Source organism: Dama dama, chromosome 1 (genome assembly GCF_033118175.1).
Source record: "Dama dama isolate Ldn47 chromosome 1, ASM3311817v1, whole genome shotgun sequence".
In the NCBI taxonomy this organism is placed as follows: Eukaryota; Metazoa; Chordata; class Mammalia; order Artiodactyla; family Cervidae; genus Dama; species Dama dama.
This window is the reverse complement of record NC_083681.1, coordinates 38,617,428-38,761,606: the sequence shown is the minus strand read 5'-3', so window position 1 is coordinate 38,761,606 and position 144,179 is coordinate 38,617,428. Positions and strand designations below refer to the sequence as shown.

At 39.5% G+C, this 144,179-nt stretch overlaps 2 protein-coding genes and 1 long non-coding RNA gene across 3 annotated transcripts; all 3 read right to left on the bottom strand.

The window, feature by feature from the left end:
* Positions 1-55,853: 55,853 nt before the first annotated feature.
* LOC133059722 (uncharacterized) lies at positions 55,854-59,141 on the bottom strand. The gene is made up of 2 exons (XR_009693607.1): positions 57,395-59,141; positions 55,854-56,669 (listed from the first exon to the last, which is right to left on the bottom strand). It is a non-coding gene; the product is annotated as an uncharacterized LOC133059722 (long non-coding RNA).
* Positions 59,142-68,491: 9,350 nt separating this feature from the next.
* Positions 68,492-102,721, bottom strand: COPB1 (COPI coat complex subunit beta 1). The gene is made up of 21 exons (XM_061147226.1): positions 102,559-102,721; positions 98,965-99,194; positions 98,375-98,544; positions 96,549-96,663; positions 95,237-95,329; positions 93,496-93,633; positions 90,719-90,838; positions 89,242-89,349; positions 89,012-89,158; positions 87,583-87,728; positions 86,026-86,122; positions 84,459-84,619; positions 83,512-83,632; positions 79,062-79,289; positions 78,728-78,907; positions 76,312-76,456; positions 75,183-75,302; positions 72,523-72,668; positions 71,831-71,920; positions 70,740-70,895; positions 68,492-68,839 (listed from the first exon to the last, which is right to left on the bottom strand). The coding sequence occupies exons 1-21, from the start codon at positions 102,647-102,649 to the stop codon at positions 68,780-68,782; spliced, it is 2,862 nt and encodes a 953-aa protein (XP_061003209.1). The 5' UTR covers positions 102,650-102,721; the 3' UTR covers positions 68,492-68,779.
* Positions 102,722-110,605: 7,884 nt separating this feature from the next.
* On the bottom strand, positions 110,606-123,539 carry PSMA1 (proteasome 20S subunit alpha 1). The gene is made up of 10 exons (XM_061147211.1): positions 123,413-123,539; positions 122,077-122,121; positions 121,697-121,798; positions 121,474-121,577; positions 119,487-119,575; positions 118,791-118,861; positions 118,536-118,665; positions 116,051-116,130; positions 112,129-112,239; positions 110,606-110,976 (listed from the first exon to the last, which is right to left on the bottom strand). Exons 1-10 carry the CDS (start codon positions 123,413-123,415, stop codon positions 110,920-110,922), a joined length of 792 nt encoding a protein of 263 aa, XP_061003194.1. The 5' UTR covers positions 123,416-123,539; the 3' UTR covers positions 110,606-110,919.
* Between the last annotated feature and the right edge of the window lie 20,640 nt (positions 123,540-144,179).

The window sequence follows — 144,179 nt, the reverse complement described above, 5'->3', positions numbered from 1 at the left end:
TATGGAAACAAGAGTCAGACTTAGATCTGACTCTCAACTTATGTGACCATGAGCAGATCCATGCCTCAGTTTCCCATCTGTGACATGGGGATACTGATAATATTTACCCCAGCAGGTAACTCTGCATCTTATTAATGAAGACAAAAAATGGTGTAAGAAAGGATATGTGAAAACTCCTTTGTAAATTATGGAGGACTAAGCTAATGTCTGGGCTTCCCTGATGGCTCTCAGTGGTAAAGAATTTGCCTGCCAGTGCAGGTGATGCAGGGTTCATTCCTTGGGCTGGGAAGATCCCTGGAGAAGGAAATGGGAAGCCTCTAAAGTATTCTTGCCTGGGAAATCCCATGGACAGAGGAGCCTGGTGGGCTACAGTCCATGGAGTCGCAGAGTCAGACACGACTGAACGACTAAACACAAACAAGCTAATGTCAGTCCCTGTTCATCAGGTGAATACTTTTCAGTTCTCTAATTTTGACTGTTATTTGCACATTATGGTACTTCACTGCCTTCCAGTTTCCACAGCTTGCGACGGAAGGCCCCACAGAGAAATGTTAATCAGATCCAAAGCAGAGGAGAAAGCATACTGGCTAATATAAAGATCAATACAATTTCTGAGGCAGAATTTTGAATTTAGCTCTGAGTTTCAATGGAGAAGATGTAAAAGGAACCACTTAGGGGAAATGGAATGTTCTCTAAATCCACATTGCTCAAATAGCAGTCATTGACATACTCTCCTCACATGTTTTGTTGTATCTTTATGCCACCTGTACTTTCAGTTAATGAATACTTTAAACAAGTCTAATAAAAATTATTTCCTAAGGAAAAATATAGCACTCCTTTAAGTGCTTGCCATATATTTTCCCTAATATGCTATACAGAGCTCATCATGGTATGCCCACACTGCTCGAGATCCTAGCTTTCACTGGAGACAATGCTCCAGACCATAATGAAGAGACTGAGGCCTAGCAAAAGGACCAGACTTGCCCAAGGTCACACCTGAGGGGAGGGACAGGCTGATCTCCAGTCCAGCGTCCCCTTTACCCACTGCCTCCCTCTGAGTCCCTTTCCCCACCATCCTACTTGCCCCCTCAGTCAGGGTCTGTGCCTATAAGGTCCCATTAATGTGCTCATTTCTGATTCTAAAGGTCAGTTGATGCAATTTGGGTGATTCCCCAAACCACCTGGTATTCTCTCCTGGCCTCCTTCCCTAGACTGTGAGCTCCAGGAGGGGACGAGCCATGAATCAGGAGATTGGTGCTGGGCTCTAGGAGCGGAGGCAGAGTTCTCTCAACCTCTTGACAAGCAGGTGGTGAATGAGCTTTGAATGAATTGTACAGGCTGAAGAGAAATGGCCAGAGGAGAGGAAGGGTTTCCAGGGCTCAGAAGTTTGTGTCCCAAAGGAAAGTAGCCAGTAGAGGAGGCAGCCCAGGATCCCCAGCTGAGGCTGAGTCAGTGGAGGAAGGGAGCTCTGGGCTGTCAGAGTGGCTCCCTTTCCCCTTTTGTCCATCCATCTGAGAGGATGCCTGCTTGTAATACGCCCCCTGGTGCTATACGAGCTAGCAGAGCCCCATATGGGTCTCAGGAACATATCCTCAAGGACTGCAGGGTGATATATGAAACCCAGGTGGGTCTGATGGGGCCAGATGAGGACAAGTTGCCTTCACCCAGATGCTCCACCAGGGCCCCTGTGAGAAGCGTGGCCTCAGACTAGTGAGAACATTCTGCAGAGCTCATCCAGAGCTCAGATGTGATACAGATGCAGGCTGGGCAGAGAGGTGCAGAAACCCCACTAAGTCTGGCAATCATGCTGCCAGCACTCAGGGTAGACATGGAAATGCCTTTTCAGCTCCCCTTAGCCTCTGCCAGGAGTTGCTGCTCGGGAGGCCGTGGGATGAAGGAAGAAGCCTCAGGTTAGGAGCCACCAGGGTAGATTTCTTCCTTTGGCTCTGTGTGATGTCAGGCAAATCACCCTGCCACCCTGGGCTTCAGTTTCCTCATCTGCACGATGATTTTTTTTTTTTTTTAATTCTTGTCACATTGCAAAAATTAGGAAATTTAGGTTCTGAGATCAGACAGACTTGGTTTCAAGTTGAATTCTTCCCAGAGGAGCTTCCCAGAGTTTACCAGAGGCCATAGACTAAGACAGACAATAGAGACTGACTCAAAAGACGTAGTCTTGCTTCTTGCTCAAGCATGCACAAACAGTGGGTAGCAGAGTAAAGACTAGAATGAAGAGCCTGGACTCTAATGTAGAGGTACATGTAACAGATAATCATACAAATAATTAATGAAATGATCAATCATAAATGTGATAGGTGCTGTGAGTGAAAAATAGATGCTACCAGAGTAGAAAACAGATTATAATATGGCAAAATAGCCACAATAAAGATTTTGGACATTCTCCAAAGAGTTATAGGAAATCATTTAAGCAAAAGAGTGATCATGAAAGTCTGCTGCAGTAAAGACTGGATTGGAAAGACACAAGAGGAGAGATATGGACACCTGTTGAGAGGTTCATGTAGTAATCCAGTCAAGAGATGGTAATGGCATGGGTTAGGGTAGTGGGGACACTAGATCAATGTAATAGAACCATCAGAACTCAATGGTGGATTTGATATGAAAAAGGGAGGGAAGAGGCAATGTTAAACATGTACCCCAAGTTACTGAAATGAGCAATATGGTAAATGATAATGCCATCTACTGGGATTTGAACTGTGGTGCTGGAGAAGACTCTTGAGAGTCCCTTGGACTACGAGCAGATCAAACCAGCAATCCTAAAGAAAATCAGTCCTGAATATTCATTGGAAGGACTGATGCTGAAGCTGAAACTCCAATACTTTGGCCACCTGATCCAAAGAGCCAACTCATTGGAAAAGACCCTGATGCTGGGAAAGATTGAAGGCAGGAGGAGAAGGGGACGACAGAGGATGAGATGGTCGGAAGGCATCACTGACTCAATGGACATGAGTTTCAGTGAACTCTGGGAGATGGTAAAGGACAGGGAAGCCTGGTATGCTGCAGTCCACGGGGTCACAAAGAGTTGGATGTGACTTACCAACTGAACAACAATGGGGTTGAGGGTATGAGAAAAGCAACAGATTTGGGGGAAGAAGACCATTAGTTCAATTTTAGCTATGTTGGGTGTTCTTGTGGTGATAGTGGTTGTTTTGGTCACTTTGATCTGGGAAGACTAAGTTTGCCTGTGAAATTGAGAAGGCAATTAGATAAGTAAGCCCCTCAGTTGAGAGGTGGGGGCTTCGGAGTTAACCTAGTATGGTACCAGAAGCTACAATGGATAGGGAAAGGTAGCCTGCCTGACCTTAACAGAGAGTAGGGAGTAGACAGAGCATAGGCTTTGAATGATACTTAATGTTTTCGAGTCCCTCTTTACCACCAGCCATGTGACCTTGGGCATCTTTCTGAGCTTAAGACTCCTCCTTTGTAAAATGGAAATGACTAGCATCTTCACCAAATTATTATGAAATTGCACTATAATACAATTAATAGTTCAAAAGACCTTTATTTACTATACATAAAGATATTTCAGACAAGCACCTTGTATTATATCTTGTAAGCTTGATGTGAATGCTACTGCCAAATCGTTTTTTTTTTAACAAAACAAGATATTCAAAACACTTGGCACAGCAGAGAGCGTCTGCAGCTTAGGTTTCTGCAGCAATTTTAGAGACGGACAACCCTGGATTCAAGTCTGGGCTCACCACTTCTGATTTGCGTGACTTCGGACAATTATTTACTGAATTTCCTTTTCTGAAAAATTGGGAAACTAATGGAATCAGTTTCATGAGTTTGTTGAAAAGATTAAATGAAATAATGATGTAAAGTATGTTGCATTTACTATTGCCCAAAACATGCCAATTAGGATGAGCTCTAAGAGAGTGTCTGGTGCACACTGAGTGCGCAGTCCGTTTGTTCCCCTGCATCCTCCTTGCCACTCCTCCACCCTTCATACGTCAATGTGCACACATTTTAGGTGCACAGGTTTACTCAATGTCTGTTCGCAGAGCAACCAGAGCTCTCTAAGTCCTAATTCCTCACAGCACCCTGGAATTCAGCTCTCTCCACAGCAATCTATTCAACAAGGGCAACAGATAATATAGGACATTGTCACGTTGTTCTCAAGTACCAGCTCCCCTCCCTCACTGGGAATGTAAGAGACAGAGGCTCTAGCCCATATGCTCACATCATCAGCTGTGTTTCCATGACAACCAGTCCAACATAACTAGACATTTCAGCAGAGATGAGCTGTGACACCCAGCTCCCCACAGAATGTAGCTGAGTAGCTATTATTATATTCCTTGCAGTGATCTAAGGGCTAAAGCAGGCTAGATATGGCTCTGATGGGTGGGGAAGTTTGTGTTTGCATAAGAGACTGAATTTGGGAACGCATTTGGTGATCTATTGCAGCAGTAAATGCTTTGGCTGGAATAAGTTAAAAGAAATCTGAAATAAAAATTGGGTGCTAAATGCCACAACAGAGGAAAGTACCTATTGCAATGGGAACAAAGTGAACATACAGACCTAATTCTTCCTAAAATGGTCATAGAAACTTCATTTTAACAAAAACTTTAGCATTTTCTTTATTAAAATAAAAAGGAAACATACTATAAATGTATCAGTTAGGATGCTTTCAACTGCAAGTAGCAGTAAGCCTAACTAACATAGTTTAAATAACTAGGATATTCGTTATCTTCATGCTCCAGAAAATCTAGAAGTAAGCCTTTCCAGGGAGGATTAATTCAGTGGCTCATGAATATCAGCAGGATCTAAGTGTGCTCTGTCTTTCCTTAGCATGTTTGCAAAACCCACAATATGTCCTCTCATGGTTGAGATAACCAAAGTATCTCTAGATATCGCAAGCAGACATTTCATCTCCAAAGAAGAGCCTTTGCTCCTGTGCATCCATTTTTTGTAGTGAGGAAAATCTCTCCCAGTACTCCCCCTGCAGACTTCCCCTCAGGCCCCATTGGCATGACTTCATCACAGATTCAAAGTCAAAATTTGGATTTTATCCTGCAGGAAATGGTGAACCATGAAAGGATTTTCAATCAGGTGATGGAGTCATAGACTTCTGTTTCCTATAGGTCACTTAGAGAATAACAGGGAGGATGGAAAAGAAGGAGGGAAGGATTAGAAGCAGAGAGACTTGTTAGCAAACTGTTACGAAATCCACATAAGAGATGATGAGGTCTGAACCAAGTTAGTGATGATAGGAATTGGGGTGTGAGACAGGAAGGTAGGTGGAGGTCACTGGAGATGTTAAATTGTCATTTCACTGGACACACATCGATTGGCTAGAATGCTACTTAGATTTCTTATTTTTGTGTCTGAGTAAAAGAGTCTTACCACAAACTGAGCTAAAGAACATCACAGGAGCTGATTTGAGAAAACTGATGATCAGCTCAGTCGTGTACATACGGTGTTGGGGGACCATAGTATATCCAGATAGCAGGACAGTACAGAGTCTGAAAGCTGAGAAAAGAGATAGGGAGCTGAGGTCATCAGTATGTGAGGGATTAGTGAAAATCATAGAAATGGATGAACTCACCCAGAGCAAGATGGGAAGGGTGCTAAAGGACAGACTCTGTGTGAGCAGCATTTAAGGAATTCAGTGAAAAAGATGGATTCAGAAAAATCAGAGTAGAAAGAGAACCAGAAAGGGTGGTCTTCTAGAAGCTAATAAAAGAAGACTCCAAAAGAGTGTAAAATCCTACAGAGGAACTAGGAAGAGGAGAAACTGGTTTAAACTTTCATGACTTTGATGCAAACTCTACAAGTCTGACTGTGAAGGGGAGTAGAGAGATAATGCAATAACTGCAGCAGGTGAGGGAGGGTTTATAAACATGGAATGAGGCTTGAGTATGTATATATGTTTATACATATATTTGTACTTTATAACATATGTTATACTAACATGTATTATGTTAGGCTGAGCAAAGGAGCCTAACGCCAGGAAGATGCTATCATTACCCTGCCTGACCCAGATATAGGACAATTGTGGAGCAGAAGTCCAAAAGCTATAGAGTTCTCTCCTCCCCCAGGGTCATTCTAGGAGTCCCTAGGGATGGCTGCTCCACAGGGGGCTGCCCAGTGTACCTCAGTCTCTGCTTCTCTGATAACATTCATCCGCAGGCCTGCACTGTTCTCAGAAGACACAGGGAATCATTCATGGTCTCCACTTAATACCAGTCTACTAAGAATTATGCAAAATACTGGCTGTCTCCCAGATGACCTCATTAGTGCTATGGAGTGGTAATTTCATGGAAATGACTCTAAAGCAGAGTTGAGCTGCCCAGCAGGGTGCCTTTTACTCTAGGCATCTGTCTTCTAGATCTTCTCTACCTTCTCTGGGGCCAGTCCAATTGTCCCCAGGCCAGACTCTCGGGGCTGCATCCTCAGCCTCCCTGCTTCCTTCAGACTCAGGGTGCCCTCTGCCCTGGCCTGTCATTCACTGTCCATCCCTTGGTAGCACAACTTGGACTGGGAGCAAAGAGAACGGGACAGATCTTGGGAGGATCAGGAGTGTATAACATGGAAGAGACACAGGGAAGTTGTCAACATTGCCCAGATCGCATCAGAACCTAGGACACCTAACCCTTACCTTCACAGTCCCAGCAGGACACATATTGAGGTATTGGTGTCTCTATAGAAACCATCTGTCTCACTTGAGGAGTCTACTCCCAAAAGCCATATTACTGCTGCATCACCTATTCCTCATCTCCATTATTGGGTAATTGGTCCAGGGTGGACATTGGGCCCAGAGCTTTTCCCATAAGTTCATTTTTTATTTTGCATTCACCATTCTGTATGCTTTATCAGGAAGGCTTTTTCTCTGCCCTTTTCATTTAGTTCATGCCTATACATCTTTTCAAGCTCACCCAAAACATTATCAATTCCATGAAAGCTTCAGTGATTCTCCACCTCTAACTTATATTGTAGTATTCAGAGCTAATCTCTGAGGTAGAACTTTGCACTCTGTATTGTAAATTGCTCATCTGCCATGTTGTCCTCTCTTTCTCCCTAGATAGATAAATAAAAGGCAGGTAGGTAGGCAGATATATAGCCATTCTAATGCATTTAATTATGCGCCATTTTTATATCTTTGGAGAAATGTCTATTCAAGTCCTTTGCCCCATTTTAAAAATTGGGTTATTTGTCTTTCAACCATTGAATTGTAAGTTTTCTTTGTATATTCTGAATACAAGTCTCTTATCAGATGTATTATCTGCAAATATTTTCTCCAATTAGGTTGGTTGTTTTTCACTCCCTTGATGATGTCTTTGGAGATACAAAATTTTCTGTTTTGATGAAATCCAATTTATCCACTTTCCTCTTGGTTTCTTATTCTTCGGGTGCTTTACCTAAGAAGGCGTTACCTATCCCAAGGTCATGACGATTTATTCTTATGTTTTCTTCTAAGAGTCTTACACGTTTAGCTCTTACATTCAAGTCTTTAATCCATTTGGAGTTAAGAAAATTTAATCAAACTCAGTGTTGAAGAGTATAGGTTGAGGGGGTTGTGATTCCCTGGTGGCTCAGTGGTAAAGAACCTGCCTGTCAATACAGGTGACATGGGTTCAATCCCTGGTCCAGGAAGATCCCACATGCTGTGGACCACTAAGCCTGTGTGCCACAACTGCTGAGCTGGTGCTCTAGAGCCTGTGCTTTGCATTAAGAGAAGCTACTGCAATGAGCATCCTGCACACCACAATGAATAGTCCCTGCTTGCCACAACTAAGAAGAGCCCATGCAGCAACGAAGACCCAGGACAGCCAAAAAAAAAAAAAAGAAAAGAAAAAAGAGAATAGGTTGAGACCTTGATTGTTTAGAGCACACACAGAGGAGTGAAATCTAGTGTGAAGATACCTCTTCTCCTCAACAGGGGGACGGCTTCTCCAGCATCAGTGTTTTCTTTCAAAGTGGGAGAGTTTGGCTAGGGTGACATTCTCCATTTATTTATCTTGTCCACAGAACATGGAATAATTTACTGATGTGTGATTTGTATGTGTTTGATTCAGTGAGTTCTTCCCCTCTCCTTTTCCTTGAGTGATAGCTGGCCCACAAGGAGCAAGAGTTCGCCTCTGCTCCTCCCTGTTCTAAGTCTTTCCTGGCAGCACCCCATGTTTGCAGGCTGCTGTGGTCCAGTACTTCCTCCACTGAATGATGAGTCTATGCAATTTTGGAGTTCAGTTAGCAGACTTATTTGGCTCTCACTGTCAGGCTATATGCCCCAACTTGGCCTTTATCACCAAAAAGGTGATGTTTTACCTACCATCTATCTAACTTGGAGAAGAAAATGGCAGCCCACTTCAGTATGCTTGCCTGGGAAATCCCATGGATAGAGGAGCCTAGCAGGCTACAGTCCATGGGCTTGCAAAGAGTCAGGCATGACTAAGCAACCATCATTCACTAACTTAATCTTTGTCTAATTTCTCAATTGGTTTAAAATCCAAGCAATGAGAGGGGTACTTTGATGGGGCCACAATCAGAGACTCTAATAATCCTTTTCCCTCTTTAAGCCCCTAGTATTTTGGGATGGGCAAGAAGGAAGGCGACAGTGTCTTCATTTGACTAGTTCTGGCTATAGTCCTCCTCTCTTGGTTATTATTGCTTCTCTGGTTGACAGTGATGGGCCATTGATGACCTCTGGGAGGCAGATTTCTAAAAGTAGGCTCTCTCTTGGGGGTCATGTGGGAGTTCTTTTGGAGGGAACTGTAGGAACCTCCCCATTAGAAAGTGGTCTGACAGATCTTTCAAGAGCCCAGTCAGGAAACAGACACTACATTCAAGAGAGTGACTGAGAAGACTTTATGAAGAGACTATTGGCAAGGGAGTGGACAAGGTTAACGGAGCCAACCAGGACTGCTGAAGCACCCAGCGGTAACTGGGGGTGGCCTGTACCACCACTAATCTGGAAGGGGAATGGGGAAGCAATTGTTAACCATGGGAGAGGGGCCACATGAAGGCTGTGGCCATAGGAAGATAAAGGAAGTGATTGTAAAACTGTGGCCTAGTGTCAAGGGAATTGAGGCAGGGGAATAAATTTCTTTCTTTCTTCCCATCCTCTCATCTCCTGCTAGAGTCTCCTATTGCCCAGACCCAAATGGAAGCCTACAGGCAAAGGGGCCTGGTGATAACATCCATAGAAGAACACCTCCCAGGCCAGTGAGCAGGGCAGGGAAGCGTGGGGAATGGAGCTGGAGAGGCAAGTGGACAAAACTCAGCACATGTGACACGGGAGACGGGGCTCCGCTCCCCCATACTCCTCAGCTGACACTCTCAGGGTGCCAGTAGCAGTACTGCTCTCAAAGTTGTTTCTGCCCAGTGCATATTCTGATTAACCAGCAGCCATGCCATCCCACTTTGAATATCAACCCTGAGCATACTTTACAGCTTCTTCATGCCGGGGTTTCCTGTCTAGCAGATGGCCCTCTTAAGGAGAACAACAGCAAAAAAGGTTCAAGACCCCCTCCTCTCTATGATGTTCACTTGACCTTCAGGGAACTCACTGAAACTTTCAGCCCCAAGCAGTGGGTGTGCAGACTAGCCCACTGCCCCGCTTCCTCACTCTGACCTCCCATCCCTTTCCAACTGTATTCTCTCTTGCTCAGTCAGACATGAGATAGTTCGTAATCTACTACCTACACAGATGTCCACCTATAGTATAGGATTCTGGTCTCTTCTTCTTGCAGGTGACTCTGATGTCTACAAATGATTCTTTTGGAGCTCCCCCTTGATGCCCCAGTGTGAGGCTTCAGGTAGAGAAGAAAGAACCCACTCACCATGAAGAAATGCTACAGTCTGCATGGTCCAGCTACCCTCAAGAAATCTCCACTGGCTTTCCTACTCTGTGTTTCAATGTATTTTGCAAAGGAGGGTATAGTGGTAGAGAGGTGATAGATGATGGCAGCAAGACAAATTCTGTACCTTCTTCTTTGTAAGCCCAGGAGAACTTCGAAGGTTATGGGGTATACTTCTAAATGTAGACCGTCCTTTGTAGAAGATGAGGCATTTAGGTTTTTCCCAGCTTTACTGTAGGGCAGTAAGAAAAGAGTCACTAACATCCTATTAAAAAAATAATTCCTGGGAATTCCCTGGTGGTCCAGTCATTAGGACTCTGCTTCCACTGCAGGGGGCACAGGTTGGCTCTCTGGTCAGGAAGCCAAGATCCCACAAAGCCACATGGCACAACCAAAAGAGGGGTAAAAAATTCCTGTTTCTGGCAAAATTTGCTTTAAATACCATACATACAGATGAAATGTAGAAAGTGCAAATTCCCATAATTCCAATTTTCTAAAAAAAGCACCGGTGCTAGCAGCTTGATAAAATTCCTTTAAACTTTGTCTTTTTTACAAAGCAAATAAGGTTTCTTATCTTTACAAAACAGGATCTTGGGCTTCCCCGGTAGCTCAATGGTAAAGAATCCACCTGCCAATGCAGGAGACACAGGTTTGATCTCTGATCTGGGAAAAGCCCACATGTCACAGGGCAACTAAGCTGGCGAGCCACAACTACTGAGCCTGCGCTCGAGAGTCTGGGAGCCTCAACTACCGAAGCCCGCACCCTAGGGCCCGTGCTTCAAAACAAGAGAAGCCCACACACAGCCCCTAGAGAGTAGCCCCTGCTCGCTGCAACTAGATAAAAGCCCTGCAGCAACCAAGACCCAGCACAGCTAAAAATAAATAAAAACATTTTTTTTTTTTAAAAAACAGACTCTCATAACATGGATACTGTTTTGTAACATTCTTTTTTCCACACAACAGAATATCCTAGACATCCATAAGGTTTCTCACTGTCAGAGTATGCAGTTAAACATATGGAAAGGGAGAAAACCAGAATGTCGTGCTTAATTAGGAATTGGTGGAAACTGATGAATTTCAGTATATGTAGAAATAAATATACATGTAAATGTCTGTATGTGAACATGAACACGCACACACACATATGAATATACACAGGTATATTCCCTAGCTGTCCACTCTTAGGCTCTGGAAGAAGTGATATCCTAAACACAACAAGCATACCTAGCACTCAGGTTTTGGTTTCTAAAAACCATTCTCCACCAACAGGAACCAAGGCTTTTTGGGGGAATGATTGAGTTCAGGGCTCAATGAGAGCATGTACAAGATGAGCCTTGACCCTCTTTTTGTACTGGAAAATAAGGAATTGTTCAAAAAAGACAACGGAAACAGGTAAAAATAATGTAGAAGCAAGCTTGAGGGAACCCCACTAGCAAAATCTGAATAATTAGCACATCCAAATAAATAAGGAGAGTAATGGATAATAATCTGCTGTATAAAGAAATAATGAGTGCACATTGATATAGATAACTAAATAAATCAATTAAAAGCTTGATGAAGTACGGTATATTTGCATGGTTACAAAACATTCCCACAAAATTCTCACTAGTTACTAAAAGGAGAATTGTTGCTCAGTGGACAGTTTCAGTTTTGCAAGACTAAAAAGATCTAAAGATCCATTGCACAACAACGTGCGTATAGCTAATGCCACGGTGCTACACACTTAAAAATGGTGAGATGGCAAATTTTATGTTATCTGTGGTTTTTTTTAACCACAATAAAAATACTTATTAGTTACAAAAGGAAAGAGTAATTTTTTCAGTAGCAAAGTCTGGCAGACACTACCTTAATCAAGTAATCAAAGTGAACATCATTAGTGATGGAACAAATTCAAACACTGTACCACCTGATAGGATGCAACAAGAACACAGCATCATTCCTGCCAAAGATGCAGAACCTGAATGTCAGGCAAATCTAAAGTGAGGGACAATTTACAAAATAACTGAACCATAATCTTTAAGCATATCAAAGTCAGGAAAGTCAAGGGAAGATGGAAGAACAGTGTCAGATTAAAGGAGACTAAATGCAACATGTGATTCTGAACTGGCAAGCTTTTCTGTAGATGAGCTCATTGGGATATCTGGTGAAACTCGCATGGGTGTAATGTGTCAGTGCTGAGTTCTTGATTTTGATGGTTGCATTGTGGTTAAGTAGGAGATAGTTCTTGCTTTTAGGAAATACATGCTAAATGACTCAGTGGTGCTGGATCATCATGTCATTGCTTTCCTCTCAAATAAAGCAGAGGGTTAAAGTTATTCCTCCTGTATTGAAATTCATCAGTTTCCACCAACACCTACAGAGACATTATAATGGGTTGGCCAAAAAGTTCATTCAGGTCTTCCCATAATAGCAGCTTATGAAAAAACTCAAATGAACTATTTGGCCAACCCAATACTTGCAAATTTTTCTGTAAGTTTGAGATTACTTTTAAAAAATTACTATTCTCAAGTGGCACTAGTGGTGGAAAAAAAAAAAACAAACAGCCTGCCAACGCAGGAGATGTAAGAGATGCAGGTTGCATCCCTGGGTCGGGAAGATCCCCTAGAGGAGGGCATGGCAACCCACTCCAGTACTCTTGCCTGGAGAATCCCATGGACAGAGGAGCTTGGCGGGTTACAGGCCATGGGGTCACAAAGAGTCGGACACGACTGAAGTGACAGCAAGCACACATGCAGGTATTCTTGAAATAATGGCATTTGCAACAACGTGGATGCACATAGAGACTGTCATACAGAGTGAAGTTAAGTCAAACAAAGAAGAAGAAATATATGACTGGTTGCCGGGGTGGAGGAGAGGGGGATGAATGAGGGGAAAGGCTAGCTAGGGAGCTTGGGATGAACATATACTCTGCTATATTTAAAATGTATAATGAACAAGAACCTACTATATAGAACACATAACTCTGCTCAATATTATGTGGCAGCCTGGATGAGATGGGAGTCTGGGGGAGACTGGATCCATGTATATGTATGACAGAATCCCTTTGCTGCTCACCTGAAACTATCCTGATATTATTTGCCTATACTCCAATATAAAACAAAAGGTTTTTTTTTAAAAGTTACTATTCTTCTAGAGGAAGAAACAGTGTGGCACTAAAATGCTGATTAGAATCTGTCCGCAGGCAGGGTTACTGATAGAGCGCCTCCCTGTAGCTTCCCCATAGGCAGAGAGCTGGTTTGTTCATTGGAGGATCTCATTCCTGCTTTCCGGAGCCTCTGACGCCCTTCCAATTCCCGAGTGTCCATTCTATGGTGGGGCAGGGCAGGGAATATCCATTTGTTTCTTGTCAGTGTCCCATCTACAAGTACCTTCTGCCTTAGTTTGCTTTCTCCCACAAGGAGAGCCTGAGACAAGAACTTCGGTACATCTAGGAGATGATTCCAGGAAGTAGGAGTAAGGAAAACAAGAAAAACAAGAGAAGAAGAAAAGGTCACTATAAGGGTGAGTTATGAGGTTGCACCTGTGGGCAGTAGGGGCTGGGAATGTGTTTACCTTGCTTCTCAGAACCGTCTGCCTGAAGTGCTAGACCCTGGAGCACTTACCATTGTTTGATACTCCTGTGGCTGATGATTGCCAGCCCCAGTAGCGTAAATTTCCTGTCCCGCCAAAACATACTTTCAGCTGTACAGGAGCCAAACAGCTTTCACAATATCAGAGAAGCTCCAGGGCAAAAAGAGAAAAGATGCAAGTCACAGTCAGGACAAGGTTGAGCTGCAGCTGAAATCAGATGTGGGCTGAGGAAATGTGAGTGAGGCACTCCAGATACCTGCTCTAGTAGCTTTATTTTTCTCCATTTTCTTAAGACAATTTCCCCACCTGCTTTCTTTAGTGCAGATTGCGTCATCAATGGCAAAGTTTCTGTTTTTATTGATCTCATTGCTTATGTGTGCTAATTTCCGAGTCAAGAAGGAGAGGAAAAAGATCTTGATTTTGCTATCTTGTAATCAGAAGTCTGCTAATTGATGCTTGTAATTTACTCAGTGTTTGTACTGCTGTAAGGGGGCTTCCCAGGTGGCACAGTAGTAAAGAATCCACCTACCAATGCAGGAGCCGCAAGAGACATGGGTTTGATCACTGGGTCGAGAAGATCTCGTGGAGTAGTAAATGGCAACCCACTCCAGTATTCTTGCCTGGAAGATTTCAGGGACAGAGAAGCCTGGTGGGCTACAGTCCGTGAGGCTGCAGAGTCAGACACGACTGAGCGCCTGAGCACACACGCATGCACTGCTGTAAGAGGTGCCTGAGCGTTGTCCCCAGCTCTCCTCATTCTCTCATTTTTCAGGATTTTCCTGGCATTGCTGGCCTGTGTAATAGGATTTGCTCATCCTAGGCAAATGATAGGTTGGACTCCTTCTATCCAAGAAGGAACACATTACAGGCTCCACAATTTTCACAGAAGCATGTCAGCTCTGGAGTCTATGACTATCCCTATACTCACCAAATGGATGCTACAAGCCCTTACAAGAAGTGAATCTTAGACCTGAGTTAAAATTACCTTCTTATAAGAAGCACAGTTGAAATAAAAAAGCCCAGGTAAGAGAGACTGAGAAAAAAATGTGCCAGTCTCAGGAAAAGTCAGATTCTCTTACGCATGCTGTCCTTTGTAGCATTTTACAATATCATGATTAAACAATTAGCTGTGAAGTCAATAGTCTGAATGTCTAGCCCTGCTCCACTATAAGATAAACTCTATGTACAGAGGAGCCATGTGGGTTACAGTCCATGCGGTCGCAAAGAGTTGGACATGACTTACCAACTAAACAATAAAACCACAATGGAAGTAGAAATGTGTTATCATCTAAAACTCTTTCCTCAGCACCTAATAATAGTTGTATTCCAATAAATATTTGTGTAGTATGTGCTTCTTGGCTTCCCTCGTGGCTCAGTGACCAAGAATCCGACATGGGTTCAATCCCTGGGTTGGGAAGATCCCCTGGAGAGGGAATAGCAATCCATTCCAGTGTTCTTGCCTGGAAAATCTCAAGGACAGAGGAGCCTGGTGGGTTACAGTCCATGGGGTTGCAAAAGAGTCAGACACGACTGAGGGACTAAACAGCAAGTGTGTGCTTTCAGTTGTAAGTGACTAAAGTCCCAATTGAAATTTGCTTTACAATACATTTAGAGGTAGCGTAGGTTCCCAGGTTGGTTGATCCAGAATCTCAACAAAGTCATAATCATCCTGGTTCTTTCCAGCTCTTATTATGTCATCTTCGATACTGACTTCATCCTTCAAGTTGCAAGATGATTACAAGATGAGTTCCAGACATCACACAAAACACAGAGGAAGAAAAGAGAGCATTTCTCTACGGCCCTTTCTTTGAAACAAAGAAAACTCTTCCCAGAATCCTCCAGCAGACTTCAGCACTCTCATTGGCCAGAATTGGGTCATACGCATATTCCTAAACTCATCATGGACAAGGCATATGATTGCCTTTAGACCAGTCAGGTCTCTCCCTTGGAACTGGGAGCAAGGTTCACTTACCCTGATGCACATTGTTGCATGACGGAAAAGTGGATGGAGGAATCAAATCACGGTTTTGTTAAAAAGGAAGCTGGAGGCAACAGAGTGTCCACTATGGGTTCACATACCACGGGGCTGTCGGCATAGCACACTGCAATTCAAATCTGCTAGCCTGGGCCAGACAGCAATTTCTGTAAGGGACATGGGCCGCCCTCGCTACCTTACCTTCCCACATGGACTCCTCCTTGAAGACATTTCTCCTCTCTCTTTCTTGTTACCCACCTCCCCACTGAATTCTGGAATCAGTCCTGCAGGCACAGCCTGTGTTTCCCTTGAGGTTTTCGCTACACTCGCTTGGAAGACACTGCTTACGTTTTTGCTATCCTTTATATAAGAATCTGTGTGAATTTCTCCTTGAATTACAAGTTTGTGTCTGTGGACAAATATCCTCTCACCACACTAGGACAATTATACAATCCATCATCATTTTTTCTTATAGTGGTGAAACTTAGAGCTATGTGTAGTGCTCAATAGCCATAGTGATGTCATCCCAGGCTCTTGGTACCATTATGTTTCTCCTTTCTCTAATATTGTTTCTAAGATCTAGCTGTTGTTTTTCTTTCTTTATATAATAAATTGGCTCTAGGAAAGACTAGACCCCAGGATTTTGGAGCCCTTGAGATGAGACCAACTGAAACTCAGCATAGTTTAGTGGATTTCCCCCGGGTCAGCAATTGATAGCCCAGATTACATATCTTAATTTGATTTTCATTTGATTCCTAAAGCCCACTGACAAGACATTGGACCTGTATTCAAATTAGATTCTTAGGATTGTTTTTTGAGGATCATAAGGCCAAAATACATTCTTATGGGCCCACAGGGCATAGCTCCTGAAGGGAATGGGTGTTGCCACCATTAATCTTCCTGGCAGGAATTCGACCGTTTGGCCAGAAGAAAGTTCTGGAGAGCCACCCCATAGACTGGGGTAAAGGGAAAACTGTCTTCTCTCTCTGGGGCTGAGGGCAAGTTTGGCTTGCTCTCTGAAGTGGGGCCATTCCTGGAGAGGTCCTGGGGATGAGGTCCTGCAGGGTGGAACCAGGCCTGGAACACAGCAGACAGATGGACAGGAGGGTATTTTGCGGAAGAATCTGAGTTTGTGTAGTCATGAGATGTGATAGTCTTTCATTACTCTTGCCTTTCTTTATTCTGGAGTCTCCAGGCATCTCTGTTTAAATATTATAGACTGGTCTTTGCTAGGGTATGGGACATTGACGAGAAGGTCTTGTCTCACATCTGGGCCAGAGAAGCCAAAAGGGGAGCAGTGCCCTTTGTGAAACCCAAACACAGTCCACAGGAATAGCCAGCAGTGGACAGCTGGGCCCAAGAAGCAGCAACCTCGTGGACCATTATAGGAGAGGCAGCCATTTGGCTGCGTGGAGGGAAGGCCAGAGAAAAAGAATTGGAATAATTCTCCCTCCTTCCCTTCCCTCTCTTTTCTTCCTTCTTCCCTTCTTTCTGCCTTTTTTCCCTTCCTGTCCTGTCCTTTCTTCTCCTCTCCTCTCCTTCCCCTCCACTCACCGCCTCCATCTTTCCCTCCTTCCTTCTTTTAAATAGGCAATGTGCTCAGTTCAGTTCAGTTCAGTCACTCAGTCGTGTCCAACTCTTTGCAACCCCATGGACTGCAGCACACCAGGCTTCTCTGTCCATCACCAACTCCCAGGGTTTACTCAAACTCATGTCCATTGAGTTGGTAATGCCATCCGACCATCTCATCCTCTGTCGTCCCCTTTTCCTCCCACCTTTAATCTTTCCCAGCATCAGGGTTTTTCCAATGAGTCAGTTCTTTGCATCAGGTGGCCAAAGTATTGGAGTTTCAGCTTCAGCATCCGTCCTTCCAATGAATATTCAGGACTGATTTCCTCTAGGATGGACTGGCTGGATCTCCTTGCAGTCCAAGCAACTCTCAAGAGTCTTCTCCAACAGCATAGTTCAAAAGCGTCAGTTTTTCGGTGCTCAGCTTTCTTTATAGTCCAACTCTCATATCCATACATGAGTACTGGAAAAACCACAGCTTTGACTAGACAGACCTTTGTTGGTAAAGTAATGTCTCTGCAATGTACCCACATGGTCTTAAATAAAAAACTATAAATGAAAAATTATAAAAAGTAGATATCTCAGGGCTTCCCTGGTGCTCAGTGGTAAAGAATCCACCTGCCAGTGCAGGAGACAAGGTTCAATCCCTGGTCCGGGAAGATCCCACATGCCGCAAAACGACTAAGTCCGTGCACCACCACTATTGGCTTGTGCTCTGAAGCCTGGGGATTGAAACTACTGAGCCACGTTCTGCAGCTACTGAAGCCCAGGAGGCCTAGAGCCTGTGCTTTGCAACAAGAGAAGTCACTACAATGAGAAGCTCACACACTGCAACGAAGAATAGCCCCCACAACTAGAGAAGAGCCTGCACAGTAATGTAGACCCAGCACAGCCAAATAAGAAAGTAAATAAAAAGCATATACCCCAGACATCCAGTCAACCAGTTCCCTCCCCACCCTCATTATTAGTGTCTTTTGAATTCTTCCAGGAATATCCTACGAATACAAAAGCAAACATAAATATGCATACAGTTGACTCTTGGACAATGCAGGGGTTAATCTACATATAATATATAGTTAGCACTTCGCATCCACAGTTCCTCTAAGTCCGCTGATTCAACCAACCATAGGCCATGTAGTATTTTTTACCATTAAAAAATATTCCTGTGTAAGTGGATCTGTTCAGTTCCAACCCTGGTTGTTCAAGGGTTGTTCTTTAGTCTATAAAAAATGGTAGCATACTCTACTTACTGTTCTGCATTGTAAAAATTCATTTAACAATACGCCTTAGAGATTCTTGCATAGCAGTACATAAATAGCTTCCTCATTTAAAAAATAGTTAGATGGTACTTCATTGTATGAGACCATTATATTTTATTTAATCTTTTCCTTTCACCAACAGAGCATATTTCATTTCTCTTGTGGGTAAATATATGTATCAGAGAAATTCCTAGAACTCGACATGCTGATTCAAAGGATATGAACATTTGCAATTTTGATGTATGTTGCCAAATTGAGGAGGGGCCTATTCTTGAACATATATGAAATAGCACCCTGCAACATTCTCAGAGATGACTGGGAAATTTTTTCCCTGGGACTCAGTGGCTGGGGCCCAGTTCATTCTCCCCTTCTTTCATAGCAGGAGAAGGTATAAGCCAGGCAAATGGCCACCTGTTTTCTAGCTAGTCTGTGGCTTTGTGACTACATCATCACCAACGGACTGAGTAGAGTGAGTGCCACTTTGCCTCACTTGTTTTAAAGCAATCACTTGCTCTGGACTTTTACTCTATCTCCTCTTCACAAATGAAAACATCACACTTGTGATGGTGTGGGAGGCTGCTGCTTACCACTGTGCAGGATGTGTCCTGCAGAACTCCAGAGAGTGCGCCTCACATTGCAGACATTCTAGATTTGTAGAGTTGTTAAGACAGTTTTCTGGAAGACAGCAGTCATGTGCCTTGAAGAAGAGACACACTGTTTTCAATTGGATTGCAGGTGAAAACAGCAGGTGCTGGAATCTGGGGCTGGAAGCTGGAGCAGTCTTAGTTTAGCTGTAAGACCTTTCCCGTTTTCCAGCTTTCTGGGCATGAGCCCCTGCTGCTGCTTACTCTTTCAAAGCCTAAAAGGAGAGATTCCAGTGGAAACTTCCTGCTCTTACTGGCTTTCTCTCCAGAAGGCATTTGCTTCAGAGTCAATGATTCAGAACTGGAAAGGCCCTTAGAGACTTCCTTACTCAACCTTTCGTTTTGCAAATGAGGAAACTGAGTTCCCGAGAGATTAAGCAGTTTGCTGAAGGACACAGAGAATTAACGGCATGGCCAAGATTAGACCTAGGTCTTTATTAACGGTACACCTGCCTTCCGTAAGGCTCCAGCCCCTATTCTGAGCTTGTTTCTTCTGTCATTTCCACCTCCCATATCATCTTCCAACATACACACACACACATACAGAGGCGCCCACTGCTCCCACTATCTCTCTCTCCAAACCAGATAAGAAGGAAAGATGTAAAACTCATAAGGCCCGTGGGATTGAGGTCAGCTTTGAGGACAGCCTTGAGCAGTACAGAGTGGCATTTTAACTGGGATCAAAGACTCCAAAGGTAAAGAGAAGGTCTGCTGGCTTATTTTAGGCATTTAGAGCAGCTGGGGAAGGCGTGCTGGGAATGAAGTTTTCAGGCCCTCTACCCCCACCCGCATATGGCCCAGTGCAGCCCACTCTGCCTGCCCAGGGGACTCCCAGGGCCTGTGCAGCCACCGCCCATGGCCATCCTTTGCCAAGTCTGGGAAGCAGCGGATTTAATTCCTTAACTCAGCTGTGAGTCAGAGGTGGCCCAAGCTTCAGAGCCCAAGCCAATGCTGTTAGGGGTGAAATTGAAAACTTCTCCCCTCAGGCTCCTAACACATCATCCCTGAATTACTAAGGCCCAAAGCAGAAAACCAGAAATTCTCCAGCAGCCTCCACGGCAGGCTTCCTCCCAAGGGACAGCAGTGTTTCTCTGTGACTCTGAGCCCCACACAGGGCAAATGTTGTCCTTCCTTCCCTTGCTGAAGCCCTTCTAAATTGGGGAACAGATATGGGAGGTCTCAGTTGGGGGAATGGAAGGAGAGACAGGAATGGATGTACACCAACCAAGCAACCATCTGGGACTTCTGGCTGTAAGGAGAGTCAATTCAGGTTACAGAATTCAGCTACCCAGGGCCCAAAGCCTCATGAGAGAATCACAGTATCAAAATTCAAGCCCCTAGAGGTGGTCCCAGCTAGTGTCGGTCTTCAACATGCCAGTTAACCCAACTGTTAAACCCACAGCCTCTCGGCTTCTTATCCCTGCAGCCAACGATAGCGTTGCTTTCTACCACATGACCCTACCCCACTTTGGCCACAACTGACTGGGAAGCAGAAAGCCACAGTCAAGTCTAACAAACCCACAGGCTGGCCAGTGACCTGCAGAATGGGCTGGCACAAAAGGAGGAGTTGGGATAACTATACTTCCCCATTTAGGAAGTTAAACAGAGAAACACTTAGAGAATGAGATTATTTAGCAGCAAGAGCAGATGTTCAGGGGTTCTGATGTAGAGAAAACCAGGGGCAACTAGGATGGGCCGGCAAAAGTAGTTAGAAAATGCAAATTAGGAAGAATCAGAAGCTATGAATGGTGATAGTACTGAAAAAATGGAGAGACATGAATGTGCAGACTCCCCGAGTCACAGTCACAGGCTAGTGCCGTGAAGGGCCATGGCGGTCCTGTTGTTAAGGTCCCCTAGGCTCTTTAGATCTAGAGCAACCTTCCAGAATTTACAGCCCAGAGACACAACGATAGGAGTCCTCTTTTTAGAGTCAATAGGAAGTGTGTCTCCTTTTCCATCTCTCTCTCTCACACTCACATCAAACACATTGTGTGTATGTGTGTGCTCAGTTGTGTTAGACACATTACTTGACATAAATTGAATGTTTCTTCATTCCCAACAAACAAAAGAATGAAGCACAGCCTAATCTTGGGTTTTTAATAAATAGAATGAGTCAATAGAATGACAGACAATGTTGAAAGAGCAAAGTAAGATCACCCACCATCCCCCCCCACTTAATAAATTAACTAGTTTTCAAGTATTAGATACATACTTGGTGTATCCTTGGACACATTTGGACACAGTTGCAATTATGGTGAACATATATTTAGATTTAGACTTTCATTTGCTTAATGGGATTTTAGAGGTATTTAGAAGCATAGGGAAGAAATGGGGCCTCCCCCGCTGGTTCAGTGGTAAAGAACCCACCTGCCAATGCAGGAGAAGTGGGTTTGATTCCTGGGTTGGGAAGACACCCTGAAGAAGGAAATGGCAACCCACTCCAGTATTCTTGTCTGGGAAATTCCATGGACAGAGGAGCCTGGAGGGCTACAGTCCATGTGGTCACAAAAGAGTCAGACACGACCTAGCAACTATACAATAGCAACGACAGGGGAAAAAATGAGGATTTAGGGAAGACCTCTACATTTCTGGCCTGTACCATTATATAGAATTATTTTGTTCTATATAATGTCATGTGAGAGTTGGACCATAAAGAAGGCTGAGCACCAAAGAATTGACACTTTCAAACTGCGGTGTTGGAGAAGACTCTTGAGAGTCCCTTGGACAGCAAGGAGACCAAATCAGTCAACCCTAAAAGAAACCAACCCTGAATAGTAATTGGAAGGACTGATGCTGAAGCTGAAGCTCCAGTACTTTGGCTACCTGATGTGAAGAGCTGATTCACTGGAAAAGCCCCGGATGCTGGGAAAGATTGAGGGCAGGAGGAGAAGTGAATGACAGAGGATGAGATGGTTGGATAGCATCACTGACTCAATGGACATGAGTTTGAGCAAACTCAGAGATAGTGAAGGACAGGGAAGCCTCACGTGCTGCAGTCCATGGCGTCGTCAAGAGTCAGACATGACTGAGTGACTGAATGACAACAGCAACAAAATGTTGCTCTAACCATATGTGTCTATTTAAATTTAAATCTAAATTAATTGAGATAAAATTTAAGTTCCTCAGTTACTAGCCACATTTCAAGTACTCTAATATCTATATGTGTTTACTGACTACCACGTTAGCATAGATGGAGAACATTTCCATCATTGCAGAAAGTTCCACAGGACATTGGTAAGAGATGTCCATTATCCTCTATCACAGGGGTAGGTAACTCTTTCTGTAAAAGGCTAGATAATATTTTAGGCTTTGAAAGCCATATGGTTTCTGTTGTAGCTACTTAATTCTGCCACTGTAGCATGAAAGCAGCCAGACAAAATGTTAGCAAATGACCATGGCTGTGTCCCAATAAAACTTTATTTACAAAGAAAAGGCAGTGGGCCACACTTGGCCTGCCCACTACCTGCAGTAACCTTGCTCTACCACATCACCCTGCTTGTTTCTAAGAATTACTTCTTTTTTTTTGAATTGTCTTTCTCCCCATGAGGGCAGAGACTGCATCTATTTTGCTCATCACAGTGAATTCAATACTAGGAACACGTGCTTAACTAATATTTGATGACTGACTGAATGAATAGAGGTGTTGCCCCTTACTGGACTAGGGAATGCCAGAAAAGGAACGATATTTTAGAGAAGATAAAGAGGTCCCTTATGGACATGCTAGTTGTACTATAGTTTATTTTTGTTATTTTCTCTGTAGTCTCTTTCACCTTTAGCCTTCTTTAAGTCTCATTAGTCTGGAAGTCAGTGATATTTTTCAGGAGCTGGACAGAGTTACTGCTTTTTGGACTCACTCCCTGAAGGCTGTAATCAGAGTTCCAGCCATGAGCCAAAGGAGCAGGAAGAGGAGCTGGGCCTGGCCTGGCCTGGCCCTACTGCACATTTGTCAGTGTTGGCTCCAAAAACCTAGATCCTTTCCCATTCTGTTTGGACTGAGTGAATTAGGAAGACCAAATCTGTGACAAAAGGAATTACTCAAGGCAGAATTTTCCTAAATTTCAGTCATTCATTCATACACATCCTTCAGTTGTTCCCTTACTGCATTTCCATACCACCTGAAAACAGGTTTACTGAATATTTCCAACCCTTTCAAAATCTTTTTTTTTTGCCCCTTTCAAAATCTTAAACACGATTTTGTATATGTATAACTGAATCACTTTGCTGTGTATCTGAAACTAACACAACATTGTTAATCAACTATACCCCAACAGAAAATTTAAAAATTTTAAACAAAGAAATAAATAATACATTTTTTAAAAATTTGTAACATATTTTGATTGGGTCATTCCTTGCTCAAAAAAACTCCAGTGACTTTCCATCTCAGAGTTAATTCTAGAGCTCTTACCACAGTCTGTAAGGACCATGCAATCCAGTTCCTGGGATCCTTCTCTGACCCTATTCCTGCTCCTCATTCAGTCCTCTCCAGCTACACTGAGCCCTGCATATCCTATAAATGTTCCAAGCCAGCTGGTACCCTCAGAGCCTTGTTCAACCTGACCAGAAGGCCTCATTCCTCACAGTCATCCCCCAGAAAGGCCTTTCCTGACCACATTACATAAAAATAGCAGCCTCCTTTGCTCTTTCAAATACACTTTAGAATCAGCTAGAAAAATTTCACACACACACAAAGAAACAAACAAAACCCTGTCCATATATGATTTGGGAGAACTGACACCTTTATAATATTGAGTCTTCTTTCTATCCATGCTGTATCTTTTAATTTATTTAGCTTTTTTTTTGCATTAAAGTTTTATAATTTTCTTGATAAAGTCCGGGAACACAGCTTTTGTTAGATTTGTTTCTAGATGCATAAAATGATGTTGTTTTTGTAAAGGGTATCTTTTTTAAAAATTACATTACATTATAAAATGTTTATTCCTGGTATGTCATTTTAGTATCTGTTGTATCAATTGTTATGAGCCCATTTTATGTTTGACATTATTTATTTGTTCCTTCTCTTTTTTTTTTTTTTCCTGATGAGTCTTACTGGTAGTAGAGAGGTGTTAAAAACCTACTAGCACCCAAGAGACATTCTTTTTGATGTAATCAAAAGTGTTGAAAAATTATGAAAAGGGAAATAATTAAATCTTATTTAATGCTGGTGTTTATGTGGAGACATTATTTTCTCTCCCTGCTTCCATACTGGGAAACCCTGATTTATTAAATTTTACACCCATGGACTTCCCTGGTGGTACAGTGGATAGGAATCCATCTGCCAATGCAGAGGACACAAGTTCGATCCCTGGTCCAGGAAGATTCCACAAGCCGTGGAGCAACTAAGCCCGAGGGCCAGTACTACTGAGCCTGAGCTCTAGAGCCTGTGCTCTGCAACAGGAGAAGCCACTACAATAAGAAATCTGCACACTGCAACGAAGATCCAGTGGGACCAAACAAATAAATAAATTATATAATAAAAATGTCACAACCACAGTGAAGTGCCTTTTTAGTTATCAGTTGCTTGAGCTCAACTCTGGACCCGTCTTTAGTTCTGGAGGTGATATAGATGGAGGCTGAGCTCAGAGAAATGTGTGTGGAGGGTGCCCAAGAGAAGTGGGGATGAGCTGAGGGGCCTCCTTCCCCACCCCCTCCTGCTGCCCACACTGCTTCTAAGAACAGTTGTCCCCATGGAGGTATCCCCTAGGGAATGTTTCCAGGGGTGGAGGGGGCAGCCAGTGAGGGCCTCTCCGACTCCTGGGAGGCAGGAAGTGGGGGCTTCTGAGAACTGTCAAGGTTTCCTGGAAGGCTATGAGAGCTGAGGCCATCTGGCTTTCTGGAGCTTGCTTTTGGGTGATGTTTGGAACCTGGAGGAGGGCGGCCCCTCTGGGGACACAAGCTCACTAGTTGTAAACCCTGAGGACTGGAGGGTGTTCGTGTTAGGCTGGAGAAGGAGGCTTTCAAGCTGCAGCTTTTCCTCTCTCACTGCTGGTCATCACAAGCCCACACACCTGCCCTTTTTGCAGCCTGCACTTGTCAAATCAAACTATGCCTTCTGAGAAATACGATCATTTTGAAGACGCTTTCTTTGAGAAACCCTTGAACTGAGGAAGGCAGGAAGCCACAGGCTTCTGGGTGGGCAGAGCCTACCTGGGTTACCCGCCCCCCACCTCAGAGGGGAGCGCAGCTGTTCTGAGTCATCAAAGAAGCCTAACAAATAACACCTTCTTGCATGTTAACACCATCAAAGAGGTCGGTGAAGGCCAGTTTATAGCTGGCATGAGGGCGCTGAAAAGAACACAGACTTTGAGGCTGCAAGGCCCCGTTTCCAGCTCTGGCTCCTTCACCTCCTCTCAGGTGACCTCTCTCAGCTGTGAAAGCCAAACGACATCATGGTCAAATGTGTGATCCTATTTTTAAAAATTTTGTGTATGTGAACATAATGTAACTTAAAATGGCTTGTGTTTGTATATGCTTTATTAATTATGGTACCGTTAGTGGCTACAACGACCTTCCCTGGTGCCTCAGCAGTAAGGAATCTGCCTGCAGTGAAGGAAATGGATTCGATTTCTTTCAATCAGCAAGATCCCCTGGAAAAGGAAATGGCAACCCACTCCAGTATTATTGCCTGAAGAATTCCACAGTCAGAGGAGCCTGGTAGGCTAGAGTCCATGAGGTTGCAAGAGTCGGACATGACTTAGCAACTAAACCACCACCAGCACAAGTGGCTGCAGCAAATAAACCCGCAAATGTATGAAAACCCAAACAGAATTTCATTTCTCACTCACGTTAAGTTCATGGTTGTTCGGCAGGTGGCCCTTTTCCCATCAGTGATTCAAAGACTGAGGTTCCTTTCATCTTGTGGTTCTGTTGGCCCCAAGAGCTTCAGCAGGCCGAAAGAGAACAGGGTGTGGAAGTCACACTCTCTTCCTGAAAGCTTTGGCTCAGAACTGATACACGTTCTTCCTGCTCACATTCCATAGGCAAAAATGATATGCATGGTCACACCTGGGTCTGAGGATGTATAGAAAATGTAATCCTAGCCCAGGTAGCTGCTTCCTGGGAACAATCTGCATCATGGAGAAGGAACTGAAATTCCAAAGGACATGCTAAGTATGCAGATAAAAAAAACCTGGCAAAGTGTAGGGAAAGAGCAAATTAGCCAAGATGGTGTGGTCAGGCTCTCTCGCCCTATGGCCTCTTGCTCTTGCCCCACGTTTTGTGAATAATGATTATGTAACAGCTGGGATCACTCATAGCACTGCGCGTGTGTGTCACGAGATACTCACTTGGCTACAGGCTACTTTTGTTTTGTAAGCATGTATAAGGTTCACCTGGAAAGCCCTGGTGGTGTGTTGTGTCATGTGAGATTATGTTATGGCTGCTGTTACAGCCACTGTGTCAGCCAAGACAGAATAAACATGTCTGCAGTTCCTATGGCTCCTCGCAGCTTCTTTTAGTCTCTTAGCTTGTGCCTTGCCTACCACGGGTTCAGCGGACAGTGTGCACAGTGAGACACAGGAAGACAATAGGCATCATGAACAGGATTGGCAATACACACCAATGTACATTAATCTATTAACAGTGATTACCTCTGGGGAGTAAGATTGGAAAAGACGGAGAGACTTTCACTTTTTATTTTAAACAAGTAATATTTTATGAGCATATATTAATTGTATAATTAAGAAAAGAATGATGGGCAGGTTTTCATTGTAAATTTCTGAGCAAATACGTGTTATGTGTTGCTACTTTTATCATTGTTTTTTGTCCAATCCTAGAGTCAGAAAACACCACCCAAGGAAAGAAGGCTGTTAGCTATTACACGTCCTTTATTAGAGGCAGACAGGTTTTAGGGTGGAGGTGGCAGGGGGGAAAGCAGAGAATTTTTCTCCTTGAAAATTTGCTTAATCTATTGTATACCACAGGGAACTATGCTCAGTATTTTGTGTGTGTGGATACACAAAATGGCAACCCACTCCAGTACTCTTGCCAGGAGAATCCCATGGATGGAGGAGCCTGGTGGGCTACAGTCCATGGGGTCGCAAAGAGTCAGATACGACTGAGTGACTTCACTTCACTTCATATATGTATAACTGGTATACTTTGTGTACCAGAAACTAACACAACATTGTAAATTAACTATACTTCAATTAGCAAAAAAAGTTAGGTAGGGGCCTCCCTGGCCGTCTTGCAGTTAGCACTCCATGCTTCCAATGCTGGAGGTGCAGGTTCAGTCCCTGGCTGGGGAACTAGGACCCCATATGCCATGCAATGTGGAAAAAAAAGAAAATTAGGTAACTTGTCCACAGTCATGAAGCTAGCAGAATCTAAACCCAAATCTGAATCCAGACCCAAGTGGAATTTTTTGCAACCTGAACTCTCTCTCAGCTAATGAGAAGTACTCCACATTTCCTGCACTAACTGGATTTTTTTTTACCAGATGCTCACATTAAAAAGAAAAACCTGAAGAGATGCTGTATGTCTGTCCTGGATATATACTGGGGGCAGCATTTAGAGATGTTTCAGAGTAACGTAGATTGCTTATAGCCAAACTCTTTGAAAAATGTCTTGTTGACAAATAACTGGCATATTTGCTCAGCAATAGATGTAGAACTCATCTGTATCACAGAACACACTTCCAAAAAAGAAAAAAACCTAACCCCAGACTTTGACACTTCGTTTTGGCATTAGAAAGTGTTACTTTTAAAAATGTCTCTGATACAATTTGGACCCTGTGAACTATGGCAGCACTGTCCTGGAGTGCTGATGGAGGTCCTGGGGGACGTGTGATAAGAGCTTGATGGAAACAGAAGAATCACTGTGAATGTAACATAGGAGGTCTTACCTGTTAACTGGAGAACATGAGTCTATTGAACCTTTGAAGACAAAGCATCGTAGCAGACTCCACCTGTGATTCTTCTCAAGGAAGCTAAAAAGGAAAGTATTTCCTAGTTGGCTTTTGGTATATGCTTTGATCTGAAGCTTCGATCATGGAGGAGGGAGAGTTTTTCAAACCATTACTACAGTTCAGTGAAAGACATTTCTAATGTTCTTTGAATAGTAGAAAGTTGTTTTTTTTTTTTTTTTCCACAAAAGACAAGGCAAATTTGTTGGTAGCTGCTTTCCTTTCCTCATTTCATTACAGTTTTTCCTATTCAATGTTTCATCAAGTGTGTTTTACTTATTAGCGCTGAACTCAATTAAAGCCTTCAAGCACTTTAGGCCTGTACATTAAAGATTATCACCAGTAAATTCATATGGGGTTTAAAAATTTGTTTAATATTTATACCAAAGGAGACTTCAGAGAGAATACAAATTTAGGAAGCCATGGAAGGGTCGACTCAGAAGGACCTACAGGGAAACATTTTATGTGTGTTTCTGTAAATACACAGTGTATTTACAACAAGTGTAAAAAAAATAAACGTAGTTCTAAAAAAAAAGAGAGAGATGCCATGTCTTAATTCTTTGCCAGCTGGAAAGGCCATTTAGATTTTCTAATTTTGTTTGAACACAAATTATTTATCGTTTTGCATATAGAGAATGAGAGGTAATCATTAGCATGAAAGAGAAAAGGAAAAGATTTATAACCAATACTGTGCAGAAGGAAAACAAAATTACAAATGCCAGCCTGCTTCACAGATGGATGTTAGAGGGACAGGGAGACAGATGAGGAGGGAATAGATGGAGAGAAAGAACAGGGAGAGAAGAAAGGACCCCCAACAGGGGATAGTCTCTGGGGAAGGGCAGAGGCCTCTAGGTCAGGCCAGAATCATTTATTCATTCAACAAACTGTTACTGTATATCTTCTATGGGCCAGGATTCTTCTAGGTACTAGAAACACAGCACTGAACAAACCAAATCTCTACCCTCATGGAGTTTGTTTTCTAGAAGGAACTAACAGACAAATGAAGCCAAAAGTACACCATGTATCAGATGGTGAGAAGTCTTTAGCTAAAACTAATACAGGGTGAGGGAGCTAGGAAGTGCAGAGGAGAGGATTGGAAGAGTGTTAATTTAAGTAAGGTGGGAGTGTGTGTCTGTTTTTATGTAACTGACCTCATGGTCAAAAAGGACTTCACTAGAAAGGAACCTTTTGAGCAAAGTCCTGAGGGGACCCATGTGAACTAGGACGCAAACAGCAAAATAGTTATCACTGCAGAGGATGCTGTTGGTTGCCCAGCAAACATCTAGATATTCTTCCATTCTTTCTAACAGAAACCCTCCCCACTTTCCAGGATGCAACCACATGACCAAGAGAAAGCTGGACTCCATCTCTAATTCCAGATCCCAATTAGACTAAGACAATCCTGGCAACTCAACCTCACTTCCCAGCAACCGGTTCAAGAAGCCAGGCTTAAGCCAATCAACACAGGGAATCCTCCTGGTCACTGTCATTGGTCCAGGGGCAGACACATAACTTAAACTGGCCTAAACAGATTGAAAGAAGGGATTTATATTTCTGTTGTGGGGGAGGAGGTTTGGTCTCTGTTGTGATGGATGTGAACAAGGAAGCATGTTGTCACAGTTACTCAGGACACAGTGACACGGCCATCTCTAGACAATGAGGGAAGCCAGGCTACAGACAAAGCCAGCACAAAGGAGAGGGGGCAGAGCTAGAACTGCAGAAAAGCAGAGTCAGAGCCTGATTATTCCATGCCTGGAGCCTGATCTACTTAAAGCCTTCCTATTATAGAAGATGAAGAATCTCCTTACTGTTTATGCCAGTTTGAGTTAGATTTTCTGTTTCTTGGTGCTTAAAGGTTCTTAACTATGACAATAAAAATAACAGCAGCTAACATTTCCTGAGCATTACCTTGTGCCAGGCCCAAATTTAATTAAATCTGTAATCCATTTAATGTTCTCAACAATCTAATGAAGCAAATAACACTACGTTCCTATCAGTAAGATATAAGTGACTTTGCCCAAGATCATATGGGTAGTAAGCGGCAGAACCAAAATTAGAGTTCAGAGCCTGCATTCATAACCACTATGATGGTTCAATCAATATGTGAGGCAGAGAAACAGAGAAAAAGACAAAGGCATATGTGAAGAAGCCTGAGGAAGAGGCAGGGGAAAATCAAGTTGCTGTTATCGAAAGGGGGAGAAGAAAAACCAACGCATGTCTTCCAGAGAGGAGATAAGCTGTACATTAATAATGACATAACAAGTGAGTGCTGCTTGTCTTAAGAGCTCATAGTCAATGATGAGGCGGGAGACATGAGCCACTTCAAGGACAGCTGTCCAGGGGCATCTTCTGGAGGGAAGTCTATGAACTAGATGTTAATGCATTGGTGTTACTGCATTAGGTGAAGAGGAGAAGGCCTTTCAGATAAATGGAAAGGGGTGAACAAAGGAAGGGAGGTGGTGATCCTTTGGAGATGTCCCTGGTTTGGCGGGAAATTGGGGGAACTAAAATTCTGGAATTTAGTTGGGGGCTAGATCTTCAGATGATGGTCTGCTGAATCACTAATCTTTTATGCACAATTTCTTCTGTTTTGAACTCAAACAGCATACTAATTTTTTTTTTTTTTTTTTTTTTGTGGCTACACCACACAGTATGCAGAATCTTAACAGTTCCCCAACCAGGGATCAAACCCATGCCCCGTGCAGTGGGTGGGTGGAGTCTTAACTATTGAACACCAGGGAAGTCCCAAGAATACTAAAGTTCAGGAGGAGGACTATTCTTCCCACATTACCAGTGGGGTAACCAAGGCCCAGTGCAGAAGGGCCTGCAGAGAGGTCATGCCACCCAGAGAGAGAGCAGCCCAGGACACCAGTGTTCTGACCTCCAGTCCAGGACAGTACCTCCCACCGACTTAGCACCCACCACCGCAAAACCAAGTCTAAGGCTGGAAATCACCAGGACAGCAGCTGTGACTCAGCCCCAGAGGCTCCAAGGAGACCTTTGGAGGAAACTGGGAGCAACCCTCCAGGCTAAGAGAAGGCATCTGACTCACATGATGGTTAAGAGCAAAGACTCTGGGGACTTCCTTGGTGGTCCAGTGGTTAAGATTCCACTCTTCCACTGCAGGGGGCATGGCATGGGTTTGATCCCTGGTTGGGGAACTAAAATCTTGCATGCTCTGTGGTGAGAGCAAAAATACAGAGCAACGGCTCGAGTCAGACAGACCTGGTTTTGAATCTTATTTTTATAACTTGTGATGATACCTTAGACAAATGGTATAACTTCTCAGAGCTTTAGTTTCCTCATCTGTAAAATAAAGTAGAGTATAGTACCTACCTCATAGGATGGTAATAAGGTCTGAATGAGGTTCTGTAATGCCTATTAAGAATTGAGCATGGGCTTCCCTGGTAGCTCAGTGGCAGCGAGTCTGCCTGCCAACGCGGGAGACATGGGTTTTGATCCCTGATACAGGAAGATCCCACAGGCTGCGGAGCCAGTAAGTCCATGCGTCACAACTACTGAACCTGTGCTCTAGAGCCCGTGCTCCACAACGAGAGAAGCCACTGCAACTGGAAGCTCACGCACCACAGCTAGAGGATGGCCCCTACTCACCACAACCAGAGAAAACCCGGGCAGCAACAAAGACCCAGGACAGCCAGAAAAAAAAAAAAAAGAAAAAGAATTTAGCACAATGTCTGTCCCATAGAGGGCTCCGTAAATGTGTCTGAGGGCAGTATGGTGTGGTGCAAGCCCTAGGGTCAGACAGACTTCCAGAGGTCAAATCCTGGCTCCAGGATGACTACTGCATTTCATTAATTCTGTAATGTATGCTCCCCACCCCTCACCTTCTTATTTTAAACATCTCTGCACCAAAGCATCTTAGTACTATAACATGGTTTAATTGCCAGTGTCTCTTAGCAGGACAAGAGACGACAGCGTGACTGACAGTCGGTGTCTTCGGTCGGGCAGATAACAATCTTTGGCACTTCAGCTTCTTCAGTTGTAAAATGGGAATAATAATAGTATTTACTTTACAAGGTTGTCAGGAGGGTTAAATTAAATTTACTCTGCAAATCTCTGGCACACAAGTGAGTGTTTAATAAATTCCATGTATTGCTACTATCTTTGTGACTGTTACCCAAATCAGATAATGGGGGTGGTGGGGGCCCCATAGACTGAGGAGTCAGAGGGTGAAGTAGCCCCAGGGCATGTACAGAAGTGAAGGTGAGGACCAGAGGGGCAGTGTTAATTGTGAGATTCAGGAGGCGAGTGTGAGAAATAGTAGGAAGCCACGCAAGAAGCCAGTGGGGTGCAATGTGGATTAGGGAATTTTTTTTTTAATAAGATTTTTTGATGCGGACCATTTTTAGAGCCTTTATTGAATTTGTTACAATGTTGCTTCTGTGTCATGTTTTGGTATTTTGGCCCCGAGGTGTGGGATCTTACCTCCCCTACCAGGGATCAAACCAATACCCCTTGCACTGGAAGGTGAAGTCAACCACAGGACCACCAGGGAAGTCACAGCGCATTTGGTTTTCAGATGAAGACTGGAACCCCTCCCCCGGGGTACCCAGGCCCAGTGGGGATGGGATGGTGAATGCAAAGGGCTGGTCGGGCTGGGCTGCTGGGCTGCTTGATCTCTTGAAATTCTCCCTTTCTCTGACTCTAACAGTCATCATTTCTTAAGGGTCACCATGTGCCAGGCACACAGTGCACTTGACATGTTGATATGTCCTATCTCATAAAATCCTGTTGTCAACACTGTGAGTGAGGCAATTTTATTAGGTCAATTTTATAGAATAAACCAAAGCTCAAAGAGGCAATTTAACATGTTCAAAGTCACGGGGCTCTTACAAGCCAGAGCTGGAATCTGAATCCGGTTTTTTGACTTTACATCTAGTACCGAAGTCCTAGCCTGCCATACTGCCTCTTGAACTCTCTCCTCTGCCGTCTCTCTGTGTTGATAAGTAATTTTCCTCTCTCCTCACCTCCACTCCTCCTTCCTCCCCCTACCGGTCTCCACCTCCCAGGCCCACAAATGCCAAGCTCACAAGTCATCTGTTTTGCCAAAATTCTGTTCTGATTTGATAAACTCTGGTGGGGCCAGCTCACTCAGCATGATTCAGCCAGAGAGAATAGTGAGCCTGCATGCTCCGCATGCCGAGCGTCTGAGCTCAGGCAGGATGGGCGGCGCAGGAACCTCAGCCTGACAGATGGCTCCACTCGGCTGTCTCCCCGAGCCCGATGCCAGGGGCAGCGCTTGCTCTCTGCAGGGGGGAGGGCAGGAGCCAGGTCCTGTGATTCTCACATGCGTGGTTCTGTATGTGCACGTGTGGCTACATATGGAGCAGGGGTGGCTGTGTGCCACTCAGGCCCCATATTTGTAGGCGGCTGATTTGTGCGAACGTGTGTATCTGCCTGCATGCAGATGAATGTGTTTGTGTGTGCCTGGCTGCATGTTTGTGGGTGTGTGTGATGCATCCACATTTGAATTTTGAGTTTGCATTCATTCTGGTATATGTGCTCAAGAACATGAGAGAAGAGGGTCCAGTGCCTTGAGAAGTCAACTTTCTGCATGTCCCGGTCCATGATGGGGACACAGACTTTCTGCAAACACTCTGCTCCAGCTCTCCCCTCACTCCAGAGGAGACTGGAGTGACGTGAGTGGCTGTAGAAGTCACCTCATTCCCAAAGTGAAGTTGAAGCTCTGAACCGAGCTTCAGGTTTCTGATAACAACTTCCTGGCTACAGTTTCTCTCTAAGGTAGAAGTACTTAAATTCGGGTGAATCCAGATGCCCTCTGAAAATCTCTTGATTAGAATGGATCTTCTTTTTAGGAAAATGCCCTCAAAATATTTAATTTCACATACAATACAGAAAGCTCAAGGGGCCCTCCAAAGCCTGTTGTGGATCTGTTAGGAAACAAAGTATGAAGCAAACACTTACTGAGGGCTCTTGCATGTTCAGTGTGTGCACTTACTTTACGGAATACTTACTCTGTACCATTATACTGAGCCCTTGATAGAGAGATAAGTACATTATAGGGAGTAAGATGGCCATTGCTTTTGAAGAGCACACAGTCTAGTAGGAGAAATAGATGTAAATGCATAACCTCAGGCCACTGTGACCTGCGCAGTGACAGCTGAGTGAAGGAACTGCCGGGGCGTGACAGGATGGGTTTTTGAATGGTTCCAGGAAAGATTCACTGAAGAAGTGGGCACTTAAGCTATATCTTGAAATATCAGAAGGCATTTGTCAGAGAAAATTGGGAAGAACTTTCCAGACAGAAAGAAGAGCATGTAAAGAGGTAGAAGGGATGCTTCACTTGGGGAAAATGTGTCTGAGAGGAGCAGGAGGCTGAAAAGGAATCTGGAGGCAGACTGAAGAGCCTGTACATATTCAATACTAAGCTAAAGGTTTTATCCTATAAATGATGGGGAACCACTGGTACTCTTTAAACGAGAGAGTGACATGGTGTAATTGGTGCAAAGAAAGACCACAGTACATCCAGTGCTTCTCCAGAGACCAGATAAAAAGATGCCGCAGTAGCTCAGGTGAGAGACAATGAAGATGTGAACAATAGGATTATGGGAAAACCAGGCCACAGGTGTAAAGAAAGGAGATATTTAGGAGATAAACTAGTCAAGAATTAAGTGCCTCCATTAAATGTAAGGGATTAAGAAAAAGAAAGAAGGACAGTCAAGTGTAGCTTCTCTGATTCTAACATGGGAAGAAAGGTGGACATCAGTGTCATTCACTGGGATGGAACCAAGAGGCAGATTCCATTGTGGAGGAAGATAATGAGTCCTGTTTGGGACACACTGCAAGACAGCTGCGGAGAAGGCAATGGCACCCCACTCCAGTACTCCTGCCTGGAAAATCCCATGGACGGAGGAGCCTGGCGGGCTGCAGTCCACGGGGTCGCACAGAGTCGGACACGACTGAAGTGACTTAGCAGCAGCAGCAAGACAGCTGACTAGAGATGTACATTAGGCCATTGGCTATATAGGTCTGGAGTACTGCAGAGAGAGATCTGGAAATACATTAATAAATTTGTGAGTCATAAACAGATGATTGACAACTGAAGTCAAGGGTAAGAGATGAGATCACTCAGGGAGAATGTGGATATTGAGTGAGAAGAGAAAAAAGAAAGAAGTCAGTAGTTAAGGGTACAAAGAGGAGGAAGAATTTGTAAGGAGAGAGGGAGGGAGTATTCTTAGGGTTTGCAAGTATTGAAAAAGAGCCAAGAGAAAGCGATACTCTAGAAGCTAATAATGAACAAAAATTTGTAAATGAGGGATTGATCATTAAGCCAATGGCTAGAAAGAAGTCAAGTAAGGGAAAGATTGATGTAAAACCATGCGAAAACAGAAAATAGAAAGAAAACTGTAAGGAAATATGAAATACACAAAACACTAACCAAAGTTATTACTATAGGGGAATTATGGGAGTTTTTAATTTCTTTTTTATGTGTGTTATCTAAATAGTCCAAGACAAATCTAATGACTGTGTACCAAATTCAAACAATGACAGAGAAGACCTGGGGGAAATTTAGGAGGCTATTGGAATAGACAACTTTCCAACCAAGATGGAGTAACAGGCATTGGACTTAACCTCTTGCCTAAAACAATTATAAAATAAGACAAAATATATGAAATTTTGAGTAAGAAAATATGGACATATCGCAGAAATACTGAAAGTTCAGCTCCACATCACCACAATAAAATGAGCATCTCAAAAAAGCAAGTCATATATACTTTTTGGTTTCCCAGTACATATAAAAGTTATGTTTACACTCCTGCAGTCTCCTAAGTGTAGAGTATATTCAGTTGTCTAAGCTTCCATGGTGGCTAAGTCATGTCCAACTCTTTTGAGATCCCATGGACTGTAATCCTCCAGGCTCTTTTGTCCACGGAATTTTCCAGCCAAGAATTCTGTAGTGGGTTGCCATTTCCTTCTCCAGGGGAACTTTCCAACAGGAATGGAACCCACGTCTCTTGCATTGCCAAGCAGATTCTTTACCACTGAGCCACCATGGAAGCCGAGACAACTGACTATCCACATACAAAAAAATTACTCAGACACTTACTTTACACAGTATACAAAATTAATTTCAAATGGACCATATACCTAGATATAAGAGCTAACATTATAAGACCTCTAAAAGCAAATGTAGGAGAAAATCTTCATGACCTTGGATTAGATAAAGTTTTTAGACATTACACTAAAATCTTAAACCTAAAAGAAAAATTGATAAATTTGACTTCATCAAAATAAAAAAAAACCTTTTGTGCCTCAAAGCCACCATTACAGCCATAGGTTGGGATAAAACATTGCAAATAATGCATCTGGTAAAGAGCCTGTAATTAAAATATATGAAGAACTCTTACAATCAATAATAAAAAGAAAAGAAAAACAAACCAATTTTAAAATTGGCAAAAATTTTAAAACATTTTACCAAAGAAGATAAACAAATGGCTGATGAGCACATGAAAAGATGCTTAGTATCACTAGTCAATGGTGTGTAAATTAAAGCCACAATGAGATGCCAATGATATACTTATCAGAAGGGCAATAATAAAAAATATATACAACACCAAGTGTTGGTAAGGACACACAGAAATTGACAACCCTCGGCATTGCTGGTGGGAATGCAAAATGGTACAAGCACTGTGGAAAACAATTTGTCAGTTTCTTAAAAGTGTAACACAAACTTACCCACATGACACAGAAAATGCATTTCTATAAAGCTACACAAGATAGATGAAAACTTATGTCCACACAAAGACATGTATGCAAATTTTCATAGCAGTATTATTCATAATGCCCCAAAAGGAAAAAATCAAAATATTCACCAATTGGTCAGTAAATAAAATGTATCCATACATTATTTATTACATGGATATTGCATTTCTGTGTAATGGAATCTTAATATTTGCAAGGAATGGATGAACCTCAACATGGATGAGCCTCAAAAATATGCTAAATGAAAGAAGCCAGAAGAAAAAACTACAGATATGATTCTCTACATCTGAAATATCTAGAAAGAACAAACTTGAAGGGATAGAAAGTAGATTAAGTGGTTGCCTAGGTCTGAGGTAGAAGTGGAGATTAATGATTAAAGGGACGTTGAGGAACTTCTTAAAGTGATGGAGAATGTTCTAAAATTAGATTATGGTTATGGTTGCACAACTCTACTGATTTATCAAATCATTGAAATTTTACATTTCCAATAGGTGCATTTTGCAGTATGTAAATTATACCTCAGTAAAGCTGTTTCACCTGGCTTATTTGTCACCCTGTTTATTTAACTTATATGCAGAGTACATCATGAGAAATGCTAGACTAGATGAAGCACAAGCTGGAATCAAGATCACCAGGAGATATGCAGATGATATGCAGATATGCATATCACCTCAGATATGCAGATGACACCACCTTTATGGCAGAAAGCAAAGAAGAACTAAAGAGCCTCTTGATGAAAGTGAAAGAGGAGAGTGAAATAGTTGGCTTAAAACTCAATACTCAGAAAACTAAGATCATGGCATCTGGTTCCATCACTTCATGGCAAATAGATGGGGAAACAGTGGAAACAGTGACAGACTTTATTTTTGGGGGATCCAAAATCACCACAGATGGTGACTGCAGACATGAAATTAAAAAACACTTGCTCCTTGGAAGAAAAGCTATGACCAACATAGATAGCATTTTAAAAAGCAGAGACATTACTTTTCCAACAAAGGTCTGTCTAGTCAAAGCTTTGGTTTTTCCAGTAGTCATGTATGGATGTGAGAGTTGGGCTTTAAAGAAAGCTGAGCACCGAAGAATTGATGCTTTTGAACTATGGTGTTGGAGAAGACTCTTGAGAGTCCTTTGGACTGCAAGGAGATCCAACCAGTCCATCCTAAAGGAAATCAGTCCTCAATATTCATTGGAAGAACTGGTGCTGAAGCTGAAACTCCAATACTTTGGCCACCTGATACAAAGAACTGACTCATTTGAAAAGACCCTGATGTTGGGAATGATTGAAGGTGGGAGGAGAAGGGGATGACAGAGGATGAGATGGTTGGATGGCATCATTGACTCAATGGACATGAGTTTGAGTAAACTTCTGGAGTTGGTGATGGACAGGGAGGCCTGGCGTGCTGCAGTCCATGGGGTTGCAAAGAGTCAGACATGACTGAGTGACTGAACTGAACTGAACTGAAAGCTGTTTCAAAGAAAACAAAGAAGAAATAAAAACTTTTGGACATAAAAAAGTTGGAAAAAAGTCGTTACTGGCAAACCATCACTAGGAAAAAGGTTAAAGGAAATATTCCAGCAAAAGGTAAATCATACCAGATAGAAATCTAGATCTACAGAAGGGAATAAAGAGTACTAGAAATAAAAATATATGAGTGTATTAAAAAGCAGAGATATCACTTTGCCAACAAAGGTCTGTATAGTCAAAGCTATGGTTTTTCTGGTAGTCAAGTACAGATGTAAGAGCTGGACCATAGAGAGGATGAGTGCCAAAGAATTGATGCTATTAAACTGTGGTGTTGGATAGGACTCTTGAGAGTCCTTTGGACTGCCAGGAGATCAAACCAGTCAATTCTAAAGGAAATCAACTCTGAATATTCACTAGAAGGACTGATGCTGAAGCTGAAATTCCAATATTTTAACCACCTGATGCTAAGATCCGATTCATTGGAAAAGACCCTGATGCTGGGAAAGATTGAGGCAGGAGGAGAAGGGGGCAACAGATTGACAGATGATGAGATAGTTGGATGGCATCAGTGTCTCAATGGACATGAGTTTGAGCAAACTTTGGGAGATAGTAAAGGACAGGGAAGACTAACATGCTGCAGTTCATGGGGTCACAAAGAGTTGGACATGATTTAGCAACTGAACAACAACAAATCTATTTCTATGAAACAAATTACTCCAAACCTTAATGGCTTAAAACAACAAATATCTGTCTCACTGTCTCTAAGGGTCAGTTTTGGGAGACAATTCTCCTTTGCATTTCTGCAACATCTTGTATCCATTTTGTTCCAGACTATCTTTGAAAGAATGTTTGTATAGTAAAGAGACTAGGAAGGCAGAGTCTTTCCTGGTGGCTCAAGCCATAAGGAGTCTGCCTGCTATGTCAGAGACCCAGGTTCAATCCCTGGGTCAGGAAGATCCCCTGGAGGAGGAAATGGCAACTTACTCCAGTTTTCTTGCCTGGAGAATCCCATGGACAGAGAAGCCTAGCAGGTTACAGTCTATGGGTCGCAAGTAGTCGGACACATGACTGAGCGGCTAACCCACACTTCCTCCATGGTGGAGGGCAGATTTGTTTCTTGTTCTAATAGGAAAATGTCTTTGTCTTAGGCAAAGGTTGAGTAGGTTTGCTGGCAGCCTTCAGCTTTTAATCATACACTGTAAATGTCAAAGTTGACTTCAGGGTGTTTTCTCTGTGGTCCAAACACAACCTTAACTTGTGACTATTACATTACTATGCTCCAGGAAATATCTATCCCAGGAGCTGGGTGGGGGTGGGGGTGGGGTGGAATACAAAAACGGAAAAGATTCTCCAGTGAGAACACGATGAGGGTAGGAGGAGAGAACTTCAAAGGGGAGAAACACACTGCACAGCAGGACATGGTCTGAAAAAGGCTCTCTGGTGTGCAGGGCTGTGGCTAACTTGGTTGCGAGAGAGACCAAGGGGCAGGAGGAGCTTCCTGCCCCTCGGAGATGGCATGTAGATAGGAGTGTGCTAAAAACTGAGATGGGCTCTTGAGTGAGAAGAGAAACCACAGTGTGGCACCCATAGAGTCACTGCCTTACTGTCATTCAAGCTTAAAGATGACAACCCGTGGAAAGGTCTTGACACTGGTGATGGTGAGAACTTCCCTGGTATCTCAAAAGCCTGGAGACGATATTCCCAAGAAGGCAGAAAACAAGGATGGCATGTTGGTTTTATTATTTTCTATTATGTTTATAAAAGTAATATATACTTACCATAAAAAAATTTGAATAGTACAGAGAATATAAAGTGGTAAATAAAATCCTTTCCCTTCCAATCCCACTCTTCAGAAACACCTAATGTAGAATAATAATCCCTTGCCTGCCTCTCCTTTCCCTATTCCTCTAACTCTTCTTCTCCAGAAATAACCATTTTAGGCTCTTAGCTGTTTCTTCTGGTATGTATAAATCTGTTTTCCTAAATATGTTCTTATTGCTATCTTTTGATTAATCAATTTTAGACATAGTGTAGTGACTCCCTTTTATCAGGATTTAGCTGTCTACACCTCTGTCCCTTCTGTTTTTTTCTCCCTCATCCTCCCAATAGAATTTTATTATAATTTTTGGCTCAATCAGCAGTCATTGATATATTATTATGCCTATGCAAATACAATTTACTACTGACCATTGAAGTACACCAAAATTATATACTTTTTCTTACTTTTGTTTTTCCTAAACTTAACAATTGCCTTGATTTTTTCATTTGCTTAAGTTTCTGTGTAATTATTACCTATAGCTAATTCTTCTGAAGAAAAGTTATGGCAAACCTAGACAGCATATTAAAAAGCAGAGACATTTACTTTGTCAACAAAGATCTATATAGTCACAGCTATGGTTTTTCCAGTAGTCACTTATGAATGTAAGCATTGGACCTTAAAGAAGGCTGAGCACCAAAGAATTGATGATTTTGAACTGTGGAGTTGGAGAAGACTCTTGAGAGTCCCTTGGACTGCAAGGAGATCCAACCAGTCCATCCTAAAGGAAATCAGTCCTCAATATTCATCAGAAGGACTGATACTGAAGGCAAAGCTCCAATACTTTGTCCACCTGATGCAAAGAGCTGACTTATTGGAACAGATCCTGATGCTGGGAAAGATAGAAGGCAGGAGGAGAAGGAACAACAGAGGATGAGATGGTTGGATGGCATCACTGACTCAATGGACATGAGGTTGAGTAAACTCCAGGAGCTGGTGAAGGACAGGGAGGCCTGGCGTGCTGCAGTCCATGGGGTCGCAAAGAGTCGGACATGATTGAGTAACTCAACAACAACAACTCTTCTGAAAACTTCCAATAATCTTTCACTATAGTATTCCTCGTGGTCAACGGCATCAGGAAATCTATCAGTTTGAATTTTTCTCTTGAAGACACTCCCGGAAACCATCCTTTTCCCATGGTAACTGTTTGCACTCTAGTCCTCATGCTCAGATCTCTCTGGGACTATCTTTTCCTGTCACCCTGGGAATTCTTTTTATTTTTGTTCTTAACTTTTCCTGAGTTGGAGTCCCTGCTGCCTAGAATTGGGTTACAATTCTTCCTCTTTTTTGGTTTACACCCTTATTTGGGAGATCACACATACCAGTGGTTTCATGTGTTTTAGCCAGGTGAGAGCCCACAATGTTCCCCTTTTGAATCACCTTGCTCTCATCAGGACTGCTTGTCCTCGACAGCTGGTGCAAAGCTGTCATCCTGGGACTCCTCCTCACTGTCACCTTTCATGTGCTCTTCATCTCTTCTTGTTGGAACTTCTGTTTTCGTGGTTTAGTATTTCTTATTTTGATGAGAAGGGGTGAATTTCAGACATAGCATGTCTGAAAATGTCTTTATTTTGTCCTCATATTTGAATGGTTTGATAGGGTATAGAATTCTCAGTCAGAAACTCTTGGCCTACAGAATTTTTAAAACAATTCTTCATTCCACTCTGGCTTCCAATGTTGCTTTAAGCATTCTGAAGCCATTCTGATTCCTGAGTGTGTATAACCTATTTTTACTTTCTGGAAGCTTTTAGAATCTGAAATTACACAATGATGTTCTGAATTTCACCAGCTGCCACAAATGAATGTATTTTCAGTCAATGTGCTGAATACTCTGTGAGTCCCTTCATTCTGGGAAAATGAGTCCTTCAGTCCAGTTCAGTTGCTCAGTCATGCCCAACTCTTGGTGACCCCATGAAGTGCAGCATGCCAGGCCTCCCTGTCTATCACCAACTCCTGGAGTTTACTCACACTCACGTAAATTGAGTCAGTGATGCCATCCAACCATCTCATCCTCTGTCATCCCCTTCTCCTCCTGCCTTCGATCTTTCCCAGCATCAAGGTCTTTTCAAATGAGTTAGGTGGTTAAAGTGTTGGAGTTTCAGCTTCAGCATCTATCTTTCCAATGAATATTCAGGACTGATTTCCTTTAGGACGGACTGGTTGGATCTCCTTGCAGTCCAAAGGACTCTCAAGAGTCTTCTCCGACACCACAGTCCAAAAGCATCAATTCTTCGATGCTCAGCTTTCTTTCTAGAGCCTAACTCTGACATCCATACATGACTACTGGAAAAACCATAGCCTTGACTAGATGGACCTTTGTTGGAAAAGTAATGTCTCTGCTTTTTAAAATGCTATCTATGTTGGTCATAGCTATTCTTCCAAGGAGCAAGCATCTTTTCATTTCATGTCTGCAGTCACCATCTGCAGTGATTTTGGATCCCCCAAAAATAAAGTCTGTCACTGTTTCCACTGTTTCCCCATCTATTTGCCATGAAGTGACGGAACCAGATGCCATGATCTTAGTTTTCTGAATGTTGAGTTTTAAGCCAACTTTTTCACTCTCCTCTTTCACTTTCATCAAGAGGCTCTTTAGTTCTTCTTTGCTTTCTGCCATAAGGGTGGTGTCATCTGCGTATCTGAGGTTATTGATATTTCTCCTGGCAGTCTTGATTCCAGCTTGTGCTTCATCCAGCCCAGTGTTTCTCATGATGTACCCTGCATATAAGTTAAATAAGTCCTCAAATGAGTCCTTAAGTTCTGGGAAAATCTCTTGAATTGTTTCTTTTATGATTCCTTCCCTCAATTATTCCTGTTCTTTGACTGCCTATTATTGGCATGTCAGAATTGTGGACTTCTCCTTTAATTTTCTTATATTCTGTCTCCCACCTTCCATCTCTCTGAAATTTCCCCTTACTTCCCCAGAGATATTTTTCAATTTTAATTTCTCATCTTCCTATTGAAATTTTCATTTCTGCTATCATGGTTTTCATTTCCACAGGCCCTGTTTTGTTCTTTGAATGTTGCTTTATTGAAAAACAGCAAGGAAAGTTAATCTCTTATCTCTTTGAGCATATTGATAGTGATTTAGAAGTTTTCCTTTTCCTGCATTACTTTTCTTTCCTTTTACTTTCATCTGCTTGTTGGTTTTGGTCTTTATCATTCCTGTTAGAGGTTTTACTCAGATGTTTGTTAATCATTGATTGTCTGCTCTTGTGGAAGATGGGACACAAAATAGATTTGAAGTTTTGAGCACATGGGCGAGACTTGTTGATTTGAAGTTTCACTCTGGGATGATCTGACTAGGTCATTTGTCAGGGAGCCCCCAGTGTCAGTAGCTCTATTTGTTTCTCCTTTGACTGATCAGATCCTTCAGAAAAATGTTTTAATCATCTGTTCAGAGGGTAGATAACCTGGCTGCTTGCCTTTTAGGAGCCAGGAAGGGAAAGAGAGCTGGGAAGTCTCAGCATTCAGCCTTCGGTAAACACATTTATCAGGCCACACTGCCCCGCACATCCCTTAATATGGGGACTCTTCTTCTTTTTAAAAAGTCCTTTCTGGACAATAACTCTTCAGTCTTCCACTAGACTGGATAAAGACAGTTACTCAGGGGGATAAAATATGCAGGAGACTCTAAAAATCCATTTCATAGGCAATGTTCAATCAATTTTCCTAAATTTATTTCCCACTTTATTTGTCCTCAGTTCCTGAGCTTTAGAAGAGTCTGTGGTATAGAGCAGGCTGGTTCTCTGTTTTTCCCTCTTTATGTGTAGGACTGTTTCTTTCTTTCTTTTTTTTTTTTCTTTAGGACTCTGTTTCTTAAATCCGCCAAGTTAGTTTACTACTTGTCTATCTGCTTTCCAGATTCCAAATTTTTATTGCTGCTGTCTCCTCTCCTTTCCCCACTATCCTTGAGAATCTCTGTTACTCTTAATCCCTTTACTGTGGTTTTAGTGGACAGAGGAGCCTGGTGGGCTATAGTCCATGGGGTCAGACATGACTGAGCACACACATGCTTATGCTCAGGAGGGAGCAAAATTATGTGTGTACATTCAAACAACCACCTTTAACTGAAAACTCTTAAACACTTATATTAACTCATGGATGCAACTCTGAAGGCTGGAATTCAGTTCAGTTCAATTCAGTCACTGTCATATCTGACTCTTTGCGACCCATGGATTGCAGCACACCAGGTTTCCCTGTCCTTCACCAACTCCTGGAACTTGTTCAAATTCATGACCATTGAATCAGTGATGCCATCCAACCATCTCATCCTCTGTCATCCCCTTCTCCTCCTGCCTTCAACTTTCCCCAGCATCAGAGTCTTTTCCAATGTGTCAGTTCTTCCCATCAGGTGGCCGACGTATTGGAGTTTCAGCTTCAGCATCAGTCCTTCCAATGAATATTCAGGACTGATTTCCTTTAGGATGGACTGGTTGGATCTCTTTGCAGTCCAAAGAACTCTCAAGAGTCTTCTCCAACACCATAGTTCAAGAGCATCAATTCTTTGGCACTCAACTCTCTTTATGGTTCAACTCTCACATCCATACATGACTACTGGAAAAATCATAGCCTTGACTAGATGGACCTTTGTCGGCAAAGTAATGTCTCTGCTTTTTAATATGCTGTCTAGGTTAGTCATAGCTTTTCTTCCAAGGAGCAAGTGTCTTTTAATTTCATGTCTGCAGCCACCTTCTGCAGTGGTTTTGGATCCCCCAAAAATAAAGTCTGTCACTGTTTCCATTGTTTCCCCATCTATTTGCCATGAAGGTTAGAATTATTTTCCCCATTTTACTTGTTGAGGGAAAATAACTTATTCAAGATCACACAGCAGGTACATACTCAGATCTGCCTTAAACACTTTCTATTTATATACAAACATGTAGACTAGAAGTTGCAAACTGGAAACCTGTAGACAGACACAGCCTATAGAGATTTTTGTTTCTGGCCCCCAGAGCATTTTTAAACTCAGGAAATTTCACACAAAAATCAAGTGTTTGGCTTTACTTAAAAAATCCAAAGATCTGGCAACACTGGACTTGCATTCCGAGAGGACAAAACCAGCTGGAATGGAGTTGCATTCGCTCCTTTTAAATGTGGGACCCTCTTTATAACTTGCTACAGTCCTAGCATGTCTTAGGCTTGTTTGTAACACTCATATATGTCACCTGCCTGGGTCCTGTTTTCACATTTTATGAATTTTAAGTTAAACAAAATAAGTCTTACTATACAAACTGTTCTGGACATTGCTTTTTAACTTAATTTTATTAAGTACCACTTTAGGTCTGTTTATCTGCCCCACTTACAGCTGTCGTCCTCTTACTGTGCAAATGATCAGATACACAAGTGAAGGCCTCCTGTAATCAGGTCCTTGCTATTTGATCCTTTTCCCTTCATCCAAAGTTGACTGATCCAGGGACAGATACCTAATCCAAGCTGAGACAATCAAATATTCTTCTTCTGGGAATTTGAAACTTGGACCATCAAAATTATCAGAGCTGCCCTCATTCCTTTCCTACCAAGACTTGGTTATTCGGTAATTCATTGCATTCTATGAATGAACAATCCCAGTATCCTTCCAATAAATTCCTTACTCATACACTTTTGCTTTTGCTTAAGCCAGAGCTATATGTTAGTTTTTTTATAAACTTTTCTCTCCTGTTTCCTACTGATGCTGCTATCCTTTTCCAAACATTATAAAAGCAATACCATTAACATCTTTAAGTTAAAACAGCTTTAATGAGATGAATTCATATTCCATATAGTTTGCCCATGTAAACTGTACAGTTCAATGGTTTTTAGTGTATTCTGAGTTGTGTAATCATCATCACAAATTTAGAATATTTTCATCTCCCCAAAAGAAACTCTGTACCCATTAGCAGTCACTTCCTGTTGATGCTCAATGGTCCTCTACACTCGTCTTAGACAACCATGAATGTACTTACTATTTCTATAGATTTGCCTATTTTGGACCTTTCATATAAATGGAATCTTACAACATGTGGTATTTTGTGACTGACTTCTTTCATTTTGCATAATGTTTTCAAGGTTCATCCAAGCTATACTCTGTATCACGAATTCAATTCTTTTTATTACTGAATAATATTCTATTGTGTGGATATACCATATTTTGCTTATCTATCTTGATGGACATTTAGGTTGTTTCTACTTTTTGGCTATTATGAATAATATTGCTGTGAACATCCATGTACAAGCTTCTGTGTGGATATGTGTTCATTTCTCTTGGATTTATACTTAGAAATGGAATCACTGGCTCATACAGTAACTTGATGTTTAACTTATTGAGGATCTGCCAGACTGTTTTCCAAAGCAGCAGCACCATTTTACATTCCTACCAGTGGTATATGAGGATTCCAGTTTCTCCAAATCCTTGTTAACACTTGTTATAATCTGTCCTTTGATTTTTTTCTGGTGGGTGTGATGTGGTGTCTCATTATAGTTTTGTTTTGCATTTCCCTGATGTCTAATGATATTGACCATCTTTTCATGTGCTTATCAGCCATTCGTATATCTTTTTTGGAGCAATGCTGATTTAGATCCTTTGTCTACTTTTAACTGGGTTGTCTTTTTATTGCTGAGTTGTAAGAGTTCTTTATGTATTTTACTTACAAGTTCCCTATCAGATAAATTATTTGCAAACATTTTCTCACATTCTGTGGCTTTTCTTTTCACTTTCTTCATGGTGACTATGGAAATCAAAAGTTTTAACAGTTGAAAGAAGCCTAATTTATTGATTTTCTTGTCACTTGTGATCATTAACATTTTGACTTTTCCAGATACTTTCCCAGATATTTTCTATATATTTGAATAAATATCAGATGATGTATACTTTGTTGCTTTTATGTATTTAATAAATTGTGAACAATTTCCATGACTGTATGTAATTACTAACATCATAGTATACACTGCATCAATTTACCATAATCTGTTTACGCAGTTGCTTAGAGATAGACATTTAGGTACTTTCCAATATTTTGTTATTATAAGCAATCCTTGTACCAGCATCTTTGCATACATACCTAGGTTACCTGACAGAAGAAACCAGGACTGAGACATATGACAGATGCATGATGAAAGTCAAAGAGGAGGAGAGCACATCAAGCTTGTATTGGATAAAGTATAAGTTATGCAAAGAAGACTTGAAGCTAAGGCTGGAAAGACAAGACTGTGGTTAAATCACTGAGGGTCTCAATTGTCAGCTCAATAAACGTAGATTTGGAAAGCCATAGAAGCCTTTTAAGTGGGGTTTTGACTTGATAAGAGCTATTCTACTTCACTTTGATAATGTGAGAAAAAAAGCTGACGTCCAAAACCTATGTTCCAGAGAAACTGGAGGAAAACCAAGGGATGCTAGTACCATAGCCAGAAGAGTAGAAGCTTCAAGAAGGGTGTAGCCAACTAGGTCATATGATACAGAGAACTCAAATTACACAATTAAGCAATAAAAGAATTGTGGTGGCATTCATCTGAGTAAAATATCAATGGACAGGAGGAGTCTGAGAGCTGAAAGCATATGTCACAAATAACATAGTTCTTTTAAAAAAAACACATGGGAAATGAGGAGGTAGAGGCAGTAAATGTATTTGTTAGGCTAGGCTCTGTGGTAGCAACAAACCACCCTCAAATTTCAGTGCCTTACATTGCTTGTTTCTTACACTCCATGTCCTGGGTGGAATGCTCCAGTCACTGGAGCTCAGAGTGATGAAGCCTCTATTATCTTGAAGTTTTAACTTTTAGAAGACAGAACTCCCTCCTCCACAATTGTCTCAGTCACTGAAGAGTCAATTGGAAGGTCACATGCCAGCTGCCCTCTGCTTTGGTCCTGAATGAGATACTAGTCCCAGTCAAAGGAGTCAAAGGAGTCCCAGTCCCGGAATATGAGGTGAGCACCACTATCCCTAGAATAGGCAGGGTAGACTATATAAAATTTGTTATAAAGGGAAGGAAAGAGATAAGGTAGTAGCTTGGGGGGCGGGCGATCAGTGAATTTTGTTCTTCTGATTGCCAGAGAACTGAGTTTGTTTACAGGACAGGAGTGGATAAGCAATGGAGCCCGCTACTGGTCCTGGAGAAGGTGGAAGAGGGAACTATGGGCTTCAGAAAGAACACTTGGCCCTCTTTCTTTGAGACTGGCAGGAAGGAAGAGAAGGAAGTGTAGATAGCTAATATGTGGGTGTATAGGCAGGAAACTGAGGAAGCTCACACCTGATATTTTTAGTTTCCTAAGTGAGCGACTGAACTGAACTGAGGAAGTAGGAAGCAAGTCAGCTGATAAAAGTGGTACTAGCGGTGGTGCTGGTGGGAGGTATCGGAAGCAGGTTGTGAGCGTTTTGGGGTTTGGAGAAGGTGCTCAAATCTATCTCCACGAAGCCATCAGCCCTCAAGTGGACAACTATGATAGCTTCTTATCTGGTTTACTTACCTGCACTCAACCCTTTTAACATACTACTAGTGGGCTGACCTTTTTTAAAAGACAGGGGAAATCAGATAATGCCATCTTCTGCATAAAGCCCTAAAAACCCATAAAACCCCACTGGTTCAAAAATCCTTAAAATGGCCCAAAGATATGGCTCACATTGACTTTTCCAACCTTTCCCCTCAATTCCCTCCATACATCCTTACAGGGTCACCTTTCATTCACTTCCTCCTTCTTGTCTCAGGACTTTCACAGATCCCCCTTCTTCTACCTGGAAAGCCCTTCCATTCTGCTCCTGTTCCTTTCACTATGCTAATTTGAGCCCTTCCTTTAGGTCTGAAATTAAATGTTACTTTCTCAGGAAGGTCTTTCCTGATCCTTCAGACTAGGGTAGCTCTTCCTGTAGTACATTCTCGTACTTGGAGTTTTTTCCTTTGCAGCACTCTTCGCAACCATAATTATATGTTTATATATAGAGGACAAAGTGTCTCTCCTTCTCTACATTATAATTCTATGAAGGCAGGCACTGCGTCTGTTGTTTCTATCTACCGTTGTGTGTTTAACATGCAGCACATTGCCTGGTGCATAAGAGACAACAACTGTGAAGAGATAACCAAGATTACAATACCTCTGAAAGCCCCATCAAGGGTGAAGAGCACAAAATTGTTTTAGAGCCAATCTGCCTGGTTGAACTCAGCAGCCCACATATAGGGGTGGAGAAGGCAGATGGTTGGACTGACACAAGTTTAGAGTTTTCAGAATCGGTGTGTTGACGGAAGGAAAATAAGGCTGGTTTTCATGCAGCATTATCAGATCTAGGCAGAGTAGGGAAAAAAAGGAAATGTTAAGGGGAGTGATGGACTAGGGAGAAGATTGTGAGGACAAAAGCCTGGTGGAATTCTGGATGTCAAGGGGCAGGTATGGTGGGAGTGAAAGTGAGAGAGCTGGGGAGCCAGGAGATGATAGTGAAAGATTTAGTATACTCAACCTTAGGATATCTAAAGTGGAGTGGCTCCAGGTCTAGAGAAGGTCCAAGATATCACTATGGCTGTGAAGTGGTGGTTATTATTGTCAACATTAAGAAAGAAAGAGGCTAGAATGTTAAGTATCTTCACACAGTGAAGTCACCTGGGTGACGGCAGGACTTGAAGTAGAGAATTTAGGGACAGAAGTGGTCAAAAGATAACCACTGCAACGATAGCATAGGTGGCAAGAGGCTCAAAGACAGGTCCTCCCTTCATTCCTTCCATTCTTGGATCACTCATTCAAGAGTTGAGGTTCCGGGACAGAGTGTCTGATGGGCTGAACAGGATGACATAAGTCTCAAAGGAAAAATAACATTCACATGCTACAGAAGCGTGCTGGTAGGTTAGTGTCAATGGGGAATGGAGGCTCCAATGGAATATGAGAGAACAGGCAGTTTTTAATTAAGAGATTGGAAGAGGACATTGGGGAGGCATAGTCTTGAGAGCCAAGTAAACTGCCATGAACTTACAGTTTACAGGAGAGGTTTTTGTCTGTTTGTTTTACAATGGATCAAGGGTTCTTCCAACCGTGAAAGTAAAAGTAGCAACGTGTAATTAAGAGAGAGCAAGCTCTGGATTAGAGATCAGAGTTCCATTTATGGCCCCACTGCTTGCTAGTTGATTAACCTTAGCTAGTTATTTCGCCTCTTGGAGCTCAGTTATTTCACCTCTTGGAGTAAGTCATAACTGGCTTACTATGAGGATTGAATACATGATTGGATGCAAAACTGCACTGTAACCTGTAAAGTGCTGTCCACTTATGAGTTGTTACTATCATTATTGCCCAGTGAGTTAATGGTAGCATGTGGACAAAAGTTTGTAATTTTTAACTCTTAGAACATCATGGGAGGAAGGCGGGACAAAGGCTATCTCCATTTTACAGGTTCATTTATTCAAGAAACCTCACTGAGTGCTAATCCTTTGTCAGTTACTGAGCTGGAAAAGGGATAATAAGATGAACCAGACACAATCCATACTGCTGGAGGTCACAGGCTAATGGAGAAGACAGACACAGTAGCATGTTAAGTTGTGCCACCTGGTATAATAGCGGAATAGAAAGTATTGTGTGAGCACAGAAAAAAAAAAAAAAAAAGAACTAGGGAGAGCCTGAGAGAGTTTTATAGTAGAAGTGGCATGTGAGATGGGTCTTGAAGATTAAGCTAGGGAAGAGGATATGCCATGCCCAGCAAGTTAGTGATGGAGACCCCACTAGAACCCAGGGCCACAGACAAGCAGTTATGTGACACCTCCCAGTGCTCTTAGAAAGGGAAAAAAGCCTCTTTGGTTCCACCCAGGTGCTCATTCTCTGTTTTGCTAAGGGCCTGGCTGCCATGGGAACAACACCATCTTTGCTTAGTCCCTTTGCAATGTGCTGTTAGGGTGCAAAGGTACAGCTCAGATCCCCCAGACATGAGGCATCCTGCTTGTTTCCACCTCCTAGCCTCTTCCCAATTGCCTGATGATGCCTGATACTGGCTGATTGCCTTGCCCTGTTGTGGGAACCAATGAGAGGCCAGGAGGTCAAATCATGAGTAGTTCCCCCAGGAAACCAGCTGGGCTTAAAGGAATCATGACTTGTCAAGCACATCCCTTCTCCCTTCACTGTTTCCTTCAATAACCTTGAGGAAAAACCAGATCTTGCCTGTTTCCCTTCCTTCTCAGTCCTTTAGTTCCCAAACTCTGCTGGTCCCCTTCTCACTTTTTCAAAGAGCACTGATGAGGACCAGCCTCATTCTTAGAAACGTGTGTGGGTCCTACTGCTATTTAACAGTCAAGAGTAATAAAAGCCATGGTCTATCTATTTTATAGAGAAGGTAAGAGCCTCAGAGAAGGTAAGAGATGAGGGCCTTAGGGTGGGGGAGCCCTCTTGGAGGGGCAGCAGAACATGGGACTGGACTGCATCATAAAGGCATGGGAATAAGGACTGCCAAATTTTGGCTGTCTAGCATCCATCCTCCTAACAACACCTTGATTATGTGCAGTCTTGGTGGGAATGGGCATCCAGGTGCCTATCCCCCCACTAAGGTCGCTGAAGGGTTACAGAGTTCTCTCCTGTGAGGTTGAAGGAAAATAGCAGAAGCTGTCTTCCTGCTGAGACTAGCACCACGCCCAGCCAGCAGTACCTGCTTAGCAGATGTCACCTCTTCTTCAGCACTGCCGCTTTTTATCTGGGTGGTATGAGACAAGTCACTTAACATTCTTTAATCAAAAATGATGTGTGTAAAATTTACCAGCAAAAAAAAAAAAAAATTTACCAGCATTCCTAATGTGTATTAACTACTATGATTGTTATAATTATAACTTAATTAGTTCTTAAAACAGTGAATGAGTTGAATCAATTGTGGTAGATCATCACAGTAGTGACTAAAATTAAAGTGATGCAGATGCAGACATTGACTTGTTTATATAGAAATTTATATCATTCATATAAAAAGATCACATTATGACCATTTTTTGAATAAATATATAAAAATAAATACATATCTGAAATGCTATGTCTCAAAGTGCTAACCATTATTTATCTCTGGGTAGTGAGATTTTGGACAATTAAATAAAAATTTTGCCTTTCTTCATTTTCTGTCTTCAGTGAGCAGACATTATTTAACAGTAATTAATTTGCAAGTTCAAAAAAGGCCATCACATAGTAGAGAATCAAGGACTCTGGCTTGATTTAAGCCAGGGGCAAATTCAAGGGAGTTGGGCAAAGCAGCCAGAATCTATGCAACAGAGATGGACCCAGGTTGGCAGTCATAGCATACTCCCAGATAGCACACTTCTGGTTTAAAGGAAGGTCTTGGGAGTGTCTAGATGCAGAATCCAACCCTCCAGGGGACTGGAGGCCAGAGCTCAAAAAATAATATTTGTCTCTTCCCTGTCTCTCTCTCCTAGTGCATCTTCTACTTTCATCCTTCTAATGGAAAAAAGAAAATACAAAAGCAGCCATTTGGTTCCTCAAAATATGCCAAATTCATTTCCACCTCAGGGTCTTCTTACCTCCATACTTCTCTGACAACCTTTCTAAGTTATCCTCCATCTACCAGGCTCTATCAACCCCATTAGCCTATTTATTTCCTTGGTAACACTCATTCACTCTGAAAATATCTTATTTGATTTTTGGCACAAAAATGTAAACTCATGAATGCAAAGATTTTTCTGTCTTGTTCACCATATACAAGCTGTGACAAGAATAGTCTTGCATAAAGAAAGAAGCTCAACTAAAAAAAAAAACTCAATTAATGCAAAATCAAAACTCATCAGGGAACAAAAATATTAAGCAAGGAAACTGAGGCAAAAATCTAGTTGTGCTACTGGTTCCCAGAAATATGGAGGGTCAGCAATTGTGAGTTTACCTTTTGGGGTTGGATTCAAAGTCATGAATATAAGGAAATAAATACTACTTCCTTTGCAACAGTAGTGATCATATTAAAAGGAAAAAAAAGGTGACACTTCCGGGGGAATATGACACAGCCTGTATGTATGAGTTTATTGGAAGTGTGGGCTAAATGAGTAATTTCCTGAATGATGTGAAAAGTGATGAGGCTTGTGGCATTCCGGAAAAATTTGACACAAATTATGTACTAAAGTAATCCCATGGAATGATGTTTGATAGTTTAAATGGTCACTTCATTTAAAAAGTTTTGGCCTGAAGTTATGACAACTGAAAAATTTTCACACACACCAAAATTCCTGATAGACAGCTGTAACTCAGCTTTTCTGGGACACAAAGAAGCAGGTAACTAGAGTTCTATGCTGCACTCTCTGTGAACAAGTAGGACCAATGAAGAGAGGGTATGGAGGGAAGAGCTGAGACTTTTATTCAACACTTTTTACATGCCACATACTAACAAGGAATGAATTTTCTCATTTAATAACCCTGCAAGGTAGGCACTATTTATTTCCATTTCCAGAAGAAAAAAAATTATGCTGAAGCAGACTGACTTGCCCAAGACCACAGTTAATAAATTACAGAGGAAAATCTGATTCCAGGTTTACTTGACTTCAAAGGCTGCACCCTTTCTACCACACTTGCCTCCCTAGCATTCCTGGAAATCCCCTTGATGAAATGTATTGCTCATCTTAAAAAAAAAAAAGAGAGAGAGATAGAGAAGGCAATAATATGGCCTAAAAGCAGTCAGGAAGTAACAGGAAAAACTAAGTAATCCACGAACTATTAGGGTGAATCACATGACATTGCTATTAGATTTTTTTTTTAAGCCCATAAAAGAGGCAATTTCACATCATTCAGCCCCATGGTATATGTGCTGTGGATGAAGATCACAATGAAAATATACTATTTAACAGGGACTTCCCTGGTGGTCTAGTGGTTAAGAATTTGACTTCCAATGCAGGTGACACAGGTTCAACCCCTGGTTGGGGAACTAAGATCCCAAATGCCGTGGGGTGACTAAGCCCATGCACTCTAACTACTGAGCCCGCATGCAACAACTAAGACCCAATGCAGCCAAAAATAAATCAATGATTTTTTTTAAGAGAGAAAACACTACTGATAACCACTCCATCACTCATTTGTCCACACCTTTATATATTTCATTGCAATTTCAGTAACCCTTTTGAATGGGAAGGGTAACGATAATCATTTTCATTTTATATATGAGGAAAAGCAGGTTTGACAACCCAACCTGACTTACCAGAGCAGCATTTGCCCTTAGGCAAACCTATAATTGTTTTTTTTAAAGGCTTCTACCTGCCCCCACCGCTATCCCACTCTCCACCTCTCATTTTGTCAAAATAATTTTTGAATTTGACTCATATGACAGGCTCTTAACTTGTCTCCCACATCCCCAATCTATTCTCCAAACAGTAGCCAGAAGTCTTCCTAAATGCAAATCTGATCATTTCACTTGCTTTCTTAAAATCCTCAGTACTTCATTCCCTGCAAGATGAAATTTAAAGGCCTGTCTTCACAACTGGATCCTTGTCTACCATCTCCAGTCTGACCACCTGCCCCCAACACACCTTATGTTGAGTAGAAGTTGCCTTTCTGTGCTATGCATGTCTGTGACTTATCCAGTTGTTCTGTGACTGGATGGTTTCCCCATACTTTCTTCCCATCCCTTACCTGACATTCAGCAGACAAATCTATGCTTTCCAAGGCTTAGTTCAAATATCATCTCTTTGTGAAAATATTCTTGCCTTTCCTCTGATAGTTTTCTGTGATCTCATAGCGTATCAAACAGTCCTTGATTGGGTATTTATGTGTTCTTAAAATACTCACCAAATTGTATCTCATCCTCAGTAACTTCAAGACAATGCACAGCACTTAGAGCAGGTAATACAGTCAGAACCCAAGGGTCTTGGTAAGGCCCTGCCTTGTGCCTCAGGCTGGGGAAACAAGAGGAAAATCTTACTTCAGGTTGAGTGCCCCAAACCGGGGCACATTCTTCCATGGCTTTTCCAAAGTTCTTTATGGTATAGGCATAAGCCAGGGACTATCTGAACTTGGGTTTATTCTTCCATTACCAAGACTTATTTTCATTAAATAGCGCCTATGAGTATAACAGTCTGCATGAGTTACATAACAACATCTCGAGTTTATAATTTACATTTCACACAGACACCTAGGCCAGTGGTGGAGCATCTAGGAATCAAGTTGTCCTTTGTTGCCACCATGATGGTGACACATTTAATTCAATTTGACGAACAAGAAACAATTTACTAGCAGAAAATAAAAACCACAGTGAACATTAATGGTCACAAAGACAAGTTATTAGATCAAGAACATTCAGCTAGCCAAACACTCCCCTGAAGGTGAAAAGTGAAAGTGAAAGTCTAACTTATTATGTCCGACTCTTTGTCAGTTATGTCCGACTCTTTGCAACCCCGTAGACTATACAGTCCATGGAATTCTCTAGGCCAGAATCCTGGAGTAGATAGCCTTTTCCTTCTCTAGGAGATCTTCCCAACCTAGGGATTGAACCCAGGTCTCCTGCGTTGCAGGCAGATTCTTTACCATCTGAGCCACCAGGGAAGCTCAAACACTCCCCTGATGCTTCTTTATTACTTTTAAATTTTGGGAGCCAGTTTTAACATTTATGGAGAAGAAACATAAAATTGACAAAATTCTTTCTATCAAATTTTCTTGGGCCTGGAAAAAAAATACCACCATTATTTGACATTAGCTGTGGGAATACACTGGTCCAGCTTGTGAATTATAGTGTACTAGCAGATATGTTTGAAAATAAGCTCTTAACACTCATATCTCTACTCAAAGCATGAGTAATAATCATACTTTTACTCAAAGCACGGGGTCATTAGGAAAAAAAAAGTACAACCTTAAATAACTTCATAGAAAGAACATTTTGATTACAACTAATTAAATTCACTTTATGTTGTTGGGCTTTAAGAAACTGTATGCATAGCTTGGCAGAGTGCAGAAAATTTCCTGGACAGACTTCTTGAGCCACATATTAGCATTTCCCCCACATTCTGGCTGGTGAAGCCCCATGTAGTAAGATTTAGTCCCCACCCTCTTTATAGGAGAAAGCAGTGCTCACTGACAAGGAGATGCTAGCTCTCCAGCTGGGTTTAAGACATCAAGATTACAGATCTAAAAATCACAAGAGCTAGAATAAGGGACCCCAGCTAATGAAACATCTTAGGCACACCAAGTGACTTGAGGCAGTAAACAGCATTTATTTTCAAGAAGTACCAGTGATATGACTGATGTGGTATTTTGATTTTTTATTCACCTTCAGAGAGAGACAGGCAGTATATCCATAACACACCCTGATTTGTCTCAATATAGGAGACATTCTTACAGAGTGGGATCTTTTTTCTCATCTAACATTCTTTCTTTTTTTAATTGAAGCATAGTTGACTTACAATATTGTGTTAGTTTCAGGTGTATAACACAATGATTCAGTTATACATAAATACCTGAATATATATATAAGAACTCTTTTTCAGAGTCTTTTCCCTTTCAAGTTATTACAAAATACTGAGTAGAATTCTCTGCTATACAGTAGGTACCTGTTGATTATCTACTTTATATATAATAGGGTATATACGTTAATTCCAAACTCCTAATTCACCCCTTCCTTCCCCACCTAACACTTCATATCCACAACCTGTTATCTCTTATGGCTACTGTTATCTCTATATCTACAGGCTGCACTCATTTGGTTACTCAATAAATATTTATCTACTATCTACTGGGTACTCTAGTACACATCATATACTTAACACCATTTGCTTATCAATATTCATTCTAGGGTGTCTCAGCATTTTAAATTTTCATTATTTATAATGTTTTTACAATGTCAAAGTTTTTGGACTTCTTTCTTTCTTTTTTAAGTTATGTCTTCCAAAATGGTATTACCAGGGAAAGGTCGGACCAGGTCAAGGAATCACACAGCTACTGTTGCATGTGGCCAGGACTGCAGTGTTGGCTTTAAACTTAGAATCATTTGTGAAGTTTATAGTTGGGCCACTGTAACAGAACACAATAAAGATGACAAAAGTCTAAACCAGAGAAATGGCAATAGGAGTGGGAAAAAAGATGAGAAAAATACTGAGGAAGGGAGAACATCGGGCTTGGTGTCTGATGAGATATAGGGGGTGACGACAGAGCTAACAGTGACTACTGGGTTTCTAGCATAACTAACCAGACAGAGACTCGGCAGAGGAACCAGTCTGAGCGGTAACATAAGTTTCGTTTCATAATGTGGATTCTGAGGTGTCTCTGGATAATAGCCAGCAAGCAGTAGGCGCTAGAGCGGTGGCTGCGCATCGCTGGAGCGGCTGTGAGGAGATACCCCATGTCCAAGGGCAAAGGAGAAGCCCCAGCAAGACGGCAGGAGGGGCAAATTCACATTTAGAATCAAACCCTATTCCCGCCAGAGATGCTTAGAGGATTCAAACAAACCTTGTGCGCTCCAGGACCCAGAGACCCCACAGAGACTGAGACAGAACTGTGTTTGAGTGTCTCCTGTGGAGTGACGGGTCAGCAGTGGCCTGCTGCAGGGGCAGGGGCTCTGGGTGCAGCAGACCTGGGCATGGATGGCATAAGCCTCTTGGACAAGGTCACCATTAACCTCACCATAGAGCTGCCAGAACTTACACAGGCCTGGGAAACAGACTCTTGGAGGGCACAAACAGAACCTCGTGTGCCCCAGGACCCAGGAGAAAGGAGCAGTGACCCCACAAGAGACTGACCCAGACTTGTCTGGGAGTGTCCAGGAGTCTCAGCAGAGGCGTGGGTCAGTGGTGGCCTGCTGCAGGGTTGGGGGCACTGAGTCCAGAAGGGCCTGCATGGGACCTCTTGAAGGAGGTCGCCATTATCTTCATTACCTCCACCATAATTTGGCCCCAGGTAAATAACAGGGAGGGAACACAGCTCCACCTATCAACAGAAAATTGGATTAAAGATTTACTGAGCATGGCCCCTCCCATCAGAACAAGATCCAGCTTCCACCTCAGTCAGTCTCTCCCATCAGGAAGCTTCCATAAGCCTCTTATCCTTCTCCATTAGAGGGCAGACAGACTGAAAACCACAATCACAGAAAACTAATCAATCTGATCACATGGACCACAGCCTTGTCTAACTCAATCAAACTATGAGACATGCCCTGTTAGGGCCACCCAAGACGGACGGGTCACGGTGTAGAGTTCTGACAAAACGTGGTCCACTGGAGAAGGGAATGGCAAACCTCTTCAGTATTCTTGCCTTGAAAACCCCATGAACAGTATGAAAAGGCAAAAAGATAGGACACTGAAAGATGAACTCCCCAGGTCGGTAGGTGCCCAATATGCTACTGGAGATCAATGGAGAAATAGCTCCAGAAAGAATGAAGAGACAAGCCAAAGCAAAAACAAAACCCTATTGTGGGTGTGACTGGTGATAGAAGCAAAGTCTGATGCTGTTAAGAGCAATATTGTACAGGAACCTGGAATGTTAGGTCCATGAATCAAGGCAAACTGGAAGTGGTCAAACAGGAGATGGCAAGAGTGAACATCAACATTTTAGGAATCAGTGAACTAAAATGGATTCACCCATTCACTTAAATGGGTAAATTTAACTCAGATGACCATTATATCTACTACTGTGGGCAAGAATCCCTTAGAAGAAATGGAGTAGCCATCATAGTCAACAAAAGACTCTGAAATGCAGTACTTGGATGCAATCTCAAAAACGAAAGAATGATCTCTGTTCATTTCCAAGGCAAGCCATTCAATGTCACAGTAATCCAAGTCTATGCCCTGACCAGGAATGCTGAAGAAGCTGAAGTTGAACGGTTCTATGAAGACCTACAAGAGCTTCTAGAACTAATACCCAAAAAAGATGTCCTTTTCATTATAGCAGACTGGAATGTAAAAGTAGGGAGTCAAGAAACACCTTGAGTAACAGACAAATTTGGCCTTAGAGTACAGAATAAAGTAGGACAAAGTTTTGCCAAGAGAAGGCATTGGTCATAGCAAACACCCGCTTCCAACAACACAAGAGAAGACTTTACACATGGACATCACCAGATGCTCAACACTGAAATCAGATTGATTATATTCTTTGCAGCCAAAGATGGAGAAGCTCTATACTGTGGTTCAGATAATGAACTCCTTATTGCCAAATTCAGATTTAAATTGAAGAAAGTAGGGAAACCCACTAGACCATTCAGGTATGACCTAAATAAAATCCTTCACAATTATACAGTGGAGGAGAGAAATGGATTCAAGGGATCAGATCTGAAAGACAGAGTGCCTGAAGAACTATGGACAGAGGTTCCTGACATTGTACAGGAGACAGGGATCAAGACCATCCCCAAGAAAAAGAAATGCCAAAAAGCAAAATGGCTGTCTAAAGAGGCCTTACAAATATCTGTGAAAAGAAGAGAAGCAAAAAGTAAAGGAGAAAAGGAAAGATATTCCCATTTGAATTCAGAATTCCAAAGAATAGCAAGGAGAGATAAGAAAGCCTTCCTCAGTGATCAGTGCAGATAGAGGAAAACAATAGAATGGGAAAAACTAGAGATCTCTTCAAGAAAATTAGAGATACCAAGGGAACATTTCATGCAAAGATGGGCACAATAAAGGACAGAAATAGTATGGATCTAACAGAAGCAGAAGATATTAAGAAAAGGTGGCAAGAATACACCAGAAGAACTATACAAAAAAGATCTTCACGACCCAGAGAATCATGATGGTATGATCACTCACCTAGAGCCAGACATTCTGAAATGTGAAGTCAAATGGGCCTTAGGAAGCATCACTACAAACAAAGCTAGTGGAGGTGATGAAATTCCAGTTGAGCTATTTCAAATCCTAAAAGATGATGCTGTGAAAGTGCTGCATTCAATATGTCAGCAAATTTGGAAAACTTACCAGTGGCCACAGGACTGGAAAAGGTCAGTTTTCATTTCAATCCCAAAGAAAGGCAATGCCAAAGAATGCTCAAACTACTACACAATTGCACTCATCTCACATGCTAGTAAAGTAATGCTCAAAATTCTCCAAGTCAGGTTTCAACAGTATGTGAACCGTGAACTTCCAGATGTTCAAGCTGGATTTAGAAAAGGCAGAGGAACCAGAGATCAAATTGTCAACATTCGTTGGATCATTGAAAAAGCAAGAAAGTTCCAGAAAAACATCTATTTCTGCTTCACTGACTATGCCAAAGCCTTTGACTGTGTGGATCACAGCAAACTGTGGATAAATTCTGAAAGAGATGGGAATACCAGAACACCTGACCTGCCTCTTGAGAAATCTGTATGCAGGTCAGGAAGCAACAGTTAGAACTGGATATGGAACAACAGACTGGTTCCAAACTGGGAAAGGAATACATCAAGGCTGTATATAGTCACCCTGCTTATTTAATTTATATGCTGAGTACATCATGAGAAATGCTGTGCTGGATGAAGCACAAGCTGGAATCAAGATTGCCGGGAGAAATATCAATAACCTCAGATATGCAGATCACACCACCCTTATGGCAGAAAGTGAAGAACTAAAGAGCCTCTTGATGAAAGTGAAAGAGAAGAGTGAAAAAGCTGGTTTAAAACTCAACATTCAGAAAACTAAGATCATGGCATCTGGTCCCATCACTTCATGGGAAATAGATGGGGAAACAGTGGAAGTGACAGACTTTATGTTTTTGGGCTCCAAAATCACTGCAGATGATGACTGCAGATGTGAAATTAAAAGACGCTTAGTCCTTGGAAGAAAATTTATGACTAACCAAATGACATATTAAAAAGCAGAGACATTACTTTGCCAACAAAGGTCCATCTAGTCAAAGCTATGGTCTTTCCAGTAGTCATGTATGGAGGTACAGTTGGACTATAAAGAAAGTTGAGAATACAAAGAAAGTTGAGAAAGAAAGAATTGATGCTTTTGAACTGTGGTGTTGGAGAAGACTCTTGAGAGTCCCACAGACTGCAAGGAGGGCAAACCAGTCAATCCTAAAGAAAATCAGTCTTGAATATTCATTGGAAGGACTTATGCTGAAGCTGAAACTCCAATACATTGGCCACCTGATGCAAAGAACTGATTCGTTGGAAAAGACCCTGATGCTGGGAAATATTGACCACGGGAGGAGAAGGGGATGACAGGGGATGAGATGGTTGGATGGGCATCACCGACTCAATGGACATGAGTTGGAGTAAACTCCAGGAGTTGGTGATGGATAGGGAGGCTTAGCATGCTGCAGTCCATGGATTCACAGAGTCAGGCATGACTGAGCTACTGAATTGAACTGATATCCCAGTTGATTTACAAGGTTTGTTGAAGAGGTATACATAAAAACACAAGGCTTCTTAGTATGAATTTTTTTAACTAGAAACCCTGGAGTCAGTTAACTATATTATTTCATTTTACAGATAAATAGATAGGCCCAAATAGATATATCAATTTTCAGAAAGTTAAGAGAACTGAGATTCAATTTAGGAAGAATCTCATTTAGGGGTGTTTCAGCCCACCATGCTGCATTTCATTTGTGTATCTTGTTGGTTTTACAATTAATAAAAAATACATAGTTTTCTCAGAATCCCACAATTATACACAGAATCAGATAAAAGGCACAATCCCACTTGCCTGCTTTTGTCACTGCATAACTAACTTCTTAATCAAAGAGATTCTGCCATGCTAGATAGAGAAAACAAGAGAAAGTGGTCAATTATTAGAAGTGACTTTTGATCCAAGCGAGCAACTCTAAATAATTGTTACTGTGATCTGGATGCACATATTTCTGTACTCAGTTGTTAAAGAATCATTTCACTATCATCCTGAAAGCAAATAAAACCAGTATGTTCATCAAAGACCATCTATCACATGAGGTGTATGGGTTGTGGCAGTCTCATTTAACTGTGAAAACAACAGTTTATAAGCAAAAGTGCTAAAGCTAATTAAAAAACTGACATGATGTGTGAGGCGAACAGAAGTAACGCCATGGCAGGCAGCTTAGATTAGGAGTAGGCCTTCCTGCTTCTGGGTGGTAAGATTATCAGGCCACCTGGATACAACCAATCAGCTTAACACTGTTTGCCAATTAGGAACGGGGTGGAAACTCCCGGGAAAGTCCCGTGCGCAGGAAAGTTTTAAGTGTGTTTGACCAATGAAATTGCTTTGCAAACTTGTAACCAATCCGCTTAAACCAACTACCAACAGCGTGTGCTCACCCTATAAATTTGTGTAACAGCTTGGGCTCGGGGCTCCCTGACCCCGCACCACTGCGTTGGATGCGGCAGGAGCCCTGACTCGAGTCAGCAATAAACTTCCCTTTTTGCGAGTTGCATTGTCTTGGAGGCCTTCTCTCTTCCCGCTCGGGGATTCGGACATCGGGCATAACAGATGAATACTGTTATAAAGAATTCTTGAGAAATGAAGCTGCTTCTAAGCAAGTTTCTGGTGTTAAGAAAAAAAACAAAGCATTCAAACAGAGTATAAAATTAGGATTTAAATTCTGAGGGAGGTATGAAGATAGTGTGAAGAAGCTTTTCTGTAGTGAAAGGAAGGTGAATGGGGAAAGCAATAAAGTGAATACTTATTAACATCTACTATGTGCCAATGTATAATACATTATGTCATTTCATCCCTCACATCAATTCTATAAAATAGACATTATAGTGAAAGTGTGAAAGTTTTAGTCCATCCACTTGGCTCCTCTTTGTAGCCTGCCAGGCTCCGGTCCATGAAATTCTCTAGGCAAGAATACTGGAGTGGGTAGCCATTCCCTTCCCTAGGCAATCTTCCAGATCCAGGGATCAAACCCAGGTCTCTTGCATTGCAGGCAGATTCTTTACTGTCTGAGCCACCAGGGCAGCCCCAGATATTATAAGCATCCCACAAGGGAGGACACTGAAGCACAGAGATGAGGCAGCAGTGTCAATGTGTGACTAGTTGTAAGGTTATTGTGTCAGATATGAAACCCAGGCTTTATACCTGAGTTCGACTCTTCAAATTAAGCCTTAATTGATAGGAAGTAACACCCTCCCTTATGACTGTAATCATCATCTGTAAATGATTTTAATAATATGTGCCTGATAAGGGTCACTGAGAGGGTTATATATGCCACTGAAAAAGCACTCAGTGCTACGCCTGACACATGTAAGCACTCAATAAATCAGCTATTCAAGATTGTCCAAGACCACAAAACAAGTACATTCAGACAGGATTCTACACTTCTTCTGATTCTAAACTGAACTTCTGCACTGTAGCTGGTTACTACTTCAAGCTCCGGAGATTCCTGAGGGTAGAGAGTGATGTTCAAGGATGGGAAAAGATAACACAGAGTCTGGAGAGGACTGTAAGGCAGGGAGGTGATATGCCTGACCCTACTTTGAGGACAGCGTTCAGAACTATTAGGACAAAAGACTATAATTGTAAACTTGATCTTGGTTTGAGGGGAAGGATATAAATTATGAGCTAAGGGACATTCTCCAGTGTCACCAGTAGAACTACTTATTTTATCCAACATATAGCACAGATACTTCATACTTGATGTTATTTGAGTTTTCAAAAATATTTTGGGGACTTCCCTGGTGGTCCAGTGGCCGGGACTCTGTGCTCCCAATCCCGGGGGCCTGGGTTTGATGGGCTACAATTCATGGAGTCGCGAAGAGTCGGACACAACTGAGCAACTATCACTACCACTTCTTCCTTTCAGGGAACTACATCCCCTTAGCTGCAACTAAGACCCAGTACAGCCAAATAAATAAATAAATATTTAAAAAATAATTTTGGTTCTCTTGTCACTTTAGGTATCCTAAACAAATTCCTCTGTTTTCTATATTATTTACAAATCAAGTGGAAAACTTTTTCACAGCTAGAAAAATATCACTAATATGAATCTCCTTGCTAATAAAAAATTATATTGGTTTTTCTTCATATAAAAACAACTCAGACTCCAATCTCTTCTAATCCCAAAATGAAAGTAACTGCACATGGCTCCCTCTAGTGTCAAGACAGCAAAATATCAAGGTCATTTAATTTTCTTGTAAGATTTACACACTTATTCAATACATTTATATATTAAGCTCTGAGCTGGTGCCAAATACTTTGCTTATCCTCTTACTAGATATTATGGTCCTAATTATATGATATTTTATAATGTGAGCATTGCTGTTGTTGCTCAGTCCCTAAGTCTTGCCCCACTCTGAGACCCCACAGACTACAGCACTCCAGGCTTCCCTGTCCTTCACCATCTCCTGGAGTTTCCTCAAATTCATGTCCATTGAGAAAACGATGCTATCTAGCCATCTCACCCTCTGTCGCTCCCTTCTCCTCCTGCCCTCAATCTTCCCAGCATAAATGTCTTTTCCAATGAGTTGGCTCTTCGCATCAGGGGGCCAAAGTACTGGAGATTCAGCTTCAGCATCAGTCCTTCCAATGAATATTCCAGACTGATTTCCTTGAGGATGGACTGGTTGGAGCTCCTTGTTGTCCAAGGAACTCTCAAGAGTCTTCTCCAACACCACAGTTCAAAAGCAACAATTCTTTGGCACTCAGCCTTCTTTATGGTCCAACTCTCACATCTGTACATGACTACTGGAAAAACTATATGGACCTTTGTCAGCAAAGTGATGTCTCTGCTTTTTAATATGCCATCTAGGTTTGTTACAGCTTTCCTTTCAAGGAGCACCTTTTAATTTCATGGATGTAGGCACTATCCACAGTGATTTTTGAGCCCAAGTAAAGAAAATCTGTCACTGTTCCCACTTTTCCCCCATCTACTTGTCATGAAGTGATGGAACTGGATGCCATGATCTTAGATTTTTGCGTGTTGAGTTTTAAGCCAGCTTTTTCACTCTTCTTTCACCCTCAAGAGGCTCTTTAGTTCTGCTTTGCTTTCTGCCACTAGGATGGTATCATCTGCATACCTAAGGTTGTTGCTATTTCTCCCGGCAATCCTGATTCCAGATTGTACCTCATCCAACCTGGCTCAACGATGTACTCTGCATATAAGATAATAAGCAGGGTGACAATGTATAGCCTTGACATACTCCTTTCCCAATTTTGAACCAGTCCATTGTTCCATGTCTGGTTCTAACTGTTGCTTTGCTTCTTGTCCTGTATACAGGATTCTCAGGAGACAGGTAAGGTGGTCTGGTACTCTCATCCCTTGAAGAGTTTTCCAGTTTGTTGCAATCCACACAGTCAAAGGCTTGAGCACAGTCAATCAGGCAGATATTTTTCTGGAATTCCCTAGGTCCTTCTATGATCCAATGGATGTTGTCAATTTGATCTCTGGTTGCTACCTTTTCTAAACCCAGCTTGTACATCTAGAAGTTCTCGGTTCATGTACTATTGAAAAGCCTAGCTTGAAGGACCTTGAATATTACTTTGCTGGCATGTGAAATGAGCGAATTATATGGTAGTTTGAACATTCTTTGGGATTGGAATGAAAACTGAGCTTTTCTAGTCCTGTAGCCACTGCTGTACATGCTCAGTTACTTAGTTGTGTCTGATTCTTTGCAACCCCTTGGACTGTAGAATGCCAGGCTCCTCTTTCCTTGGGATTCTCCAGGAAAGAATATTGGAGTGGGTTGCCATGTCCTCCTCCAGGAGATCTTCTCTACCCAGGAATCAAACCCATATCTCCTGCATCTTCTGCCTTGCAGGCAGATTCTTTACCTCTGGGCCATTTGCTGAGTTTTCCAAATATGCTGACATATTAATTAAATGTAGCAATTTAACAGCATCATCTTTTAGGATTTGAAATAGCTCAGCTGGAATTTCATCATCTCCACGAACTTTGTTTGTAGTAATGCTTCTTGAGGTCCACTTGACTTCACACTCTTTTAAGATGTTTACTCTAGGTGACTGACCACACCATCGTGGTTATCATTAAGGCCTTTTTTTTTTTTGTATAGCTCTTCTGTGCATTCCTGCCGTCTCTTTGTAAGGTCTTCTGTTTCTGCTAGGTCCTTATCATTTCCGTCCTTTATTTTGCCCATCCTTGCATGAAAAGTTCCCTTGATATCTCCAGTTTTCTTGACGAGATCTCTAATCTTTCCCATTCTATTGAAAAAGCCTTCTTATATGAACAATGCAAAGACATGTGACCATATAAAGTGTATTTTAAATCCCAATTAAGAAAGCACAGTGTAAATAGCTTTTCTAAACAGTGCTATCCCACTCAATTTACATTTAGTAAATGCACAAAACCAATAAAATGCTAATAAATATCTTAATGTATTATAGATATGACAACTGTTTTAACTTTTTTCTCTTTTGTTCTCCTTATTTATGAATTTAAGAAAATGGCCATGTGAGCCAATTTTAGCCCAACAAAATTGACCAGAGTGTTAGACAATTTTCTGAGAGTATCAACAGAGATATATTCTTGGACATAAACAAAGATAAACCCTTGAGATATAACATGAAATAATGGTTGTGAACACAAAGCCAAACTCTCTAATGTGCTAAGCCACTTTTCCTGTCTTGTGTTATCATCAATAGGTGTTCTATAGAAAAAGGATTCCCTGGTTATGTAAGATTAAGATATGCTAGGTTAAACCAAACTTTACTGAAGGACCTCTCAACATTTTCAGTATGCTAATGTGGGTGGTGAAACGCCAATACAGAACAGTATAAAGCTTTTCCAAACTGACTTGACTATGGAATCCCTTTTCTCTCAATAATATCCAGTGGCATCAAGGAAACTAATATGCACTGGAACAGAGCTTGGGAAAGGATCTAATCCAAAACTGCATCAGTTCTGCTCTCATCACAAACCTCTAACGCTAGACACTGCACCCACCTGACCCCTTTTCAGCATTCCCACTATCTTTCCTGTTTGGTAGCCACTGACTTTGCTTTGAGATCTTGGTGTTCTGGGAACTCAAATGCACTATGATCCCCTGGTTCATTTGATTAAAAAAGCACGTGGCTTCAAAGTTTCTGACCTCATGCCATGTATCTGTCTCCTTCATACTCCAAACAAATCATTTCATTCTCACTCAAGTGCTGAAATGGGAGATGCCACTTTCACTCTTTCACAGACCTTATCTATGGACTCATCCTGAATGCAGCCTGAATCTTAGCTGGAAGACAAAGTGTAATAGTTTAATGTTCAGACTTAGGTAAAAAAGCAGACTACCTCAGTCATCCCCAGGGAAAGCAAGGGCCAAAAAAATAGCACAATCTGACCTGAAGGAACTCAGCTCAGCTCAGCTCACAAAGGCATTGAGAATCATCCTGGGGATGGTGCCCAGCCCTGGCATAAAGTGAGGAAAAGGGGAGGAGAAGGTGAGGCACATAGGCAACATGGAAACAGGACAGCTTTCTGAATCCTCTGGAGTTGAATCCTCCCAGTGCAGCTTCAGTAATTGGCTTGCTGGAATCAACTTAATTCCTAACAAACATAAAGGAACACCCAAAGCTAAATGTGAAGGTTAAAAATCTATTTTGGATTATCTACCTTTCATTGTGATTCAGAATAATTAAGAATAGTATGTTTATTTTAGTCAGAGTTTATAATACTCTTTTTAAAATGAAGATGGATACAGATGGTCAACAAACACATGAAAAAAATGTTCACTCAACATTACTAATTATGAAAGAAATGCAAATCAAACCTACAATGAGGTCATCACCTCACACTGGTCAGAATGGCCATTATAAAAAAATCTACAAATGATAAATGCTGCAGAGGGTACGGAGAAAAGGGAAATATCCTACACTGTTGGTGGGAGTGTAAGTTGGTACAGTCACTTCGGAGAACAGTATGGACATTCCTTAAAAAACTAAAAACAGAACTACTACATGATCCAGCAATCCCACTCCTGGACATATACCTGGAGAAAACAATAATTTCTTAGTGAACAATTAATTATTCACTTTATTTATTTATTTATTTCACTTTATTTAGTGAAATTAATTTCACTAAAAAATTAATTAATAATTTCTTAGTGAATAATTAATTAGTGAACACCCTAATGTTCACTGCAGCACTATTTACAATAGCCAGGACATGGAAGCAACCTAAATGTTCATCAACAGAGGCATGGATAAAAAATATGTGATACATATATACAATGGAATATGAGCCTTAAAAAGGAACAAAATTGTGCCACTTTCAGAGACATGGATGGACCCAGAGACTGTCATATAGAGTGAAGTCAGAAAAACAAGTATCATATAATGCCACTTATATGTGGAGTCTAGAAAAATTTTTACAGATTAACTTGTTTGCAAAGCAGAAATAGACACAAAGATTTAAGAACAAACATATGGATACCAAGGGGGAAGAGGGGAGTGGGAGTATGGAGAGACTGGAATATGTATGTATAGACTACTATGTATAAAATAGACAACTAATGAGTACCCACTGTATAGCACAGGAAACTATTCAATGCTCTGCGCTGACTTAAATGGGAAGGAAATCTTAAGAAAAAGGGGATATATGTACACATACAGCTGATTCACTTTGTTGTATAGCAGAAACTAACACAACATTGTAAATCAATTATATGCCAATAAAAATTAATTAAAAGATAAAATGAAGATGGATCTGTTTTCTCAAGGTATTTGATATTTTCTTCTAGGACCTAAATTTCAGAGAAAAGCCCTTGAGAACACGATGAGGCATTTTTAGATACACTGATGTCAGAATATTAAATCAGTAACCATTAATCAAGTAAATCAAGGCCTATCTCATTTCATATCACTGTATCTTTAAATTCTCTTAATAAAGTTCATAAATTCTCAACTCAAACAGCAATTTAAATTTATAATAGAAATTGATAATGCAACTAAAAGAAATTCATTGTTACATAACTAAAATTATGTAATTACACATTTATTCATAAAACAACAAAAGACTTAGGAATAGATCTGTTTATTGTACTGTGAAAATGGTCTTGATACATGTGAGAAACATTATATACTTTGAGGACAGCATTCAAAATTGTTAAGACAAAAGACAAACTATAATTTTAAAATCAATCTTGATTTAAGGGAAAGGCTATAAATTATTGGCTGGAATGCATTCAGCATGAACTCAGATTCTATATAACACAGAAGCACAAAAAGAGTACAAAAGATGTTGGAGTCCAGTAAGCCCATACCTAAATTTTAACTGTAAAGCTGCAAAGACTTTTTTGTTTATTCTTATATACTATTTTTCTTCTGAGACAAGTTGATTTTATCTCCAAGACTTAAGGCCATTCCCTGTAAGAAAGAATGAAGATGTTTATACAAAATTATTAAAACTATGTGTAATCAGTAGGTTATTCCATCTTACCAAGCCCCCATTCAATGATACCACATCAACACTGAAACTAAGATGTACAAAACAGACTCAACAAAACTTTACTTAGTTAAGTACTTGTAGTGCTAGATTTAAAAAGAGTCATTAGATTTCAAAAAACTAAAGAATATATTCACAAATACCCCACAGTAGTTAATCCAATTGCAAATAAACCAGAATGACAAACCCAGAAGGTGGGCCATTTATTAAAGGAAGGAGTTCTATTTCAAGAGTGAAAAGTGAAAGTGAAAGTTGCTCAGTCATGTCTGACTCTTTGTGACCCCATGGACTATACAGTCCATGGAATTCTCCAGGTCAGAATATGGGAGTGGGTAGCCTTTCCCTTCTCCAGGGGATCTTCCCAATCCAGGGGTCAAATCCAGGTCTCCTGCATCGCAGGCAGCTTCTTTACCAGCTGAGCCACCAGGGAAGCCCAAGAATACTGAAGTGGGTAGCCTATCCCTTCTCCAGAGGATCTTCCTGACCCAGGAATCAAACCAGGGTTTCCTGCATTGCAGGTGGATTCTTTACCAAGTATGATTATTATAAATATGTGTGTGTTCTTAAGTCACTCAGTTGTGTTTGACTCCTTGCGACCCCATGGATTGTGGCCCAGCAGGCTCTTCTGTCCATGGGGATGCTCCAGGCAAGAATATTGGAGTGGGCTGCCATGCCCTCCTCTAGGGAATTTTCCTGACCCAGGGATCAAACCCAGGTCTCCTGCATTGCAGATGGATTCTCTACCATCTGAGCCAGAGTGAGGTTGCATTAGATGCATATATACTATATATATTATAGGAAATATTAAAATAGTATATATTATAGATATAAAATAATAAAGTTATAAATATAAACTTAATATATATTATAAATATAAAATAATATATAAATCTAAAAATTGTATACATACACATATATATATATGCATATAATGTCAACAGTACAAGTCTGTAAGGAAAGACTGGCTATAATTTCCAACAAGGGAGAATTTTTTTTTAGGAGGAGTTATTTCACAAGAATAAAGAAATCAATAGATGGTTATTTAAAATGGGATAAATAAAATGGGCATTTATGTGATTAAAACAAGATTTGATACTACTATACTACCTAAGGTTAAACGGGCCAAAAGGGACCCCCTACTGGTCCCCAACATTAATAGCCAAACATGTCTGTTCTATTTACCCAGTTTTAAAATATGCATTTAAGAGGATACAAAAATTTGCACTGAGATATTTGACCAGTAATTATTGGGGCAACAGCTAGACAAAAGGGACTGAACTCCTCAGCTCAACCTCACTCTGGAGATGCCAGAATTTTTTATACAAAGGTCAGTAAAATGGACAGGGGGAAAAAAAAAGAAAACTTCTAAAACTCCTCCTCTAAGACCAAGCTTGTTGATTGGATTGATTGGATCCTAAATGAAAACAAAGGTTAAACGCATAAAAATTTACAGAAGTGAGATGAAAGTATATAAAATTGGTACATTTAAATGGACTTTACATAAGATGGTTGGCATCCCAGGTAGCTCAGTGGTAAAGAATCCACCTGCCAATGCAGGAAACATGGGTTCAATATTTGGGTCGGGAAGACCCCCGGAGAAGGGAATGGCAACTCACTCCAGTATTCTTGCCTGGAAAATCACATGGACAGAGGAGCCTGGCAGGCTACAGTCCTTGGGGTTGCAAGGAGTCAGCCACAACTGAGCATGAGCAATGCAGAAAACACCAGTGTGCCAGAGGATACTGTATACAGAAATGAGAGAGACACAGATCCTCTCTTTTTATTCAGTTCAGAGACCATCTTAAAAAAAGCAACCGTTACCTGACTCTTTGCACGAATTCTTATGTGGCCAGTAACAGGGGCCTCTGGTCCCTGTTGTATTGGCTTCTCAATGCTAACATTTGCAAGTGCATCTTCTCCAAATATGGAACGAGCATAGAGGTTGGCTGCCATAAAGCCACAGTAACCAGAAAGTGCCTGCAAGAAATTTGTGATAAATTCAATACTAGAGAACTACACATAAGCAAGACTAAACAGCATAGGTAAATTATCACCACTTAAAGCAGCTTATTCACCACTTATTCATACATGACTGTATGAACTTGTTGATACTCACAGAACTACATGTGTAAAATGCGTGAGCTTTACTGTGTCTGTATCTCGATAACCTGATCTTAAAGAAACAGCACTTATCCTAATTTGCATTTCTATATTTTCTTTGTTTAGAGTTGTCTGACTGCCTCCTACACCAGACCTTAAGCTCTATGAAGACTATTTTTATTTTCTCCATTATTGTATATCCAGCAGCTCACAGAGTATCGGGCATATAGTATTTATCAGACTCAGTACCTGTTGAATAGACTAACATGAATTAAAGCCTACTTGATTCAGTCTGGCAGTATTCTTTCACTGATTAAATAAGTACCACAACATTAGCAGAAATTTTATAAAGAAAACTTCCTTACATTCTCAGCTTCAGTTTTTGGTCTTTCTCTCTAGTCTTTTTTTCATACATACACAAACATAGCAGAAAATCAGAGTATATTAACAATTCCATACTTGGTCAGACATATTCTGACCCACAATCAGAATCAACAAAAGAGGTCACGGACACTTTCTCTCTAGTACACTGTGCAGCAAGTCTTCAATTGAAATGAAGAAGACTGAAAAGAAAAGCCAACCTGACTATTTAGTTGGGTCACTGCTCGAGGGACAAGCAGATACTGCTCCTGTCTCAGCAGAAAGCAGTAAGCAGGTTCACACATTCTACGGGATAGTTTTTTCTAACTAGTCCAGAATGACACTGCTTTTCTCAGGCTAAGTAAAAACACAATATACTAGAGGAAATGCAAGAAAGCCAAGAATCTACCATTACTCTGTATCAGATTTAAGAAGTACCCAGGCAAGCTTACCTTCTCTGGAGTGAGGCATTTCATGTTGGTTGACTTTAGTATGTGCTGTAAATAGTCGTTTAAATCAACTATATTTGTGTTAACCGTCACCTGTACAGAGGAAGAGAAAAAAAGTCAAGAGATTATACTTTTAACAGAGAGAAAGTTGTGAATTTCTTATCTTGGGGCTGATAAAACAATCACTTATGTGTCATATTAAAACCTCCTTCCAAGTACTTAAGGGGAAAGGGTGGACAATGAAAAGTAAATGACATCTACAAAATCTAACAAACTGTAGGCTGGTATCAGAACTTTCGAGTACAGATAACTTCACAGACAATCAACATGTTGTGTATAAAATAGTTCTAATAAAAATCAAGGCTCACAGGAACAAAGTTCACTAGCAAGCCACTGACTTTGCAAAGCTTCTATTGGATACTTATTCAATGGTAAGTTTCTATTCATATACACAAGGGATGGAACATTGTTTATAATGTCTTGAATAATTAGATTAATTATAGAACTGTTACTCTCACCAATTTACAACAGTAACTTAACCAAACTACTTGCATGCTTTCCAGTTAAGGCTAATTTGTAAGCACAGATACTGAAAGACTTTGCTTTTCACATCTGGGATTAATTTTATCAAAGAATCCCTCAACACTAGCCAAAAAAAAAGATAAGGAGTTTAAGAAAATCGTCTAAGGACTAACTTTGTTTTCCCATTCAAATTCAGCCCACATCTGACGGAATTCGGCATCAGTGCAAGTTGCAGGCTGTATATAGTCCATGATGTCAATGTGAATATCACTGAGGACCACACAATTTCTGTCACTTGCTGCTCCAGAGACATCATAAACTGCAATTTAAAAAGATTCCCAATCACCAAAGGCAAATTTTAATTTAAAAGTTTTCATATCTCTAAATAACAACTATGATACTAGCAAATAGTTTTGCTTACTATATACTGGGCTCTATTCTATATGTTTTACAAATTAATTACCTATTTAATATTCCCATCAATCCTATGTTACAGTATTATTACTTTCCATCTTATAGAGAAACAAAAACAGAGAAGTTAAGTTGCTAGGTCACAACACTGGTTAAGCAATAGAGGCCAGGATTCAAAGTCAATGAGTGCTTGCATAGCAGTTGCAATGTGTTATAGACACCGTGGAAAGATATATAGGTAATAGTGTTCCCACACTATTAACAGGTGCCTAACAAACATTTCTGGATGAATATTGCTGAGCTATAGTACTTAATGACACAATACTGTTTGATACTATAAATGTTTCTTCCATTGTAGAAAGTCATCATCTGACTAGAGCCTACCTTTCCTCCTTTTAGTCTCTCCTCTTGACATTCCCCCACGCTATCTACTTTTAGAGAAAACTAAGCTTACCAAGAGTAAGTTCCTTTAATTTTCAGCCCCATGTCTAAAAATAAATGTATTTTTCTCTCAATCAACTTATCAACTTTCACCGCCTCACTTTTGCTGCCTCTTCTCATCAAGGTTAATACTTGCTGCCATCCGTGACGCCTGCTTTGGTTTAGGACCTCACTCCATCAGTCATCACCTCTTTCACTCTTAATGTCTTTACCTTCATACTGACTTTCTTCCATTAGAGTTTATGAACATAGTCAAGGCTCTTGCATCTTCAAAAAAATCTTCCCTCATCCTTTACTTCTTTTCTGGCTACTGCCCTCTCTCAATCTTATCAAAACCAAGGTCCTACACTCAGAGTGATCTACACTCACTATCTCTATTTCTCCAAGTCCAATGAAGCCCTGAACCTATCACCATTACCCAAGACATACCATAAGCAATGTTTTAGTATCACTGATAGTCAATCTAAAGGACCCTTCTTATAGATCTTCTGCAGCTTTAGACACGTCTTCAAGATTTTTCCTTACTTCTCTAACCACACTTCCTTTATAGGCTTCTCCTTCTTTTAACACTGCTCTGGATAAAAAACTCTGCACAGCTTTTAATATTCTTGTTCTCTTGGATTCAGTTTTCAAATCTCCCCTTCTCTAACTCTTTATGCCCTCTTTAGGTAATTTCTTCCATTTCTATGGTTTAAAAACAAATATTTATCTCTACTTTAGACCTTCTGTTCAAGTTCCAGGCTCATCTCGAACTGCCCTTCAGTAACTTAAAGACCCTTTAATTTATTATATCTCTCAAATCTGTCCTTCTCTCCTGTATTCCATTTCAGTGATTAACATAAACACCAACCCAACACACCCAAGGAGGAAATCTGAGGGTTGCTCTAGCCACTTACTGTTCAATCAGTAACCATGTCCCGGACATTCTACCCCCTTAATATCTATTATATCCAGCCCTTCCTCTTCATCCTGGCCATTACTGTGCTGGTTCAAACTCTCCGTCATCTCTCACCTGGGCTACTGCAAGTCTACCAGCTAATCTTCCTGCCTCTTCCAATCAGTCTTCTTTAGTGCTGCCACAGAAATATTTAATCATGTGATTCACCAATAATTCCTCAATGGCTCCTCTTTATATCCAGGATCAAGTCTGAAAGTCTTAGCATGACAAGTACAGTACAGCTGCCACTGACCTTCTCAACCTCGCTGTTTTCTACCATCAGGCTCTAGCCCACTCTCAACTCCAGGTATATCAAACTACTTGCATTTGATTCAACTGAATCTCTGTCTGTAGATCACTTACTGATCTTTCAAAACCCCACTTGAGCTTCAGCTCCTCCACAAAGCCTTTCCTCCCAACCCCCCACCACTCTGCGAGAAATAACCGAACCTCTGCAGAGACTTCCACTTCACCCAGCACAGGCTTCTGTCACAGTACTTAACATTCTGTACTGCACATTATCTATTTCATGTATTTGTTTTCCCTTACTGAACTAGAAGCTATCTGAGGACAGAGATTTTTTTTGTTCCTACCACAGAAACTGTTTTTTAAAAAAAGAGAGCTTACTGACTAAATACCTTTGTGCAAGCTAATCCCTAGGCGGCCTGGCAACAAACACCTGTGCACAGTTTTAGACTTAGTTCAACGGTTGATAACATTCCTTCCCCCTTTATAAAGCCTTCCATAGTTAGCATTTCCCCACTATGATCCCAAAGAACATAGTATATAAACTAGCTGTCAGCATACTGTATTGTAACTTTATATTACTTATTCTTCTCCTCTTGCTTGACAGTTTGAGGACAGTGACTCTCATTTCTGTACATCCAGAACATAGTACAACCTTGAATAGCACAACAGATGCCCCATAAATCAATAATGAATGGATTCAAGTCCTGTCCTCAAGAAACATCACACAGCTAGATCATTACAGAAATTCTTTAATAAAAACATCCAAACATCACAGGCTATAAAACAATTCCTTACCTATATTACCAAAAATTATTCCATTTTCTGTTGATGCTACTTTGACATTAGCTTTGATATTTGCAAAATCATGAGGAGCAAGAGTCAAAGGAGATGGCTTTTCCACAAGTTTCAAGTCCCCTGAAAAAAAATTTAGATGTGGCTAAAAAGACATACATATTAACCTCTCCAAACATAAAACCTTAAAATACAGTTTCTAGCAAATAGTTTCAATAGTTTCTAGCAAAACAAGGAATAAAAGGATTATGATTCAAATATGAGGACAAAAAAAATCATTTAACACTATTATTCACATCAATATGCACAGTTTCTTTTGAAAGGTAATAGGCTTCTCAGAATAATCCTATATTTAAACTCATTTATGTGTGTGTGGGGGGGGGGCGTATTTTGGGCATACCATTTTATTTCAGTGAATGGATAGAAACTTTTCAAAAAGCTAAAGTCTTAAACTATACACTCCATTACAAAGAAAGATAAAACAACCTGAAGAACGAATTAGTTCTTTATGTAGGCCTCAAGCTATGCTGAGGAAGACAGGGCAGAACTATGTTCTCCCTTGATTTCTTAAAGTCTCTTAACTCTTGCTTAAGTAATATAGAATTTTGTAGGGAAAGTGCACTGTTCCTGCATACAATTTGTATTTTCCAACTTCAAAGCCAGATGTGTAAATGATCAGAGAAAGTCTAATTCATGTGTCTTTACTAAGAAGAAAAATAAAAAACTCATATTGCTAAATGTGATAGTGTATTACTTTGGCCACACATGGGGTATGTATTTAGTTATGAACTCAGAAAATACCTTGTTCTGCACTAATGCAATTGAAATTAACTAAGCTACCTGGTAAATCTGTGATATTTCTTATATATATATTTATGTATATTTAATAGTTCTTATGTATATAAAAAAAATTGACATATGTTAGATCAAGTTCATTGAATAAACCTATACAGGAATACCAAAGAACATAAGCATAAGAAAGTATCACAGAGGCTCAGAAACAAAGACTTGATTCAAAATATCACAAAGGCTCAAGAGAATTCTTATACTAACACTTGTACACTTCTCTTAAAAACCTGTCATAAAGATCTACCATATAATAAAATTTTCCTTTTATGGTAAATTTCCTTACCCAGAGTAGCTAACTCTAACGTGCAGTTCTGCAAGGTGTCACTGGTTTGGTTCACAACAAGTACATCCAGGACGATATCATACTGGTTGACATGAACATAGGCTTCTGCATACACAGGGTCTGAGAAACCTGTCAACTGGGTAACCTGTCAAACAAAAATAATCAAATGACTGAGACAATCAAATATATCCTAGCCAAATGACTAGAAATGTTAGGTCATTAACAGATGTACTTAGATTAAACCAGTCATTCAAAATGGGTATAGTAAAATTGTTTTATAATTTAGACATAGTAATTGAAACTTATACACTACCATGTTAAATACGTTCAGCAAATACATTAAACATTATCCCAACTTAGGAACTGAGTAGATATGAACAGATTTTCAGTTAAATCCCTCAGGACATACACTTACTGGTTGTTACTCAAACTCGGGAAAAATAATTAGAAGCAAGAAATTCTTGTAATTCCATGAAGATGAATTTTTAGATGGACCCCCACCAAAACTTTTAAAAAAACGCCCAGTTCAGTTCAATGCTCAGTCATGTTTGACTCTTTGCAACTCCACAAAAAAAAAAAAAGAAAGAAAAATCCAGAGTATATATAATATTTTTAAAATGTAATAGTCACCAAAAACATAGGCAGAAAAAAAAATAGGTAAAGTAGACTACATCAAAAATCACAAACTTTTGTGCATCAAAGAACATTACTAACACAGTGAAAAGGCAACCCACAGAATGGAAGAAACTATTTGCAAATCATACATCTGATAAGGGACTTGTATCCAGAATACATAAAGAAATCCTACAACTCAACATAAAGAAAACAACCGACCAGATTAAAATCACTTGCAAAGGACCTGAGTAGACATTACACCCAACATCACTAATCACTAGGGAAATGCAAATCAAAACCAAAACAAGATGTCACTTCATATCCATTAGGATGGTTACTATAATGGAAATGAAAAATAAGTGTTGGCAAGACTATGGAGAAATCAGAATCCCTTCTGCACTGAAGGTTGGAATGTAAAACAGTGCAGCTGCTATGTAAAAAGTACAGCGGTCCTCAAAAAACTAAAGCAGAATCACTATACTATCCAGCAGTTCCATTTCTGGGCTTAACACAAATGAAAGTAGATATCAAAGAGATATCCAAACATCCACATTCATGGCAGCATTACTCACAACAATGAAAAAGGTGGAAGCAACCCAAGTGTCTATCAACAGATGAATAGATAAACAAAATGTGGTATATATTTAGCCTTGAAAGGAAAGGAAATTCTGACACATGCTACAAAATGGATGAACCTTGAAGACATTAGGCTAAATGAACTAAGAAACCAGTCACAAAAGGATGAAATTGTATGATTCCACTAATATAAGGCACCTGGCATAGTCAAATTTACTGGGATAAAAAGTAGAATGTGACTACCAAGGGCTGAGGCAAGATGAAAATGGGGAATGTTTCATGGGCACAGAGTTTCAGTTTTGAAAAATGAAAATAGTTCAGGGGACAGATGATGCTGATGGTTACATAATAATGTGAATGCACTTAATGCCACTGAACTGGACACTTAAAAACAGTTAGGAGGGGATTTCTCTGGTGGTCCAGTGGTCAAGAATTCACCTTGCAATGCAGGAGATAAAGGTTTGATCCCTGGTCAGGCAACTAAGATCTCTTATGTTGCAGGGCAACTAAGCAAGCGTCATAACTAAGACCTGACGCAGCCAAATCAACTGATATATATGTTTTTAAATAAGTTAAGAGCATAAATTTGATTTTATGTAAATTTTACCACAATTTAAAAAAACAAAGTGAAAAAATTTTATAACTGTAATACTGTCAATATCAATTTTAAGGGAAAAAGTGTTTTAGTAGTTCCTATTCTGCCACTGATCTTACCTTGGGCAACAAAATCAATTTGAGACTTATCCAACAGAGGAAGGATTAAACTAGGTCATAGATGTGTAAATTTAATATTTGAGAAAAGAGAGATATCAGAATAATTTTCCTAATGAAATCCTATATGGAACTACTGTTTAAAGTAGCAGGGGACAGGAGAAACTGAAGGCAGGGTGTGGGGAAGGAGGCTAGTGTTGTACCTTTTAAAAGCTCTAGTTAACCTCTCAGGATCCCTTGGCTCTATGTTTTAGTTTACGGTAATTTTACACACAACTGGAACAAGTTATGAAATTAGCCACGGGACTAACAGTACTAGCATATAGAAAAGTATCAGGTTCCACCGAGTTTCAATTCATGTTTAACGAACCTATCAATCACAGTAAAGACAAAAAAATATGCCGTACTAGTTATTTTTCTTTTACAATAAACAGCAGGACCAACACATTCTTGATTACTACTTTCTTAGGCAGTCAATTTAAATAATCCACTGGTGTATTTGACATATCGTTACCTTGTTAAGTTTAGACGCTAGGGGATCTGCGGCTTCTTTTCTCTGCGTGTTACCCATTGCTGCCAGCAAACTCAGCTGAAACTGATCTTCCTTGCAGTTCATTTCATTCTTTGCAGTTAGTTGCATGAAGGAAATGGGGTCATCAGGCTGTACTGTCACATTCCTCTTTTCAGATTCTTTCTGTGTTGCAAAAACAATATACAAACTCTTTAATTTGGAAAAAAAGATAGCTTTCAGAGGCCTTCAACATAGACACTCCTCACACATGAGAACTGAAAAATCAACAACAAAGAACACAAAGCACTTTTATGCCTTTATCATATATATACCTTACCTTTTGGGATAATTTTTCTTCTTCAAGTTTAGCAGATAACATGTGAGAAAGGGACTGTCTGCATTCCTTATTGAAAATGTCATTCATTAAAGGTGAACATTCAGATAAGACCTTGAGGCACAAGGAGATTCGATCTACATCATCGTCTGTAATTGGCTTCTTAGGAAGAGAGGATTTTCCCAAATGTAGGATAGTCGCCATGAGCAACATGGCTTCAGCAACAAAAGACTAGACAAGGAGAGAAATGGTTTATTTACTGTCACGCTTCTTCAAATGCAATAATGTCACTTTAACTCAAAATCCAAGAAACTAAACCTAATATCACTTAACCTGAATATTTTAGATTTTATTTTTTCACACCCTTCTTCCTGCCACCCTCTAAAACCTTCATTAACCCTTAGCTGATTGAGAGCAAAGACCTTTAAACTATTTTCTCTTACACTTTCCAACTTCAGAAAGCTAAAAGAATGATTCGTTGTTACTGTTCAGTCTCCAAGTCATGTCTGACTCTGTGTGACCCCATGAACTGCAGCACGCCAGGCTTCCCTGTCTTTCACTATCTCCCTGAGTTTGCTCACTCATGTCCATTGAGTCAGTGATGCCATCCAACCATCTCATCCTCTGTTGCCCCCTTCTCCTCTTGCCTCAATCTTTCCTAGCATCAGGGTCTTTTCCAATTTGTTCTTCCTATCAGGTGGTCAAAGTACTGGAGCTTCAGCTTCAACATCAGTCCTTCCAATGAATATTCTGAGTTGACTGCCTTTAGGATGGACTGGTTTGATCTCCTTGTAGTCCAAGGGACTCTCAAGAGTCTTCTCCAGCACCACAGTTCAAAAACATCAATTCTTCAACTCAGTCTTCTTTATGGTTCAACTTTCACATCCATACACAACTACCGGAAAATCACAGCTTTAACTATATGGACCTTTGTTGGCAAAGTGATGTCTCCGCTTTTTAATACACTGTCTAGGTGTGTCATAGCTATTCTTCAGGAGCAAGTGTCTTTCCAATCTCATGGCTGCAGTCACTGTCTACATTGATTTTGGTGCCCAAGAATGATACACTTCACCAATTGTTAATATTCTGCCAAAACTGCATTCTTTTTCTAGCCATATATGTACATTTATTTTTTTGACTTGGGCTTCTGAGATGGCTCAATGGTAAAGAACCTGCCTGCAATGCAGGAGATGTGGATTCAATCTCTGGGTTGGGAAGTTCCCCTGGAGAAGGAAATGGCAACCCATTCCAGTATTTTAGCCTGGGAAATCCCACAGACAGAGGAGCCAGGAGGTCTACAGTCCATGGTGTCACAGAGAGTCAGACTTCTGACTTACCAACTAAACAACAACAATTTTTTTGGCTTAACATATGAAAGTAAGAATCTTGACTTCATAAATGCTTTAGCAAACATCTCTTGATTCAGGACAGTTTCCTGGATAATCATAATATCATTATCTCACCTAAGAAATGTAACAATTCCCAAATATATCTACTACACTCCAAATTCAACTAAATCTTCCTAATTGTCACAAAATTTTTTTTTTTAAAATCCAGGATCAGGTTCATGCATTTTATTTGATTATTATTCTCTTTAGCCCCTTTTAATCTAGACCGGTCCCTTGGTTTTCCATATTGTTTTCCACCATTGTGATGTATATGTATCTACACATTGTGATCAGCATACATATATGAAAAAATTATCAGAAGCCTAGGAAGAACAAATGTAATAATCCTTTGAGTCCAGATATGGTCTCCAGAAGGAAAGAGAGGGGGAGACTGAAAAAAGTAGCTAAAGAAATAATAACCAAAAATTTCTCACATTTGATAAAAACTATGAAACCACATATTCAAGAAGCTCAATGAACCACAAGAAAAGGAAACATAAAGAAAATCACACTAAAGCATATCCTAATCAAATGACTGAAACCTGAAATTATAATTATAGTGATAAGGAGAAAATCCAAAACCAGCTGGAGGAAAACAGGACACACTCCACAAAGAGGCACAAGAGCAACATCCTGATAGTACTGAAAGCCAGAGAACAATGCAGCAACATCTTTACAGTGCTAAAAGAAAAAACTGTCAACCTAGAATGCTATACCTACAAAGATATCTTTCAAAACTGAAGGAGAAATAAGGGCTTTTTCAGACAAACAAAAACCTAAAGAATTAACTGTTAACAGATCTGTACTACAAGAAAACTTAAAGCAAATTATTTAGGCAAAAGGTGTATGATACCAGAAAGTCAGATCCACATTAAGAAATGAAGAGTGTTGGAAAAGGCATATATGAAGGAAAGCTAAGACAGCACAGTGATGAACAACCAAACTTCCTTCTGCCTTGTACCAAAGGTGGCAAATTTCTTGAACTAGTAGGTTACCAGAAAGCTGGTTCTCTTAAACAGATTCTGGCAAATGCTCTCCCAAGTTGCAGAACCAAGACATAAAATGTTGGAGACTTTTAAGAAGCATAATTTAAAGAACAGACAAGACCTAAATAAATATATAAGGGCCCTCAGAGAGTTACAAAGTAAGTTATTCCTCATAAATAAAAGTAATTGATTAAAAAAGATAACACATCTTATAATTTACCTGATCCTCTGACTCTTATTTATGGATTTATGAGGAAAGGTATATGATGGAAATTTTTTAAAAAATCCTTCAAAAATCCCTAATCTAAAAATAAAATGTCTTATTATATGGAGGTTTGACTACATGAAAGAATCTAATGGATTATCATGGAACTATTACATACTATTATGACTAGGAAGGGTTTAGAATAGCATAGGGAACATGTTATAAAGTTAAATAAAACTACAATATGGTAAAACACAAAATGAGCACTACTAGGGAAATAGTGTTTCACAGATAAAAGTCATAATAAACTCTTTCTGAGGAAGGAAAGATTTTCATTAATATATTTGGTAATGTAATCCTGTCTTTTGATGTTTCTATCTCCACTACAATAGTAACAAGATTTGTACTTCAGGCTTTAACCATGACTGATTTTCTTCTCATTAATTTACATTACATCACTCCTTATTTTAGCAATGTGAAAAAAGATATGAATAAAAATAAAACAAAAAACACTCAGTTTTACAACAAAGTGGTTTTTTTTTAAATGAAAGCAAAGACTTTTTTCAGGCAAATGAAAGCTGAGAGAATTCATCAGCAGCAAACCGGCAATATAAGAATAATCAACTTCTTCAGGCAGGAAGAAAATAACAGATAGAAATCTGCATGTATACAAAAAATGAAAAGCACTGTAAGCATAACTTTTTCTTATTAAAAAATATTTAGAAGAAAATTGACTATTTATAATGTATGAATGGATAAACAGTAATAGCAGAATATTAGTCGGCCTGAAAAAAGAAAGAAGTTCTGACAATGCTATCATTCAAATGAACCTTGAAGATATGCTAAATGAAATAAGCCTGTCACCGAAGGACAAATATTATATAATTCCATTTATACTAGTATAAACAGGCAAATTTATAGAGGCAGAAAAGCAGAATGGTGGTGGCCACGGACTAGGGGAGGGAACATGGGATTATTGTTTGCTGCTTATTTTCAATTTGGGATGATGAAGTTCTGGAGAGGGATAGTGGTAATGGCTAAAACAATTTGAATGTACTTAATGACACTGAACAACACACTTAAAAATAGTTTAAATGCTAAACTTTGTGTTACATGTATTTTACCAGGAAGAAAAATAGGAAAACAAACAAAACAAAAGGAAAAAAAACCCACCCAGAATGGCACTTGAACTTTGTCCTGTTTCCAACTCTCAACTACTTAAAACTTGCTAAGTATATCCCTTCCCAACCTGAGTCTGGTCACTAGGTAAATAAGAAAAGGGAAGGAAATGGTACATGTATACATAAAAGATAATTGACTATTTAAAACAAAAATAATAATAATGTATCACAGGGTTGATTAAATGACACACAGAAACACAATATAGGACAATAGCATACAGGATGGTAGCAGGGGTTGGGTAGAATGACAGTACATTATTACAAATGAGTATACAGTCAGAATGGTCAGAAGCCATGAAGAAGGTATGAACTGCAAAAATGGGAATATATTTAAGAGGCATTTCTAGGATAAAACAGACAATGACTGGCAGGATGAAGATGTTGGAGAGACAGGCATTTGCTTCACTGGGCTTTGACTAATCCCAGCAAACAGAAATAACTTCATAAACCCTTGTATCACTTCCACTGGACTAATCATACTGTGTTGTTATTACATTACTATGTCAATTTTACAATCATTATATTATATATATATATATTTCATTATATTACTGTGTCCATTTCCCCAATTAAAGCATAAACTCTTTAATGGCAGGAACTTAAGCATTCATTCACTTTTGGGTCCTCATTGTTCAATGCATATAGCAGGCACTCAATATTCATGTTAGGTAAATGTAGAATAAATGAACTTACATTTTGCTTTTTCTTCTCCTGAACCAAAGCCACATAGCGCAAGGCAATCTTGGTCAGAGTTGTGGCAAGGGAGGCAGCAACAAAGAAATCTCCATCCAGAAGGAATCCTCTTAGGGGAGGTCTGCAAAGCAATCAAGGCAAATGAAACCCACCAACTTCTTAAGCAGCATGCAGCTTTTGTATAAATGACTCAAGGAAGCCTATTTCATACTCTCGCTGCCACCCTTCGATGATAAAGATCTCAACTAGCTCCCTCTTTACCTCTCAGAATAAAAAAGGAAAAAGAAAAAAAAAACATACATGGCTTTAACACATCTGCAATGTTAAAGGAGCTAAATAAATAAAGAGAAAATGGTCAAAGGTGTATATTCATTTATTGCATCCCTTTGGGTAGTTCCAAACCTCTTTAAGCCTCAAATTCCTCCTCTATGAAATGTTGCTAATCAATACGATACTGTCGAAGACTATCAGAGACAAGCTATTTATTTAGTACATACAATGCCTAATACATAGTAACCATTAAAATTTTAGACATCATCAAAATTTTCATCATCTTCACTATATAATTGGAGAGCAAATATGGAGGAAAACATCAAAATTTTATTTCATCAATTAGAAGTGCAAAATCTTGAAAATACGTTTTCCAAATGCTATTTGGAAATAAAACTCAAATATCATTTGTTACCTCCAGTTAGTATTTTCTATGTGAGTAAAGTAATCTTAGTTTAAATAGAACACAGTCAATGAGAATATTTATTAGGAGCAGAGAATTAAAACTATTAACACAATTTCTGGAAGAAAGAACTTAAACATCCTTTTCCTTCCAAGTACCTTAAATAGTGAAGATTTCTATTTGGGTCAAAAGAGTAAACTAATAAAAGAAAGAAATCCTCTGACTGTTTTATACACAGAAGTATAGCTTGCAGGGCACAGCTGCTGCAAATTACCTTTCTTCCTCTTTCTTGGTTGGTCTAGAACTGCTAAGGGCACTCTGAGTTGCATAGGTGCCCATTTCAGTTACCAACTTCTGAACTGGTCCCACAGTTATTTCTTCTTCAGGTTTTAATTCACCAGCTTCTTTTTTAATCTCTGACTCTACAATTGGGATCTAAAAATCAAATGGAAGCATCAAATATCAGTAGGAAGCCAAACATATTTAAATATTCAATAATTTCTATAGCTCTCTACAGAACTATTCCCTCAATGGGGTTTTTTGGAACTTGGGACTCCGCTTCCAATTTTCTTTCCTTCCCAGAATAAAGCACTGAGGACAGGAGCTTTGGAGTTGGATGCTACTGTTAGTGGTATGTGTTGAATGTGTTAGTCACTCAGCCATGCCCAATGCCTTGCAACTGTATGTAGCCCACCAGGCTCCTCTGTCCATGGAATTCTCCAGGCAAGAATACTAAAGTGGGTAGCCACTCCCTTCTCCAGGGGATCTTCCCAACCCAGGGATCCAACCCAGGTCTTCCACAGTGCAGACAGATTCTTTACTGTCTGAGCCTTCAGGGCAAATTAATTGAAACTACTTCGAGCCTCAGTTTCTTAATCTGTTAAACCGAAATCTTAATTCTCTACATACAAGTTACTGAAAAGGAAAATGCTTATGACAGTGACTAAGCCTTATTCTTCTCCCTCACTTTCGTGAAATCTAATCAAAACCAGCACCCATCCTTCCATAAAATGAAATAAATCTGACTTATGTGTATGTAGTCAGATTTACCAACCTCCTCTTTTAATTTTTTTTTTTTTTGGCCACATGGCATATAGGATCTTAGTTTCCCCAATCAGGGATAGAACCTACACTCCCTGCATAGGAAGTGTGGAGTCTTAACGACTGGACTGCCAGGGAAGTCACCCAACTTCCTCTCTTTTAAACCAAGTAGATATTATGTATTTATTTCTTAATACCAGTCTATCATGTAATTTATGAGCTCCAAGAGTTGTCAATCATTATCTACCGACTCCCTTATTACATAGATGAAAAACCTGATGTCCAGTCAGGTTAAGGAAATTATACCCAAAGTCCCAGAGTTGTTATTGGCAGAAGCAAGACTGGAATCCAGGTTCCTAACAAGCACTGTTCTTTCTATTCTACTATACGGGCTTCTTTAGATGAGGAAATGATGCCAGTTTTAGTACATAAATAGGTATTCTAAAGTCAGCCCTGTTCTTACAAGATTTCTTTTTTTTAATAACACAGAGGATTAAGCAGAGTTTTACAATTCTTTTTCCTTTTTTAAAATATATAACCTTTTGTTCAAATAAAATTTTACCCAGAATGGTAAATAGTACAGATAAAAGAACACGTGTTATGGCTCAATGCAGAGGAGGGCAACTCCCCTAATTTCCCACTGACCAGAGGCTTAATTATCTGTGTAATTAAAATTTTTTCAATGTTCTTTAGCCCACACACTATTAAATAAAAACACAAAAGTAAATCACCACATAAAAGTCAGATTTACTAAAATAAAAATTGCTGCATAAAGTAGCATTTATTAAAGTAAAACATACCTCCCCAAGGGACCTGCGGACCTCAGTCATCACACTCTGAATGTCTTCCTTGGTACTACAGTATTCTCCCAGGATCCACAATGCTCCTCGGTAAATCCTAAGGCAAGAACACAAGCTATGAAGCACTGGCTCAGCCAACAAATCTTGAAGCAGTGATCTTTTTTTGTGAGTTTAAGCTTAAGGAAGAAAAAATATTCTGCAGTTCCAAGAGACTATGGATGAAATGTTAAGAAAGAATATAACAAGACACTAAGCTTCTTTGATTCTCTCCTGAGGTCACAAGAATTAAAAGGAAAGTAAGTGTTTTTACCATTTGCAGGAACATTCTACAACTGGTAAACCCAGGAGGTTAAAAAATAAAATACCCAAATGTTTCCCAGAAACGTGTTGTCTTTCATTTCGGACAGAATTTAAGGTAAATTTGATTTTATAACCTACCGCTATTAAAAGTATGCATTATTTTTATATAAAAAATAATTCACTGAAGAGGCAGGGATGCCAAATAGACCAATGAAAAAGGAAGGAATGCAGAGTATCAAAACAAAACAAAAAAAACCTCAAATAAAGCAAGCAACAATTTTCTAGTTAAAAATGTTGAGGTGAATTAAGCATTCAGTCATCTTTTCCCTAAGATTTTCATTAAATTTATTCAAAAAAAATTCTAGAAACTGAAACCCTAAGAGGTTACGGCTGTCAAAAGCTAAACTTTGACATGATTTTTTTTTCCAGAAAGGAAACAAATCTTTCTCACTTCCATAAATCTCAATACATTTCATATCATAAAACCAACATTGTACTCCCTTCTTTTCTATACAGGAAGATATAAGGCAAGTCTACTACAATCCATCAGATGATTTAAATGAAGCGAAACTCAGCTGCAATAGTCTCTTCTCATTAGCAAAGGCTATCTGAAGGGAAACATTACAGATTTAGGCTGTTCTTTTCAATCCTCCACTTCAGTAAATGCTAAAGACGGAATATAAATAATAAAGGTATCCCAAAATAGTACCTTTTAAAAATACTTGCCTTATCAGATTATTCCTTGCAAGTGTATAAAATGAAATTAATATTTTATACTGATCTTGTAAGCTGCAATCTTGAGCTCATTTATTAGCTCTAATAGTTTTGCTTGTATGTGCATGGGGTGGGGAGTGGGGGTGATTCTTTCCCTTGTTAATACGGTGGATTACATAGATTGAATTTTTTTAACTAGTCTTGGATCCCTGTAATAAACCCACTTGTCAAGGTACATAACAAAACAAATAAATAAAAATACGTTTCTTAGTCATTTTAGAATTTATGATGCTTTAGAGGAAATGAGAATGGAGAAACCTATCTAAATCATACCTACCTACCAAAAATTTTTTTGCTGATAGATTATGGATTCACTAAGGGTGAGAGTAGGGGTGACGTGTTTCTGACATTTATTTTTTCTCATTTTGTCTTAACTGTTTTAAGACAGCTCTCCTGTCTTATATTTTTTATCAACTTACCCTTAAAGACAGAAATTAGTAAAATGCTTACTTAACTTTACATTTAAACAGATTTTAAACCTACTTGACAGATTTGATAGCATGAAAGACTTCAAGCATCTTCTCAACAATAAGCATTCTCAGGTTATCAAAGCGCTGAATGGCTTCACGAACAAACTCCAAGACATCTGCAGCTGCTGCTTCATTACTGTCACTGAGAAATTCCATTAACTAAAAGGAAAAAAAAAAGGATAACAATTACACATTTCCAGAAAGAAAATTACCTATTACCTAAGGTTAATAAGTAAACTGAATAAGTTTACAAAGAAAATAAATAATACTTTTCAAATACACAGCAAAATGTAAGTTGAGAGACAAGTACCATTATGTAAACAAAGGCAGGATGACTTTTCAGTTTACACGCAGTGAAGTTTATTACAAAACACATGATAAAACTGAAGCTAGAGGACTTCCTTGCTAGTCCAGCGGATAAGAATCCACCTGCCAACATAGGAGACACAGGTTCGATTCCTGGTCCAGGGGTCCAGGAAGATCCACATGCCTTGGAGCAACCAAGTCCGTGCACCGCAACTACTGAGGCCCATCACCCTAGAGTCCGTGCTGCGACAGGAGAAGCCACTGCAATGAGAATCCCGCACACCACAACTAGAGTAGCCCTGGCTCGCTGCAACTAGAGAAAGCCCATGTGCAGCAACAAAGGCCCAGCATAGCCAAAAAAAAACAAAAACTGAAGCTGGAAATCCACAATTCAAAATAAATTAACTGGAGACACACAAAGTTGTAACTAAAAGTAAAATCATTTTAGATAAAATTCAGAGCTCAAAGTCAAAATTTCAAATTACAATAACATACCGCATTTGTCTGACAATGACAGAAAGCAAAACATTCTTGGTATGCCAATTTTTCCTTTAACTAAATCCTTCAAATTTAAGAGATAAAATTATTGATATCTGAAAGAAACTTACTTGCCCTACTGATTGATTTATATACACAGAATATTTTACTATAGGTAATAGTAACAAATATTAAGGGCTTCCCTCATAGCTCAGTTGGTAAAGAATCTGCCTACAATGCAGGAGACCCGGGTTCAATCCCTGGGTTGGGAAGATCCCCTGGAGAAGGAAACAGCAAGCCACTCCAGTACTCTTGCCTGGAGAATCCCATGGACAAAGGAACCTGGCAGACAGTCCATGGGGTCACAAGAGTCGGACAAAACTTATCAACTAAACCACCACCAACAAACATTAGTTATAATAGTATATGGAGGTATACTTGTCATTATTTTTTTGTTTGTTTTTTCAGTGAAGATGTGAGAGAAAGAAGTCAGAGTCCTATCCCTTTGAGATTAGCAGCAGACAGAAAGATCTCTTCTGACCATGAGATTTAGTGATTACAAAGAGCTGAGATTCCTAGAATTTAACTGTCAAATAATTAAAATTTCTTAATTTTTATTTTTAGAGAATTTCAAAATTAAGATCACTGGAATTACATACCACGGGAATAACATTTGCAGCCATATCTGGAAATCGGACTGAACAGGAATGCAATGTTCGCACAAGGAGTTGTCTGTATTTGTCAGTATCTTCATGCTCTGACACATTATTTGTTTTAATTACTTCCTTCTTAAGGACAATAACCAGCTGTAGAACAAATCAAAAATAAGTGAGAATGACATCATGTTTGGCTTGACAGCTTACAAAGTGCTGTCAGAATTTTGTTTTACCTCTTCAACATTCCTAGAGGAGACAAGATCCAGTGCTAACTGCAGAGTTTTCTTGCGTACTTCTAAGTCTGGTGTGCTCAATACTCTTAGGATGTCCATAACCAGATCCTGAAAAAGAACAAAAATAATCTAGAATTATTATCAGTATTTCTGGTCACAAGAAGAAAATCTTAACTGTAGAATAGAGGTTTCTGTCATGACCTTAATACTCTGATCAATAATAAAATCACTACTGTTGGACAGAAGATAATCTGAGTTGCCTGATGTAAGGAAACATGAAGTATGTAATATCACATATGATGCATTCAAACTGAACATGTTTACTCTGACTCTGTCAAGCTTTAGCTCAAACCTGCAGTTTCTAGGAAATACAGAAGTCAGAGCAGCAAGCTAAATGACACCAAAAAAAGTAACCAGACACATCCAGAAGGAGTCTCTTGCACAAGTCAGTGAAAAAACAATACTGCTCAAATTAACAGACTCAAGGACTACACATCACAACTACATACATCACAACCAAGTGTGATGTATGGCTATAAACTGAAAAAAATCAAACCAAAAGCGTGTTTTAGGAATATCTGGGAAAATTGGATGATAATAAGAAATTATTAACAATTTTGTTAAGTGTGATAATGTTATTTCGGCTCGGCAGGAAATTGTAATATTTTAAAGAAGCATACTTAAAATTCTATAGCAAGTATTTTTAAATATAGCAAAACAAAACATTTCACTTCTTTAAAACTTTATATTTTTAAAAAATTCTGATAAAAATGTTCTAAAATTTTTAAGGATGAACTCCTGTATAGCCTCACTTATATATACCAGTTGTTAATATCTCACATTTGCTGCGTCATGTTCTCTATACTCCTAAATGTTTCACCCAAGAATAAGAAAAATTTCTTATATAACACAATTATCAAATTCAGAGACCTTAACACTGATTAATGATACTATTAACTAATACAAAGTCTGTATTCACATTTCTCCCAGCTGTCCCAATAATGTCCCTTATAGCAAATGCTTTTGTTGTTATTCTGATCCAGGATCAGCACTGAATGTAGCTTTATTTTTATCATGGGACTTCAGTTTTACAATAATCATTGTCACAGATTAAACAGGTATACTGATAATCTTCTAGAATCTAATCATCTTTCATTCTCAGTTGGTGTTAATTATTTTGCAAAAAATGTAAATTATATTAAAACTAAAACAAATATATCTCTACTGGTAAGAAAACCAAGTGCAGTACAAACAGAAAAGATAAAAGGTAACATATTAATTCATGTTAGAAATTCTTTGTAATAACAAAGACAATACCCCAAAAGGCTACAGTGCTTCAAGAGTTATATCTTAGGTGACCAAAATTTAAACTGCCAAATCTCCAAGCATTTAAGCTAACCAAGATGGCAAGTATTGGGAATTATTTCAATTTGGAAGAAGATTCTACTTAGGATTTCTCTGTTTCAGAAACATTTACCTGTAGTACTCGTTCATGAGCAGGATGTTCTTTTAATTCTATCAATCGATCTAGAACTATGAGCTTTACATTGTTGTCACTCTCTTTAATAATCAAATCAATGTAACACTGAGCAGCAGCCTATGTTAAAAAAAGAAATACATTTTAAGAACATATTCATCTATCTTAAACACAGAATCTTAAATTAAGAAAAAGTAAAGCCTCCAAGAAGCCAAAATAAATTCACTACTCCTGCACTGAAAGTTTATGCATTTTTCTCAGAGGAATGTGTCCCTCTACTACCCAAGTTCTAATAAATTTCATTATTTTTTTAAGGTTACAAAAAATTGGAAGCATCACAATTTAAAAGGATGAAAGAGGTTGTTACAGGCAGAAACCCTCATTAATAGGCAAAAATTAAGGGTTGAGCCTAAGGAACAAGGCAGAAAAAAGCAGATAGAGAATCCCAAACAGTTTAGCTATTGAGCAACTTTAGTTTCGGTACAAACCCTAACCCCCTTGCATTACAGAACAGAAAAAATCAAGAATATAAAGATGGCTCTGAGTCATCAAAAGTAAAGGACAAAGAAGCAAATCTGAAAGAGCTCCTAAAGACCAAAGCTAGGACAATTATATCAACAAAATAAATAATAATATTGGATTATAATCCATAGAATAAAACATCCATACTGATATAAAGAAGGAAAGAAGGTAAGGAGAGAGGGAAGGAGGGAAGAAGGGATGAAGGAGAAGCGATAGCTCCTCCCTGCAGAACACCAAATAATAAATGTAGAATGAGGGTAACAAAAAATCACCATTAGAATATCATAATAGAAACTGCTGTAGAAAGATCTACTCTTACGTGCTAAAATTAGTTGGTGTAAGTCTGAGGAGAAATAGGATATTTGCACAGTTTCTAAGTATGTTCTCAAGGTATTTATTGATTACAAAAGGAAAAATCGTTAAGTCTACAGTGGAGATATCTGACACAGACCACCTTAATCGAATGATCAAGGTCAATTACCACCTTAATCGAATGATCAAGGTCAATAACCTCAGATATGCAGATGACACCAACCTTATGGCAGAAAGTGAAGAAGAACTAAAGAGCCTCTTGATGAAAGTGAAAGAGGAGAGTGCAAAAGCTGGCTTAAAGCTCAACATTCAAAAAAACTAAGATCATGGCATCTGGTCCCATCACTTCATGGCAAATAGATGGGGAAACAGTGGAAACAGTGGCTGACTTTATTTTTCTGGGCTCCAAAATCACTGCGGATGGTGACTGCAGCCATGAATTTAAAAGACGCTTACTCCTTGGAAGGAAAGTTATGACTAACCTAGACAGCATATTAAAAAGCAGAGACATTACTTTGTCAACAAAGGTTCGTCTAGTCAAGGCTATGGTTTTTCCAGTAGTCATGTATGGATGTGAGAGTTGGACTCTAAACAAAGCTGAGTGCAGAAGAATTGATGCTTTTGAACTGTGGTGTTGGAGAAGACTCTTGAGAGTCCCTTGGACTGCAAGGAGATCCAACCAGTCCATCCTAAAGGAGATCAGTCCTGGGTGTTCACTGGAAGGACTGATGTTGAAGTTGAAACTCCAATACTCTGGACACCTGATGGGAAGAGCTGACTCACTGGAAAAGACCCTGATGCTGGGAAAGATTGAGGGCAGGAGGAGAAGGGGATGACAGAGGATGAGATGGTTGGATGGCATCACCGACTCAATGGACATGGGTTTGGGTGGACTCTGGAAGTTGGTGGTGGACAGGGAGGCCTGACATGCCTGGGGAGGCATGGGGTCACAAAGAGTCAGACACGACTGAGCGACTGAACTGAACTGAACATCACCAGTAATAAGATGTATCAGCATCGTGTACTTCTTGATAGGATACACTGAGAATGGTGTACCACTTCTGTGGTATGTCCACTAAAATGCACATTAAACTAAAATGCCAGACAAACCAAAATTAAGAGATACTTTACAAACAAACTGACGCAGTACTCTTAAAAGTATCAATGTCATGAAAAACAAGGAGAGGCTGAGGAACTGTCACAGACTGGAGGACACTAACATATGGTAACAGCGTTATGTGGGATGCTAGACGAATCCTAGGACAGAGAATGAACTTTAGTAGGAAGACTGGTGAAATTCGAATAAAGTCTATAGTTTAGTTAACAATATTGTTCCAATGATAATTTTAGTTTTGACAACTACACAATTGTTATGCAAGGCATGAATACCATGGGAAGCTGGGTGAAGGATAATGGGAACTTTGACCTATTTTTGCAATTTTTCTGTAAATCTGAAATTATTTCAAAACAATACGTTAAAAAGAATTTTTTAAGTATTGGTGGTAAAAGCACTAAATTCCCCTATTTATATAATCTGGTTTTCTACAATAATTCTTTCTATGAATAGAGTAGGGTTCCTAACATAGTCTTGACAGAGTACATTAAAATATTTCATTATCAGAAACATTAACTGGAACCTTTTTAGGGTCCATCATTTAGGATTTGGCATCCATTTCCCCAGATCTAGTTCTTAATGTAACTGAAGTATGGGGTGGAGATCTTAAAATATCAGTATCATTTCTCCAGATACTACAAATATTGCTTCTGTCACTTTTACTCTTTATATATATGTGAAAGCAGAAAGTAAGAAAAGAAGGTTGGACTACATTGGAAATCAAAGAATTTTCTAAAATTTGTAGTTGATTGTACTGTCACTAAATCAAAAGTGAGAAGACAGCATGCCTATCACCTAACGGCACACAGACACACAAAAAGGCCAGCACCTTGATGGCAGTAGGTGCACTGGAGAGCGTCACTAATGTTCCAGCAGCTTCGTATTTTACAGCAGGGCTGGATGACTGCAGCAAGTTGTAGATGCAGCGAATGAAGCGAGCCCTTTCTGATGGATTAGCATGACAGACCTGGAGAAGAAAACATTTAGGTTTCAACTGAATTCAGGAACATTTGCTTTCAAACACATTCTTAAAGACAGATGTCAGCTTATGGGATATGAGTTTTCTTCATTTGAAAGCTAAGAGATGTCTGCCAATGCAGGATGAGACACCGTGATACAACACTGGTAATTTCAGGAAGAGATAGATTTTACTTTAAATAACTAACTGTTACAGCTACTCATTCATTTATTCATTCAATAATAATTTATATTTCCACTCTTTCATAAAAGATTTTTAGATGGCTTATAATTAAAGACATGTACACTATACACAAGTCATTAACCAAGTAACTAATACAAGTACTGTAATAGGTATTAAATTTGGTCCTACATTTCTATTCTGGATGTCATATCAAAAAGGTAAACATGATGGATTATATGAAATTCAACAGATAATAATAGAAAAATACTAGTGTTTTAATAAAGCAAGAGCACTTCTTTTTCAAGTACTACTATTGTTACTTATTATTTGGGACCACAGTCAATGTTAAGAAGACAATTAACATTTTCTATTCCATTCTAAATGCATCTTAATACTTTTTCCTGTGAAGCAAATACTTCTTACTTTTTCTCTTTTGAAGTTAGCATTTATGTCAGATTTTTCTAAAAGGTACACAGTCAAATCTCTATTACTCCACTGAGACTCAAAACCTCTTTCCTCTTACTATAACCTGGACCCTACTAGACAAAGAAGTCATTGGATAGCAGAGAACTCCTACTTTTGAGAATCTCAGTGGCATCCCTAAACCATACAGATGAATTACATTTATATATTTACATATGTAATATTCATAGTTCTGGCTTCATCTTAAATGCCAATTCAAAATGCCTAGATACTCTGTGTTGAAAGGGGCCTCTTTCCTGCAGAAGCAAAGAGGATGTAATGAGTTAGCAGGGTCCACTATGTATTCTGTTGATGCCATTCCATGCAATAAGTCATTCCTAACATATATTTTTGTTGGCCTCCAAAGGTATTAATAGCAAAACTGGATGTTACTGCATCTTTTATTTTCTCAGAATATTAATATGCAATCAATTTTTCAAAAGATATATCGAATGAAAATGTTGTCAATAAAGTACTTCATTTTAAAACCCAAATCTCTGACCAAGTTTTAAAATTCCTATAGGTCAATAGCATAAAATGTCATATTAACATATTTAAAATCTTTCTATTCTCTTTTACAAACAACGAACAAAAACATATTTAAGACTTTTTCTCATTTGTCTTTAGATTTTCAAAGTAGTCAGGTACATATTCAAGAAAAGATCTTGACTTTTAGTTCAAAGCCTAATTCATAGTCTGTTCAGTGACTGAGTAGTACACAACAATTTCTTCACATGTGTATTGGGCCAAACCATGAATTTTTACAGAATTCTTTATGGAGATTTAGCAAGAATGGAAGAATTTGGAAAATATGACAAACCAAAGAGGGTAGGGAAGACTTTAATAGGCCATGCTGCAAAATATTTCTACTGTTAAAAACATATTATCCTAGCAATTAAGTTGTGTCCTCAAGATTGTTTAACCTTATCTCAAACTCTTAATTTTACACATTATAGATTAGTTTTACCTTATAAATTAGTTCAACAATAACCAACTGAAGAATGTCTCCAAATGTCTGAACTTGATCAATACAAGTACTTAGGTAATCCAAAGCCCGATCCTGAAAAAATAAGAATATATTTATCAAACTCAACCTCATGCAATAAAAGGACTTAAAGAACTTTAAAAAACATACACAACTGAACCTACAACAAATGAGGAAATCAGGGCAAAGAAAAATTAATTGAAGGAAAAAACTAAAGGTTAACACATAAATATAAGATACAAAGTCAAATATATTTTCTATTAATAGAAACGGGCCACAAATCTAGCATCAGAATTTTCTAGCAGCTAAACTAAGGAGAAAAACACTATGTATTACCTGATTCGGGGTATCTACACAATCTAAACAAACCAATTGCCTATGAGTACAGTTACTCCTATTTCTGAGACCTAAAATAAAAATCTCACTGATTCTCATACCCTGAACACTGTAACATACAGAACTATTGCCTCATCAACATTTCTACAGTTAAAGTATCAATAAATTTTAATGAAATTCTAATCATGTAGGTAAACAGCATAATACCAAAAACACAGGTCAATAAAACCAACTGTACAAAAGGACAAAACTTTGTGGCCCAAGTAAGCAGCATTCTAATAATCTTGTTTACAAAGATAAAATGATAGCATCTAGATTTCAGAAGAATGGATAGATTCCATTATTTTTTCAGTCTTCATGCATATTTTGATAATAAATACTGGATGGCAAAAGTTCCAAGATTAGATGCCACCAATGTGTGCAAAATCTCTGCTAACCAGCAGAAGAGTAAACTTTAATCACCAGGAGAGCTGGATGTAGGGCTGACATTTACTTATGAAGTTTGAAATGCCTAATAAAAACATACATCTACACTGAAGTCCACCCTCTTTCAAAGCTGTGGCTCAGGACAGACCCTAAAAAGAACTTCTGTTTTTCTCTATTAAACAATTTTAGATCTTTACCAAGAGAAGGAAAAATAAAGCCCCAAACCTGGGTACCAAAGCATATGGCCACAATAATTTCATCTGGAAGAACTGTAAAATGGCTGTTATTAAAAATGTCTGTGTGATGTTTACTTAAAAAAAGAAAAGAACACATACATAAGCAATATACCACAAAAAGGATTTTTTAAACTCTATTTTTATATAAATTAAATTAAAAAATCTAAAAAAATCAAAATAATACAAATCATATGTACTACAAACAAAATTAGTGACTAAAAACTTGTGTAGGTGTCTCTAATATCTTTAATTCTCATTTAAATAGTCATAAAAGTATTTTTTAAAAAGTACTTCACCTGATCTGCATGAATTAGCATCATAAATGCATTTCTTTTGCAACTTGCATCCTTCTCATTCACCAGAAAATCATGTATCAATTCAGGAGCATCCGGTATAAGATGTTCAAAGTTTCTTCAAATAAAACAGGTAATATTCATATTTAGTAACTCTCTGGACTCTACCAAAATTAACCTTTATCAAACCTTATACCACTATTAATTGTTTTGCTTTTTTAAACTTTAAATCAATTAGAAAATTGTGAGTATGAATCAGAAATTTACCATCTTCATCTATTTATTGAATTGTATGCTTTTTAGTTCAAATTAGAGAAGGCTGATTTACTCAACATGATATCTATCAACTGGATAGCTCTAACAATTCTCTTTCATATACTTTAGGGCTATAATATTGATGCTCATAATGACAACCTCAAGATACTGAAAGATCCTACATTAAGGATTATTGGAGGGACTTCCCTGGTGGCCCAGTGGCTAAGATTCTGTGCTTGCAATGGAGGGGGGCTGGTGTTCAATCCCTGGTCAGGGAGCTAGATCCCACATGCTTCAACTAAAGATTCCACATGCTGCAGCTAAGATCCCATGCAGCCAAATAAATTTTTTTAAATATTAAAAAAAAAAAAAGAATTATTGGAGAAGAAATAGTCCCTTCAATTTTATTACTCATGCACTGCATTTAACTACTAACTTCTTACTTTGAAAACTTAGAAGTGTTTGTAGTATACAGAACAATGAACACCTGCTTAATAAAAACAGTCCCCTAGCTTTTTTTCCCCCCTAACTTTAACAATAATTAACTCATAGTCATTTTGGTTTCACCTATATCTCTGCCCACTTCCTCTCCTCCCATATTACTCTGAAGCAAATCCTAGATCATTTAACATTTCTTCTGTAAATGTATCAGTATGCTTCTCTAAAATTAAGAACTTTCTTTTTAAATTAACATTATCATGTAGTAAAAACTGTAACAATTTCTTACTATCATCATATAGACTGTTCAAATTTCCAGTTGTCCTATAAATGTCATAATTTTTTTGTGTGTCTAAGTTTAAATTCTGAAATCTGTGTAATCTTTAATAACTTTCAAAGAACTCTACATTCTTAACCAGCCTACCACCTTCCTGAACAGATAGCAAAATCCAATATAACAGTGAAAGAACTGTGAAATTACTAAATTATTGACTAGTAAAGTATAAAGATGTTTATAAAAATTACATCCTAATTCTAAATAGACTGACACCAGTGACTGTAAAAACCAAGCATTCCAGCCTATCTAACATGCTGTTTAAAAGTTCAAACTTTAAAACTGCCTTTTTAGAACTTCTTTTTTAAAGTCCAAAATTTTCAATTTTCTAAGAACAGGAATCAGCTGAGAACTGCAACCCTTCCTATTAAAAAGTTTCCTCCTTAAGGCCTCTAAGTATAAAAAGACAAGACCCACATCCCACAAAAAGAGAATTCTAAAATAAGGTCAAAACCTCAAAGTTATGGGCTAAGCAAGTTAATAAATTAATTAACTGGGCTGGAGCACTAACATTGAGAAAGACAGGTAGTGATGTAAACTGGAAAGCACGCGACCTGTTTAAAGGGGGCCCTGCCACTCACTTCCAGCACATTGCTGTCACGCACAAGCCAGGACCTGGTGTTGCCAGATCTTTTGGCTTTTCAATGTTAACAACCTAACGATAATAAGGAAAAATGTTCAGGCTAATCACAACATATTTGCAAGGTACATAAAATAGGTAAGGAACCACTCTGGAACTTCTTCTGGTCTGAAAGACTAAACAGTCCATATAGAAGTAAGCCAAAGGAGGAGCTTTATTTACCTATAGATAGTATAGATGGCCAGAACAGCATTTCTTCTAACATAGCTGTGTCGATGCTCCAAACAAGCACGGATAGCTGGCATTAAAGGTTCCAGCAATTCTGCCTCTTTCAACTTGCAAAGAAAACGAAGAGTAGATCCTCGAATAAATTCATTAGGATGCTGAAGATCCTGATATAAAAATCAAATATGAAATGCTGAGTCCCAGTATTTTACAAAAAACCACAATGTTTAAATACAAAATTTTTCAATAAAAAAAAAATTAGGAAGTAGGTTTCAGGACAAACACCTAGATTATTACATAATTTCCATCAGATTCCTATAGATTAAAGCAATTTTTACTTATCACATCAATGTCTTATATTCTATGTGTCACTATTTTTTTATTAATAACACATAAAAATGCATGGAAAGTGTCTCAAAAAAGGTAACAATAAAACTTTTCACAATAACTTTTTATGACTTCTGCTTCAAATATCTAAAACATCATTTCTGAGATTTAATTTTAAAAATTAAAACAGCCCACACCACCAACTTTACAATTATTTAAAAATCAAAGCAATACTTGGAAATAATTACGATTTGGTTTACCTTTCTATATGCATCACAAACAAGGATCATTTCATGTAAAAGCCTCCCATCTGGAGTTGTTTTAGGAACAATTTCCCAAAATACCAGAAGTAACTTTTTGATGGTATGATCCTGAAGAGGCAGCACAAAGCGAATGATGGTCATGAGAAGTCCAGGAAGTTTTTCACCATTTAGAATCATAATGATTACTTTCTTCAAAGCTTCAGTCTTTGACTTCACATCTCCTTTTTCTGATTAAAAAAAAAAAATTGTTTTAAAGCACAATCATTTTAAAAGAAAATTCTTCAGATAATTTTAAAAGCAATTAACAAAATAAAACATGTTCTCACTTTATCAGCAGCAATAGTAATAAAGGTACCAACCCAAGTGACAAGGGTTTTCCACCTGGCTCTGCCAAAAACAAGCTGTATGATTTTACAGTCATTTATCTCTGAACCTCATGATTCTTTACATGTAATAGAAAAGCACTGGATTAGATCTTTGACCCCAAACCAATGGAGTTAATGTGGAAACCATGAATCTATAGGTATACCAAAAAATGTGTATCTCAAACACACCTGTAGCTATTTTTCAAAATGTAAACAAGATACGTTATGTGCTTTGGAATTCAAAGTAGCTTTTATTCAGTATGTATTTTCTAAACCAAAATTACAGCCACCATTATGAAGGGTGGGAATGGGGATAAGTGACCTTTTTTCAACATTAGGAAGAACCTCAAACTCGAAAAAGTTGGGAATTAACAGACTAGATTGACTCCAAAATCTCATCATATTTCTACAGACTATAAAACTTCAGAATCTTTCTTGAGAAATTACCTAGAAAATTGGAGGAAAATTAAAATGTACTGGATCAGCAACTATTATTTATAATTAAGGATAACACATTTACGATAAGATGCTAGTTTACTGTTACTTCACCTAAAAATAAGTGCTATACGTTATGCAAAACAATCTATAATTTCACATCATTATTGCATACTGAAGAATTTATGGTTAAAATCTTCTGGATCCAAAATTTGAAGGCAGAAACATAAGAGACAAGTATACTGAATACTGATGAATTTAAGGTATGCATTAAAAATGCAACACAGGACTTCCCAGTGGTACAATGGATAAGAATTCGCCTGCCAATGCAGGGGACATGGGTTCGAACCCTGGTCCAGGAAGATTCCACAAGTCTCAGAGCAACTAAGCCTGAGCCACAACTACTGAGCCCAAGTTCTAGGGCTTGTAAGCCACAACTACTGAAGCCAGTGTGCCTGGAGTCCATGCTCATCAAGAGAAGCCCCTGCAATGAAAAGCCAGTGCACAGCAACCAAGAGCAGCCACCCTCCCAACCTCCCCGCAGCCAGAGAAAGCCTGTGAGAAGCAACAAAGACCAGTGCAACCAAAACTAAATAAATAAACAATCTCTTTAAAAGAATGGAACACAGTTCAGGTTACTGCCAAAGTTACACCATAAGTGTCAATGTGAAGGGAAAAAGTGTTATGCTGAGCTGTGTCTGACTGTCCGACTCTCTGCATCATGGACAGTAGCTCGCCGGGCTCCTGTGTCCACGGAATTCTCCAGGGAAGAATACTGGCGTGGGTTGCCATTCCCTTTTCTAGGGGATCTTCCTGACCCAGGGATTAAAGCCAGGTTTCCCACATTGCAGGCAGATTCTTCACCGACTGAGCCACCAGGGAAGCCTTATAAGCATCAGTATTTTTGTTTAAAACAGACTAACTTCTTATGCATCTCTCCATGCTTCACAGTATTATATGTCCTGCTACACATGAAAAAACAAACAAACAAACAACTGTGTGCCAAATCAAATCAAGAAATGAACAAATGTAAAAGGATGAAGTTAAGCATTAATCTGGGCAGATCTTCAGTTTTTTGTTTTTTTTAATATGTATTTATTTATTTGGCTGCTCTGGGTCTTAGTTGCAGCATGTGAACTCTTAGTTGCAGCATGTGGGATCCAGTCCCCTGATGAGGGATCAAACCCAGCCCCTCCTGCACTGTGAGCATGGAATTTTAGCCACTGGACTACCAGAGAAAATCCTGAAAAATCCACTTGTAACTAAAGGTTAAAAAGTTTTAAAAGTAAGTTTATTTAAAAAAAAAAAGTAAGTTTATTAGTAAACTTGTAAAAAATCAACACCATTTATTTCAAGTTCCCCAATCCTTATTTCCATTTATTCTAACAATTCAAATTGAGGTGAAGAATGCTTCTTTTCATGTCCTCAAATTTTTCAGAGCTTATTCTCCTTTATGAAAAATAGAGTTTTAAATATCAATTTAATTCAACAAAATATACTCCAGGAAATGTATAGTCATCAGGGCTCACATCCAGTGATCAAAGGTAAAGTGAAATTAAACCATATCAGTACTTCACCAAACAAAACTACTTGTTATTCAAATTGAAAACTATGTCTAAATCTTTTCATCTCAACTCTATTGAAATACAGTAAAAAATAAACCTAAAATTCAAGACTACCTATTTAGTTACTTGGTAGGTGAAGTGTAGTTAAGAAAAGAGTATTTTTACAGTTAAGGACAAGTTTGTCCTTTACCTTATCACCCACCAATAAACTTAAGTATTTGGGAGGTTTAAAAGGGAAAACCTTTAAATTATGAAAATTTGAAGATTTTGAAATTAGAAATAGAGTAATGAAAGTTTATTCAATTTGTATTCCATTCTACTCTCTTACATGAATATGGGGGGAAAAAGGAAATACAGTATGTGTGGTTTTTGTAAACGAAGATCAGCTTAAATGCCATAAAAAAATATTTATCTTTCCTTCTCTAGAAATAGGCCTCAATAGAAACCGAATAAAATGTAATCTAAAATCACAAGGTATTCCATTACTGCTGATTAAGAGTGGGAACATGCAACTAAAATATCATCTCCTTTCAAACTGTAAACTATCTTCTAAAAGATACTATCAAGATTTGAAGCGTAACTTTCCCTTGTCTGTTTTAAACAGTAGTTATCAGTTTAAGTAAAACTTATTTTTATTAGTTCAATTAAGCAAGAATTATTATCTTGGAATGTGCATTACTTTAAAAAATTCTTGACAGAATCACTCACAAAAAGGAGATACAGTACACATTTTAAAAATTCAGAAATAGATTTTCTTCTTTGCATAAATGCTTTAAAAATCAAAAGCTTAAATGCTTCTGAGAAAACATATATATGTTCCAGTGTTGACTTCATTTGTTCAACAGGCAGTAAAACTAAAAGAACAAGCTAAGTAATATGAAGCTAAGTGCACAAAGAAATTAAAACATTCTAATACACACTCTCAGTCTGTTATCTACAGAGACCTGTCAGCTACATTTAAACAAGCCATTGTTACCTTGAGGAATAGCTAAAAACTAAAGCACTACATTTATTTAGCCCCACCCCACCATGCTATAAGCTAAGCTGAGATGTTCTTTTATTTCCAAAAACCAGTATTACAGGCCTAAATAACACATTTCCATTTTTACTAAGACAAAGTTTTATTGAAGAGATCCTAAAAAAAAATTACGTGTTTCTAATTATAAAGGAACTTGAAATGCAAGTGAGCTTTTTACTTTCATTTTCAAAATATTATCAACATTTACCTAGATCATTTTTTAAGCTAATTTCAGACGGTGGTTCTGAGTCCATTGGCACGTTAATTAACGTATAGCATACGTTCTCGGCAGCCGTCATGGTTCCCGGTTACAGCCAACTCTGGATACAAGATTTAAAGATAACAGATGCAAAAAAAAAAAAAAAAAAACCCTAGAAAAAGAAATACAAACATATCACGACCGAAAAAACAAAAACAGAACCAGTAACTATCGTTATCTTTTCTGTCTAAAGTTCATTCAGCTTGGCTTATGAATTTTAAAGCATTAGACAGGGAGGGTCCATCTATATTACGTTGCATAGAAATAAATCCTGATGTATTAAAATACACACTTGTCAGCCTTGGCCTAAGTTACATTATCTCCCACCTCACAACCCCGCCCAGAGTCTAGAAAGCTGTACAACAGAATTAAAGCCCACAATACAGTGACAAATCCCCCAGCCCCACCCCATCACGATATAAGTGATTTTTAAACATAATACACAATCTGAACTTCTGAACTTAAAAAGAGCCCGTGCAAAAATACTCTGCTAAAACCCCTGCTGCGCTCTAACACATTCACCCATGCGACCCAACTCTGTGGACCAGGAGTCCCTCAACTGGTGCTCTGGTGCTCTGCACCCCCACGCCCCTTCCCTGTTCCTTCTCTCCTGCAAATTCCAAGCCCCACCGGGACTGGCGAGCCCCGAGAGCCTGGGAGGGAGAAGACCCCCGGCCAGCAGGCAAGCCGGGATGGGGCGGCCCGCTCAGAGCTTTCCAGCCCTGCACTCCACTTCGCCAGGCCCGGACGCTAGCGGCCTAGTCGCTCCCCTTCCGAATCTCCCCGCTAGAGCCCAGTTCCTCCGACTGCCCGGCCCAGGGAGCGCCTCCAAGATGAGGGGGTTTGTAGGCCGTTACCTGACTCCGAGGGGCAGCAGCTGGGGCAACGGCGGAACCGCAGACTCCAGCTCCCGCCCGCAGCAACAGCGGCGGATCCGCAGAGTCCTCCGCTGACGTGGAAGGGGGTGGGGAGCCGACCCAGGCCGCAGCCACCTCGCCCCTACGGCAACTCAGAGAGGACAAGCCCTCTCGGCCCTGCGCCTGCGCGCGCCAGGACGTCGCAAGCATTTCTAGTTCCGAAGGAACTGTAAAACCTCTTCCTGTTTTCTTATCGTCGGCTGCTTTAGGCCGAAGAGGAGACTGGAAATACAAGCTAAGTTTTCCCTACAAGCCTGAATTAGGCGTTGAGGTCATTTAAACGCAACTTAGAAACTGTATTTTCTGCCAGAAACTCCACAGCAGCCAAAGGAGGAGAGGGAGTGCTTGGACTCGAGGGAAAAACATTTTACAGGACTGATGGCCTAGTGGAAAAGAATGCTATCCTGGGAGCTGGAATCCCTTTTCTAGCTCACTCACGAATAAACTGGGAAAGTAACTAAATACAATTTGAGGAAGTAGCTTCAGTTCTTCCAAGAGACACTAGATTGTATGAAGATCCATTTCAGTTCTTAACGCCTCTGCCTCTGCAGTTAGGCCGGAGTTGCTTGAACAACAAAGTCGCACTGGTTATGACTTCTGGTCTTTGTTTAGTAACGGTCCCTTTCATAATCCTTTAGAAGAACCTAGATTAAATTTTTTTATGCATAAAGGAAGATTGACAGTCACTGTTTTAAAGGATCTTACCTGTTTCCAAAGACCTAATTGTTAGAGTTACAATCAGCCATAGTACCTTCGATTTTGCACATTTAAGTGTGCAAATGTGCACACTCCCCAGCTCCCCCCCACCCCCCGCAAGAGGATTTTCTGACCAATCATTAATAATAAAAATTTCCTTGAGGCCTGAAGCAAAATATTGTGACTACAAAGAGACCTGATAGAACCTGACATAAACAGGCTCACCTCTGGGAGATAGAACATAAATAGTGCCTCTCTGTCCAGAATCCAGCTATTTTGAGGTTTGTTCTTTCTAGAATCATCAGACAAAAAGTAAATTCTTTGAGAACCCAAAATATACCACAAACCCTATCATTCATTTTATTAAAACTATTTTTCTTGAGATCCCATATATTCTTCACCTAGATTCTTACAATTGTAAAAAAAAAAAAAATCTTGTATAACAATTCAGTTCAGTCGCTCAGTGGTGTCCAACTCTTTGCGACCCCATGAATCGCAGCACACCAGGCCTCCCTGTCCGTCACAAACTCCCGGAGTTTACTCAAACTCAAGTACATTGAGTTGGTGATGCCATCCTGCCTTCTCATCCTCTGTCGTCCCCTTCTCCTCCTGCCCCCAATCCCTCCCAACATCAGGGTCTTTTCAAATGAGTCAACTCTTCCCATCAGGTGGCCAAAGTATTGGAGTTTCAGCTTCAGCATCAGTCCTTCCAATGAACACCCAGGACTGATCTCCTTTAGGATGGACTGGTTGGATCTCCTTGCAGTCCAAGGGACTCTCAAGAGTCTTCTCCAACACCACAGTTAAAAAGCATCAATTCTTCGGTGCTCAGCTTTCTTCATAGTCCAACTCTCACATCCATACATGACCACTGGAAAAACCATAGCCTGGACTAAATGGACCTTTGTTGGCAACGTAATGTCTCTGCTTTTTAATATGCTATCTAGGTTGGTCAAAACTTTCCTTCCAAGGAGTAAGCATCTTTTAATTTCATGGCTGCAATCACCATCTGCCATGATTTTGGAGTCCAAAAAAATAAAGTCTGACACTATTTCCACTGTTTCCCCATCTATTTGCCATGAAGTGATGGGACCAGATGCCATGATCTTAGTTTTCTGAATGTTGAGCTTTAAGCCAACTTTTTCACTCTCCTCTTTCACTTTCATCAAGAGGCTTTTTAGTTCCTCTTCACTTTCTGCCATAAGGGTGGTGTCATCTGCATATCTGAGGTTATTGATATTTCTCCCAGCAATCTTGATTCCAGATTGTGCTTCTTCCAGCCCAGCATTTTTCATGATGTACTCTGCATATAAGTTAAATAAACTGGGTGACAATATACAGCCTTGACGTACTCCTTTTCCTATTTGGAACCAATCTGTTGTTCCATGTCTAGTTCTAACTGTTGCTTCCTGACCTGCATATAGATTTCTCAAGAGGCAGGTCAGGTGTTGTGGTATTCCCATCTCTTTCAGAATTTCCCACAGTTTATTGTGATCCACACAGTCAAAGGCTTTGGCATAGTCAATAAAGCAGAAATAGATGTTTTCCTGAAACTCTCTTGCTTTTTCGATGGTCCAGCGGATGTTGGCAATTTGATCTCTGGTTCCTCCACCTTTTCTAAAACCGGCTTGAACGTCTGAAAGTTCACGGTTCATGTATTGCTGAAGCCTGGCTTGGAGAATTCTGAGCATTACTTTACTAGCATGTGAGATGAGTGCAACTGTGCGCTAGTTTGAGCATTCTCTGGGATTGCCTTTCTTTGGGATTGGAATGAAAACTGACCTTTTCCAGTCCTGTGGCCACTGCTGAGTTTCCAAATTTGCTGTCATATTGAGTGCAGCACTTTCACAGCATCATCTTTCAGGATTTCAAATATCTCAACTGCAATTCCATCACCCCCACTAGCTTTGTTTGTAGTGATGCTTTCTAAGGCCCACTTGACTTCACATTCCAGGATGTCTGGCTCTAGGTGAGTGATCACACCATTGTGATTATCTGGGTTGTGAAGATCTTTTTTGTACAGTTCTTCTGTGTATTCCTGCCACCTCTTCTTAATATCTTTTGCTTTTGTTAGTATAACTATAGTCCAATATCAAATCTAGGAAATTGACATTGATACAATTCAGTCCTCCTTCATATTTTACCACTTTTACATGTACTCATTGTGTATTTAGTTCTGGGCAATTATATCATGCTAAGATTCATATGATCACCACTAATAATTCCATTACAAAGCTCCCTCCTACCATCTTTTCGTCACTGTCCCTTCCCTCCTTAACCCCTGGATACTATTAACCTGGTCCCTATGTATGTAATTTTGTCATTAAAGAATGCAATATAAATGAATTACACAATGTAACCTTTTAGTTTGGCTTTGTTTTTCACTTAAGGTTAATTCCCTTGAGATCAACCCAAGCTATGTGTGCAACAAGTTATTCTATCTGTCTTTATTTTTAATATGGAATTTTCACAAATGCAGTTACCTGGTTTCCAAGTCCACTTCTCAAGAAGTGGCAATCTACCAGAATGAAATGACCCAAAAGGCATTAAAAACTAAACTTAGCGGTAACAAAAGCTCAGCAGTTTGAGTCTGCAATGAAAATTGTAATTGCCAGTGTATATACATTATTGTATATATTTTTAAAATTAACTTATTTTAATTGGAGGCTAATTACTTTATACTATTGTAGTGGTTTTTGCCATATATTGACATGAATCAGCCATCAGTGTACATGTGTTCCCTATCCTGAACCCACATCTCACCTCCCTCCCCATCCCATCCCTCCGGGTCATCCCAGTGCACCGGCCCTGAGTGCCCTGTCTCACGCATCGAACCTGGACTGGCAATCTGTTTCACATATGGTAGTATACATGTTTCAGTGCTGTTCTCTCAAATCATCCCAACCTCACCTTCTCTCACAGAATCCGAAAGTCTGTTCTTTACATCTGTGTCTCTTTTGCTGTCTTGCATATAGGGTCATCGTTACCGTCTTTCTGAATTCCACACATATGCATTATTATGCTGTATTGGTGTTTTTCTTTCTGACTTAACTCTGTATAATAGGCTCCAGTTTCATCCACCTCATTAGAACTGATTCAAATGCATTCTTTTTAATAGCTGAGTAATGCTGGGAGGGATTGGGGGCAGGAGGAGAAGGGGTTGACAGAGGATGAGATGGCTGGATGGCATCACCGACTTGATGGACATGAGTTTGAGTAAACTCCGGGAGTTGGTGATGGACAGGGAGGCCTGGCATGCTGCGATTCATGGGGTTGCAAAGAGTAGGACACGACTGAGCGATTGAACTGAACTGAATATTCCATTGTGTATTAAATACAGAGTTTATTAACAGGTATCAGGATCCTATAGAGCCTAATTCTTCCTCACTTGTTATAACATGCACTTTGTTTTGGGACTTCTTTTTATCTAGCATGTAATTATATCATTTTGAATGCTTTTTCAATTATAAATTGAGAACAAGAACCTATCATATAAGAATTGAAAATTTTAGATGTCTAGAAAATCAAGGCCTAGAGAAAAGGGACTTGTCCCCCAAATCACAAAATGGTTCAATACTGAAAAAAACTGGGATGAATCCTGTTACCTACTTTACTGCATCTTATTTTTAACTATACCAGTTCTTCAAAGATATATATATATATATGGATGCCTAATAAATTCAAAGTGAATTAAATGTTATCTTTATATCAAAGTGATAGGTTTTATGAAGATATTATTAAGAATGTTATTATTTAACACAGACTAAATGGAATGACTGAGTATAACACACTGGATAAAACATGAAAAGGCATCAAAATGAACTCTGTACAAATAGAATTGAATCTTATTGGGGTGGGGAGGATTTTAAGTTCTAAAGTCAGTGTGCCAGACTAAAATTACATATTGAAAAAAATTACTAAAATTTCCCCCAAAGTACAGTACAGATCAGTACACCCACTGAGTCTGGAGACAGGTGGAATGACTCCCTTTCTGTTTTGTGTTTCATGAGTTTGACACAACTTCACTGTAGGGCAAGTGGCACTGGTGGGTTCACTGCAAGCTCAAACAGCAGGCTCTTGAAGCTGATTCCAGAGTGGAGACCACTATCTCCACATTCCTGTATTTAGTTATAGGTGGAGTTCCCTGGTGGCTCAGATGGTAAAGAATCTGCCTGCAATGTAGGAGACCTGAGTTTGATCCCTGGGTCAGGCAGATCCCCTGGAATAGGGAATAGCTACCTACTCTGGTATTCTTGCCTGGAGAATTCCATGGACAGAGGAGCCCAGCGAACTACAGTCCATGGGGTCGAAAAGTCAGACACAACTGAGCGATTAACATTCTCACTTTTCATTCCTTCAACAAGGATGCTAGAGTTTCTCTTACCACTCTCCCTTCAAAAAGTCACAAAAGAGTTAAACCTATTAAGATTCACATAAATCTTCCCACTTAACCTTCACAATAATTCTCCAAAGGATTTCCCTAAAGCAGGGTTAAGTCAACTGCTCAAAGTCAAAAGCAGCTAATTAGTAGAATTATGTCTAAAATCCAAGTTGCCTATCTATGAGTGAACTGTTCCTCTCTAGAAAGATATGAATCTCAGAAAATAACTCCTTTGGGCTTCTGAGCAGTAAAATTCTGGATTACGGGCTTTGTCTTTTATTTTTTGGCTGTGCCACAGGGTTTGTGGGATGTTAGTTCCCTGACCAGAGATTGAACCTGCATCCCCTACAGGGGAAGTGTAGGAGGCCTAACCAGAGTACCTCCAGGGAAGTCCCTGGCTTTGTTTTTTTAAAACAGACTTCCTGTAATTTTATTTTGTATGATCTAAGATAAAAATTGTGGAGAAGGCAATGGCAACCCACTGCAGTACTCTTGCCTGGAAAATCCCATGGATGGAGAAGCCTGGTTGGCTGCAGTCCACGGGATCGCTAGGAGTCGGACACGACTGAGTGACTTCACTTTCATTTTTCACTTTCATGCATTGGAGAAGGAAATGGCAACCCACTCCAGTGTTCTTGCCTGGAGAATCCCAGGGACAGCACAGCCTGGTGGGCTGCCGTCTATGGGGTCACACAGAGTCGGACACGACTGAAGCGACTTGGCAGCAGCAGCAAGATAAAAATTGTACTGCAGTATTTACATACACAGTTCATAGGAATAATGGAAGGCAGGCTAAAGATTATGCTAAAAGTAGGGCTGGGCAGGATATGAGGAAATGATGGTTTGAGATTATAATTTCCCTTTTGCTATTTTTATTGACTATGCCAAAGCCTTCAACTGCGTGGATCACAACAAACTGTGGAAAATTCTTAGAAATGGAAATACCAGACCATCTGACCTGCCTCCTGAGAAATCTGTATGCAAGTCAAGAAGCAACAGTTAGAACTGGACATGGAACAACAGACTGGTTCCAAATCAGGAAAGGAGTATGTCAAGGCTGTATATTGTCACTCTACTTATTCAACTTACATGCAGAGTACATCACTCAAAATGCCAAGCTGGATGAAGCACAATCTGGAATCAAGATTGCCGGGAGAAATATCAATAACCTCAGATATGCAGATGACACCACCCTTATGGCAGAAAACAAAGAAGAACTAAAGAGCCTCTTGATGAAAGTGAAAGAGTAGAGTGAAAAAGTTGGCTTAAAACTCAACATTCAGAAAACTAAGATCATGGCATCTGGTCCCATTACTTCATGGCAAACAGATGGAAAACAGTGAGAGACTTTGATTTTTGGGGGCTCCAAAATCACTGCAGATGGTGACTGCAGCTATGAAACTAAAAGATGCTTGCTCCTTGGAAGAAAAGCTATGACCAACCCAGAGAGCATTTTAAAAAGCAGAGACATTACTTTGCTGACAAAGGTCCATCTATTCAAAGCTGTGGTTTTTCGAGTAGTCATGTATGTATGTGAGAGTTGGACCCGTGGAGCTAAAGAGTGAAAACTGTTGTGAGGGGAATCATTTGGAGGACTCTCTGAGTGAAGGAGAGAATTGTGGCTATGCTTTGCAGGTTCTGCAAAGCTCCGTTCTAAGATTAACGGGTCTTGTAAGATCCTGAGGTTTTGTTCACCATCTGCCATGATTTTGGAGTCCAAAAAAATAAAGTCTGACACTATTTCCACTGTTTCCCTATCTATTTCCCATGAAGTGATGGGACCAGATGCCATGATCTTAGTTTTCTGAATGTTGAGTTTTAAGCCAACTTTTTCACTCTACTCTTTCACTTTCATCAAGAGGCTCTTTAGTTCTTCTTTGTTTTCTGCCATAAGGGTGGTGTCATCTGCATATCTGAGGTTATTGATATTGATGATGACACAGCTGTAATCTCAGACTACTATTTACAGTTGAAGCTACTTAAAAAGCAAAACCACGATACATCAGCAGGTGAAACAATTTTATTTCACAGTTGTCTTTAAAACCACAAAGACACTATGTTCTTCATATAAAAACATTAGTAGAGAGAACTATACTTTCTAGAAAATGATTATAGAGACCATCTTAAAGAAAAATGAACCCAATTATATGGTTTTGGTGGCAGCTTAGGAAAAACTCACATCTGAACTGATTCCTAAAACATACCATTCTATCCCACCATTCTGCATCTTTTGGTTCAAAGTATAAATTATTGTCATCAGTATGTGCTCCTGCATTCTTACATGTATGACAATACATATATAGACTGGTTTGTTGTTTAATGTTCCATTGGTTCATCAGCCTTTTCTGCAGGTTCATCAGCAGGTTGAGTAGGCTTAAGAGAGGAAGAAAAAAGAAAGTATGTAAAAAGAACACTTAACCAATATACACGTTTACTCACAAATATTACATAATAAAAAGCAATGAACAATTCCAGCATTTCGTCATACTTTGTTTTGCTCAAGAATAAAGGCTTTTCTTATCACTACTAGCCTTAAAAATAGAACCGACACACTTTAGACATTCTTTTCCTCCTTAGCACTAATAAACACAGCAAAAATATTTTCCAACAAAGCAGCTGTGAGGTACTATGCTGCACTGTTCCCAACAGCAGTTAAATAATGCAAATCTTGCTGCTCCAAATAATACCAACATCTTTTTCAAGTTAAAAAAAGAATTCACGCTGTAGGAGAAATTTCTGTACAAGATACTTTTTTTTCCCCCAACTACATAGCTATTAAATAAGCATCTATAAAAGCAAATGTGTATTCAAATTTTTGACAAAAAAGGCCAGTATTTAACCTGAGATTCATCAGTACTTCTTGATCCTTTTCTCAATATTTGTGAAGAGTCAACTTAGTTTTCCAAGCTGGTCACCAGTGAGTTTTCTCTCAGTCCCACCTCTGATAGAATCTTGGCTAGCCCTATGACTTGCTTTAACCAACAGAATGTAAAGAAGGAATGCTGTACTAGTCCTGGACCTCAGCCTTAAGAATGCCTGGCAGCTTGCGCTTCTGAGCTTCTGAACTTTTGCAACCTCTGAGCTGCTTCCTGCCAGAGATAATCTGGTGAAGGACAGGCCCTGAGACTACATGGACAGGCCCAGCCACCCTTCTAGCTGTCCCTCCAAGATACCTAGCAAATGTGAGTAAAGAAGACACATGAGTAAAGCCATCTTGGATGTTCCAGCCCTACCGCCTCAACTGAATGCAATGTTTGAGGCACCCAAAGTGACATGAGCCAAAGAACCATCTAGCTGAGCCCATCAACACACAGAACTGAGAAGCTACAACAGAGAACCAAATCACCCTTTTTGTGTTTCATGGAGATCACTGAACCATTCAGTATTAGTTCTTAGTTTTCCTACTGCCACATGAATTATGAGCCTATCTCAATAATTAAATACAAAAACAGTAGATTTACACAGTTGTGGTAGTAATAGCAATTTACAATAGAATTAGTCTCTTGGTTATAATTAGTTATATACCTGTGCCTTTCTCTGCGGTCTTTCTTCCAGACCTTCCAGGAATGGAGACACATCATCATCATCATAAATCGTAAACTCCAAATCTTTACCAACAATTCCAATGGAAACATTCTGAAGGGGAAAAAAAAAGGTAAAAATTAAAATTCAAGAGAATTTAGGTTGGAAATATGCTTATGATAAAATGAAAAAAGTTGAATAAAAATTTATACAGCACTTGAATGAGACAAAAAAACTTAGGGATAAAAAGAAGGAAACTAGTAAGCTTTTGTAATATGCAGATTTAATATTCACTTTTGATAACCATGAATAATCCTGAAGGTCTACGTCACCTAGAAATTTGCAACTTGGCTCACAGTCAAAATGTGAAGACCAGTGTGAAGAAACAAACCATTTGCTAAGAAGTAAGCCTTCATTCTTTACCATCTGAGAGGTAAAGCCTACACTCTAAGAAATAATTAAATTTGTTCCTTGTGTAACATGTAAGACATGATGGTTCTTAAGGAAATAAATTTTGGGTTCTAAAATATTGAGTTTAGGGGACTCAGAACTATGTTCTACATGGAAAAATTAAAAAGCAACTCTTAAAATGTTCAGTGAATGCTAACCAGTACAGTAGAGCTCCCGTAAGATTAAAATTTCAGTGAGAACTTGAGACATTAAGGATATATAGGGCATTCTCTATGATTCAGTAAAAATGTAAAATCAGAAATCCAGATACCTGAGCCAACTTTTCCAAGTTGTAAATGCCAACAGTCAACTGTATGCCCAGAATTTAAAAGACAGTCATCTTGGAGTGATGGCATTATAGGTATTTTTAAAACAAACAAATAAAAACAATTTAATGTACTTTCCTAATTTTTTTGAAAGAAAATTATTTTTATGATAGTAAATGCTGTTTAAAAAGATTATGCAGGTCATAAAGTCTTCACACACATATTAACTATTAATTACCCAATCATAACAAAATGTATTTTATAATATGGTAAATGATCTCTCTAGTGATCATTAACCTCAAGGAGACCTTTAGTTTTTGTTGTATTATATGAGTTTCTAGATCATTCAATCTCCCCTTCCCTGGACAACTCTTTCTAACATTCTCCATTTCTCGTGCAGCTCAAAACCTTGCTTCTATTCAACTGAGAAAACAGAAGCAATCAGAAGAGAATGTTCATAAGCTCCCATAGTATCCAGTCTTTCCTATATCTGTCCCTAGATTCTGTCCCTTCGTGTTACTGGGAATGAAGAGCCCCAGTCCTCTCTGAAGCTTACCTATTCACCTACATGCTGTTGGTGATTGGTCCAGCAGTTCTCATTTTTATCCTATATAGATGTTTTTATCTTTTTTTTTTTCTTAATAATGATGTTTAATCTACTTAGTGCACATCTTTACTTGTTCGTTTATTTATTTATTTCTGCGCTATGCAGCATGCAGGACACCTTAGTTCTCCAACCAGAGATGGAACCCATGCCCTCTGCATTGGAGTGCAGTCTTAACCGCTGGACCACCAGGGAAGTTCCATAAATCTTTTTCTTGATACTGGATTATTCTTATAACCATGCAGCAAACTATTGTAATCTCTCCCATCTTAAAAAACCAAAACAAAACCCCTTTTTTTCCCACTACATTCTCTACCAACCAGCACCCCCTTTCTCTGGACCCGTAACAGAAAGTCTCCTCCGAAAAGCTGTCTCCAATTTCTCTCATTTTCTCCTGACTATTCCTACCACACTTTTCCCCTCCATTCCATTAAGACTGTCTAGTCAAGTTTCAGTAACATCACTGCTAATCTAAATTAATTCTCAGTCCACATCTTCTATGGCCTACTGGCAATGTTTTACCCTCTTCTCCTTAAAAGTCAGTTCACCTCTCTATTGGTGGGTTCTTCATTTGTAAGTTGTGGGTTCAACCAACCATGGATCAAAAATATTTGGGGAAAAAAAATTCCAGAAAGTTCTGAACAGCAAAACTTAAAACTGTTTACACAGCACTTATATTGCAATTAGAACTATTTACATGCATTTACATTGTATTAGGTGACACAGGTAATCTAGAGATAATTTCAGCTATACAGGAGGATTGTGTATAGGCTATATGCAAGTATGACATCATTTACATAAATCCAAGCACCCTTGGATTTAGGGATCCATGGTAGGGGATTCTGGAACTAATTCCCCTACCACTGATTCCAATGGATGACTGCAGTTTCTTCATTTCCTTTTAAAGATGCCTCATTTTCCATGTTTTCCTCCTACCTCCCTGGCATATTTCTCGGTCCCTTTTTGCTGATTCCTACTCTCACCTTCTAATCTCTCAAGGATAGAGTACCCTTGACCAAGTCTTCAAACTTGTCTTCAAACTTATTCTAATCTTTCAGAAATCTAATCCTGGCCAGTCTCTAAATACCATTTTTACACAAAGACTTCAAAACTTCAGTTCTAGGATAAACCAATCTCCAACAAACTCTAGGGGGTGAACATCCAATAATCACTTATTCTGTATCACCAAATGGACAAACAAGAGGCATTTCAAATTTTGTATGTTCTAAACTAACTGCCTGATCTTCCTCTACAACCTTAACCCCAAAATCTGTTCCTCCAAATGTCTCATCCATCTCAGTAATCATAAGTCTATCCTTCCTCTATTCAGGCAAAAATGCTAAAGGCATTTGTTAACTCATACCCCACAACCAATTTGTTAGCAAACCTTTCTGGTTCTAATTTCAAAACATATGCAAAATTGAACCACTTTTCATCATCTCCAACTCTATGACTCTGCTCTAATCTATCACAGTCTATCACTTGAATTACTATAACAGCCTTGAAACTATTTCCACCCATGCCCCCACTCAAAATGGCAACTAGAGTGACTTTTAAAATCTAAATCAAGCCACAGTATTGCTCTGCTCAAACTCAGAGTAAAATCCAAAGTACCTATAATGTTTATAAGACATATGCTATGTGGCCTCCATTACCTCTCTGACTTTATTCCTTCTTCTCTTCTTGATTGCACTGGCAACCCACTCTAGTACTCTCGCCTGGAAAAATCCCATGGACAGAGGAGACTGGCACGCTGTAGTCCATGGGGTCGCTAAGAGTCGGACACGACTGAGCAACTTCACTTTTCCTTTCATGCACTGGAGAAGGAAATGGCAACCCACTCCAATGTTCTTGCCTGGAGAATCCCAGGGACGGGGGAGCCTGGTGGGCTGCCGTCTATGGGGTGGCACAGAGTCGGACACGACTAAAGCGACTTAGCAGCAGCAGCAGCTCCTCTTGATTACTGACTCCAACACAACTGGCCTCCTTATGTTGAATACTAGGAACATTCTGAACTCAAGGCCCCATAGGCATAGTTCACTCTCTCAACTCTTTTACATCTTTCCCTCAAATTTCACTTTCTCAGTGAGACCATCTTACACCACTCTATACCCACCATGCCTCCTTCTTATACCCTATTGGCCATTCTTTCTCCTTTTAAATCTGTTTTATTTTTTCTAAGCATTTACCACATTCTAATATCCTAAATAATCTACTTGTGGGTACACTGTCTCTCTTTGCCCACCTGGATGTATGTCCCAGGAATGCCAAGATGTTTGTTGTATGCATTATATTTTCTCAGTGCCTACTGCCTGCATGTGATTGGTGCTCAGTGTATATTAAAAATATAAAGATATTCCTATCTCTTGATGAAAGACATTCTGCAACAGAATTATATGTTTTATTGCTTTATACCAAAAAGAAATGTTTAAAAATCATTTCAAAATCAGTCATTTAGTGAATACCTTAAAGAGAAAGAATGAGCCGAGGAAACCATCTTGCAAATTAAAGAACTCGAAGTATACACACCCCTATTACTTACATTTGTAAAATAAATGATTAAACGATAATGTTAGTATCCCCAATTGGAAAATGTTATATTTACCTTTGTAGTTAGGTCCTGTTCTGCAGGAAGGGTTTCCCGTAAGGCACGCAGACCATGCTTAACCAGTTCATTCAAATTGCCTAAATATAATAAATTCACAATTATTTCTTAATTCTATTTTCACGCTAGGCTTCCTTTATTTATTTGTCAGGTCTATAGTCTGAAATCATGGTTTTAGTAACACACTAAGTATATCATAATAAAAAAAAAAGTCTAGTGTTTTGCCATATAATCTTCTAATAATCTATTATTAGATTGCTATTGTTTTATTTAATGAGAGAATACATGGTTTTTGTTACTAAAGTTACCCTTTTCTTATGCTAAGTTAAATTAAAACCCTGATACAAATCAGGATTTTACAGCTCAAAGTTTTGTAAAATGTATTCTGTAAAACGTTTGTCACTGTATTTGCTGTTTATAAAAGAGTCTCCAATTGCTTGTATGTGGTCAATATTGCCCTGATATCAAAACTATACAAAGCTACCAAAAGAAAGTAAAAGTACAGATCAGTATCCCTGATTAACACACAAAAACCTCAACAAAATATCAGCAAACTAAATCCAGCAATGTTTGTATGTTTCCATAAACATTTTACGTATATATAATTTATGTTATACATCATGACCAAGAAGGATTTGTCCCAGGAATGCAAAGCTGGCTGAACATTCAAAAGTCAATGAATGCTAGGCAGAACACTCGATGACATAAATCAAAGCAAGATCCTCTATGACCCACCTCCTAGTGTAACAGAAATACAAACAAAAGTAAACAAGGGGGACCTGATTAAACGTAAAAGCTTTTGCACAGCAAAAGAAACTATAAGCAAGGTGAAAAGACAACCCTCAGAATGGGAGAAAATAATAGCAAATGAAACAAGTGACAAAGGATTAATTCCAAAATATACAAGCAGCTCGTACAACTCAATGCCAGAAGAACAAACAACCCAATCAAAAAGTGGGAAAAGGACCTAAACAGACACTTCTCCAAAGAAAACATACAGATGGCTAACAAACACATGAAAAGATGCTCAACACTGCTCATTTTAGAGAAATGCAAATCAAAACTACAATGAGATATCACCTCACACCGGTCAGAATGGCCATCATCAAAAGTCTACAAACAATAAATGCTGGAGAGGGTGTGGAGAAAAGGGAATGTTCGTGCACTGTTGGTGGGAATGTAAATTGATACAGCCACTATGGAAGACAGTATGGAGATTCTTTAATAAACTAGGAATAAAGCCACCATATGATCCAGCAATCCCACTCCTGGGCATATACCCTGAGGAAACCAAAATTGAAAAAGACACATGTATCCCATTGTTCACTGCAGCACTATTTACAATAGCTAGAACATGGAAGCAACCTAGATGTCCACTGACAGATGAAAGGATAAAGACGTTGTGGTACACATACACAATGGAATATTACTCAGCCATAAAAAAGAACAAATCTGAGTCCATTCTGATGAGGTGGATGAACCTAGAACCTATTATACAGAGTGAAGTGAGTCAGAAAGAGAAAGATAAATATTGTATTCTAATGCATATATATATAGAATCAAAAAAATGGTACTGAAGAATTTATTTTCAGGGCAGCAATGGAGAAACAGACTTATGGGGAGAAGGGAGGAGAGGGTGAGATGTATGGAAAGAGTAACATGGCAACTTACATTACCATAAGTAAAATACATATAGCCAACAGGAATTTGCTGTATGGCTCAGGAAACTCAAACAGGGGCTCTGTATCCACCTAGAGGGGTGGGATGGGGAGGGGATGGGGGGAGGTTCACAAGGGAGGGGATATATGTATACCTATGGCTGATTCATGTTGAGGTTTGACAGAAAGCAACAAAATTCTGTAAAGCAATTATCCTTCAATAGAAAAATAAATTAAAAAAATAAGTCAATGAACGCAATACACCACAATAGAATGCGGGGTTGGGGGGGGGGGGCGGAGCGGCAGGGTGGTGGTGGACACCTGATTACCTTAATAGATACATAAAAAGCATGTGTTAAAATCTAAGATCCTTGCATAAGCAAACCATTTGAAAACCTGCCCTATTATCATGTTACATCTTTTACTTTTCTTTCTCACAGCTAAACTGATTTATTTATTTATGGACTACTTATTGCAGAAATGTCTATGTGGCTAAAAATAAGAATCACAGAAAAATAAAAGCTGTAAACAGAATTTACAAGTGGTAACTAGTACAGTGGCTCTCAACTCTGGCTAGGACAAAACTTCAGGCCAACTGAATCAAGAATCTTCAAGGTAACGAATACAGTTATATTTTGAAAACGTTCTACCAGTGACTGAAACTACCCTGGTAGCCAGAGAAAGTAAAAACTACTATATATGGCAGAAATAATATACAGTTCATGGGCTTAATCTTTTCAAGAGAAGCAGATTTTTTTTTTCCACGTAGGATACTGTGTTTATTCACTACATAAAGACTAGGAGGGCAAAAAAGAAAAATCACTTACACTCCATAAACTCTGACATATGTCTCTCCAAGTAAGTACGAGCTGATTGAGATCGGGCTCCAATGGACATAGCTCTGCAGTCAAAATAGTTAGCAGATGGACAAGTTTGGAAAATGTGAGGGCCCATATCCTACAAATAGAAGAAAAATACACTGCATAATTCTTGACTCTGATTGAGCTAAAAATTAGAAAATTTGTTAGTTTCAAAAAAAAAAAAAAAAATCATTAAAATATAACAATACTCTATGCACTTACATCATAACCAGCAATGAGCAGCCCAACACCATATGGTCTCCGGCCGTATCGCTGGGTTGGTATCTGGGTTTCTTAAACTAGTTAAAGAGTTTGTTCTAACAAGAAGTACAGTACTATCTTTAATTTCAAATTAAACATTATCAAAAAGAGTTCTGTTTTTTTTAAATTGCTGCATAATCCACTACCCCAAGAAGAAGAAAATAAAACAAGTATTTCTTTGGTTTAGTGTTAAAAGATGTTTGACTATCCACCAAACCCGAAGTGAGTGCTAGCAAGATGATCTTATCTGGTGTAGAGAATTTCATTCATTTTGGATATAAGGGGCAAGGATTTGGGGGAAACATCTAGAACCACCAATAAAAAAACATTAAATCTCTTCTAAAATTGATGCTCAGTTTTTCTGAAATTGGGCTTTTCTATATCTGGAACATATTAACTGCTTATCTATAAAGGTTGATACAAAGAAAAACCCAACTCATTTAGAATCTATCCTTCCATAGTAAAACTCCCTCCAACTCTCCTTCTAAAGACTTTAGGCATTCTTTTACTGAAAAGTGACTAAACTTAAAGTTTGCACAATCTTACCTATGTTATATATTATCATATTCCTAATAAGTAACATAACAATTAAGTATCAAGACCCTTTAAAGTCTACATCCATAAATGCTACAATAAATGCATAAATAAAAAGGATACTGCTTCCAATTAGAGATACAAGACGAGACACAGGAAGAGGTCTGTCAAATACAAATCTGGAATCCAAACACTCCTGGCGCATAAAATTACTGAAAAAGAAACAAGAAAAGCTGGTAATTTCAAATCACAGAGTCATTCTAATCAAATAATTTGGTTTCTTTTTGGTTTCTTCCAGATGTTTACATGAGTGACATCCATACAATGGAACCATAAACATATAATGACAAGGATGCATTTTTCTATCAAATCTCTATATTTTAGATGTTCTATTATTGAAAGTGACTAACCTTAAAGTTTTAACAATTTTACCTAAGTTTGTGACTACATGTTTCTTAGCTCTTGATAACCTTTGCCTCAGAGCACTTTACAGAACAGAGAAGAAAAGGCTGCACAATAGGAAAAAAGCAATCTCTCTTCTCTTACCCTTGCCACTGTCAACAAGACTGTCTTAATTCCATGTCTTGAGCTATCAAAAAGAATAACTTCTTTGCTTTTTTCCTTGAAAGCTGACAAAAATTTCCCCAATAGAACAAACAGAAGAAGCTGAATCCATCCCAGGGCGCTGTTAACACGTTCCTGTCCATGTCACTTCTCTCCATAGCAGCACTCTAGGGAGACACTACACTGCTAAGTCTCTTAAACCCGACAAGATGCAAGCAAATGCAACACTGGGGAAAAGAAAATTCACACCTAACTATTAAAGCCAAAAGGATAAACTTTTCTTTCATAATGCTCTGTCTAGTTTATGTGTGTCACATTCGATGATCAAATGTTGGCTGCGGTAACCAAGCTAGTTGTTCACTACTTATCACTTAAGTCCATTTCCCAAGGCTGTCTAACACTGCATTGCTCAATATGGCAGGTACTAATAACAAGTGACTAGTGAGCACTGAAAAAGTGGCTAGTCTGAATTAAGATGTGTCTTCAGTATAAAATATACATGAAGTTTCAAAGATTTAGTGCAATAAACAATGTAAAATATCTTATTAATAAAGCTTTTAAATGATTACATGTGACATGACAATATTTTTGAAAGATTGGGTTAAGTAAAACATTTGACAATGCAACATATATTTTCAACAGCTAACAGAAATACCAATGCAGTTACTATATTGCTGACCTAAGAAAGCAGGGAACTCACCAAATAACTTGAAAATTTTAAACATCATCATTATTAATTGTCCTTGGTGTTTATATTCCTCCTTTCCTAATTAAATCAGACAAGAGATTACTTGTGGCTAACTACCTACCACTTACCAACACATACACTGAAAGATGCTGTATGAAGTATTCTACATGTTAAGCTATTTATCAATAACCTTAAGAAAAAATACTAAAAAAACTGAGAGTGTGAATAACTAGAGCAATATCAGATTGAGTGTTAAACGTGGGAACTAAAGACTGTGTAATCCCAAAGCCCCAGCTCTTCATCTGCACTATGCCTCTCAACCGGAAATAATCTTTACCCCCATCCTACCCTCACAGAAATATACCTGTTGCTCTCCACTTTCTACCTTGTATTACAGATATTCTACTAGATTTTAAGCTCTTAGAAGATGAGATTTATGTCTGATTCACCTTTGTATACTCTTTGTATCCAGCATTGAGCTTTGCAAAAAATAAATGTCAAATGAATACTGGTATATTAAAGACAGCAAGGGTGGTTCAGCTGATCCTTCAGAAACCTGAAGTGTCAAGCTCTTCTCAGATCTAACATCAAACTATATATACCGAGTCAACAAGTCATACATTATTCAATGACTTCTAAAAAGCATTAATGTTAATATGGTTAATCCTATTAGTTACTGCTACAGTGATCAAGAAATGGAATACTTAGTAACTGAGCCTGAATCCATCAAGGTATTAATAATCTTAACTTATAAACACTCTGGCAGACAACTTCCTAAAATATCTGGATCTTTTCTAGAAATGTAATCAATTATGAATCAAAAGGGATGTTTCTTTTGTTTTCCAGGATCATACTCACCATAACAGTCGAGCATCAGCAGTAAGTCCCGCAATTGAGATACCAATATGGTTATCAACATGGAGAATTTTTTTCTGATGAGCTGCAAGTTCTGACTGTGCTCTCTAAATAGAAACATCATTTAAGACAAAAGAGTAAGTTTATAATTTTACTATTTATATAGTGAAACTAACATTTTACAGTGTTTTCTAAAGGAGGAAGATATATTTATTGCTTTACTTACCTTCAAGGCAACCAACACTGCATGAGTTTTTGATTTCAGACCAACTGTGGCTGAACCTTGTTTGACAGCTTCCATTGCATATTCAATTTGATGAATTCTGCCCTAAAATGAAAAAAAAACCACCAACACACCTTAGAGTCATTACAAGACCTTTCTATATATATTTAAAATAATTTAGTGATACCAAATCTCAAGTGAGCATAGTTACATCTCAAATGCTGTTTCTTAAAACTAAAAGACTGATTTTAATGATAAACTTAGGTTTCAGGAACATATAAAATGATTATATTCCATTTTCTCACTTCCTACAATCCCATGAGCTTCTAAACACATTGCAGTCACCAAAAGTCACTTCACAGGAATAATATAAAACATTTTACCTGAGGGCTCCAAACAGTGACATCATTGTCATACTGGTTGCGAAACTGAAAGTAAATGAAAAAAGACCTATTAAACCCAAGAACATTACAAATTCAAAATCTTAACAAGCTCTATCATTAAAAAATGTTCTCCCATCTCTCTCCATCCAGCATTAAGGAAAAGCAGTCTCACTGGAAGATTACGACTGTAATCAGCTGCAAGCCAATTTTACATTTATAAGGAGCTGCGGGTGGGGGGTTGGACACGGGCAGGGCGGATCTAGATGGTACTTAGCTTCCCAACCAGTCTTGGTTCCTATGTGTCCACTTTCCTTTCTATCTTTGCTTATATTCTTCCCTTATATCAGACCCTAATAAATGGTCAAAAGCATTACCTTTTCTTAAGTCAGCTCAAATGTCTACCTCTCGAAATCTTCATCTTTTCTCCCCAAATCTCAAAACATACTCCCACCAGTTCTTGATCTACACTTCCTTTTCTGCCTCATACTATGATTTGGGATATGTCTGATTTATCTTTGAACCTTCACTGCACTTAAAACATTCATACTGAATATGTAAAGGCACATACTGAACGTAATGACCACAAGAATGTCCCCCAAGAAGTCAGAAGTGGACAGAAATTGCCATAAAAACAGACCCATTACTGCTTTAAAGACGGTATTAAAACAAGTCCACCAGCACAGTACTTAGGAGACAAATCATGGGGTTGAGAAGGCTGAGCGCTGGAATGGCAGGGACAGGCCCGGAATCCCTGAGCTCTATATTATAACCCTGATTTCATCACTAATATCAGCTTCGGTTCACTCATTTGTACCTATCAGGTGGCTAGACAAAGTGATTGAAAAGGGCTCTTTCTGACAGAGATCTAAGAAAAAGATTGCAGAGGGACCCGCCAAGAAAATGAACGCGATGCAGGCAGCAACCCAAACCCTGGAATCAAGTCCGCAATTGGCAGTACAAGGAGGTCTGAAGTTAAGCCCCTATTTTTCCTCTCTCCCACACAGACCACTAGGTCCTTCTCTGGACCGCTCGGAATCTACTCGACTGAAGGAACCTGAGGAGCGAAATCGGCTGGTAGACCGAGAAGATACTGTTCAAGGCCCGGCGGAAAGCGAAACAAACCCCAGGGAAAGGTCGCACCGGCAGCACAGCCTACCGATCTCCACTCTCCCGGCCAGGCCGGAGATGCTGAATCACCGCCTGAACCATCCCGTCGGGTACGGTTCCCAAGTCCCATGGCCCCGGACCGCTCTAAGGAAGGCATGAGAAGAAGCTCCCCAACCGCCAGCCAGCGGACCTCTTCCCCAACCCTGCCTCAGCTCGGAATCCAACGCACCATGGTTCCGGCGCGAGCCTGGCTTCGGCCTCCTGCAAGCCTGCGGATGGAGCAGCACTGCCGAAGCTTCCGCTCGGCGATCTACAGAGAAGGCTGCGGACTTTGACGGCGGCGGCGCAGGGTAGAATAGTTTATTCCAGAGATATCGATAGGCTTCCCTGGCCTCCGCGCTGTTAAAGCTCTCAGGCGGCTCAGAAGTGGGAGGGGCCTGGGAAGCTAGAGGAACTGAGATTGGCTGGAAACCTTGAGCCAGGAGTGCCCGCGGGAGCTGGGAGCTCCTGGGCTGCAGCTACCAAGTACCCCTCCTTGGGTTCTTGGTGAAGTTACCTGCGTGTTGCCGACTTCTGTCAGTTTCTTACCGGCCTGACCAGATGCACCAGAGACTACAGGTGATCGAAGGTGTGGCTCAGTCTCCCTTTAAGCGATATATGAGGTGTTGTGTAATGTGAGAAGAACGATTCTCAAAGAAAGGCCACAAAAAATGGTCCGTTTTTGTGCCAAACATCCTCTCCCTCTATCTTGTTTGTGAATATGCGTTTCTTTCTACTTTGGAATCCTTTCTTCTACTCATTGGAGAACTCATCTTTCAAGGATTTGTTATCATCGACCACTTTTTAACACTATTATTGGTTTCACCCCAAGAGACTTTACACTCTTTGAGGGCTCCAGTGTCTCTGTACCTTCAAAACCAAGCACGATGCTGAAAGATTAGGCAACTAAGGGAAAAGGTGGACATTTTTCTTCCAAGACACGTCTTTTCTCTTTTGTGAGAATCTTTTAGTAAATCTTCAAACGAAATAGTTTAGGACAGTTATGCAATCAGCTGCCAACCTAGCATTTACCAACTGCCAGTGATGACGTGAAGTGAAGTGAAGTGAGGTCGCTCAGTCGTGTTTGACTCTTTGCGACCCCATGGACTACACAGTCCGTGGGATTCTCTAGGCTAGAATACTGGAGGGGGTAGCCTTTCCCTTCTCCAGGGGATCGTTTCAACCCAGGGATAGAACCCAGGTCTCCTGCATTGCAGGTGGATTCCTTACCAACTGAGCCACAATTGATGACATTTTCTTTATAAAAAAGGATGGATAACTAGAGTCAGATAAGGGAAGAGTTGAGAGGGTCCTTAAGTATCTAAGCTTTGCAGATGAAGAAGAGACTCAGCTCACTTAAATGGTTTGCTCAGGTTCCCAGCAATTTAGTATCAGACTTTTTTAAACCTTGTCACTTATATATTTTGGGCATTTTTTCATGTTAAACATTTTCTAGGTTAAACATGACTCCCTAGTATTATGCATTGGATATTTTATTTACTCAAATTCCTAACGTTTAATATTTAGGTTACCCCTCTCCCAAGCAGCTCATTTATGACATATCTTTTGTGTACACATCTGTACTCCTTTTTTTAGAATAAATCCCTAAAAATGGAATTGTAGGGTCAAATGAAATGGATATTTCTAAAGCTTTTATAAAAAGTACTAAATTGCTCTGCAGAAATGTTTTACCAGAATGTATTCTCAACCACTGTATATGAGTGACCCCTTCTTAAATTCACCAATATTGCTTGTTGTCATTTTTCAAAATCACTGTAAATTTAGTAGATTAAATTAAAAGATTGCTTTCTTTTGCTTTCCCAGCACCTAGCATAGTGCCTACCATATATTAAGAGCTTAATAAATAATGTTAAATGAGTGAATGTTGAATGGATGCTTAAAATTATTATTTAGCACATAAAAATTTGACAGTTCTTTTCTACATATCTCTCTGTATTGACATGCCTCACATATATGTATTAATATAACTTTTTAACACCAAAATAATGATAAACTCTTCTATACTAGATATAAAAAGTGTGGTCAGTTTTCATATTCATAATTTAAAATAATTGTATAGTATTCAGTTGTGTGTAAATACAATAATTTGCATAACTCTGGGCTTCCCTGGTGGCTCAGTTACTGGTAAAGAATCTGCTGCAATGCAGGAGACCCAGTTCAGTAGCTGCTTGGGGAAGAGTCCCTGGAGAAGGAAATGTCAACCCACTCCAGTGTTCTTGCCTGGGAAATCCCCTGGACAGAGGAATCTGGCGGGCTACAGTCCACTGGGTCGCAAGAGTCGGACACGACTTAGTGACTAAGCCACCAACCACCACCACCATGGGTGGGAAATTAAATTATTTCCAAGTTTTTGCTACTGTAAAAATAGTATAATGAATATTCTTCTTCAGTTCAGTTAAGTTCAGTTCAGTCACTCAGTCATGTCTGACTCTTTGCAACCCCATGGACTGCAGCACGCCAGGCCTCCCTGCCCATCACCAACTCCTGGAGTTTACTCAAACTCATGTCCATTGAGTTAGTAATGCCATCCAACCATCTCATCCTCTGTCGTCCCCTTCTCCTCCCACCTTCCATCTTTCCCAGCATCAGGGTCTTTTCAAATGAGTCAGCTCTTCGCTTCAGGTGGCCAAAGTATTAGAGTTTCAGCTTCAGCATCAGTCCTTCCAATGAATATTCAGGACTGATTTCCTTTAGGATTGACTGGTTTGATCTCTTGCAGTCCAAGGGACTCTCAAGAATCTTCTCCAACACCACAGTTCAAAAGCATCAATTTTTTGGCACTCAGCTTTCTTTATAGTCCAACTCTCACATCCATACATGATCATCCATACATGACTACTGGAAAAACCATAGCTTTGACTAGACAGACCTTTGTTGGCAAAGTAATGTCTCTGCTTTTTAATATGCTGTCTAGGTTGGTCATAACTTTTCTTCCAAGAAGCAAGCGTCTTTTAATTTCATGGCTGCAGTCAACATCTGCAGTGGTTTTGGAGCCCCCCAAAATAAAGTCTGTCACTGTTTCCATTGTTTCACTATCTATTTGCCATGAAGTGATGGGACCAGGTGCCACGATCTTAGTTTTCTGAATGTTGAGTTTTAAACCAACTTTTTCACTCTCATCTTTCACTTTCATCAAGAGGCTCTTTAGTTCTTCTTCGCTTTCTGCCATGAGGGTGGTATCTGCATATCTGAGGTTATTGATATTTCTCCCGGCAATCTTGATTCCAGCTTGTGCTTCATCCAGCTCAGTGTTTCTCATGATGTACTCTGCATATAAGTTAAATAAGCAGGGTGACAATATACAGCCTTGATGTACTTCTTTCCTGATTTGGAACCAGTCTGTTGTTCCATGTCCAGTTCTAACTTGCTTCTTGTACATGCACACATTTTGTGTAGTTTGCTGATTACCTCCTTATGATGAATTCATAGAAATAGAATTGCAGTTCAAAGGGAACCTAAATTTTCAGTCATGATAAATACTGCTAAATAGCAAAGAAGAAAAGTTTTATCAATATATTTTCTAGAGTGCCCCTTCCCTTGTCTGCCAGCTTGAGCTTGCCATGGTTAAAGGGGGAATGGTTGACTTCCTTTCTATGTCCTAATCTAAAATCTCTCTCCATGCCCCTCCCACCACCACTACCAACTCAGCTGCCTTACTTCTCCCAAGATGAAATACGGGAAATGGCAAGAGAGATCTTAACAAGACTAGTAGTTCTACTACTAGTAGTAGTAGACTAGGAGTTCTGTTGATGCTCTCTGACCTTAGCAGGTGTTTGCACTTGACTCGTTACTCTGTGAGTTCTTTGGAAATATTTCCCTCCCCAATGAGCAAATGCTCAAATCTCTTACTTGCACTTGGGTAAATACATGTCATCTGGTCTAAAGCATCTAAGGTATACACCTCTAGCTTGTTTCTCTGGAGGATTCCTCATACTTCCACTTGACCCCTCTCTGATAACCCATATCTGACTCAAAGAAACACCCACAGAATGGCTTTGCCTCACATTTCTGGGAGTACAGACATTGACCAAATTAAAAACTCATTTTCACAGCCAATCAAAATTTCTTGCTGCTTCGATTCCCCTAAAATGTTACCTCCATGAAGGCAGAGGATTTAAATGGCAGAGGTGAACAAATCACCTCTAAAGTCACCTGTGCCTAGAATAGTGAATACTATTAAGTATTAAGAATACTATTAAGTATTAAGAATACTTAATAAATGTTCTATAAGTATTGAATGAATGAGTTCCTCAGATATAAGCCAGACACTAATCCACTATGACACCCAGCTTAGGGGTCACATATCTGATTTCCATTAAAGCCTCTTTACCTAGGTATGCAGTAAGGAAGTCAGTAGACAATTAAAAGTGGCAAAAGCACTTTTGCCATTCCCTTCTTTTCAAAATTTCTAATTTTCATGGTCTTCCACTTTACTGTGGAATGTGAGGATAGTTTACTTTCCTTAGAGCCTCAGCCAAAACTGAAACAGAAAGAATCCCATTTTAACATCCTGCTACACACATTAACAATAGTATTTATTTACTTACAGTTTGTCTCCATCTATTAAATCAAGCCTGAAGAGGACAGGAACTGTGTTATATTTCTCTTTGTATATATATCTAACATATCATACAAGCTAGGTACTCAATAAGGTTTAGAATTCATGGATGAATATGAGTACTTGAGCAGTAGTGTCTTAGTCGCTCAGTCATGTCTGCCTCCTTGTGACCTCATGGACTGTAGCCCACCAGGCTCCTCTGTCCATGGGATTCTCCAGGCAAGAATACTGGAGTGGGTAGCCATTCCCTTCTCCAGGGGATCTTTCTGACCCAGGGTTCAAACCCAGGTCTCCCACATTGCAGGTGGCTCTTTACCGTCTGAGCCACCAGGAAAGCAATAATAATAATTTCAGATCTATTGCATATATTCCAGTTCAAAGATTGAAGTCCCAAACTCTGTTTCTAGTACTCTTCTAGCAGAAATCTTTGCATTTGGAAACATTTATAGCAAAATGGCAGAATTGCTTGCACTTTAATGTCACCATGCTAGATATTCTCTGCTGCCCCTACTTTACACCCTTTATGGGTTACTTCCCCAAGTTTCATTCCCTTCTGGCTTCTGGTTGAGCTCCGCTGATGCAGTGAGTGAGTGAAGTAAGTGAAGGTTGCTGAAAGTCATGTCTGACTCTTTGCGACCGCATGGTCTATACAGTCCATGGAATTCTCCAGGCCAGAATACTGGAGTGAGTAGCCTTTCTCTTCTCCAGGGGGTCTTCCCAACCCAGGGATCAAACCGGGTCTCTTGCATTGCAGGCAGATTCTTTACCAACTGAGCTATGAGGGAAGCTGATGGAGCATTAGCGAAAGGTCAGAAGGCAGTAGGAGACAGGGGCCAGTGTATTTACTGCCCGTTCTCCCTCCACGCTGGCCACAGGTTGGCGGTGGCACTGCACCGTCTCTTGCTGTTTCCTCGCCCACGTTCTGATTATATTCTCTTCGGTTGCCCTTCTCAAGTGTGTCATCTGTTTCTGGCTGGAACCTGACAGATAGAATATTTTCAGTTTTTACAGGGTGCAGGACGTATACAACACTTTTTTTACTGTGAGGAAAAATCTGTTGTCTTTTCTTGATATTTAGTTTTTGCTATACTTCTAGGCACATTAATATTGATGGCTCTGAAACAGCTGGAAAATAGAACCTAAAATTATGACACATACCCTTTCCTGTTTGCTCCCTACTCAAAAGTACAGGAGGAAAACTCAGCTTACAGTTGGTTTTATACTTTTCCAATAATAAGAGGAATAAACATTTATTTTTATTTTTTCAAATGCAAACAGTATGAGAAATAACCCCATTTAATCCACGAGGTAGAGAAAATTACTATTAGAAATTTTGTCCTATAGAAACATCTATCAAAGAAGGGAGGGAAATTATCCTGATGATATATTTTCCAATATTTATAATATGCATAAATGTATGCAAATGTGTGCATATGCACACAATGTCTCTGTGTGCATGTGCATGTTGTGGAGTATGACACATTCCATAGAAAGAAATACTGCATTTTTTTTTTAGGTCAACATGAGTCTAACTGAATCCCCGTCCTACCATGCTGGTGGGAAAGTCAATCTCCATTATTATTGAGCATTTCCTCTCCATCCAGGATTGCACAAGTTTCTAGGGTCTTAATCATTGTGGAAATACCTGGAATTACCTCAAATTATTTGGTCATCCATCCACATTGATCTACTGCTGAGATTCCTTTTTATGCCATCTTCCCTTCAGGTCTGTTGACTCCAATATTCTTTTTACCACCTTTAGAACTCAAGAGTCTGGAAACAAGTAAGTGAATTTGCCATCTACTGCACCTGGGTGCAGTCTTCCTCTGTGAGGTTTTGTCACAGAGTAAGATAGGAGTCTCAGCTGTTCACTCAACTTAAAGGCTTCCATCTCCTAAATCTTGAGGAATCTCTCTTCCAGGTCACCCTCAAAGGCATTTCTTTCTTTTTTTCCCCCCCTTCTCATTTCAAAAGGCAGAGTGAGCCTTTGTTGTCTCCCTGCAGCTTTTGCTGGTTGCCTTACAGGAATCTGGGGTCTGGATATCTGCTTGAATGTGGTCAAGTAGTAGGGATTCGATCCTTGGTGGGGGAAGTTCCACATGCCACACCGTGCTGCCAAGAGAAAGAAAAGAAGCAAGGGGATAGGAGAAAACATAGAATTAGTACCTCAACAAAATAAACTGCCACAGAAATTTGTATCCAATTACATATGCTTATTTTTAACCTGCTTTTTAATTTGAACATGACACCACAAACATTTCTTCATGTCACATGCTTTTAAATGTCTGTATAACCGTAAAGTATTCCATCATATGAATGCATCATAATTTATTTAACCAACATTTGATAGACTTTTTAAAAATTTTTTTTCCATTTATTTTTATTAGTTGGAGGTAATTACTTTACAATATTGTAGTGGTTTTTCCATACATGAATGGCATGAATCAGCCATGGATTTACATGTGTTCCCCATCCCAATCCCCCCTCCCTTGATAGGCTTTTAGATGGCTCACTCTAAAGGTAGCCTTATCTGTATCCACTACAACTTTTTAACTTTTTAAAAAATAGATGCTCAGAAGTTAAAGCTCTCTTCTGGTAATAGCTAAAACTTGAATATAGCAAATTGAAATTAAAAGACATAATATAGAAGAATAACACTTTAGAATTCTACCTAAAGTGTATAATACAATTTTGCTCCTCAGTGTGTGTGACCAGAAGAGAGCCCTGTACAAAAGCCATTGGCATACTTGAGTTATTTAGAAAAATTTTTTTTCCGGAAATTTTAAGCAATTGTTACAGAATGTCATCTGGACAGTTGAGTAACAATGAATGTTACATGTCCATAGGAAAGTTGCAACTTGGCTCATATTCAAATTTACTTTTGTTTAATTCTAAAAAATCCTGAAGTGACCAATAATGGTCTTTAAACAGAGAATTAATGAGCTTTTTTGGCCTATTCTTTCTGCAAAATACCCTTACTGATTAGTTTTGCACCTGCTGGTTAAAAATCAGGATATACCCTGAGCCAAATCCTTAAATCATGCTTAAAGGAGCTAAAAGTCATTGGAACCCCAAGGGACCAAAATGTTTTTTCTCTTGGTCCACAAGTGCTGCTCTGATACCAGAACTACTCGGAATGATCCAGACAGTCACCTTCAACTTGCAAAGCCACCAATGTACTCATAGAAAGGAATTATGGAAAGGACAAGTCTTAGAGTCAGATATTTCTCTTTCATTCAACAAATATTTGTCGTTTGCCTTACTATATGCCAAGCACTGTTACTATGATGCTGAGAATACCTCAGTAAACAAAACAGACAAACATCCCTGAGTTAGAGTGTTACGAGATGAAATCAAAGAGGAAATGAGCTAGAGATTGCTGATATTATAGGGCCTGTAGGGTACGGTGAGGACTTTAACTCTGAGTGAGATAGAAAGCTACTAGATTTTGAACACAGATATTTCAGGATTGATTTTGAACACAGATATTTCAGGATTGACAGTTAAAGAATTATCCCAACCTTTGTGTTGAAAACAGACTACAGGGAGCCAAGCAGTTTAACAAGAACAAGGCTACTACAATAATCTAAGCAAGTGACGACAATGGCTTGAACCAAAGTTGTAATGGTGAGATCGTAGGAAGCAGCTGGATTCTGGGTATATTCTGAAGACAGAGCCAGCAGTGCCTGGCTAATGGACCGGATGTGACATGTAAGAGAAAGAGAAGTTTCAAAATGGCTTATGTATTGGACCTGAGTAAGTGGAAAAAAGAAGTTGCAATGAAATGCAACAAAGAAGGGACTTCCCTGGTGGTCCAGTGACTAATACTCTGCCCTCGCAATGCTGGGGGCCCTGGTTCCATCCCTGTTCGGGGAACTAGATCCCACATGCCACAGCTAAAGAGTTAGCGTGCTACAACTCAAGATCCCATAGGCCGCAGCTAAGACCTGGCATGGCCAAATAAATAAATAAAAATAAAAACTTTTAAAAAATTCAACAAAGGATAGATATGAGGAGTAGGTTTGGGGGGAAAGGTGATGACTATAGTTTTGCATATTTCAAGTCCGGGATATCTACTAGACATTCTAATGGAGACATGGAATTGTTAGTCGGCACATGAGTTGGAGTTTAGTGGAGAAGTCCAGGCTGAAGATACAAAATTGCGAGTCATCATCAGAGAAGTATTCAGAGCTATGACATTGAAGTGAGAGTAGATAGAAAAGAATTCCAAAAATTGAACCCTGGGGCATTTCAATTTTTAAGGCAAACAGGTTTGTATTTAAGCCTAGCTACTTATACGCTCTGAGACCTTCAATGACTTATTTTACCTCTCTGAACCTTTGTTTTGTTGTTGTTGCTTAAAGCTGCAAAATTGAGATAATATTGGTCAGCATCATTTATGATTATTGTGATGACCAAGTGAATTTCTCATCTAAAGTGCTTAGCACACTGCCTGGCACATGGTAAGTACTCAGAAAATATTAGTGATGATTATTATTACTTTTTAAACCAGCATTTGTCTTCTAAAATGTTGCTGACTACCTTAGTGATAATATGATCATATAATCAATATAGTGGCAATGCCTGCTATTTATCTGCATAAAAAGTGACAAACTGAAAGCATACAGTGAGCCACTCCCTCCCCTCATATCTAATATCTTAAGTAAGATGTACTTTTAGCCATGAGTAAAGCTGAGTTTTTTCACCTTGTTTGTTTTTTAAGTCCTCTGAACTGTTTAATTTTGCTTTAATATGATCTGAAAATTTTTAGGTATTTTTATTTAGCTGCTAAGATCTATGAAACACAATTATAAGAGTCTCTCCTTGCAAGCTTTGGCATTCAGTATGACTGACTGCTCTAAAAATAAAAACATGGTTAGTGAAGTCTGAAATAAGGATGCTCTTCTTTAACATATTTGAATAATCATTTGATCTGGAAATTATTTCATCTTTTATTAAAAATGTCTTTTAATTCTCAAAGTAAATAACCTCTTATTGCCCTAGCAAAATAAAATACATTCTGATCTTAGTTTCATAGAAATCACCCTGAGATTGTTTGGAAAGCCACTTTCTATTTTAAAAACAGGCATTTCTTCCTGAAGGAAGAAATGGGCCAAAACTAGCAATTTTTTTTTAGTGTCAGAATGGCTTCAGAATTTCTTTTCCTTTGGCCTGTTGCAGAGGTGGCAAGGGTAACCATTGAGAAACAAAAGAATAGAGACATTTTAGGATGAAAAGTGTATTCTTATAAATAAGGCAAAATTTTTCACTAGTTGTATCTCTTTTTCTTTCCTCCCTACAAGAGAGGGAAAAAAATCAATCCATAGTCTACCAGTAAGTAGGCTAATAATTTCTTAGATACTGGTCATAATAAAAGTAAGTGAAAGTGTTAGTCACTGAGTCTGACTCTTCGCAACCCCCCTGGCTCCTGTGTCCATGGAATTCTCCCAGCAAGAATACTGGAGTGGGTAGCCACTCCCTCTCCAGGGTATCTTCCTGACCCAAGGATCGAACCCAGACCTCCCTCATTGCAGGCAGATTCTTTACCATCTGAGCCACCAGAGAAGGCCCAATAAAAGTAACGTGCCCTTTAAAACCCATGTTTTCTAGAATTGAAGTCTAAGTTATGTGTGCAATTCCCTTCTCTGCTGCTAGGTGGCAATTAATGCCTTGGAGAGAAAAAATCTCCACCCATCGCTTGCCCTCCCCCTCATCTTTCCCCACCCAGAAAGATACGTGCATTTTCTTTCCCTTAAGGTAAGACTTTTCTTAAGGATAATTTTCTCTTTCCTACTTTGTTTTGTCCGAGTGAATTTACATTCACCTTTTCCTTTAATTGTTAAGAATAACACGTACAAAGCCAACACAGTCTGCCATAGCTCGAGAAGGATAGATCATATCTCTTAAAGAGGGTGGTTTCCAAACAGAGAGTATGTTCATGAGTGATATAGAGTAGGAAGTTGTTACAATTTCCCTGCAGAGGTTTGTTTTTCTCAATTTTAGTAAAGAAAAATTTCCTGTGAAAGGAATTACAACTGGACCACACTACCATTATGCCAAATGTTGTATAATTAAATATAAAACAAAAATAAAGAAAATAATTTTTTATTTCAATGGGGTGAAATCGCTTTTTTCAAGTGAACTACAGGACAAACGGTGAAAGAATTTTTCATAAGACTCACAGAGTGGTATTATACAAAAAAATAATACTTTTTTTCAGATAACCTGCCCTGATTTATCTGTTCTTAGCGAAATTATTTAAAGACTACACATAGTTTCTATTTATAAGTCGACTGAATCGCGTCTACATCCTTTTTAAAAAGTATTTAACTGGAGACGTTGTGTTTCATGACCTTCTTTACCAAGAGTATATGTAGTGGGTGTTGGTTTTATATAAAATTCAAAATATCAAATCCTTGTTCAAAGAAGACTCTCAGTTTAGTTCTTAAACCAGAAAGACTCTCCCTAGGCTGAACTTAATGAAGCCGAACACCAAGAAGAAAAGCTGCCCCTGGCATTCTAGGCCTTCCCTGCATCCAGATGGCCTGTCTGTAGCCTGGCCAGAACCAAGCCCTTCCTGCTGCTAGCCTTGGATGACAGCCCCCGGCTGCACCAGCTTCCATACCCTATTAACTCTCCAGTGTCCAAGACGTTTAAGAAGAGTTGGGACCTCCACTGTGATTTGGACTGAAAGGGTAAATCAAGTTTTAAGCTCAAAGTTTACTTTATAAAATTTTTATCCGTGTCCCTTCCTCCCTCCCCTCCCATAGGCTCCAGCCCACAGTAGCTCAGTCAGCCGATTGGCATCAGAGGAGCACCGTTTGGAAGGGAGTGTGTGTGGGCAGTCTGCAGGTGAGGTCAGGGCTGCCAAGGCAGACCATGCGGTTTGTCCTGTGCCTACACCCAATACCTGACTTGTGCCTTTCCAGAGCATGAGTAGACACACAGCTGTCCTGCTGTTCAAGGTGTGGGTAATTTTGAAAAGTATTTTTTTTAAATAACTCGTTCATAAGACTTAAGTTCAGCAAACAAGAGTGCAGAAACGGGAGATATACCATGACCATGCATGGATTGAAGAGAACTTCTCTGAAGTAGTTGTGCCAGAAAAACAAACTACTCTGTGTTTTAAAAGTATCCTTGGAAGTCTTACTAGTGGCAGCAATTGTTCTCGTCTTGGGTTTTCAGAGGTTTGTTTATATATGGGATTTTCACCAGGTGGTAATGTACAAATCAAACGTTACACCTGAAGGCAGAATTTCTCTATGGTTTTGCTTTTCTCCACATAGAGAGATGTTATTAACTGATTTGTAAGGGTGCTTCTCTGTTGGCAAGAATAGGTATTTTCAGTCGAAAGCCTATATCAGTCTCCTTATTTTTGAATCTCATTTCTTAGTTCTGTGCTCACTGTTATTTTTAATTATTATTATTATGCCTGTTGCCAAGCTATTCCACTTTCCACAGAGTTGATTAGAGACCTGAGCAATCCAGGCCAACATAAAGTCCCAGTTTCCAGATCAGACTCCGTGAAAAAAGGAAAAAAAATAAAAAAGAACAGCAAAAGTACTAAAAGTCTGAAAAGAGCTTAGAGCTGTAGAGGATAGAGTTTAAAAACAGGAACTCACAGAAGGAAGAATGAAAGGATTAAAAAAAACAAACAGTACTGAGATGAAAATAAAGTATATAAAAGAGAGAATAAAAATAGATCTGATCTATCTGGTGCTTTGCAGTGTTTAGCCTGGAGTGCTGTGTGGCTCCTCTGAGCAACAGAACCTCTCTCAAGAGTTGACGTGAAAGACCGCTCTGGCACCGGTTTTGCATTTGTGACTTTAGAACTGAAACCCTTGCCTTGACCCTCTCCATCTCCCCAGCTCTGTTCAGACCTTCATTCCCCCAGTTTCAGCTATCCCACTTGCTTCTCTGCATTTGCCTGGCTCTCAAAGGCACAAGATTGTGTTTCCAGGCCATGACCTTGTCTCTTTGCAACTAAGATGATGAAAATTGGGACTCGCTATCCAGCTATGTTGTCTCAGGCCAGTTTGGGCAATTCCTCCCCATTGGACCCAGTCCTCAGGACTCTTCTTTCTGTGAAAAATGTAGTGAGCTAGACAGGCATTTATGAGAGATTTGTCCCCAGTGGGGATAGGATATCATTTCTCAGAAAATGGGCTGAGGTCATCTAAATGCAGAAAGAGCAAAAAGGTTCATCACTTCTGAACATAAATGTCTAATGACTGATACTGAAAACTGACAGATTGCAACTGGATTTTCACAGAATAGGAAAATTCTACTCGCATGAGAAAGTATATGTGAGAAAAAAAAAGAAACTAACACATGGAGTTTAGAGGTCAACTTTTTGTCTTAATAAACCTGAAGAAAAGTCCAATTAAAGGGGGACATAGTTTAGAATAAGTCATCTGATGTTAGTTTAATGCTCTTTTTTTGAAATGTGCATTTTGTTCCTGAGAAAAGAATTTTACTTCCCTTTTCATTTTGAGGAGAGGGGCAAAAACTTGGGAGCGTCATTCCTGTGTTCTAGTGCCAAAAGAAAATTGTTGGCATGAGAAATGTTATGAATTTATGAAAAACAATAGTTTTCTCCCCTAATTAGAATGCTGTGTTTTTCACTATTTCCCCCCATCACCATGAGAGTACATGTACAAAAAAATGGCATCTTTGCATACAACCCTTTGACCAGATTTCATAATTCTTGTTCTATGCTAAGAAGAAGTCTTTACTAGTTTCAGTCTTTACAAATAAGTCTGTAAGTTTCTGAGGCAGCGAATATCAGTTGGGTCTTCTCTGTCCTGTGTCTCTTGACTCCGAGCTGAAACCCTCTATTCACCTAAAAAGGTGAAGCTAGACCCTATTCTACAGAGCATTTGTTCCTTATGGTGCCACACAAAATTGTGGGGACTCCACTCTGGCTGAAGAGAGAGAGACTGGCTGCCAACCAGTTCAGCTGGCTCAAGAGACGCCAGCTTCCTTGTCCTCTCACAGACAGGCCCTTCTGTGCTGACCTTTGACTAATTGGCAGGGCTCTTGAGCTCTGACCCTGCTTCCTCTCTGGCCACACTCTTCTTCCCCACATTGTTGGTCCTTCTTGGAAGGGCGAAGAGCCTGAGGAAAAGGTGCTGGGGAGAGGAAAAGTATAAGTCCTGACATTCAAGCCCCTAAGGATATTTTCCCCTTCCTTGATAAATGTTACTGTTCATTTAAATGGATGTCAACCAAAGACTTGCAAATTAGTGGAAACATAGAGAATTTAACGTGGTCTATGCATTGGGGTAGGTAACATACAAATCTCAGGAGACTATGCTAGTTGTTCTCCAAATGTCCTATAGTCTTTTTAAAATTCCATATTTAATGGATTTTTAAAAACATTTTCTTACTTTTTGTAATTATTATGACCTGTAGTTCCACTGTGTGGAAATAGATTCCAGGAAAAACTGAAATGCATATAGGCAATGATCAAAGAGCGTAAAAAGCTGATGTTAAAGCTTTTAAAAATTCCAATAATTTATCTCATAATCAATTAATTACTTAACTAGTCTTGAAAGAGCCCCAACCAATATATACTTAAGACCCTTCATACCATGTTTAAAACATTTATTTTAAGGTAAGGAATATGGAAGAACAATTGTAAAACTGTAGAAGTCCCTTTTCAATTCTGAAAGCAAAGATTTGAAAGTATTTTCCTGATTTCCCTTCGATGACTTCAGTTATGGCACCTTATTTGCATGTATGGCATCTCTCCTGCTGACTTCCTAGAAAAAAAAAACTCCCTCCCTCATTTGGTCATGTTTGTGACCCTTTAATCTAGCCCCCTTATATTCTAAAAGTTGGCATTCAACTGAAACCAGAGCCAAAAAAACAGAAAAGAAAAAGCCCTTTCCCGGTTTGTTGGCAACTTGTTGAAGGCAATTGACTGCTTTTCAATAGAAAACATTTCCTTCCCCTATTGTGTCACCTCTAGCCCTTAAAACACTTTCCAGAGCTCTGACTGAGCCCTCCCTCGATTGCCAGACAATGGCTTCCTTTTAAATAAACTTAGAAGCAGCTGGTGTCATACACAGGTATTTTCTTGAGAAAAGAATCATTGATCTCCACCCATAAGGTGTACATAGTTAAGAGCACCACAGAACCAAAAGGGACTTCCCAATTCAACCCCATCCATGAATTTTACAGGGGAAGAAACTGAGACCTAGAGAAATAATTTCTAGAGCAAAAATTCCTCCCTTTTTCTGTGCTATGGACCAGCTTGTCAGTCTGGTAAAGCCTGTGATTCCCTTTCAGAATGTTTTTAAGCATATCAAATAATGTACATGAAGTTGGACCCCCTTCCTTAAATCATGTAGAAAAATTAATTCAAAATGGATCAAAAACATAAACATAAGAGCTAAAACAATGCAATTCTAAGAAGAAAACATAAAATTAAACCTTATGAAGGTAGATTAGGCAACCATTTCTTTAGTCTTTTTAAAAGCAGTTTTATTGAAATTTAATTCCTATGCCATTTTGTTTTTGTTAGTTGCTCAGTGTGTCTGCTGACTCTTTGCGACCCCATGGATTGTAGCCTCTCAGGCTGCTCTGTCTGTCCGTGGGATTTCCCAGGCAAGAATACTGGAGTGGGTTGCCATTTCCCCCGCCAGAGGATCTTCCTGACCGAAGGATAGAACCTGGGTCATCCTGCATGGCAGGCAGATTCTTTACCATCTGAGCTACCAGGGAAGCCCATAAAATTTGTCTATTTAAGATATGCACAGGTTTGGCATATTTACAGAACTGTACAACCATCACTATAATCTAATTTTAGAACCTAACTTGTTTCATTTTTTTAAACAATAAGGAGGATTTATTGGTTCATGTACGGAGACTATCAAACAATGACACCAAGGTCTAGATTTTTCTAAGCCTGTCTGTTCTTTTCTTCTGTCATTTTTGTTTCTTTTTTTTTTTCTTAAGAAAAATTAGATCTAATAAGGGACTTGTAGCCAGGATATTTAAAGAACTCTGGCAGCTCAATAATTAAAACAAACCATCCAATTAAAGCATGGGTAAAAGATATGAATGGGCATTTATCCAAAGAAGACATACCATGACCCATGGCCTATAGCCATGTGAAACAGTGATCAGCATCATTAACGGTTAGGGAAATGCAAACCCAAACCACTTCATACCCCTTAGGATAGCTGTAATCAAAAAGCATGCAATAATGAGTTGGAGAGGATATTGTGAAATTGGAATCCTCAAACACTGCTAGTGATGAGCTAGAATGGTGCAACCACGTTGGAAAACAGTTTGGCAATTCTTCAAAAGGCTAAACATGGTATTACCATATGACCAAGCAATTTCACTCCTAGGTATAAACCTGGGCTTCCCAGGCGGCTCAAGTGGTAAAGAATCTGCCTGTCAGTACAGGAGACATGGAAAAGGAAATGGCAACCTACTCCAGTCTTCTTGCCTGGAAAATCCCACAGACAGAGGAGCCTGGTGGGTTACAGTCTATGGGGTCTCAAGGAATTGAACCCAACTTAGTGACTGAGAGCACAAGTATAAACCCATTAAAAATGAAAACATAGCATATATCTACACAGACATTTGTGAATGCTCATAGCATTTCAACTATTATTCATGCTGATTGAAAAGTAGAAATAACCTAAATGTCCATCAATATGAATAAACAAAATATGGTATAGCCATGCAGTGAAATATCAGATGGCAATAAAAAGGAATTGAAGTCCTGATACATGATACAACTTGGGTGAACCTTAAAAGCATGCTAAGTAAAAGAAAACAGTGACAAAAGACCCATATTGTATGATTCCATTTATATGAAAGGTTCAGAAATAGACAAATTTACAAAGACAGAAAGTATATTAGTGGTTGCCGAGGGCTGAGGGACAGAGAGGAAAAGAGTAGGTGGTGACTGCTACTGAGTATGAGTTTCTTCTTGAGGTGAAACTATTCTAAACTTAGATTATAGTGATGGCTGCATAAGTCTGTGATTATATTAAAGCCTTTGAATTGTACATACACTTTAAATGGGTGAATTTTATGTTATATGATTTTTATCTCAACAAAGATGTCTAAAAAAATATAATACAGTGATTTCCCTGGTGGTACAGTGAATAAGAACCTGCCAGTAAGGGACACGGGCTTAATCCTTAGTATGGGAAGATTCTACATGCCCGGGAGCCACCAAGCCCATGTACCACAACTAAGCTGAGGCCCATTTGCCTAGAGCCTGTGCGCACAGCAAGAGAAATCCCCACTTGCCACAACTAAAGAAAAGCCTGAGCACAGCAATGAAGACCCAGTACAGCCCCTTGCCTATATGAAAGGAGAGAGAGAGATGACAGAGAAAGCAAAGTATTTAAAAAAATAAAATATGTAGAATCCAAAGGAAGCCAATTCTATCAAAATACAGTTATCAGAATATTAAAAATAAATATATGATATGGTAGCAATATATGTGCTTCTTTGTTAACATGCTAAATTACAAGATGTTTAACAAGTCTGTTCAGTCAGTTCAGTCCCTCAGTCATGTCCGACTCTTTGCGACCCCATGGACTGCTGCACTCCAGGCTTCCTGGTCCATTACCAACTCCTGGAGCTTATTCAAACTCATATCCATTGAGTCAGTGATGCCATCCAACCATCTCGTCCTCTGTCATCCCCTTCTCCTCCCACCTTCCATCTTTCCCAGCATCAGGGTCTTTTCCAATGAGTCAGTTCTTCGCATCAGGTGGCCAAAGTATTGGAGTTTCAGCTTCAACATCAGTCCTTCCAATGAATATTCAGGACTGATTTCCTTTAGGATGGACTGGTTGGATCTCCTTGCAGAGCAAGGGACTCTCAAGAGTCTTCTCCAACACCACAGTTCAAAAGCATCAATTCTTCTGCACTCAGCTTTCTTTATAGTCCAACTCTCACATCTATACATGACCACTGGAAAAACCATAGCCTGACAAGACAGACCTTTGTTGACAAAGTAATGTCTCTGCTTTTTAATATGCTGTCTAGGTTGGTCATAACTTTTCTTCCAAGGAGCAAGCATCTTTTAATTTCACCATCTGCAGTGATTTTGGAGCCCCCCAAAATAAAGTCTGTCACTGTTTCCATTGTTTCCCCATTTATTTGCCATAAAGTGATGGGACCGGATGCCATGATCTTTGTTTTCTGAATGTTGAGCTTTAAGCCAACTTTTTCACTCTCCTCTTTCACTTTCATCAAGAGGCTCTTTAGTTCTTCGCTTTCTGCCATAAGGGTGGTGTCATCTGCATATCTGAAGTTATTGATATTTCTCCCGGCAGTCTTGATTCCAGCTTGTGCTTCATCCAACCTGGCATTTCGTGTGATGTACTCTGGAATAAATTAAATAAGCAGGGTGACAATATACAGCCTTGAGATACTCCTTTCTCAATTTGGAACCAGTCTGTTGTCCCATGTCCAGTTCTAACTGTTGCTTCTTGACCTGCATACAGATTTCTCAAGAGGCAGGTCAGGTGGTCTGGTATTCCCATCTCTTTCAGAATTTTCCACAGTTTGTTGTGATCCACACAGTCAAAGGCTTTGGCATAGTCAATAAAGCAGAAGTAGATGTTTTTCTGGAATTCTCTTGCTTTTTCAATGATCCAACGGATGTTGACAATTTGATCTCTGGTTCCTCTGCCTTTTCTAAATCCAGCTTGAACATCTGGAAGTTCACGGTTCATGTATTGTTGAAGTCTGGCTTGGAGAATTTTGAGCATTACTTTGCTAGTGTGTGAGATGAGTGCAATTGTGTGGTAGTTTGAGCATTCTTTGGCATTGCCTTTGGGATTGGAATGAAAACTGACCTTTTCCAATCCTGTGGCCACTGCTGAGTTTCCAAATTTGCTGGCATAGAGTGCAGCACTTTCACAGCATCATCTTTTAGGATTTGAAATAGCTCTACCGAAATTCCATCACCTCCACTAGCTTTGTTCGTAGTGATGCTTCCTAAGGTCCACTTGACTTCACATTCCAGGATATCTGGTTCTAGGTGGGTGATCATACCACCATGGTTATCTAGGTCATGAAGATCTTTTTTGTATAGTTCTTCTGTGTATTCTTGCCACCTCTTCTTAATATCTTCTGCTTCTGTTAGGTCCATACTATTTCTGTCCTTTATTGTGCCCATTTTTGCATGAAATGTTCCCTTGGTATCTCTAATTTTCTTGAAGAGATCTCTAGTCTTTCCCATTTGATTGTTTTCCTCTGTTTCTTTGCATTGATCACTGAGGAGCAGCAAGTCTGTTCAGTACCATAAATTTGATGTAGTGATGAATAGATATGATAGGTTCAGATATCTGCAACAAAAGTGAAAGCAGTAAGAAATGTCTGACTTCTCTTGGCAAAAATCCTTAAGTACTGCTAATACTCTGTGGTTTCTTGTCTACATTAATAATCAAAGGACTATGTGGCCAATTTAAGCCTACAAATGGGAGGACGTGAATGGTAGGGCAGAAGTGGGAGAACTCTTGAAGGAAATGGTAAATTTCAATTAGACATCAGTGAAAATAATGATGTAATTTTTTTCGGCTTTAAAATTCACAGACACCCTGAATTCTGTCTGTGGATGGAATGGACCTCCTGGGGATCCATCAAGAGAATTAGTGAGAAAACTGGTTTAAAATCTGTTCCTCCTGACTTAGCCCAGTTCTCTGTCTAATGCTACATCCCACCCCCTCCCCCCCAATGAAGAGGATTAAGTAGAAAAGAATGAGTTTTACTTAAATTGCTGCTTCTGCTGCTGAGTCGCTTCAGTTGTGTCCGACTCTGTGTGACCCCACAGATGGCAGACCACCAGGCTCCTTTGTCCCTGGGATTCTCCAGGCAAGAATACTGGAGTGGGTTGCCATTTCCTTCTCCAATGCATGAAAGTGAAAAGTGAAAGTGAAGTCGCCCAGTCATGTCTGACTCCTAGCGACCCCATGGACTACAGCCTACCAGGCTCCTCTGTCCATGGGATTTTCCAGGCAAGAGTACTGGAGTGGGTTGCCATTGCCTTCTCCACTTAAATTGCTAGAGTGAGTCAATTCTAAAAACAGAGAGCAACTGTTGCTTGATGGAAGTTTCTAAAGAGTAAGAAGGATTTTAACTATAACCCTTCCCTACCTATTTCATTCCTGCCCCACTCACACAACCACCACCACTGTCCATACAACACATATGCACTACCACTACCAAATGATATTATAATTATTATATTTCAATAGAAGACATTGATTTAGAAAACTAATTGTTGTTTAGTGGAATTTGCCATTTTCTCAGAGGGAATATTTTTAAGAATTTGGTTTTAAAAATCCTAGTGAGACAGAAAAGCTGCCAGCAGAGATTGAATTTGCTGGAAGTAGAGTGAGGTAACTAAGCTAAAATCACTAATTTTAGATCTTACAGAAATGTAGCCACTTTTTAATTTAGAGGGGAGCTTACCAGGGCATGCCATCTTAAGAGATAGCTGCTGATAAACATGTGATTGCTAAGAGGTAGAATGCAGGAAAACAAACAAATTGTTTGCCCTTATTCAATTCAAACAACAATAAATACCAGATGATTACACACAGATCAAATAAATAATTTTTTGAAATAGGAATGTGACATTCCCGCTATTATTTGAAACCTGGGACAAGGAGGTTTTTTGGCCCTCTTCTTAATTGTGCATTCCTTCCAGATCACCTCCACCATGCAATATAGTACTGCCTGATAATAGTCATAGAACCTAGATCATGGTTTGGGATTGGACATTAAGACTGTTGGTCACTTGAGTACTGGAACTTATTGAAAAGTTAGACAAACCCTAATCATATCTTCTGAATTTTTTAAAAAGACATGTTTTGACTGTGGTGTTTTGTAGTTTTGTTTTTTTCCTGGCATCAATAATTCTCTGGGCAATATACTTTGTATATCAAAACACTAGAGTCAAAAGGACAGAATATCTAAAATTGACACCATCTGGAAAACCCAGGTTGAATGGCCACTGTAGTTATAGATATCCCAGATCAAGTGAATCTTAAGTGCAATAAAAATGGATAGGTACTGGGGAAGGTCCAGAACAAGATCACTGATCAGGATTCCAAACCATAGCAGAGTCATGTGGTTCGAACCCAGCAGCCAAGGTCCATACATTCAGATTCTCATCCAGAACAAGAATCAGGGCAAGCTGCCAGTCAGAAACCATGGAAGAGAAGCAACCCGATGAACTCAAAGACTCTGGGGAGTAAAGGTAGGTAGCCAAATAGCCAGGGTAATGGTCCATTAAGTGGAGCTCTCCAGGGACTGATAGAGAGGGACAAGTAGGTAAGACAGACAACTTGAGACTTGGTAACAGAATAGCTCCTGCCTCAGGTCTGAAGAT

Bases quoted from the DNA above. Each gene is read 5' to 3' on its own strand.
- COPB1 (XM_061147226.1), bottom strand. From the start codon at position 102,649: ATGACGGCTGCCGAGAACGTATGCTATACGTTAATTAACGTGCCAATG. The intron at 83,633-84,458 runs GTAATTTGCAGC...ATTGCTTTGCAG, and splicing joins ACCAAGAAAGAGGAAGAAAG to ACCTCCCCTAAGAGGATTCC. The intron at 71,921-72,522 runs GTTAGTCCTTAG...TCCTCTGTACAG, and splicing joins AATTTGAATGGGAAAACAAA to GTGACGGTTAACACAAATAT.
- PSMA1 (XM_061147211.1), bottom strand. The intron at 119,576-121,473 runs GTGAGTATGATC...TTTCTTTTTCAG, and splicing joins GCTGATGCTCGACTGTTATG to TAATTTTATGCGCCAGGAGT. The intron at 110,977-112,128 runs GTATATAACTAA...TCCTCTCTTAAG, and splicing joins GACCGCAGAGAAAGGCACAG to CCTACTCAACCTGCTGATGA.